The sequence below is a fragment of the Colossoma macropomum genome, unplaced genomic scaffold (genome assembly GCF_904425465.1).
Source record: "Colossoma macropomum unplaced genomic scaffold, Colossoma_macropomum, whole genome shotgun sequence".
NCBI lineage: Eukaryota > Metazoa > Chordata > Actinopteri > Characiformes > Serrasalmidae > Colossoma > Colossoma macropomum.
The window spans coordinates 18,254,298-18,366,430 of NW_023494803.1; the positions used below are offsets into that span (position 1 = coordinate 18,254,298).

Genomic DNA, 112,133 nt, shown 5'->3' on the forward strand with positions numbered 1-112,133 from the left:
TGTCAAGAAACTCTGCATCTTTCCTGTAAGGTGGCTACTGTTAGGTCTGCACTACTGTTATCAGTCACCCAGTGCCTATCTATATTTTCTCCTCCCTCAGTGTTCTGCCGTAAAATTGTGTGAATGGTGTTTCACGATATAGGATTTCTCAGCAAGCTGGGTAAGTCAAAAGTTGAGGATTGTCAAACAGGTATGTTCCTTACCTCCACTAATGGGCAGCCTTGTTTTTGGGGTCTAAATTATCAAGCTAACTGTGAAATACCACTGCCCAGCATGTTGTAGTGTTTTCCCTGCTCTAATGCACCCAGTTCAGCCTGGGAAGGGTTTGGTCAGTAGTTGATTAGTTGCATTAGGCGTTTAGAGCCACACAAACTTGTGATTGCGGAGGGCAGTAATGCTCCAGGACCAAGACTAAGCCTTACCTCACTTGGACCAAAAGGATCTGGGGAATATTTAAGGCTTCAATACAAATCTGCTTGGCATAGGATTCTGTAGTGTCGCAATAATTCATGTGATGACATGGTCACTAGAGGGCAGCACTTGTATACGTCAGGTGTAAAGTAAACGTGGAGCCAAAGAAGCTGCGTACATGGAGTAGAGCCAAGTGTGCAAATCTCAAGAGGTAGTCTAAAGCTCGTCTAATCTACACCTTTAGTCCTCAGAGACCCAAGTTCTGATTTTATTGATGAAATAATACTTTCTGATATTTTAAAACTATTTTTAGTTTTTTTTTTTCAATTGGTAGATTTTGGGGAAAATGTTGCAAACCATGGGTTTTATAGGTTGCATCATTTTCGCTTTGTGATTTTAGCAAAAGTTTAATTTGATGTAATATTAGTGAATATAATACAAATGTTATTTTATATCTAATTAGTAAATGAATGGTTTATTTTAAACTGCATTATTAATTTATATGCTATAACAGGGAAGCCTACACAAAACCAGAATTTTCTAAATTCCATTTCATGATTTTGGAAAAGTGGCCATTGGCCCATATTTGTCAAGTATCAAGTAAAAGTACAGTTCTAAAGTTGGGTCTCATCAGTCTCTGTAGATCTGTATAGTGCACTGTGATAAGCAAGAACTGATCCCAGATCAGTGTGGGCCACTGTGTGAATGATAAAAAGTGGTGAACATTAAAGCCTATGGTTTTGTAATATTAACAAAATAGTCTTATTTGTGTATTTTTTTTATTTGTCATAATTTGTCACTAAACATTTAAAAACAAAAGTATCACAGCTTAAACGTTTACTAGAAAGACTAGTGTAGTTACTCCAAAACACAGCGAGGTGCCAATAGGAGGAGGTACACATGTTTGACTTTGGCATGCTGTCAAATTCTTAACTTCATCACAAGTGATGCTGTGATGCAGTTTAGAGTGTGGGCTGTTGGGAGATGTGGTTTTAGTGACATTGAATCAGGCATAGGCATGAATAGTGCGCTTTAAATAATTGTAGTAAGCGTGAGCACCTAAACCTGGAGTAATCACAACTTGAGTATCTAAACCTGGATTAATTTTCTCCTACAAAATCAACAAAACGTCATTTGACCAGGAGTGTTCAAACTGTGCATACGACTGCAGATTAGGTGCAATGTGGATGGTGTTTCCTCATCAAAATGTTCGTTTAATCTAGGTTTTCCTGGGTCTGTGAAACTTAGCCCATGAGTGCACAATTCATGTTAATAATAATTATCAGTATCCTGCTCTTAAAAATCAAAATCAGTCCAGTGTTCCTAAAACAGCATAAAATGTAGCCAGTTGTAAAACTGCTAATGCTTCCCAAATTGTGTTGGTAACAGAAACTGTAAATGTTTTTTCATTGTGTCCAGGGAGAACAGTGTCAAAAATCATGACAGCCTGTGCCTAACCAGGAAAAACTGCTTCAGGACAGGACAATAGCTATCACCAGCCAGAGCCCACTGACAGGCAGAGATGGACACTTAATAAGAGAGCTGCTTTTTTAAAAAGTAGAAACTAAAGCTGTGTGAATTCAGCTTGCAAAACTGATGTTTACATAGCAGTTTGCAATAAACACAAACTTATAATGAGCATGAATACCTGCACTTTAGAGCAGTGGAGAAAGTGTGTGGTCTGGTTCTGTGCTTTTGAATAGTTTTGTGTTGGGAAAAGCCAAGAAACAGACTGTTTTCAACTTTTAAATACAATATAGGTGGTTTTGTCTTAAAATGGGTCAGTTTCTCAACAAACAGATTAACTGGAAAGCCTTATATGATGATCAAACCACAAACTACACATAGTTTAATGCAAAACTGTCTCACACAGTATGCAGAAAGATAATGTGCACTGGCAGTACATCAGCAGGACAGGCCCTGGCCTTTTGAGGGCCATATTGCTAGCTGATATACTGTAAAATTGGTGGCTATCTAATAACAATGCCTACCACAACCTGTCTAAATTACATACATTTATAACTGGCTAATTGTGTATTGCTGATGATTGGATGCTTGTTTGGGGTTCTAATAAGTTACAATTTAAATTGACACCTGGATCTCAGCACTCTGGATCCAGGTGTCTGTCTCACCTCACAGTATTTCTTGTTTACTCAGCTAACATTGAGCATTGTTTGATCCAGCAAGGGGGTTAGTGTTGTTTTTTACTTTTATAAATGCTTTACTTTCTACATATTTTGGTAGTATGATTTTTTTTCCTTCTTTGGTGACTTTTCCTCATGTACACTATGTGGATAAAAGCATTGGGACACCTACACATTACACCTACAGGAGCTTTTATGACATCCCATTCTAAATCTATAAGTATTAATATGGAGTTGGTCCGCCCTGCTTTGCAGCTGTAACAGCTTCTACTCTTCTGGGAAGCTTTCTACAAGATTTTGGAGTGTCTGTGGGAAGTTTTGCTCATTCATCCAGAAGATCATTCGTCACTCCACAGAATAAATTTCCACTGCTCCAGAGTCCAGTGACGGTGTGCTTTACACCACTCCATTCGACGCTTGGTATTGTGCTTGGTGATGTAAAGCTTGCATGCAGCTGCTCAGCCATGGAAACCCATGCCATGAAGCTCCCGTTGCAGTTTTGTGCTGATGTTAATGCCAGAGGAGGTTTGAACTCTGCAGTTATTGAGTCAGCAGAGCATTGGCGACTTTTATGCACTATGCGCCTCAGCACTCAGCACTCGACCCTGCTCTGCGTGGTTTCTAAACACTTCCACTTTTCAATAATAATACTCACAGATGATCCTGAAACATCTAGGAGGGAAGAAATTTCACAAACTAACTTGTGTGTTCCAATACGTTGTCCACATAGTGTATCCTGTGATTGGCCTAAATGTCATGCCTGAGTGTCTAAACCTGGATTAATCACAGCCTGAGTATCTAAACCTGGATTAATCATAACCTGAGTATCTAAACCTGGATTAATCACAGTCTGAATATTTAAACCTGGATTAATCGCAGCCTGAGTATCTAAACCTGGATTAATCACAGCTTGAGTATTTTCAGATTGTGATTGCAAATACACAAAAAGAGTTACTTAAAGTAAGGCCTGGTGGTAGGAGAGTTGAGCCAGCAAACGGAAGGTTATGGGTTCAATTCCTCGGAGTGACTAGGTACACCTGATTGTGACCTTTGGAAAGGCACTTAACCCCCTACTGCCCCAAATGTCGCTGCTCTGTTATCAACACTGTGCTGCCCCCAGACAGGGCATAGTTAGGCAGCAAAATGACCAACTTCCCATGTAGGATCATGTACATAACATGTCACGATACATTGTTACACCCCTTCTCAAAAGTTTAGATTACAGGACATTACAGATGCCAAGTGTTGTACCAAGGAAAGACCCTTATCACGCATCCATCCTAGTGACAATACGGCCAATTGTGCCTTTAAGGGAGGAGTTCAGTGAACATCCACCTACACCAAATGTTGCTGATCTGCTAATATCTGAAGTTTACTTGTTTAGCTTTTGCACTGGAGTTTTGATGCTAACATTGCTAACAAGTAATGAAAGCTTATGTGCCACCAATTAGCACTGTGCAAATTACATGTCTAATTCGTTACACATTGCTTCAGACTACGGTGGGTTATCTGAAATAGACTTGCTTATGTGACACTGTATCACACTGTTAACTATAAAAATGAACTTAAAAATGGCTTCAAGATGACTGGTCATGTTTATACTCAGTTGGGTTAAGACGAAAATTGTGCACATTTGATTTCTCAATAAACTTTTCCCTTCAGGATCCAGAGGTGGAGGAAGTGCAGAGCGACTGTACTGTATTTTCATAATTTCAGCATAATGAAGTGGTTGAGATGTGACAATTCTTTGGGTGGCTTTATTAAGGGGAATCTTTAGGTAACAAAATTGCATTTACAAAATGATATTTTAAATATAGACGTTACTGAGCTGTTGATGAACGTCTTTATGGACTGAACAGCTGTGCGCTTCCGTAAAAGCTTAGATTTGGTCTTATGAAGAGAAATATGGATCAGCACAAATTAGAAACCAGCAGAATGGAGCCCGCGGCTGTGTGATCATGGGAGTCACACTTGCTCGGTCTGCGTGCTTCCTTGTGGTTGCAGCAGTTGGCGTCTGCAGGCGGTTCTCTGATTTTCAGGCGAAAGAGCAGTTGGTAGGAGCACTGAGGCATCTGTGGGGCCTTGGCTCAAACTGAAAATCCTACCACAGATAAAGAGACGTTAGAGAATATGTTATTCCTGCTCAGAAAATCATCACTTGCTAACACATTTTTGGGGAGTTTAAAAAAAAAGGCAAGTCAGTCAATGATGTTTCCTGCTGTTCAACACATTTTAATTCCCTTGGAATTAAAAGGTTCTATCTGACGTTTTTGTCAAAACATTCTGTGACAGCCTCTTAACATTGTGTGAGGTGTTTTTTAAATTGTGTGCATTTTTGGACCTCCAAAGTCAAACTCTAACTTCGTTCTGTAAGGTTCTTATATCCTTCTTGTATTACAAGTTTAGTGAAAAGCTTGTTGATATTCTCCACATTTCTCCTGGGTTGTTGCTTGTGAGTGGTATATTCAGCCTCTTAGGGCCCCCAAGCGACAAGGGACCCTATGATTAATTTTATCTTGATATTAGCAGAGATTGCCCTATGATGACATTGTTAATGGTTTACTTCCATGTTTTAAAGTTGAGTTTATTATTTGTATTTGTCTTATTCTATTTACCATGTACAGTACTGCGCAAAAGTCATAGTTTCTAGTAAAAATCACAGTTAATTGCAAGTTAAAATCACATACATTTTTCAGGAGATATTTCTGAGGAGATTGAATATAAGACAATCCCCTTGCATAAGAAAGAAGAAAGTCAAACAAAAAAAGTGAAAAAACAAGAGTTTCCAAAACTTGAGTTCAAAACATGATTACAGGATGCTGAGAACCTCCTAACAACCATGCAAGACCTGGTAGACCACCAGATGATGACAGTCATCATCAAATAAAAGCACTTAAAGCTTATTTCTTTGAGATGTGGGAGAAAATCAAACTCCATTCATAAGGTCTGCTGCCAAGAAGCCTCACTGAGAAAAGGAAACAGACAGAAAAAGAACATTTGTAAATCAAACAAAGATTCTGTTGGTGTTCTCAGAACAATTCAGAATTTTCCACCCCAGAGTCCAGACCTCAACATCACTGAATGGGATTATTTCAGTCGTAAGAAGCAGGAAATGAAACCAACATCTGAGACTGAACTTTAGAGGTTTGGAAAAATATCCCTGCAGATTTGTTTGAAAAACTGAAAGTAGGTCATTAGAAAATAATGGAAGCTGTGATAAAGGCAAAGTCATTTTCTGTTTTCTGCTTTTTTCTTGGACATGATGGCTTCTTTTTCACTAATAGTTAACTTGTGGGACTGCTGGCACACCGTACGAATGTGAGTTAGGTTATATTTATTTTTGGTAAACATTTAGTTCGTGGGACATTGTGTCTGAATGTGTCTTTGAAGTCCTCAAACTGTTTTCAACAGGCTGCTGGCATAAATTAGCAAAATGTTTTTGTTTAAAAATGAGCTGTTGTTAGTATGTCAAACACACAGGTGTGCCTCAGTGAGGTACGTAGGTTCATTTGTCATTTCTGTCATTTCTGTTTCATGCAAAACATCACTTTTTGATTTACGATGATACTACCTTACAAAAATTAAGGCTCTAGATTGTAGACATATAGTGTGTAGTGTAAGAATGTAGGGAATGTAGTGCACAGTGCTTAATTAAAACAGAGGGGTATTTTCACTGATGCTGTGGCAACCAGGCCCCCTAAAATCTTTATTGGACCCCTTGTATACCTACTGACATAGCTGTACACCCCAAATCATGTGAAGATTCAATTTCTTAACAGTATACTACTCTAGTTAGCTTCTATCAACACTACAGAGACAAACCCGACATCTGTTTATCTTCCTCTTATTCGTATTGTATCCATCATCCGTAGTAACTGTTTTCAGACAGATTCCTCACAACCTACAACATGATATAATTATTATTGATAATTCTATAATCTTAAATTAAATATGATTCCATTCAAATAAAACGTAAAGATATGTTTTAATCATATGTATGTCACACAGCATGGGTTCTTAGGAATAAGCCATGGCACTGATTTGACCCGTGGGGTGTCTGTCAAAGGTAAATATGACTTATAGTTACACAAGCACAAACACAGGTTAATGTTCGATGCTAGTGGGTGAACTGACATGGCTTAAAGGGGAAATTCCACCTATTTTCAAAATATCTGCATAATTTAATGGATAAGATGTAAATAAAGTCATTCAGAGTGGTTTGATGTGAATGCTCAGTTCTAGAGAAACTTGTCAAGTCAGAATTGTCCACAGTGGTGGTGATAGGAACCAGACGTCTGAAGAGTTTAATGCTTTTAAAAGCTGCATCACAGAACGGTATTACACGAAATGGTTATGAATACAGTGCTTGATGCCTGAGACTTTGTTCATGATAGTTTTGAGATAAGGATTTCACCTAAATATATACCTATTTTAAACATATTCATTGTGGAGAGGTTCATGCATGGTGTTATAAGGCAAAACAGTACCCGTTCAGATTTACCACCATTTTACCATTATCAACATTACATATAAAAACTCAGAACACAGGTGTAGGTTCACTGATGGTTTTGGAAAATACATAAAATAGCTATATTTGTATTGTAAACATTGTGATCCCTGGTTCTTACCACCACCACTGTAAAGAAATCTGAGTCTGTAAGTGTCTCTACAATGAACCATTTCATCAAAATACTCTCAATGACTATTTATCTGAACCACTGAATTATGCTGAAATTTTGGCAGAATTCCATTTAAGAGCATCAGCTTGTTTGAGACATAACAATAGCGAGGGAGGAAACAAATAATATTGTCAATTTTACTCATTGGAAGTCATTTTTGTAATTCAGTCTGCTGCTGCCTGACCAGTATTTGCAAGTTAACTCAAGCTTTTTACAGACATAAGCTGACGAGAACTTTTGTTTACACTCAAACAATCAAAAGAACACAAGATGAAGTACCGCACTGTGTGTTTTGTAACATTTTTTCCACTGTTTTTGTTTCCTTCATGTTGCTCTTTAAAGCCAAAAGCAATTAGCCCACTCATTACGTTACTGTCCATTACCTTTGCCCCTCCTCTTGATGTATATGGTGATGTTCCAGTTCAGTTGTAGGGTCTTTTGTGAAGGCTCTGCCGCAGCTGTTGGGGCTTTCATCGCGGCCTCCTCTCAGCCTGACGTTATACTGAAAAAGGTCACGCTCGTAACTTCCGACCCGGCTCCTCTTACCCTCTGCCACATGCCAGGGACCCCTTAAGGCCCGACCCGCCCTGCTGGCTGCTGGATGGACTTAAGTCCAGGCGTGCGGCTTTGTGTCTCCCCCCCCAATCACGCAGGGACCAGCTGTGCCCGGAGAGACAGAACGAGGGAGAGGTAGGCCTGCCTCGGTGATGTTGATGCTATAAATATGGGTTAGGCTCAGCTGAAGAAGGGACAGCTGTGCTCTGGAGCAAGGACACTCTTCAGCAATGTCCTCGTCTCGACCATCAAGAGGTCACAAGAAAGAGAATGGGAGTGAATGACACACGGTTATATAACTGCCCAGTAGTTGTGACCAGAATGGAATATACATACAGTTAGAGGCTTCTTATAATGCTAAAGCACCAGTTTGTGGAAAGTCAATTTTTTTTACTTTTTCCTTTACCCTGAGTGTAATTATTTAGCCAACATATGTTGGTGTTTAAAGTTTGCTTCTTTACTTTTGTACTGGAGCTTCAGAACTGGTGTAGCTAACAAGTAATGGAAGTTTGTATCCCACTAATTAGCGCTGAGTACATTGCACACTTATTTGAAACCATATCAAACTATTAAGTAATCTCAAAAAGACTTGCTTATGTGGTTTTTGACAATATTTGACAGAAGTTTGTTCCAGCCAGTTAGTCCAGCTAGGGCAGATTTAGGGGAGCTTTACACTGAATGGGCACAGCAGGTCTGATGGAAGTTAGATCGATAAAAAGCTGCGTAGTTGTTGCTTAAGCTCTTATTAAAATGAATAATATTTTCTCAAAATAATGTTATTCCATTAATAAATCCTAATGGTGAGAATAAATAAACTCTTCATCAAGAAATGTTATTTGTGCTGTCAAATGTCACCATGACCTTGAATTCTGTGATGTAGATCATTAAACATGTAAACACAATTACACAGCAAAATCACACTTTTTCTAATGTACCAATTAGGATTGTGCCAATTCACAATCTGTGTATTTCAATACATTCTTTCTGCAGTAAGTATTTTTCCCTGTAACTCTTGTTAAATTAACCAGGACACTGTTGGTTCTCTGTGTGTGAAATGTTGTGACTCTGTGTTGAGCTGCTAGTGAGCAATGAGGGGTAAAAGAGGAGGGGTGAGAACCCCCTGCTTTAAAAACTTCACAAAGACATCTCTCCACAAAGATGGGTATGCACAACTGTAGATTTCATAGTAACAACAAAATAACAATAAATAAAATAAAATCAAATAAAAACATCTTGACTTGCATGCTCATCAATGACAATCCAGTTTGCCTTAATGTAAATCATCCACCATCTCTATTGAAATACATCACTTCAATGTTACTGAAGACAAAATTCAGCCGAAGGACCTCCTCTAAAACAGACAGAAGTTGTTTTTTTATGGCTACTGTAAAAAGCTTAAGAGCCTGCAACTTATCTAAGAGAGGGATACGTTGCTTGACTTCAATACCGTTGTTTGATCTATGCATGTTGTAAGTGGATGGATGGCATTTAAGTGATGTTAGATCCCCAAATGGATATTTTATCAAAATTTTTCAAAACATTTCTCTGAGAGTACTGTACTCCCAGACCCCCATTGTGAAGGCTTAGGCCCATCTATACATCTCTAGTGATGACCAGTCCATTGTTAAAAACAGTATTAGCAGCCTACTTGAACCCTGAATTTTGTCTACTAATGTGAAAATTGTGTAAAATTTTCTTTGAACTGTCATTATAGATAGTGTTGTGCTGCCAGTTTATTGTGATTTATATATGGATCATTCTGCTGAACTGAAATCACTTTTCATACTTTTCAAACTGACCTGGTCTTAGACTAAAATCCTTTTGCTTTGAATGGACATATGTATGTATATAAATATATGTATATTTTACTAAAACAAATGATTAAACATTTAATTTTGTCACTGCCAGAACAAATGTTACCAAATGTTTTGGTAGAGACAATTTTGCTCATTTTGAGGGAAACTCAAAAATGCTAGCCAGTACATGACCAGCAAACACAGCTTTGAACAGCTGAAAACACCTAAAATCATAATATTTTCCTTAAAAAAACAAAAGGTTTATTAAATTGCAGAAAATATCTGTTTCAGTAGTGACAAATCTTAACGTTACACACTGATTTTCAGACTTTGGGACAGGGATGCAGTCTCACTTCCTGCTGTAAAATGCAGGGGTGTGGCTAAAATAAGGCTCTGCAAATGGACTAAAACTGTCTGGGCACAATCAACATGCCAGCAGTATGTAGTCGAACACAGCCTTTGTGTTTCAGCAGTGATATGAAAACATCGAACAGAATATATATTTTTTTTATCAAACTCATGATTAATTCAAATCTTTCAACTCACTTTAAAAGAAATGAAAAAAAATCTTAATAAAACAACATTGAAGAAAAAATGTGAAAAATATTATGTATTATTTTCACAAGCTGAAATTCAGGGGTTAGGGTTTGGGACAGCCACCTCCACACAGAAAATACCTTATAAATTATCATTTTGTATATAATTAGCTTATTACTATCTCTATTCATGCACTGGATTTAAACAGATCATAACACAGTCTTTGTAGTGGGAGGATATAAAGTATAGAAATGAATTATGTTTGAAGAGGTTTAAAATGAAAAAAAAGACTTGACAGTATGCCTGGGGTTTGACAGTACATGGGTCACTTTCTTTGCATGTGTTTTCGTTTCAGGGTTGTGCTTAGGAGTGTGTGTGTGTGTGTGTGTGTGTGTGTTGGGGAGCATCACTTCTTCTTGAGTGTGACCACCTGTCTTTTGTTGTGAGGTAAATAAATAAATAAGCGCGGCCGGGCACCAGCTGTCCCTGGCAGTCCGTTCAGAGGTCAAGGGCTCCCACCGCTGGCCTCGCGAGGTGAAGACGTCCAAGTTTCGACTTCACTTCCCCTCCAAAGACTTCCCGCCGCTCGGGGAATACATGCAAATGGGCCGGCTCTGGCTAAATGGAAATTACATGAGAATTTTTGATCAGCGAGGGCAAAAACATAACTCATTAAGTCAAAGCGCTGCGAGATGAGGCTGGAATACATAAGCATCAGAAGTGCATCTAAGTCTGCTTTTCCTCTGTGAAGTTGATATTGATCTCTAGGAGAGTTTAAACACGCCAGAGCAGATTAGAGATCCTCTTGAACCTCCTCAAAGCTCCTTTGAGCTCTGGAATTGTCTAGAAGGCCTCCCCACACCCCTTATTTACAGTCAAGTGGCAACCCCAGTGTCTTCAGGCACTGTTGAGTGAGGTTTTGTTTTTTTTCTCAGGCTGCTGGTTTCAGTTTCCTGATGAGCTGGTTAGGATTTGGTCGCACCACAGTAGTTTCCGGTGCTCCGAGGGACAACCTAAGAGCCGTGGAGGACAATAGGGAGGCCGAACCACCAACACCAGACAAAGGAGGCAGCAGGATGAGGCTGAGGCTGCTCGGGGGGATGTGTGCTTGTATATATATCGGGAAGGAGGGGGGTCCCAGGCTGCCTTATCCATGGTCCTCCCTGAATGTGTGGTCCCAGTGGGGGCAGGGCTATGGGAATCTCATAGCCCAGCAACTGCATTTCTTTAGATGTGCAGCCAGAGAATAATTAGGAGCTCACACCCCAAGAAAATGATCCCTGAATTGGCTTTGAGATTCCAAATTAGCTACGCATTCCTTCCCTCCCTCTTTCCTTCCCCCCTCCTGGCCAAAATTGTTTGTTTGTTTGTTTGTTTGTTTGTGAGAATGCTAATGAGGCGACAGCGGCTGGTATTTTTAGTGAGGAAGGACTTTGGACGAGGGACGTGTGAGGCTTAAGAATATGTGTTTGTCGTTGTTCCGCTAATAATAGAAAGACATTGCAAGGTTTAAAATAACTCTCACGTTAGATGATGTTTTCCTTCAAGGAAAAATCAAACTGTAGGAATAAAACAGTTACACTACAGGCCTATTCATTTAATGTGTGAGGAAAAAACATGACCTGCAGCATCAGAAAGATACAAACAGCAGCTGTAGCTAGTTCTTCAACGGTGTAGGATGTATTTGTTGACGGAGAAAGAAACATCAATGACCTACACAATAATGACTTTGTTGTCTGTATACAGTAGCACTTCTTTCAAACAGTTGACCGTATTTATGAATAGACAACTGTAGAGATCCTCCTTGACTGTCAGGTTAAGGTCATTGAGAAGACGCTCTGGGCCACCTTGGTGGAGCCAACTTAAGTAGAGGCTGTGAAGAAAAAAAAATTACATTCTGTGAGGATCATCCTTTAATATTCTGTGAGGTCAGTTAACAGTAAGCGCAGCGTAGAGATGGTACAATACCCATTTTTCCCTGAGTAGTGGCCGATACCGATCCGATACTTTTTCTTTAAAAGCTGCAAAGCCTTGAAATGAGCTATTTTTGACTGAAGCACTTCACCGCCGATTTTAAGCATTTCTTCACAATTAAATGGATAATATGTGAATAAAGTCATTCAGAGCACAGTGTGATGTGAAATACTCCATTCTAAAGAAACGTACTGATTCCGAATTGTTTACAGTGACGGAGATAGGAACCTGATATAAAGCTATTATATTTGCCTGACATAAAGCTGTTGGTTGAAATGGTTATGAATACACTTCCTGCTGTCTGAGACATTGATGATTTTGAGATACGCTCTTGGCCTAAAAAGTATTTTTTAAATTCATTCCTCGCAGAAAGGAACATGCAGAGCGTTGTGAGGCAAAATAGTTAGAGAAAAAAATATTTTTTGTTATAATCTTACTATTATCGAATTACATATAACAACTCCAAAGACACGTATAGGTTCAAGGGTGGTTTTGGATAATAAATAAAATGGCTGTAGATGGGTTGTGGGCATCATTGCAGACAGCCCTGGTTCCTATCACCTATTGCTCTGAAGGAAATTTGCAGAAATCACACAAAAGAATTGGAATTCCTCTTTAAGAAGAGTATCTTAAAGTAGGCCATCATGCTGAAACTACTCAAACACAACCTCCCCACAGGAGGAACTACACACAATAGCAATAGCTACATTTCCATCCATTATTTTCTATGAAAAAATGTTTTAATGCTTCAAAATGTTTGACAGTGTAGGCTATGAAAACAGAAAATGTGCTTAATGTTTTATTAATGCTGAAAAAAATTATAAAAATCTACATTGGAAACTTTTGTTTGTTTGTTTGTTTTTGAAGGGGGGCATAACTAGGGATTTAGCGATAGGGCAGTTGTGAGCAGATGCTGATATCCAGTGTTTTTCATGTACATATATATAGATATAAATACAATTTAATACAAAATGTAGAAACTGGGACTACATCTACCTGGAGTAGCATTACAGAAGAATACAACATACATTTTGATTGAGCTACGAAAGCAGTAAAATGAATAAAATGCAGATATTTTAGTACAGTAGCCCAGCATCGCTTAAACATTCTGCTCTTCTGGAGTACGATTAATACATCATAAAATATCATTTCGAGATAGCGGACAGGTCTAAACATCTGTCTGATATTTTTTTAAGCAAGTATCTGCTAGCACTTATATTAAACCAATTTTATCGTGCACCCCTAAAAATAACACATTTACAGATAACTTCAGTGTCATGTGACAGATTTCCCTCACAGGCCTCTTACAGCAAACACAAACATGGTAAAGAGGTATTGTCAGACTGAGGAGGAGACTAGAGTATTTTAAAGGGAACGCTGCTGCTTCAGTAAAATGTTCAGTAAAAGCTAAATGGAAAATGCTCAAACTACTCTGTAGGGCAGAGCAGCATGACCTCTCATGTAATGGTTCAGATGAAAAATAATATAAACAAAATGTACTAATCAGTAAGTTATGGGGATGTCAAGGATGCCAAAGGTACACAATGGTGATGTTCAGGAAATTAGGAGCTGTAAACATTTTCTGAAACACTTTATTTGGACAGCCCACTCTAGATGCTTTGTAGATGCTTACCTTGAATTTAACATTTTTACATTCAACTAGGTATCTATTAAATTCTCCTTAATTTTCTTTGATTTTCTCTAACCTTAACTTCAACTCAAAACTTAGCCAACCCTCATCTTCGTCCTAACCTTGACCCCAACGCTGTTGAGAATCCACTGAGTTTTACCAGATAGTTTATTAATAATTTGAACATCTGTAGATAATCTATTGGGTGCTATCCAATTAAAGTGGAACCCTTTTTTAAATTGACTTTTTCAACGCATTTTCATTTTGTCACTTGGAACGTAGCTAATATGAGTGTGTGCTATTTCAGGTTAGATTTACTACATGACTGGATTCATTCTTTTTTCCCTCCGATATGCAATTCAGCATTTTCTGCTGTTATCGGTACAATATGGATGCATTGTATCAGATCGGTGCCGTCTCTACCAGAGCATATTAATAATCAACCAACAAGAATAAGAGTGTCCGTACCTCAAGAAATACACATCACGTTTTCACATAAAATGTTCTATTTAATCTATACATAATCGAAATAAAATTCTAGCTCAAGATTGTCACTTTTTCACAGCACACACACGAGTACACGTCAAAAGCGGCAAATAAAAACCACACAAGTTCCAGATCAAGAAAATAAAACTGCCCCCAAAACAAATCCAACCAGTGTTTCAAATCAAACAGATTGTCACCTACATTCCCTAAAGCACTAACATTGAAGCATTTCTTTCCTATAAAATATATGTTTCTTATCAAAAAATTATATTAAATCTAATGGCACTTCTACAAAGTCTATTAAAAACGTTCTCCATTTAGTAGCATCTTTCATTACTCAAGTCAAATTCGGAGATACAGTAAAATCTTTGCACAAGAAAGAAATCAATAAATATTTCTTATGATTATACAATTTCACAGTCTGAACCTTAGAAGACAATATTCCAGTATTAAAGTTTACATATGTGTTTTGACAGTTTTGCTGAGTTGAGGAAAAAACCCACACTCATTCCTTCAAGCCATGGCTTGATTTTTGAGCATGTTATGGAAGCATGTTCATAATAAAGGATTAGTGTCGTTGCACTTCTCAACATTTACTGGCTTTCTGCTGGTTGCATGGGACTGACAAATTTTACTGCTTCATTGCTGGTCACATGGCAGCAAAACATGGCCTCAACTGTTGTTTTGACCACTAGAAAAAAGAAAATGGTTGTTCAGTGACTGCCCAGACAAGCCTTCATTTCTCATCAACATGTACCATCCCAGGCCTACTACCATCATTGCTGTCAGAACAAAACCTCTATTTCTGTTGTTTTAAAGTTTTTACAGAATTTGTAAAATTGACAGCTGCTGTTTACATTGTGTTAAAATGGACCCATAGAAATGGTAAGAATCCGGTTCCATTAACTTCCATTCAAAGTTAAAACTGCACTGTAAAAAAACTGCTGCAAATTTACAGTATTTATTTAACAGTAAAGTATTGGTTTGTTATTTTACAGAAACATGCTGTAAAAGACTGGGCATTTAGAGCAGTGCACTGGTTTACAGTAACATACAGTAAAGTACTGCTTTGTTATTTTACAGAACCATACTGTAAAAGACTGGGCACTTAGAGCAGTGCACTGGTTTATAGCAACATACAGTAAAGTACTGGTTTGTTATTTTAAAGAACCATACTGTAAAAGAGAATTTAGAGCAGTGCATTGGTTTACGGTACCATACCAGGCAACACAATTAACAGTAATTTACTGGCTGCGGGGTTGACAGTAAAGCACTGTAAATTAATGGTAAATAGTTGTAAATGTAATGTACAGTAAAATATTGTAAATAATTTACCATGAACATGCAGTACTTTGCTGGCAACTCTGCTGCGAGTTATGTACTGGAAATTTTACAGTATTTTTTTTACAGTGATTCTATTTTGGAGACACAAGGTTTTGTCACAACAGCCACGATATACAATATTCTTTTCTCTTATAATTAGTTTTCATGGAAAAACATATTTGATGTGCCTTTAAGTAACTCAACAGAAAAATTAACTGTTGACGATGGTTCCAGCTGCAGCTTTTTGTCATTAAAGACACCTAAAACAGAACTTGTGTAAAATGATCATTTTTCTAGACCTGTAATAATGCCCAATATTTAATTTGTTGTTGGATTAATCATTGTGTCAACAAGGCACATACTGTGTAGAGCAATCAAGTAAATACCTACGACTTTAGCAACGAATGAATCTCCAGTGTATTCGGAGCCTCCCGATCAACAGTTAAATGCACATGTTTTAAAGAGAGCACCTACAATCTTTTAGTAATAGCTGCATCAAAAGAGCGTCCAGACTTAAGGGAAATAAAAATAGCTACATTCCAATCCTACTTCGAGAAACAAAATTACAACATTCTGGAATTGTTAAATTCAGAAATAAGCATCGTTCACGTAATGGCAAATTGTTGGTGCTACCTACAAGTTCCAGTGTTCCATGGAGCATTTTACAAAAGATTCTTAAACATACAGAGCTTGAATAATTTAAATAAATTCAAATATGCTTCCTTTTTTTCTGACAGTTGTCCAACAATTGTGCAACAAACATGAAATGGTTTGAGAGTGTAGTCCAGTCACTGAGAGTGGAGTAATAAACCATAAGCATCTGTCCTTTGATACAAACTCAATGCTCCTCTTAGCAGTCTCCGATTTTCCTCTTCACTTTGTACGTTTTGCGGGAAACATATCGCACATTATGTGAATGGTGAGAGAAATGTAAGAGGTTTCTAACCCCCTCAGTAGTTTAGGGCAGGATATGATGCTTAGCTTCCTTTGAGGAATACCTGGGAGTAAGGAAACTTTTTAATGGAGGACTTGTGCAGGCGTTCAGCAGTGGGTGAGGTTGTGCTTATGGGCTGCTACGTCTTGTGCTCAGAGGTGAGAGCTGTTCCGATGCTCTTTTGTGCTGTTCTGGAGCAGAGGTGGCTTTAAAACTGACCAATCCCAGCTAAAACAAGGGAAGACTTCAACTCTGAAAGTTGACATGGAGAACGGCAGCTTTTACGAGAGATTTCAGATGTTCTCGACTCAAAGAGAAAAAACAAACAAACAAACGGATAAATAAAATACATATTTACAATAAATATACAGTTAGAAATAGCAGCCTACAGAATATCAGTGTTGTATCTACAGTCTATGTATGCACAGAGCAAGTGCTTCTTAGCATTTCTGGAGTCAAATCTTGACAAACTGTGATTAAGATGGCTTATCTACACAAGATACAATGAAACGATAAACAAATATACAGCAACTGATTTTACAATCAATTGTCCCAGTAAAACTGAAAAAGTACCGTTAAACAAGATATTAGGACCCAATAGAGTTGTCTATACTTCAGATGTCAAGACTACAGTAAACCCTGAACCAACAGAACTAATAAATAATTCTAATCAAGTTTTCTCAGGAAAAATGAAAAATATAGTAGTACATGGACTTTTAGTGCTACCTGCCATCACAACTAAACAACCACACGTGTCATGTGAGCTTAAACCAAAAAAAGCAACTCAAAACATTAAAAACTGAAGAAAAAGTAAAGGTGAGGGCAAAGAAAAATTAGGCAAACTTTTCCAACATTCTGACGTTTCACCAATGAATGCTGAATCGTTAGTGTCCCCAGTTTAACATACTAACTAGAAAAAAACATGTTCATAATAAAGGCCCACTGGGACTTGAGATTTGTAGTATCCCATCTCATGAGGACACTTCCACTCCCAAGACTGTCCCTGCTCTGTCTGTTTAAGGGGTCTTACCAATAGCCAACAAATTAGTATTTCAAAGTACACGTACATTGTAGGGCCACAACTCCAGTGTCATCTAAGTTACCCAAAAAATAAAAAAAGAAACAATTTCTGCATTAGTTATAACAGAACTAGTGGATATTAGCTTTAAATGACAAAGTCCATGATACAGATTATCTGTGCGATACTTTTGTTCCTACAGGTACTTTTTTCTTTTAAAGTGATGACAGACTTTGATGACCAGAGGGCATATGACCCTGATTCTCCAGAGCTGAAGAAGAAAAAACATGACCAAATAATTACCAACCTCTCTTCTACAAACAGGGCACTGATCAGAGAGAAAAATATGAGATTTTAAAAAGGCTAAATTACAAACTTGTGTTCTCTGTTAATCTTTTTGTAACTGAAGTATGTTGGACAAGCTAAAAGTTTTCATTTCAATCCTTCAGTAGGAAGCAATCATTTCAAAACTATTGTTCAAGGCATAGCCTATATTACAAAACTCAGATATTTAACATTGACTTTAGAAGACTGCTGCCAGTGACTGACCAAGTGCATCAAATGCCTTCACTTCACGTCTCTTCAATGAGTAGAGGGACCATTAGGTGACCCTAGTGCTTCACACAATGCTTAGCTCTGTGTCAAAATACAGCAAAATACTGGATATTATTACAGGCAATAACACATCTTTGCCCAGTCATGTGCATATTCACAAAATTCCACGGTGGCTTGGGCTTTACAAAAAGATGCCCCTCTAAGCTTAAAGTGATAGATCTGAAAGAAATTTTTCATTTGCACAGTTTCCTTTTACCCCAAATGTAATCGATGAAGCTAAGATAATTGGTGCCAGAAATTCTCTTATTTAGTTATGCTTTGGACCTAACAAGCTAAGAAGTCACAGAAACTTATGTACAACAAGTAGCATCATGCAAACTGCCTAAAATCATCATACACTTGCTTTAAACCATGTCAAGTCCTAAAATAGACTTCTATGTGTTTTTGACACTGTATGACATTCTATTGTCTATAAAAAGGGGCAAAAATGCAGCCAAAGGCTTCAGGATGACTCAAGATCTATTTAAGATTACCATAGACTACTTATGCAAGTATATGATGTGGGTTGAGGCAAGTTATGTTTTTGGCATTCTGTTACTTGTCAGCTATGCCAAACAAGTTGACTGATCAAGTACATTTGGGGTAATGGGAAATTTGTGTAAATCTGATTTGATTTTAAATACTTCATATGCAGCTCTACTTGGTAATGGGAGTACAAAGGCAGCACAGAGAGGCACAGCGGCTCTTATCCGATAGCAAGCGTCTTTACGAGGGCGCAGTGGAACTTGCGGATGTGGCGATAGAGGTCGCCGGACTGTGTGAAGCGGCGCTCGCACCACTTGCAGGCGTGCGGTTTCTCGCGCGTGTGCACTACAGCATGCCGGCTCAGGTTGTGTGAGTACTGGAAGCTCTTTCCACACTGGCCACATGTGTAGGGCTTCTCGCCCGTGTGTGTGCGCTCATGCCTCTTCAGTGTATACATACAGGAGAAGGTCTTTCCGCACTGAGAACAGGTGGGCGCCGAGCCGTCGGGCGACAGCTTGGAGCGTGAGTGCGAGTCCCTGTCGCGGAAGTGTGAGCTGAGGTGCAGCTGCAGCGTGTGTGGGCTTGGGAAGGCCTTACTGCACAATGGGCAAACGCACACTGGTGGGCCGCCGACTGGAAGGAGCGCCCCACTGGACGTGGAAATGTCAGAAGAGGCCAGCTCATCTTCGTCGTCATCCTCGCTGTCGCCCAGAAGCCTCCCGCCTCCTCCTCGTCTGGGCTCTCCTCGACTCTCCTCACTCTCCTCTCGGCCGTGGCTACGGACACACCCTCCCACACCAACTCCCACTCCGACCCCAACCACCAAGGCCCCCACCCTTCCACCTCCCATCCTCTCTTCCTGTTCCTCCTCCTCCCCCATCTCCTCCTCCTCCTCCTCCTCCTGCATCATCAGGTGCTCCTCCAAGACTGGGCCACCGTTGCCAGGGAAGAGGGCGGTGAACCCTGTCACCATATTCCCAAAGCGCCGGCTCTCGGGGCCTCCTGCTCTGTCCTCTCGCTCTGACAGCGCGTCGTGTTCGTTGCGAACAAGCGGCTCCGTGCCCTGCTGCTGGCTGTCGAGGGCCAGCTGTCCCGTGCCGTCTCGGCCTGACGCCGGCTTGAAAGACAAGTCCAGAGCGCAGTCCGTGTCGTCCGCCGCCCGGGACCTCTGGGACGGCGTGCCGGCCGGACCGCTGACACCAGCTTTTGTTTTTCCAGCTGTTTGGACGCGGGGCTCGGCCTGGGCTGACACATAATTGACACCTACAAGGTCCGGGGACCCGCCGGGGTGACCGTTCGCCTTCTGCCTTGCCAGCGCAGGCCCGTCACAATCTGTGACAGCCAGGCCGCCGTCGCTGGTGTCCATGTCATCTGCCGGGGGGGCCCTCTGGGGGATCTGCTGCACTTTGCTGGGCTGCAGTTCCCCATCAGATGAGCTCTCTCTGTCCAAGCAGCTCAGGCCCATTCCGCCGACAAGCTTCTCATCCAGGGAGCACAGCTCCTTGTCTTTCAGCCGGCCTTTGCACACCTTAACGATGTCGTACATGTGGAGGTAGCTGGCAGCGGCCAGCACGTCCTCCACAGGCAGGGTGCTGAATTCCAGCTTCCCCTCATACATAAATTCAAGGAGCAGGCCGAAAGCCGGGGCTGTCACAATGTCACTGTTCAGATGCACAACGTCCCTTTTGTCTAGCTGGTCCCTGTAGAAGAGGTGGAAGTACATGCTGCAAGAGGCCAGCACGGCTCTGTGCGCTTTGAATCGTGCCTCGCCAACGAGAACAGTGCAGTCACAGAGGAAACCTTGGTGACGCTGCTGACTCAGACACTGCAGCAACTGGCGGCTATGGTCTGGGAACTCCATTCTTCTCTCATAACCTGGCGGAAAACAGGAAAAACTGGATATTAAATAAACGCAGAGCAGCCATTCACAGCGCGACAAACAGGCTTAGCAACGCGTATGGTGCTAGAGGCCACAGGAGACAAACAAGAGTAAACCCAACCCCATTACCTATAACAGTTAAAGAAAAAAAAACTTTGATTACATGATTGCTTTAATTAAAGTAAAACTATTTCAACACTACAATTTCCTAAATTAATGTGGCATGTTACACATATATAAATGATATATATGCACTATACATAAAGTATGTACATGTACACTTTACATATAAACTTTTAGGTATGGTTTATCTATAAACTTATGTTAATGTGTATATGTAGAGTATATAGAAACCAAAAGACGCTAAAAATGACTTGTACAGGAGAAAAACAATACATTTTAGCATTTTTTTCTCAGCATAAAAACTAACCTAAGCATCTCAGTACCTTCGTTACAGCGCTTAGCTGAGTTCATCCCTCCGCTCGCGCTCGTCGTGGTTCGTGCGCGCGCGCCACGAAACGAATCAGCTCAGCGTTCGCGGTTCAAACCCCGCGGGTCGGTTGCTCGCGCAAAACTAACCGCGCGCGCTCCCGAGCTTTCTCCTCTGTCCAGCTCGGCGAGGAAAAAGCCGAGGAGAGCGCGAGGGAGTGAACCGGCGCCCCGCGCGCTAATTATCCCGCAAGCTGTGGAGTCAGCTGCTCTGACATCAGCGCGGTGGAAACGCTCCCTCCAGCTGTGCTCGCCTTCACGCCATATGTTACTGCACACCGAGCGGAGAGAGAGAGACAGAGAGAGACAGAGCCGCTGTTTCAGGCTTCATGTCGGACGGTTACAAACGCCAACATCGCCACTGTTACCACGTTAATCCACTCAGAGAGGGAGCCGTGAATCCCCCTCACATCGACTGAACTCCCCGACAAGTCCGAGTAAACAAACACCAGCCTGTGCTAAGCTACTTTTTAGAAAACTGAACTTCGGCGAAAGTTCGTCCTAAATGCTTGAGCCCACCGGGAGCGTTTTATTAAACAAAAATGCCGAAGTGGGGGAACTTTTAAAACAGCGCTGTAAACACATTTACACTTTAAACGCTCTGTTATTAGCCGAAGTCTGTCGTTTGTAGCCAAACTAACTCTGTTTTTACTAAATCAGGCAGAATGTTGCCCGCTGTGATACGGCTGGCCAGGAAAAGCGAACCAAAGCGAGATAAAACCGTCTAAACTGGACAAAGTGACCGACAAAAATGGACAGAAGCAGGCTGCTGCTGCACCGACCGAACAGCAGCTTTCTTTCTGTGGAGCCTTTAACAGCGAAGGAACTCGACAACTGCAGGTCTGTGGACGAGGCAGCCGAGCCCAACTTTAAACACTCGCCCCGCCGTCTTTAAAACGCTGTACTCACAGGAATAGCGGCTCTCGGTGTCTCCTCGGACGTCCCGTCGTCATTTCATGGTGTGAGTCCAGATGTTGGCCTCTCGTTTTTGTTTCTTGAGCTCGGTTCGACCCCGCCGAGCGAGCTGCACTCATAGCAGCAGCAGCAGCAGCAGCACTGCGCTTGTGTCGAGCAGGTTGTTAGTGGTCCAGTCTCGCGATAACGCCGAGCTCCACAGGACTGTACTGCTGCTACAACTCGCACCGTGGCAGCAGCTAGCAGGGCTGCCCCTCCACAGCTGTGCTAGCTCATCTATAACAACGTTACTGGTTCACTTTTATAAAGGCTGAAAGATTGACTGAATTAAAGTAGGATCCAAACCTGTCACTGTTTTGAACTCCGGTGTCAGGCATTTAGTCTAAAATCCAACTTAAGCTCGCTTGCTAAGACGTTATTTTTGCTGTAAGGGGACTGGGTGTCTATAACTTCGAGTAGCTTTAGTTTGCCATATTGAAGATGAATCCCAACTTTTTACATGTATGTACACAAAAAATGTATGTGTAATTCAGTCATTCAGATGTAAACAAAGTCGTTTAGAATCGATTCATGTGAAATGGTGCATTGTTGAACCGCTTACCAACTATCACTTCTTTACAGTGGTGGTGATAGGAACCAGGGGTCGCCATGTCTGCTATGCAAGTATAGCCGTTTTATTTGGTATCCAAAACAATCGGTGAAGCTACACAAACCTACATATAAAAACGTGGGTTCATGGTGGTAAACTCAAAATAATACATTTTCTTTGGGTACTATTTTGCCTTACAACACCTGTGTATCCCTCTGCTATTAATGAATTTAAAAAATAAGTTTGAGACAAAAGGCTTATCTCAAAACTATTGTAAAACAGCATCGGACGCATCAGGCAGCAAATTCATAGCCATTTCATGTAATAGCTTTCTGTGAGGTGGCTTTTATGGGCACAAAACGCTTTGGACGCCTGGTTCCTATCACCACTGTTGTGAAGAGTTCTGACTCTAGAATGGCACGTTTCACATCACTCCACTATAAATGGCCATGTGTTAAAAACTAACACACTTAATGTTACTGCATTCAGCCAACTGTTATTGCTGTGAGGATTCTATTATGTTTCTCGAGAATCTTTCTGGCCTTAGGCCTCTGTGAAGAAGGAATGAGTCACGTCGGCCACGTAAATCTATTATGAATGTTTCTAAGACCACCAACTCTATACACTAGAAAAACCCCTGGGTGTAACACACGCTAACAAACCAACTTGACCTAAAGCCAGGTGCCTCCAGTAGTTGCTGAGCACAGCCTTGCGTAAAAATCTCCAAGGTCACAAACCAGAGGATTTTAGACAGAGGCGTATTCTCACTTGGACCACTCCAACAAGACTGAGGGGGAACTCAAATATAGCTGAGAGCGTCAAAGTAAGAGCAGTCCCTTTTTCAAGAAAATCAAGTGCCCACTTAGAGGGCGTTCTAGACGTTTAGCAGTGAAGAACCTGGCTAAGTTGTTTTTAACATTCTAAATTGTAGCTATCCCATCAAGCAAGCCGAGCCAAATGCATTCCTCCCTTTTCAGTAGATTTAAGTGTATAATTAGAGGCCTTTGGAGACACTTCCCGCCTTCTTTTCTGTGCATTGTTGTGGGGGACTGATGTGCTGTGTGTGTGGGGAATGGAGGGCTATGGGGCTAATCCTGCTCAGGGCTGGAATGCCTTGGCACTGACTCACCCCTTAGCCATGCTAATGTTGCCCCACAGTACAGCATTCAGAAACAGCCAGTTCATATCAACAGTTCATATTTCTAAAGAACATTATGGTATGATGTATGTAGCGATATATAATCAGTGTGTGCTGATTTGCTTTCTGCCTATTTGTTTAATATGGCTGTGGGCCCTGAAATGTCATAGCCAGGCCTTTACTCTTAAACCGCTGCCAGAGGAAGCCTCCTCAAATGCCCGTGTCTGAAAAGAGCTTCAATAGAGATTCATTCATTCCAGGCCATTTTCAACAATGGAATACGAAGTAGTGGATTCATGCTCTATAGAGGTTAAATTTCTTGTGATCCATGCAAACCGTAAACATCAAAGGAAGTCAGCGACAATAACAATATCATTACTGTGCCCAACATCAAACTCGTGTTTGGTGATTTCAAGCAACAAGTGCTATGTGTATCATCTAAAAGCGTGAAGAGGCGTGTGTGCATGTGAAGCAGGAGGTTGTAGACTCAATAGGCAGTATGAATATTAATGAGACCACTGGCAGTTCTCCATGGACTTGGACAATTTTTATTCGGGAAATACTATGTGGTTTAGAAAAAACATTATTTTAGAATTTGTGATGGGTTGGAAAATTAATCTTTGGTGATTATCCTTTGGCAATTTTGAGGTGAATGTGCTGTCACGCTGGACGTTGGTGTAATAGACTTTTATTATACATAAAATGTCAAGCTGAGGTCCGAAAATGCTAATCAGGGCTTCGGGCACAGCCTTTTTTTATCAGGCTGCGATACATACTGTCTGTGTATAGCAGTTTGTTGTCTAGTAATTTCAGTAATTTGATGTATTCAAGGTAGCTGTTTCTATTCCGAACGTTCTAATTGTTGTTAAGGCACAGTGAAGACAAGAGCTTAGAAGTGCAGCTGCTGAGCTTGTGCCCTCCACAACTGCTTGGGTCACCTTTGGCCCGAGCCCCAGCTGTCAAATGCTTTTGAAAAGCCCATTTGCAGCTTCTCCCTGGGGTGCCGGGAGATTGTTGCTTTTACACTGATTCAAGACCAGTTGTGCTGCCTTTCTTACAATGGTGGAGGTTCTGATTAGGGTAGGGGGAACTTATCCTTTATCAGTACGAAAGGATTACTAGCCTTGGGGAGACAGGGTGGTGGTGGGTAATATGATGGAAGAGCCCTGCTACTGCTCAGATGAGTCCCTTGGCAGAGACGTTTAGCCGTATTCTATTGTAGCCTCTATCGGGATCAAACTGGGGATTAATATTATTTTTTTTTGTTTTTAGTTTTTTAAAGTTAGCATTAGAAGGTAACAGTGTGCAGATGTGTAAAAGACATACTTTATAATTTACAGCTCTTTCTCATTTGGTTAGTTGACTGTATGTTTACAAATTATTTTTTACACATGTATCTGATAAAATCTTATGATGAAACTTTCTCTCAAAACTATTGTAAAACAAGGTTTTAGGCATCAGGAGACCTTGCATTTGTAAACTGTATTTTGTTTTGTGTAATAGCTATCTGTGAGGTAGCTTTTAAAGGCATTACAGGGCAATTCCACCAATTTCAAAATCCCTGCATAATTCAATCATTAATGTGTAAATGGTCATTCAGAGTAGTTTGATGTGAAACAGTTTGTTGTAGAGAGCCATACCTACTTGGATTTCTTTAAACTGGTGATAATAGGAACCAGAGGTTGAGTAGTCTATAATGCAAAAATAGCCATTTTATTTATTATCCACAATGACTAGTGAACCTAACATGTCTTCTGAGTTTTTTATAATGCTGTTAATGCCAAAATTGTTACAAATCTGAAAAAAAAGGATTTTCATTGGGGACTATATTACATATAGCCCTTCATTAACAAAATATGATCTCAAAACTGTCATGAAACAAAGTGTCAGACATTTGGAAGCATATTGGTAAATATTTCACTTTTTATCAGGGAGCTTTAAGAGGCATTAACCTCTTCAGATGTCTGGTTCCCATCACCACCATTGTGAATGTTTTTGACTCAGTAAGTTTCAGTAGAACAGAGCATTTCACATCAAACCAATCTGAATGACTTTGGTTACATCTTAACCATTTAATTACAGAGACATTTCGAAGAATCAGAGGAATTCTGATTTAAAAGCTTTGGACATCTGGTTCCTGTCACTGCTGCTGTGAACACTCCTGATTTGGTAAGTTTCTCTAGAATGACGCATTTCACATCAAACCACTTTGAATGACTGTTTATGTCTTTATTTTAATTATGCAGAAAATCAAAAAAATCTGTGGAATTTTCTTTTAATCCTTTTTCAGGGAACCAGCTCTACATGTGTCAAACAAATTTTAGATAATCCATTAGGAGAAAAGACAACAGTGAATTTGTCACAGTTACTCAACTTCACTATGAAAAACAGCGATGTACTAATTGTTTTATCACGGTGATCAACATGGGTGTGACCTAAGGACGACGTCATGCACTGGGATGTAAATGACAGCAGTGTTGGAGCGGCAGGCCCCGGGCTTCCCTCGTTTAGCCAGAGAGAGGGAGGTTGATTGCGGTTTGGTGGGGTGTGTGTTTATGGGTGAGACAAAGCAGTTGTTGTGCACCCTGGGACCAGAGCCTCAGTGAGCTGACAACTACGAGAGGTTCTCACAGGAGAGAGAGATACAGAGAGAGCTTCCAGGAGGCTCACTCTTTCTCTGTGCACTCATCAATGGCATTCCCCCCCGACCCTCTCTTCACTCAGACAATGGCAGCACATTCCTTTGAGGACCTTCCCTCAGCCCAGCCAGAGTTTCACCATGTCCTCCATTCACAGCTCCAGTTCACATAACAGGCCCATAAGGTGCTCACTGCTTCACAATCTGCATCTGTTCACTACTGAATATTCTAATATATCACTGCTGTCATTTGAAAAAGTTTTTTTTTGTCCACCATTTCAAAACAGAAAACATTTGCACATTTTGTAAAGAATGGACCAATCAAAATGATCCAATCATCCAAAATGGTCCTGGCCACCAAGCCAACTGCAGTGATAGCCTCTTAGTGTAACACCAACATACAACAAAACACACCACCACCTGTAGAATGGTGCTATCATGCTGAAATAAGAATGGGTGCACATGAAAAAGACCTTGACTGAAAGGCAGCATATGTTGCTCCAAAATGTGTATATATCTTTCAGTGTTGTTGGTACCTTCATAGATGTGCAAGTTACCCATACCACAGGCAGTAATACACCCCCATACATGACAGACCCTGGATTTTGAACTTTACGCTGGTAACAATCTGGATGGTCATTTACTTATTTGGCCCAGAGAACGTAGTCCATTTTTAATTTAAACAGTCTGAAAGGTTGACTTATTGGACCACAGTATGTTTCCACTATGTCCATTTCATATGAGCTCGAGCTCAGAGAAGACGGCGGAGTTTGTGGTTGTTTTCGACATATGGCTTCCGCTGTGCACAGTACAGTCTTAACTTGGATTTGTGGATGCAGTGATGAACGGTGTGGTGATGTTCAATACAGAAACAAGCCAGTTTTTAAATGCACCGCTGTTTGAGGGGTTGAAGTTCACAGGCATTGAATTGTGGTTTTCAGCTTTGACCTTGATGTACAGCATCTTTTGAAGATATTATACACTGTACTATAAAAGACAAAAAATGGCAAAAGAATAAGTAAATGTAGTCCAGTTAAGCTTGATAGCATGCGAATTAGACAGTGGACAACTGGACAATGACTGTTCTGTTTCGGGTAGAGGGATTAACTACAGATTTAGGAGAGATGAGGTGAAATAGACGTAGATTCATCAGACCCTTCAAGATGTTGCCCAATAACTTCAACATGAGTCTGTGTCAGAGGTAGCAGACAGACATTTTATGAAATTGTGCTCTAAATACTTTATCATTATTTATCATTAAAAACCAACCATTGACTGGGTGTGTGGACATGACTCTGCCAGGTGGTTTCTGAGCTGTAAAGTCTGACCGGGCAGCTGCAGATGTGAAGGCTGCAGGGATACCGATAGCTAGTTCAGGCTACTTGTAGATAATTTTTAATTAAACATAAATTAGATGATTATGCTGTATAATTGCATTATTTGTCATTTAACAGAATGGAATGAACAGAAGAAGCCAGCGGTTTTGGAGTTCATTGGAGGGCCTGCCGGCAGTCCTAACGTTTTATTACACACTTCTGTAACCTAAGAATAGCTCAACCAGTTTGCATTGAAGCCCATGAAGTCACTGAATAATAAGCCTTAGTATGTAATAAGCCTGGCATTTTAAGAGTTTAATGAACTGAATCAGGTGTGTTGAATTTGAAGTTTGCAAATGAGGAATTTGCGAAATAATTAAATAGTGGGCAACGTAAAGGATTGTTATCGAGGTCATAGAGTATTTTCCCATTAGAAGATTTTGGGGAAAACAAGCTTTGTTGGTTAAACTAAAGTCACATCTTGTTTTTATACTTTTGGCTTTTAGTACATTAAGATAATGTACACTTTGAATAAAATGAGAAAAGTTCTGCCCTTCAGCTCACCAAAGTAGTTGATGCTCCTAAATGGAATTCCACCTGAACTTTCTACTTAATTCAATGGTTAAGATGTAAACAAGGTCATTCAGAGTAGTCACAAGTCAGATGCTCCACTATAGAGAAACTGTCTCAGATTTCTTCACAGTGGTGGTGATAGGAACCAGGGGGCACCACATCTACCATATAAATATATCCATTTACTGTATTTCTAAGGTGTTGCCAATCTCATAAGCATACACTCAAAAAAATGACTCTTTGAATTTACATTTTTTTCATCAAAGTGTTGCACGAAATTAAATTATCTACATTCAGAGATATAACTGGAGTAACATTTACTTATTACCTGTAAGTAATGTCAACTTAACTATATTTTGCAGGATTTACTTCAACAGTATAATTTGAACTAAAACGAATCATGTTCTTTCTACTTAAGCAAATTATGTAGATTGTTATAAATACTTCTTTTTTAGTTAAAACAACTCAAATTTGATGCCTTTCTGATGACATTTACTCATTGCTTGTAAGTTTTGTCAGCTTAATTTTGTAAAATTTCCTTAAAGTGTAATTTTAACTAAATTTAATCATGTTCATGCTATTTCAATAAATTATGTAGATTGTTGAATAACTTTTTAGTAAAACTACTAAATTCTGGTGTATTTCCAAATAGTTACTCATTGTTTATTAGATACAACAGCTTAATTATATCACAGAGCATTTATTAATGTACAATGTTTAAATTTTTATTTTTTACAAATTAAACTTCAGCTACACTTATTAATCTTCCATCTATTTAAACACGTGGTCAAGACAATGACTATCATGACAATAAAAAATTACAGTGACTTTATTAAGGTACATCAAATGCATATGCATATTAGGATCAACTAAAATACACATTTGCTTTACCACTAAAGAAAAACCCTGAATATTAAGTAATAAAACAAGACTATAGACAAAATAAAGCAGAGTAGTAAAAAATTACGTTAAATTAAAAAAAAGACTAAATACGTCTCTAAAACTGCACAGGTATCAATAAATTATTGCTTGTCTTGCAGGCAACACAAGCTAAAATGCAACTTTACATACAACAATAAGCTTCAAACAGAACACTGCAATTATAAACACATTCACCTAAATGTGTGTGCCTTCAATCATAATTAATTAAGTCTTAAGTAATGGCCCAGAATTTGTGAAACAATGAAGTAACATTCAGTAATTATGTAATGATAACACCAACCTTAAGTACAACTTTACAACAGCAGATATTTAAAATAGAACAGCACAATAACACAGTATTAATGTTATATGACTTTATACAATATCCAATTGTCATCAATGATCAAAATAATGCCCCAGAAATAGGTGCCTACAGAGTACAGCCTTCTTGTCAAAGCACAGCCAGTAGTTAGCACAACCTTATTTTGCTTGTTAGACTATGCAAATTTGAGGTGAAAGTTTATAGAGCTCAAATTGTCCAAAAGGCTACTTTTTACAGTGTTAGCAAAAAAGATTCTAAAATTTAACTGCATGCCATTTTAAGACATATTGTTCTTAAACATGACCAGGATCTTGACATGTTGTATAGAAAATCATTGAAATGTCATTTAATTTTAAGAGATGTTGATAAATACAGCCATTCTTGTTTCATGTGACTTAAGCGTTGTTCTAAAGTCCATTGCTTCTTAATCAAAGTAGAAGCTAGGGTGAAAAGTTCCATATATTTCCACAATGGACAGCCTACTCTGACTATCCCGAGATTTTGTTCTCCAAACCAAGAATATTAGGGGAGAACTTTGCACCATCCTTTGGCATGAGGAATGTACAAATTCATAGCAGCATTTCCACCCATTGCGGTGAGACATATTCAGTGCATAGATTACTGCAGTCTGGTGCAACTGATTTGATGTTTCCTACAATAACTTTCGATCAGCGTCAACGTCTTCATATTCTCCAAGAGCTCCACCCTCTTCTGATGACATAAATGCCCATTTCAGTGCTGTGCTGGTCTCTCAAGAAGTCTTCACCATGAATGTCCTACAAATTAAATCTTGTTATTAATACTAAATTCCATTGTACTCTTGCCTCATAAAGAGTAAGTTGAGTTTATTTCTCATTTGAGCTCTTCTAAATACTTCCAGGCACCTCCGACCATTTTTTTTAATATCAAATACTTATTTTATGATGAATCTAAATAAAATCAGCCCCCTTCTCCAAAAAACTCCATTCAATGGTAAAATACACATTACAAAATGGATATTTCTAGTTCACCCTTCTCACACTATCACCTACAATCTATGGTTACATACTAACACACCAACACATTTCGATTTGGATTTACTATACAGATGGCAGGGGGCTGATTTTATTAAGCAAATGTTATTAGCAATTGATGTAAGAACTGAGGTGCCTGGAAGACACACAGTATTTAAAAAGAGCTCAAATATGAAATAAGATGAATTTACCTTAGTTAGAAATTAGAAGTGAATTAGAATCATGGTGATGTGCTTAGGTCACATTCTGACTTACCCTGTACTCCTTGATAAGAAATCCATCATCATCATTCAGGTGCAGACAAAGAGCTTTTATGATGGCTTCTCTTTTACGGTGGACATCCTTCACCTGCACATATTGATTGCCCTTGTTAACTGTTCTTCAACTGTTAAAAAAAAAAATAATTGGTACGTTAACTTGACAAGCATACAAGGAACAGATAAAAGAAACATATGAACATCAAAATCCCGATCATCTTAGAGACTGAAAAATGATTACTAATTTGAACAATAAAACAAATAAATAAAAAGTAGCTTTACAAAACAAACAACCTCATTAGTTAAATACAAATATCAAATCTGGGTCATAAAAATGCGCTTAGCAGAGACTTAGAACATGCCAGAGAATCCTTTAAAACAAGGCACGCAACAACCTTGGTAAGCCTTAACCTACAAACAAAGAGGGCATTTAAATAAAATTAAATGAAAACCATGTTAACATTTTATCTTAAATAATAGCTTTACTTTAATGTTTTATCGCTTTACCTTAATGTTTTATCTCACCATGTGGAAGGACATAACAGTGCATTATTTTGGCTGAAATTGAATAGTCTTACAATAATATATATGATTTTTTCCTCATATTTAGCTATTTGTTCTGTATCCTGTGAACATTATTTTAGTTTGAAACCAACTATGATATTTAAGTCACATCATGGTTCTTTTAATCAATATGGCTATCAGGATTCCCTATCTAGGGTTTGTGCATTATTGAGCATCAAAATCAATGTATAATAATTATTTCTACCACTTGGCACTTGAAGACCATAATGTTTAACATAAATGCAGTTTGACTAAACATGACGTAAACCACATCTTGGTAACAGTGACAGAGGGGTTACATGAGCAAAATACATTCGTGAACCTGCTTCACGGTGCTTGTAGCCTACTAGCTAAGTTAGCCAGCTAGCTGCTAACACTAACGTTTACTTAGCAAACTAACGCCAGCTAGCTGCGCTAACGGTATCAGAATCCATGTTGGAACACCACATTAAAAACTGGGTTCATCGAACAGAGCATTAAGTCTTAAATGGATAAACGTTGAAATTGAACCTGGTAGCTGATGTCTGTAATCTACTAGCTGCTAACGCTATGTTTGCTAAGCTAACGCTAGCTACAATAGCGTTTGCAGGCTCCCTCAGAAACCGGCTCTGGCTCCATATCCAAACTCCATGCTTGGTGGAGAAAGCTAGCTAGCTAACAAAGGCTGAAATTACACAGGTTTGTGGACACCTAGTACCCAAATATCATATCCGAAATCACAGGCGAAGCGAGCACAGCCTCCTCAGTGGGAAAAGATTATTACAGGTTATGTCAAGGACACACAACTAGGTCTGTTTACTTCGAATATGTTTTGAACTGAGCCCCTCACAAACTTATGCTATGCTAGTCGTCCCTTAACTGTACGTTTTCATCTGTTATATCCAACGCTGCGTTGTGTGTGCGTCTACAACCATCTAAACAATATTGTACCGTGTACTTGTACGATGACAGAGCAGCTAAACGCACTCGTCTGCAGTGAACTTTAGAAAATGGCGCCGTTACTTAGCTAGCTAGCAGCTAGGTCAACAGTAACGTTAGCTAACGGTTGTGTTCATGCGCGAACTTACTGAGGACCTCAAGTGACCAACATACACAGATACTTATGGGACACATTAAATTAAAACACTTCGATCAGCTTTAGTAAGTTTAGTGATTATCTGACTGAGTAACGTTACGTGTAAGTTACTTTGAATATGCGTCGGTTTAAACTAACCTGGCTAGCTAGCTAAGTTAGCTAAGCTAGCGAATTTTAAGCCATGCTAAGTCCTCCCTTAACCTTACGTTTTTGCCAATATTTTGCGTAAATGTCATAAATATGTTTTATGTCCATAATGACAAACAATATACAATATACAATCTCCTACCTTGTAAATGTAAGATGACAGAGTTTTCTCAGGTCAGCCAAACCTTCCCAGAGACGAGGTGTAGACAATGGCAGCCGTCAGCTCGGAAAAAGTTGTGTATGCGCATGCGCAGTTTCTACCCCTTGACACAACAATTTTCTAGTTCACTTTAAGCGTGTTTCATACGTTTAGTTTACTGGTTTTCAACATTGGTTATTATTATTTAGTTGTAGCAAAAACACATTTAAATTGAGAAAAACATGCACAGTTTTATTATGTAAAATTTACTAAGGGCCAAGTTAATTTTTTTCAGTGTAGACTGGAAGAAGAAATACAGAAATGAAAAAATGGAGAAATAAATAAAATCGGCGAGCCTCAACCCATCCTCACTCATAAAGAACTAGGCCTTTCCTGGATTGTTTCTTTTACACCCAAGCATGACTGCACCGACTGTTTATGATGTTTTTTAACATTTCACAGCATTCCTAGTCTTAAACTGCCCCGTCCCATTTTCTAACATGTTGTCGGCATAAATTTCAGAATAAACGTATGTCTACAATTTTTTGTTTAGAAATTTGTTATGGTAAAACATCATTAAGTATATATTTTGTACTGTTTTCATTTAAATACAGGTTAAAGTGATTTACAAATCACTGCTGCACCTCTGTTTTTATTTGCATTTCACGTCCTGCTCCAAGTTTTTAGGAATTGAGGTTTATACAACAAATCAGGTTGAATAAATGTCTGTAGCAAAAGCGTGCAGCTGATTTATAATTTGTTTTGCTCTTCTTTGTAAATATCCTGCAAATTTTTTTTGCAGATTTAATCATATCCACTCCAGCTCCTGAAGCTTTAATGAACTGAATCAGGTGTGTTAAATTAAAAGTGGTCAATGTAAGGAACTCTTATCAGGGCCATAAAGTCTTTTCCCATTTTATACGACAGAGTAAGAGCACATCACTTCAAAACAATGGAACATGGAAGTTTTTTGTTAAATAATAATAAATGTGTTAAGTTTGAAACTTAAAAAAGTCACAACTTCTTTCTATACGTTTGGCCTTTGTATTAAGTGTACATTAAGATAATATGCACTTTGAATAAAAAGAGAGTTCTGCCCTGTAGTTCACCAAAGCGGTTGATGATGTTAAATAAAATTCCACCAAATTTATGCAAAATTCGGTGTTTGAGATGTAAACGAGAACATCCTAGAGAAACTGTCTCAAATTTCTTTACAGTGGTGGTGATGGAAACCAGGGGTCACTGTGTCCACAACACAAATATAACCATTTTATTTACTGTCCAAAACAATCAGTGAACCTACTGAGTTTTTATATGTGACACTGACCATGGTAAAATAGCAGTAAAACTGAAAAAAAGTTTTTGTTCTTCTGGTATCATTTTGCTGTAACGCTCTGCATGTACTTCTCCATGGATGTATTTTAATTTCAAGGCCAAAACCTTTCATCTAAATAAATAAAATAAAACAATGCCTCCAGCAGCATTCAACATCATCACCATCCAAAGAAAAACATGTATTTCCATTTTTGTTGATTTTCAGTTTTTTGCATCATGTGAACATGGTAGCTGTCCTTTACATCATGTGAAAATTTCCTAATGAATGGACCAATAGCAATGCTCTAAAATTACTTGAAATAAAATATCTTCACACTGACTTACATTAAAAGTAAAGAACGTTGTTGCTTCCTCCTGTAAAGTTACCATTTTGGAGATACTTGTTTTTATTCAGACAGCAATGATATTTATAATGATTTCATCTAATAGCCAGATCACCTTGCACCTGCAATCTAGCAAATTTATACTTGCACATATAGATTGACATCTTGTGCATCTTCTATCCATGTCTTGTATAATCTGGAAGATTTCTACATCAATATTCTATCCCCTGTGTACCTGCATCTTATTTATTCATCTACCTCAGACTCACTAACTGCACATACAGAAATGTGTACAACAGTACATATCATAGTTTTATTTCATAACCTATTACTGTACAACAGTACATTGGAAATCATCTGTGTATATATGTTTATTTTTTCTTACATTTTTTTTTGTATTTAAATTCTACGAAGGGGCTAAGATTTTCACTCACCTTCGCACCTATTTAATGTGATGTGACAATAAACGTGATTTGATTTGATGTGATGTAGCTTTTAGAGGCATTAATCACTTGGGATGTCTGGTTCCCATCACCACCACTACGAACATCTCTGACTTGGTAAGTTTATCTATAGTGGAACCCTTCACATCAAACCACATGGCTTTATTCACATACAAACAAATAAAACATGCAGAAATTTAGATAAACTGATGGAATTCCCCTTTCAGCTTTTAGTGGTCTTGTAATGCTACACTTCTGAAGTAGAATGGACTCTGTAGGTTCGCTGTCTTACAGCAACGTGTCTTGATTGCTGCTGTACTCGTGAAGAAAACATCAACCCCAAATTGCTCAAGGGCACTGAAATATGGCACTTCTCTCTTTCCTATTCCTTGCTTCAGTGTGATGGTCTTGAAACCATAATGAAGTAAAGGCTGAATTTACACAAACACAGTCAATCAGCCAAAACATTTTTAATGCCTCGATGTAGCTAACAAGTAATAGAGGCTAATACCCCACCAGTTAGCACCATGTAAACTGCTCTAAATCATCACAAACTTGCCTAAAATTGTGTGTAGTTGTATGGTAATCTTAAAATACTTGCTTAAGTAACTTCTGACATGTTTTTTTTTTAATAATTTTTTTTATATAGAAATTGTCTACTTTTATAGGCAACCGTTTGTCACAGTGAACAGAAAGAGTGTCAGAATCTTTTGCTTTAAATCAGAGATGTGATAAAGGAGATCGGTCACTGGTTGAAATATGATGGGAAAGCTCATAGCGCTGAACATGGTGTCTGTTTGCGGAGAAAGTGCTCAGAAGATGGCATCCGAGTTAACAGACTTTCCTATAAGGGCTTTGTTTGAATTACCTCAAAAAGGATGAGCATCCTTGAAATTAAATTGGCACAACGAAAGAAAGCTGTCATGTTAAGGCATTTGGCATTCAGTTGAAAAATACCACTAATCAACGGCCAAAATGCAATACCGGCCAGAAATGTAATAAGATTTTGCACTTTACATGGTCAAAAATGTAATGATGTAATACCGTATTACATATTAATACCTTATTACCATATTACATTATAATGTATTGTAATATGTGTAATACCTTATTACATTATTGAGAGGAACAGAAGCTACACACTTAAAAAAAAGGTTCTTTAAGGGTTTTTAAAGGCAATGGTTCTATTTAGAACCATGCGTTCTATATTTCATGCTTAAATGGTTTTTTGTATGGTGAAATTGTTCTTGAAATTGAAGAATTATTTTTGAAAATGGTTCTATATAGCACCAAAAAAGGTCCTTCTACTGGTACAAGCTTAAGCCTATAACCATAGAAGAACACTCGTTGGTGCTATATAGAACCATTTTCAAAAATGCAGTCTGAAGAATCAGTCTGAAGAATGATTTCACCATGCATAGAGCCATTTAAGCATGAAATGCTTAATGCTAATGCTAATCACGGTTCTAAATAGAACCATGGCCTTTAACAAAGAAACATTGAAGAACCATCTTTTTAAGTGTGTACCACTGTTAGGCATCTGATTGTGTTCATTATGGACTGATTTACTATTTTTCTCTGTCATAAATACAATTTCGTTCAGCTGACTTTATTCCTGTGTCCAGATTAGACAAGTTATAGTTAAACCAGAAGCAGTTTCACAAGAAGTCTTAAACCCGGAGGCTCTTTCTGACAGAAGAATGAACTGTTCTAAGACTTTATCTCATCGATGCTCCCCTCATTCCAGGTTGAGTTGGTTCCCATGTACAGCACAAAAGCATTGTAGGAGACCTTTGGCAACTGCTCCTGAAAGTGTTCTTATCATCCATTTTGAAAACAAAAAATGATCACCTTACAAATATAATACTTTTCCAATTATGTAATAAAGTATTACATTATTGGTAAAAGTATTAATACATTGTCAGTTCAGACATTGTATTACATTATCGAATAAATTATTACATTATTGGGTTTTATTACATTTTCGACTAAGTGCAAATTTTTATCACATTTTTGAGTTTATTACACTATTGGGAAATTATTACAATATTGGGTTCTATATACCTACTTTTACCACTGACTTACAGCACTGATAAAACTGCAGAGAGAGAGAGACTGGCTGATGTACTAATTATACCTGTTGATAATGGACTTACAACTTGAACAAATGTCATCTGAGTAGCTTGTCATCATTCACTGAAGCTCTGGCCGCAGTCCAGGGAGACAGCTATTGTCAGTTCTTCCTTCAAAGAATGCATGCATGGGAAACTGACACATAAAGATAGACAATGCAGACTGCAAGGCCCGGAGACGACTGTGACCGAAGGAAAACTTTAGACCTAATGGCTCTGTGTTTGGACAGCTTTACTATACATAGATTAAGAGGGAAATGGCAGATAGTACAGGTTTCAATACATGGGCTACTAAAGTAGCAACGTCAGTACCTCCTACACGGAATTCAAAAGATAGTTTACAATCACAGTTGCATGATTTATTTAGCTATGTATTTGTGTAGTCACTAAGTTAGACGGGTAAGGTGGGTTTGCTCCATAAATGTTGATTTATAAGGTCAGTGGTAATGTGCTCAAATTTGAGTGCTCAAATCTGAGTCCAGATCAGTCAGATTAATTATTCTGTGGTGAATTAACTGAGCCAGTCAGAATCATGGTCCATTTTATGTATTTCTTTTTAAAATTACGTTATGATGATTTTCTAAGTGAAAATAAGTTCATCCTCTACAGAGAACACTCTTCCGCACACTATAATGCATTAATTACTGCTTATGTGCTGAATTTAACATATTGGGAAAACTAAAACATAAAATGTGGCCTGTTCAAAAGTTATAGCACGTTTCAGCAAATACATAGAAATTGTGCTCTAAAATTAGTAGAAAAATGCTATATGTATGTTTCTTCCCTGTAGTTGTTGTTGTATGTGTGTTAACTTATTTTCACTTTGAAAATCAACAAAACATCATTTGAATTGGAAAACGAGAGTGAAAAAGCTGTTTATCCAGATAGTGTTTATTTGCTCAGAAAAAAAACACGAATATTATAATAAAAACATAACATTTATTCAACAAGTAGTAATTTATTTATGTTGATTTTTCAATTTCAGTTTTCTCAAGGAAGCCCATTATTACTTGTAGTTACCCTTCAGTGCCTGATGTGGTTAATCAGTACTTCATTTTGTTCATTAAATCAGGTGTTGATTGAATTTAACCATGCAACATCTGGGGCATCTTTCATAGGATTTCATATCATCTCTGTCCAAAAAAAATTTTTCTATTTCTTATTTTTGCACATTATTTGAACACAGCAAAACAGCAACTTTCCTTAACATTGTGTAAGAGATCATGATAAATGGATCTATTGAATGCTTGTGCCACATTTGTTACATCATGACTTATGCTTGGAAGTGAAAGGAGCCAATGAGCCCAATCAGATACTAGTTTACTCAATTCCAATTTATTCAGTTCCAATTTCCTGTCACCAGACGTCCTCGCAGAACTAAACAGAAGGGTCCAGCTGCAGCCGTCCCTTCTGGGCCTGGGAAGGGCTGTGAACTAATGGGAGACAAGGAATACCAGCCTCAGGTCCCAGTTAGACGGGTCCTGGTGAGTTAAGGTTTGCTAAATTTCGCTGAGTAACTAAAGGAAAAAGGTAAACAGTAGCAAAAAGGAGCCAGCGGAGGAGGGGCCTAAGAGAAAGGTCTCTGTTGGGGCCCACAGTTGGGCTGCAATTGGTTCCTATTTGAACTCAAGATGTCTGGTACCAAGACTACACGTTAGAAGACACTGGCTCAAAACAAATTTCAGTCTATACATATTGATAATTTCAAAGTTAACTGATTAACTGTCTACTTACTAATAGCAGTAGAATAAAAAAATTGGCATCAGAAAAATTTGATAAAACTTTGAGAAGACAGACTAAATTTAAAAGTATTTAAAAGTACAGTAGCTTTTCATGTAGCATCATGTTCACAATTTCATATTATAGGACTTTAATGGAAATGAACAATTGTGAGCTCACAGTTTTTTTTTATTCACAATCTTTTCTTTTTTTGTCCACATTTTTTTTTATTTTTGCATTAAGATGTTTACATCACTATGCCATGCTGAAAAGACTAGGGTGTAAGTTTTTTGAAAATTGCTGCGGTGGCAAAAGTGTTTCAAAGTCAATACATTTTGTCCTCTGAATGTCACTGGATCTTCTAAATTATGAGGTCATTAAGTAGTTGAAAGATGAATATCACAACATGCAAACTAACACGGCACATTGAACTGAAATCAGAAGGCAACCTAGAGTCGGCCAATATGACAATATTTATCGTTATCGTGATAAATTATGTCTCAGTTTGTCAGAATAAGCTTTTCTGAGCGTATCATGGACATCTTCAGTACTTAAAAACATTTGTCAACTGCATGTTTGGTTACAAAGAGCTTTTTGAGCTTTTTTTTAACTGGTCATGTTTAATTGGATTTAGTGCAGTGTAGTACATGAAATGTTAAATACCAATTATTGGATTCATAGTCTTGGATAGTAGTTTTTACTTCGTCTGTTACAACTATCCAAATGTCAGGAAAAATAAATATTGTGACTTATTGTATATTGTAAACACTTCTTGAAGTATTGTGATGTCGCATTTGTATCATGTATATATTATGTATATATTTGTATTTGTATGTCGCCCAGCTTTATGACAACCTCAACCCCATATATTATGTTTTGAGTCCTTAATGACTTCATAATTTGGAGGATCCAGAGTCACATTCTAGGGAAAATGTCCATAGGGCATTATATGTGTGGTGGATCATTCTCTGCGCTGCAGTGACACTGACATGGTGATGGTATGTTAGTGTGTGTTGTGCTGGTACTAGTAGATCAGACGCAGCAGCGCTGCTGGAGTTTTTAAACACTGTGTCCTCTCACTGTCCACTCTATTAGACACTTCCAGTCCTCGTTGGTCCCCCGTGTAGATGTAAAGTCAGAAGCAAGAGCTCATCTGTTGCTGCACAGTTTGTGTTAGTCACCTTCTAGTGCTTCTTCAGTGGTCACAGGACGCTGCCCACAGAATGATGATGGCTGGATATTTTTTGGATGTTCAGTCCAGCAGTGGACACAGAAGTCTTTAAAAACTCCAGCAGCACTGCTGTTTCTGATCTACTCAGACCAGCGCAACACACACTAACACACCACCACCACGTCAGTGTCACTGTAGTGCTATAAAATGATCAACCACCCAAAAAATACTTGCTTTGTGGGGGTCCTGACCATTGTAGAACAGGGTGAAAGGGGGCTATCAAACTATGCAGAGAAACAGATGAACTACAGTCTGTGATTGCAGAATTACATAGTGCACGTATATGGTAAGTGGAGCTGATAAACTGGACAATGAGTGTAGAAACATTGAGGTGGTTTCAATGTAAAGGCTGATCGGTGTATTTTTCTTGTCACCTTCCTATTTACTTTAACACGCCTTGTTGTATTGCGCTGGTGACACCGCGGGCATTAGGACCGCGCGGAAGGCGAGCGGGAGGAGCGCAGCAGCCACAACGGTTGGGAGGAAAGGCGAAGGAGAACGGGGGCTAAATGAAAACACTTTTACCTGCTTTTTTCTGTGGGATTTCGCTGCCAGTATTACCGCCGACGCCACCCAGAGCGATGTTCCGGAGGCATTTGTGATCCATTCTTCAGGTAAAGTGTCATTTTTCCCCCCTCCCCTTCTTTTCCGTGTGGACTAGCTACGTCCGACTGTTAACTGAGAGGGAAGGTCTCATTGTATTGAATAGGATGCGGTTACTCTCACCCAGTCTGCCCCGACTAGGCCCACACTCCTGCCTGTTCCTCAGGTTTATACTCGTTTACTGGTACTACATGAACAAAGGGCACCTTTACACCTCTGTGCGTGTTGAATTCAAGTGTAAAAGCGTGTAAAAACCGTTCGTCTGTGAGCAGGAACGCCGTATGTGTGGTGAAGATAACCCAGTCCAAATGTTTTAGTGATCTGTCATGTCTCTACATTGTGTCCTCTTGTCTTGAGTTGACCGCCGCGTGGACGGATAGGCCTGCTGCTTTTTGTTCATGACTTCCCCGAGACCATTCGCCTTAAACCTTATTATCTGGGGAGAATTAGTATCTGAGGCAAAAAAATATGTAGTTGTAAGAAACCTAAACGTTCTTGTCATTCTGCCAAGCCTTTCTCATTCACCCGCTGCGAAGAAGTGGCTGAGGTGATTTTACAGGGTGTGTATCGTCCAGTGCTCTGTGTTTTACTCCCACGTTGCTGCTCTCTTGAACCTTGGATGTTGTTTTGACTGTAGGACATGAAGAGCAGCATGCACATTAAGGAAGAATACAGGACGGACACAGTTTTTCCCCATGTTTTTTTCTTTTTACACGTAGAACAAATCATCTTGGTAGCCATCAGCCTTGCTGAAACGACAGGCTTTAGCATGCACACTCTTCTTTTTCTTCTTCTTCTTCCTTTATTACTACTACAGTCATGAGACTTTAGTAAGGGCTGTTTGTGGCCCTGTGTTCAAAAACTGTGGCATGTGACACAGGCTGGTGTAGTTGCTGGTCGCCTCATTCTGTGGTCGCTTGAAGATGCTGAGGGTATTTTTTCTGCACGCCTCCACCCTTGATTCCCTCTACTTGTCCATTAGTGTCTAAAAGGACTTGGAATTCGTTCGGGTCCTGTTGACGCAGTAACATGCAGAATGTCAGGAATGCTGTTTGAAATTTGCTTAGACACACTTGGGCTTATTGTGCACGTCAGTGCTTGGTAGGCGAGCCTTAGGAGCCAGGATGAGTCAGGATGAGGGGACCAGGCCTAAAAAAAAAAGGGCAACCAGAAGGAGATCCTGATGCTTGTTGTACGACTGGTCCTTCTGTTGCTTTTGGCCTTGGTAGTTTTCTGGAGGAAACCTCTTGATCTGTTTGAGTTTTCCATTGCACCCCATTGAACCACATTCCATTGCACGCCTGTTACATAGGAGTATTTGTCCTAAGGCTCAAAATTGCTGTTCTGAGCTGTCTGTATGGCTAATAGCCTATAATAGGTGAAGGAATTGCCGAGAAATTACTTACAGTCATCTAATGCTGCAGAGTATTAGTCATTTGTTATAAACATCACATATGATAAATTATAGAATAGCTTGACCTCCTAGTGCCACGTGTGAGCTGGATTACTCAGAGAGTTCATGAAAAATGGAATAAATTGCTTGATCACCATAAATCAAACCAAGAATCCCCTGCAAGCTCAAGCTTGCATCAAATTGATGCAGTACAGTATCTTATTTAGAATATTCTTAAACTAAACTTTTACCATTTTGATTGCCTTTCCACTTGATCACACCTCTACTATGCAGTAGCTCTGGTCAGAGGTGGGTGAACTACACAAAAATTCATGTCATGAAGTCATGTAAATTGTGGGTAGTAGGAGTATGCTTTGTTCTTCTGACAGTCAAAAGCTCTTTTTGGAACTTGATAAATGGGGAAATCCCATCTTCCTCTTGCTTCCCAATATTTATACACTCACCTTCTCAATATAGAAATCATGTTTGCTTCTGTTGATGTTATTGTGTGCTGTGTCACCCCCGTTCACCGAAAGACTACACAAACATTACTGCCTCCAAACTAGTTAATGATGTTGTAATGGCAGTGCATGGTTCAGAGCTCCTTGTGGCGGCTTGCATTTGTAAACACAAAACTAATTTTATGGTCATGCAGATGAACCTGCTTCCGGAATAAATAATATGATCTAATCCGACACTGCTTGGATGAGTAAAGCCACAGCACAGCACAGCACTGCACTGTTCAGGGTTTTAGGAGCTCTCTAAATAGGAGTCAAATCTATACTTTAAGACGTTGTGTTGGTTTTACCATCATAATGTCCAGCCCTTCCCCTGGTATGATGCATCTGTCTGTACCTAATGGGTGGGGGTGGGGGGATAGCTTGAGGTAGGTGATATGAACACAATTTTGCATCACAGTATTTTCCATTATCTGGACATGAATGATGTCACTGTTCTCGTCTTTCCCCTAGAGGTTAAGGATATGCCAGTGTTTATTATTGTCATGCTAAATTGTCACGTTATGTCACAGTTTTCCTTTTTGAGTATATTGTGAAACAGAACACTGGGTAACTGCATGTGTCATTATAAAGAGAGCATGATTAGTCCTGTTTAATCAGATTCAGTGCAGCGCAGTATGTGAAACATTTCATTAAAATCACCGTATTCATAGTTTTTGATAAAGGTTTTAAAACATGGCTTATTATAGTTTATTTTTCTCTGCTCCAGCTCAGTCAAACCTCAGAAATCATGATGCATATTATGTATTGTGAAAATGTCTTGAGGTATTTTAATATTTTTTCCATTTGGCCACTCCTACTTCATCCTCAGTCTTGTTTTTTTCACATCTTTGTCCATCCGGAATTCTATCTCACACTTTGCAGCATCACTCTTTGCTGTATCTGACAGTGCTGCATATTCCAGCTTTGTGAAATTGTATGTGTTAGGTATTTATTTTTGCCCAGTAGAGCATTTTAAAAGAGAGGAAAAAGCAAAGTTTCCTTTTTGTTGTGTTTATAAGAATTGTTTCAAGTTCATGTTTAATTCATATTGACTCTGGCTTCGTATTTTTGGGTTTATCACGCTATCCATGATAAAATGTCCCACTAGTATTCACTTTTATACCAGAACACAACCCCAAGTGATGTCGTGTTCTGCCTTAAAGGCCTGCCATGTTGACATTGTGATCGCACGAGACTGTTCCATAGGAACGTGGTCAGTCTCTCAACCACGAGGCATGGAGACCCCATCGTCTTGCCCTGCCACATGACACTGATTTGCATTGAATGGGGCTGGCCCCTGCAGCCAGAACCAGAATGATGAATGATTGAAGAGAGAGAGACCGCGCGAGAGCATGAGTGAGTGGGTGGAGGCCCCAGGGCCCAGTAGACCATGTGACCCCCAGTCAGGGTATTGGGTTCATTCAGTTGCCGCTGGCTGGCTGGCTGCCAGCTATGCAGGCATTTATCCTCCCCCCTCCCGAGTAGCATGGAGTCCACTGGTAACGCAGAGGCTGCTCGTGTTTAAGGGTAGGTCAGTGTTTTGGTTTCAAGTCCGTCATGCATTGTTACTGCCTCTGCGGTTGTTCTCTCTACATCTTGCTTTCTCTTTCCATTTCTCTCCATTCCGCTCTGTCCATCTCTGCATTCCTGTCTCTAGCAGCCGCCTGGCATGCTCTCTTTCTGAGAGAGATTCTTTTCGAACGTGGCTAAATGTTTGTATGTGTGTACTTATGACAGCTGAAGTTGAGGGCTGGTGTGAGTGAGACTAGGTTGTGGTGTTAGATTGCATGCAGAGAGTTGAGAGGCTTCTCAGGGTGTCCTAACTATTTGAATTTCCTGTTTAGTCGCCTTTCGTTTACGCTTAAAAATAATAGTTCTTGGCTCGGACGTGCGGTTATAGGAAAAGCCTTTTATTGGGATAGTACCTTTACATTGTCCTCCACAGTCCCCAAGGCAGACTCTTAACAGTTTCCCTACATTTTTGATAAGAATTTTGTGCTTTATTTTTGTGGGTCTCACAAGCACAGGGTCAGTGTGATGCAGTCTCTGCCCATTCCAAACTAATGACTTCCTGTGAGGGAGCAGCCACTCAACACATTTGTGTTTATTTATGTTTGTGCCAGCCATTGAAGTCTTCCTCTTCAGTTAAGGAAATAGTGTGTGTGCCTTGGAGTACAGGCCCTATTTAGCCTCACTACTAAACTACCAACTGCCAAAAAACACATAAACCCATCATCAGTTAACAGAGTGATGCAGGATTTGTGAGCCAGTACTCTGTTTTTTGTTTTTTTTTATTTTATTTTTCACCAGTTTTTCCTCCCCAGTTTTGTGGTGGGAGCAGGAAGGCTGGCACATGCTTCCTCCAAGGCATGTAAAGCCAGCCACCACAGTTTTGAGCTGCTGCTACACGAAATTGACAGCTCAACGAAGGAGAAAGCTTACTGCCAATTCTGTTATGTCTGCCTCGACTAGCATCATGCTGAGTGAATGGGGAGAGGGAGGGCTGTCCAGAGATAGTGAAGCCGATAGGCCTTTTTCACATTTCTGGGTTCTTACTTGCATTGGTTTCTGTTAGCAGGTAATTTTGTTTCCGGTCAAACCAAAACAAATGGCGCAGTCCAGTTTCAAGGCATTTTGCTCTGTTCCTTAGTGCCACAACTGCAAACCAGAACAACCAGGGGATTTTATAAATTTCTGACCAAGCACAAGTTAAAATCTGCTCAATCCAATCTAAAGGGTAGAGAGTTAAAACTTTAGAGTAAATGCTGGCGTTCATGTCTGCAGCCATCACTTTGCAGAAAGTCTCCTTCGGGTTGATTTATGCTCAGAGGTGGTGCTGTACTCTGCCCTCTCCTTTGGAATAGCTTTCAAAAGCCCAAGATTTGAAAATCTGTTTATTCAAGAACATCCACACGGCTTGGAACAGATGTTAACAGCCAGGATAAAAAGGAGAAAGAAATGGCCTCTCATTCAGATTTCCTTTCCATCTCCAAGATGCAGCACTCACCTTAAATGCCATGCTGGCACTAGAACGTAGCTGCAGCACCATTTAGGGAGGAACAGATTATTTGAATAAGAAGTTCAAAGTCTATCAGTTTACTGATATTGCAAAAGCAGTCTGACCTAACAAAGCACTGCAGCTGCAGATTTAAACTCTTTAAACTCTCAATTTGTTGGTTAGTGCTAGTAGCTGACATCTTTGATTAGCCAACTCAGTACAGTAATGCTGCAGATGCAGCTCTCTCTTCCATCCCTAGCCGTAACGGTGTCAAACCTGTACTTTGTGTGGTTTGTCGTTCTTCCTCATTGATCTGAATGATCTGGCCCTCACTATGACCTCCTCATCCACAACATTTGAAACTACATGTACATATAAAACATTTGAATATATAGTAAACATATATAAATGTTAGAACAAGCCAACAATTTCTAGTCAGGTTACCCAAGTTAGCTTGCTAGGTTAACTAAGTTAGTTGGCTGTAAAATTCCTTGAAAGTCAAAAATGTAATTTTTGAAGAATAGCTTGTATCCTTTACTCTTCTTGAGTTGTTTTTGAGTGTCTGTGTGTGTGTGTGTGTGTGTGTGTGTGTGTGTGTGTGTGTGTGTGTTTTTTATTAATAAATCAGTCTACATCACAGCCTGAGATATGAGGGAGGTCCTCAAGACAGCTTGTGAAGCACCTTACCTCCATGTTTTGAAAGAACCGGCAAGCTAGTCGGGTGTTTTTTACATGCGTTGATGCTATTTCCTCTTAACCGCATCGGAGTGTGAAAAGGGTCCATTATGCTCCTTGGACTCCCAAATACAGATGGCTGTGGCATCCCTGATGATCAAAATTGCTATTTTATGAATAATCTGTGTGCACACTTTTCACAATTCATAGTGCTATATAGTGAATAAATTTAAAATTTTAAAGATTATATTTGTTTATTTATTTTGTTTCTGAACACCATCTTTATACACTAGGCACTCTTATAATTGACTGATTTATTTCTTCTTCCTTAGTTTATTGAGATATAGTGGTTTTGATTGAATTTGTCTAAATTCTTCTTTTAATATTTTTAGACTCTGTCATGTACATTTCATGCTATATATTGTTTTCTTTAAGACGTGGGTTTATACTTTGGTTTATATTTTAAGTTTATATTCAAGCTTTTTCCACGTTTTACACCTTTTTAGATATGGCAGTGCAATGTCATTATTCTGTATTACAGATTCACAGATTAATATTAAAGGTATCTGACTGCAAAAGCCTTTACCAATGAAAGTAATAATCACAGACTAAAATCGTATTACTTACAGATATTGTATGTAAATGGGGGTGGAGATGGCGCTAACCTGCAGCTCACTTTTCACTGTCTTGTGCACACCTTCTATTACAGCCGTAGGATTATAATAAAGGCCAGCCTGTAATTGAAAGCATTTAAAAATAACCAGGTTCAGTATTTTGACAGAATGTGAACCAGCACAACAGTGATTTGTCTGCACACACAACAGGGCTACAGACACCACTGTGTCCGGTTTAATGGGAAACATGACAAGCCTTAGGCTATCTTTATATGTCACTAATTTTCTGCAGTTCAATAATGCCGCTGCTTCCTGTTGCTGGTGAGCACGGATGCAAGCAGGGGGCTTGTGAGCTGTTTCCTGGACTGGATGTTGTGACATTGATTTCTGTTTAAACTGTGAAATTGGTTGTATAATAATCTAATCTTGTGTCCTCTTAATGTGTATTCATATATATGCTAACTTATGATTGATACCACCATTATTACAAAAATAAAAGTGTATTTTCCATTATGTCAGCTGTTCTTCTCAAAAAAGAAAATTGTTACAAATGGATAGTCAGCATTTTAAAACGAAACTCTTTGCCTTTGCCTTCACAGAGATGGTTGCCCTGTGATCTTTATGATCTACTAATATTTTAACATATTTTTTGAAATTTTAAATTATGCCATGAAATGGACAGAAAGATCTCAGAATACGGCCAAGAGTTTTGTAATAAGTCAGGAGTAAGGCTTACGTGTGTATTCTGGGCTGTCCTTCCACAGGTAACATTTGAGAAGAGGCTCCTTGCCCTGGCACAAGTTAAGGAGACTGCGGGGTCGGAGCTGCTGCTCTCCCTCTGAGACGCCGGCTAGACAGAGCTTCTCCCTCTGGCCAGCATGACGGACGTGGTGATCGTGAAGGAAGGATGGCTCCACAAACGAGGTGTGCCCCTTTTTTGACTAGCTTTGTAGAGGATACAGATAGCTCTCACTGTGGCACCGTTTTTCTCTTGAGCTTGGTCACAAGTCAGTGTCTCACGAGCTAGTCCACGTTTTTGCTTTGACCTAGCTCCCAGTACAAGTGTTCAGTGTTTTGATGGCTTGGCTCAGGTGTATTGGTAATCAGAATAGGGCAAAAGTGTGGACTGCCTGGTGAGTCCCAACAACTGGTTGAGAACCAAGCGTTTGCTCTCTGAAGGTAATATGAGTTGAATTCTGAAGTATATTTCACCTAAACAGAAGTGGCAAGTATTCTCATTTGTTCCAACCTTTGCTGTTTTTGCAATCACCTTACATCCATTTTTACGCTGACGGCTTTATAATTTACATCTCGGCTAAATGAGTTCACTTTCCACCCACTCAACAATGGACTGTTGGCAAAATTCTGACAAGTCCCACCTTGCAAAGTTACTGTTACTATGTTCATTAACCTTTAGCTCATTCCGTCTAGCACTTGTGCTAACAGACTAAAACATTCAGCAGCAGTAGGGCTGTACGATACTGGCATAAAGTGTGACATTCAAAAAAAGCTGTCAGATGTCACAATGGCGATATGAGAAGCGCTAAATTATCATTAAAACAGTGTGCCTCAGACTGGATGTGACACAAAAGAAATGAAATACCTACAGCTACTTGTATTAGAAATGCAGGCACATTATTGTGCACTGAAAGGCTAAGAAACAGTCAGTATTACCTTAACAGTGTTTTCAAAAAATAAATAAGCAAGCGCACAAGAACAACATTTTATTTATTTATTAATTTTGTTTAGTTATTAAAAATGTTTGTTGTGACAGTAGTCGTTACTACCTTGCACACTTAAAACACAATCTTGGGTGTGAGAACAATGCGTTTTTGCAGGCTGTAGTTCAGGGTGCAGTAGTTTTTGAGCTGGGCATGTGGGTGTTTTATAATTGGCCGTTTAGCCGAATGAGTACCTGTCATCCATGCGGGAGAGCAGGGTTCAATCCCAGCACAGATAGGCACTCATTAGGGTTCTGATTATTTGTGCCAATCAATTTGCTCTGTTCTGTCATCACAGCTCTTAACGATGTGTTTAATTGTGGAAACTCTTATCACCATAACAATAAAAATATGATTTATCGTCAAGCCCTATGAAGCACAATAAGAGATACATTAGAAAACATTTTAATGAGTAATATACTGGCTGTTCGGTGCAGAACTAAAAGATACGAATGTAAAAAAAAAAAAGGTTTCTGGAAACCATGTTTACAATAATCGAGCTAGGAAAATCTTTTAAGCACAGGGTGTTAAAGCAGCAGGTTTCTGGTCTAATAAGGAAGAGGTTTGAGCGATGGAAACTGCCCCTTCAGATGAGCTAATACCCTAGATAATGTTGGATACTGGGGAGGATTTGTTGTCTTTCACGCAAAGCTTTTTGGCTTTATTCAAACAAGAGAAATGATTTCATGTGTACAAGTGAATTAACATTTATCTTCACACAGAATGTTCTCAAAAATGTGAGTACTGTACAGTCCATTTTAATCTGACTAATTTATTAAGATAAACAGCCACTTTATAAAAAAGCTAACTTAGTCATCTGACAAGTTTTAAAACACTTTTCTTCCATCTCTTAGCCTAACAATTCTGACTCATTTACTGCCAGCACCATTCTCGCTTTAAGTTTGTTTTAGAGGAGTTTTAAGTTTTTCCTTTTTTGACAGAAAAGGTAGGGCTTAGAGATGATTGTGATAGGCTGAGAGGCGTGTCAGTCTTTGTTTTGCAAGCAGTAAGTCAGTTCCTTACTTAATTTGACTTTATTTGAAAGCACCACTAGGGGTATCTGATATCAGGTGACTGAATCTAAACTTTGGCACATAGTTTGTTGTTTGAAATTGACTAAACAAAGTCATTCAGAGTGTTTTGAAATGGTTGATTTATAGTGAAACTTTCCGACTCAGATTTCTTTACAGTGGATGTGGGAAACGAGAACCAGGATGTTGGCAATAGAAGTATATTTATTGTCCAAAAGGACCAGTAAACCTATATGTGTGTTTTTATATGCAACTTTGATAATGGTAAAATTGTCGTGAATCTGAAAGATACATTTTCTTTAGGGACTATTTGCTTTCTCAAATAGTGTTAAAAATTTGGTGCCCTACTATTGTACTTAATATTCTGATATCCTGAGTAACTAATATTAGTAGGATTCACTGTTTTTGAAAGCGAGAAACCCATTCATTGATACGTATACATACATACATACACAGCAGCATCACACACAACTCTGACACAATGTAGTGCTGCAGTCTAGGGGTGAGTGATATAACAATATAATGTTATTATCATCATAAATCACACCACAATATGTTTTTCTGAGTGCATTGTGTTTATCATCAGCATTTAAAGAACACTGTCACTTCCATTAAAAAGAGGTCTCCATTCCCAAGTAGTGTAGTAGTCGGAGGTTTAGCCCTGTTGTCAGGAGGGCCTATGTGTAGGCCTTTCACAGTCATGAAATTGTAGCTGATGATTAATTCCCATATAAATAATTAGGACTAATGCTTAATTTGTCTTTTTGTTTATTGTTGCTGTATATCTAAGTACATGTTTAAAGTGGCTTGATTGACTCATTAGCTCTCTTTTGTTACAGCTGTTCATACTTAGTGGTTCCCAACTGAGAACAGGCAGAGCTCTAGCTCAAATAAACAAACATTACTCAACACTGACCTATAACGGTGTCATTCAGAAGTACCTCATTAAAATTGTTTTCTGCTTGCTTTTATTGACATCCATTTGGCACAACGCAAAAGATGAACACACACAATTCACGTTCTGTATGTTGTGATGTAAACCTCTGATTGTGAAAGCGAACAACTGCAAAAATAATTACAGTCAGCTTAAATAATTGCCATCAGCTCCTGTAATTGCAATCAGGCGATAATGTGAGAATTAACACATGCCTACATACGTCCGTCTCTTTTACTTAGCTTGTATTTTCATTTCCTTTACCCGCATCAGAGAAGGCCAGGGATGAATGGATGTGTTGGTGGCAGCTGGGCAGTCTGAGACCTATGACTCAAGATGTTATGCCTTTGATCCCAGTTGATGAGTGGTGATTTAGCCAAACAATATACAGTGTGATGATTCTCACTGCGACATCCAACTCAATACAAAATAAATTAAATCTCATATTTCGTATTTCTAGAGAGCAACACTGTTGTCTAAAATTAGTCTCAGCAAAGAATTTGCACATAAGTAAATAATCACAGACATTTCCATTAGCATCTAACTTCCTGATTCGTATTCATTTACTGATCTCAGGCTTGAGAAGGTAGCAACATAGCAATAAAATGCCAGTAGGACATTTTTGTCCATATTGTGCAGACCTAACTGCTTACCTGTGTTTCTGTAACTCTAGTGGACTGCTGGACTGTTGAATTCTTCCCACAGTTGGGATAATTTGAGTTATTTGCTAGGCCCGTTTCCTTTTATATGACCAAATGTAAAAAAGGTGAAAGTGGTGGAAGTAAGTTTAAGTTCTAAAATATTGCAAAATTCAAGTAATTCATTTTAAAGGTAAATTGAATCATTAAGATGGAAAAAAAGCCTACCAAGCCTACCAAAATTGACCAAGTTAGAATTGTTCTCGGTAGTGGTGACAAATAAAATGGCTGCATTTGCATTGTAGACCACTGTAAAGAAATCAGTCACACCAACACACTCTGAACTACTGAATTATGCAGATTTTTTTGGAATTTTCCTTTACAATGATTCTTTTTGGTCATTGATTTTTATTCTGGAAATTCATTTTTTTCAATGTATAGCTTGATTTGCTAAAATGAGTAATGGAATGGTTAACATGAAATTGCAGTAATATGGTCAGTAAAAAATGCATACACCATATTGATCACTACATCATGGAAGACTATTTGCCAAGTCAGTGATTGCTTTCTCGGTTTGCCTTAGGAAATTAGTCACTGATTGTGCTGAACCACTGTGCATTTCCTTTGGTTTTAATGCAACAAGCACTTTTTGTTTACCTCATCTGCTAATTGATTGACTTAGATTGCATGAGTCGGATGTGTAGTTTTTAATTCTATTGAGAGAGAGAGAAAGAGAGAGAGAGAGGAAGTGAGCTGGTGTGTCAGAGGGTAGTGGAGAATAGAACGGCTCAATAGGGTTCTCTCTCTCTCTCTCTCTCTCTCTCTCTGTCTCTCTGTCTCTCTGTCTCTCTCTCTCTCTCTCTCTCTCTCTCTCTCTCTGTCTCTCTGTCTCTCTCTCACTCACACACACACACACACACACACACACAGTGTCAGGACGCTGATGCAGTTTACAGAGAAGTGTAGATCGTTCTATTGATAGCATCCGATGTCAGAGCTTCCTTTAGCTTTCTATATATGTTTAGCTAACCCTACTTTATCCTGCTGAATAATTTGTAGAATACGTTTGTCTTACCCAAATCAGTTTAAGCTGGGTTACTTTAAATTGGAAAACATGGCACTAACACAATATTGTCTTAACCACATGAACCAGCGTATCTGGTACTGGGCCCAAAAAAAGAGAAAGCCACCAGTTTCAATCTGCTGCCAGAGGTGTTACACCGTGTGCATGTCCCCAACATCGAAATCATTTCAGCATTTCAGCATGTAGAACCAGAGCTTTCTGTGTGCGACTGTGTTTTCTATCACTCTGTCACTATGTAAAATAAGCACAAGGCTTCTTTGTGTTGTGTTTATTTTTTTTCCTGCGAGCTCATTCAGAACAGAAATGAGATTGATCTTGAAATGAGAACAGCTCTTATTGATCTGTTTAATCAGTTTATTGATAAAGCATGAGTAGGGCCGAGCAGTTTGACAATATCTATCATTATTGTGATGAATGATGTCACAAGCATATTATGTATATTGTCGGTACTTAGAGAACAGCTCTCACCTTCATGTTTAGTTAGAAAGAGAGCATTATTAGTCAGATTTAACTGGATTTAGTGCAACACAGTGAATACAAATTGTTGGATTCTTTTGATTTGTTTGATTTTTTTGAGTTGTTTGATGTTTTTGATTGTATTTTACAAATGTGCCGCTGCTTTATCTGTTCCAACTTAACAAATTGTGACATCGAATGTCGTAAAAATGTCTTGAAGTACAGTAATATTACATTATTGCCATATCATCCACCTCTAAGCACAACTGATATATATTCCTATTGATGTGTTTTCAAAAAAATAGTTTGAGACAAAAACTGAACAAAAATCTCAGAATTTTTCGTTTTGTTAGATAACATTCTTTACAAATAAATGCAGCAACAGCATCTGTAAATTGTGTTATCAGTGGGGGAAAAAGTAGATAAAACAGCGTAAATAGCAATGTTTTTTATCTGGGATGAAAAAAATGTAACATAATGTTATCCTTTTGATTTTGCTGTAAACCTGTCTGTTGTTTTTTTTTTTGAGATCATCAAAGTAGCAGTATGCATGAGATATCACTAGCAATAGTGGCCTCTTTCACAAGAAGTAGAAGTAGTGCGTGAAGACTGCTTCTACGTAATGCTGACGGCATGCCTGTTCTTGAAACAATGCTCTGGGTTTATGTCAGTTTGGCTTGTTCTCTTTGCCACTACACACAGCTTTTGTGGCATAGCTGAGCAGAAGAGGAAAACCTGGCGTGACGTCAGCCGGCCGTGGTTAAGCAGAGCAGGAAGTAGCAGGCTGGTGGCTGGGGGCGGGGTTTGGCCTATGGTGAGGAGGAGACAGTTGTTTAGATCTGTGTCGCTGATAGTCAGCAGACCTTTCCATTCACATTTTTGCTCAGTCTGAGGAGCCGACCAGCTCACAGGAAGTGAGTTTGTTCACTTGTTCAGTTGTTCAGCTTGTTGACTGCATGGGCATTTGCCAGACTCGCTGACAAGGCTGCAGAAGGAGACCATAATTAACTTTCAGACCTTTGCTAATACATTTCAGAGCTTTCCAGCAATTTTCTTGTGTAAGTGTTAATTTTTTGTCACATGTGGTGTGGCGTGTGGGAAAACAAATGTTTCCTTGCAGGCATGGGAAACTTCGATTTTTCCAGTTTACGCTGCTTTTCAGAGTTTTTAGAGACGTTAGAACACCACCCATCACTAGGTTTATGTTTATTTTATTGCGTAGTTTGACCGGAATAGCTTTTGAGAAGTCGACACACCACTGTTGAAATCGCCACAGATGATGTACTGATCTCCCATTAGGACAACCAGCACAACACACACATGCGTACCCACTCTCACATGCATGTCTCTCTCTGTCCCTGCTCCCTCCCCAAACAACCCTTATTGAATGTTTTGCTGTCATGAAGCCAGCAGCTGTTCCCAGTGAAATGTCATCGGGACGTCTCTGTGTTTTGATTGGAGGGCAAACGTTCCTCTCGGCCAGAGCAAAAGGCCTCGCGGTGAGCTGGCTTTAGTGTCACGTCACTGTCAAGTCACCTTTGCCTCAGTCTGCCATTGCGCAGAAGGCAAGTTTAACGTGACATTGTTTCTCCGTGGTCACTTTGCCCTAGTCGTAAACAATAGCAACACACTCTTTTCTGAAGAGCTTATTTATAGGCCGTGTTTATAAGCCTTTACCTTTTTGCAGATTTTGCATCCATGTTTAGCTTCATGAACAATAGCTTTCGTAAGGCCGCATAAGCCTTTCATGACACCTGTCATAAACCATAAAGCACTTTGCCCATGTTCATATTACCAGGCACACAGATCTTTTTCGCTTGATGCGACACAGATCTGATTTTTTTTCAGTGCAGTGTGAACACACAAATCTGATCTTTTCAAATCAGATCTGAACCACTTTCATATGCAGTGCTATATCAGATACGTATCCGATTTGTGGCCATGTCACATTGGAACAGTCAGATTTTTTTTACTGTGCATGCAATGCATCGCACCCTAATAGTGACCAGCTGAGAACTGTTCAGAGAAGATTTGTGACAAGGGCTTGTTCTGCTAGTTGGAATTGAGCAATTAGAGTTGTAATGTAAACATAACAGTTGTTTAAAACTATTTATTTTGGCAGTGTGTTTGTGCTTGCAAATCACCATATAACATTTAGAATAAATATGAATAAATACAGTAAAAAGTAACAAGAATATCTTATTTTTTTTAAAAAGTAGTTAATATCTTATAAGTTAGTTAAAAGAACAAAGTCCTGTGTCTGTGGTTTTATGTGCCAGAAACAGTCATAATCCATTTTTGCATCACCATTACCATTCCAGCGTCTTATTATCCCATGTTTTGGTTACTGTGCCTTTAAGATTGATATATGTAAGTTACCTCTATTCTGATTGGCTGCCCTGTTTTGTGCCTCATTCAAAAAAGCAGTCAGGGGCTGAATTCCTTGTAACTGCATTGTGAATGGGCAGGGCTCGACTGCTGTAGCCTTAATATCTGGATATATGTAAATGAGTTGGTTTTCATGACATCACAAAAACAGTAAATAAAACTGGGCTGTTTCTGCAGCTAATTTCCATATATGGACAGGGGGGGTGAATTGAAACTAATATTCAGCAGTGTTTACGTTCTGTGTTAGACTTTTTCATTAAAAAAGCGAGTAGTATTAGGTTTTCCATGACAAGGACCTTTTAACATAATTAAGTATTAACCAAAGCAGGTGTTGGTTGGTAACAGTTAATTCTGGGCTGTGATGAGGAGAGATCATTGACAGAAATAAAACCACTGCTTTTTATGTTGTTATTGTACATTTTTTTTTATTATTTGTATATATTCTAAGATTAGTTTTTTGCTCAGCAAATAAATGTTTACTGTCCAGATAAATAGCTTTTTAATTCAGATTTTTGCAGGTGACTAAAATTTTTAAACAGTACTGTTCAAAAACGTTTATAAGGCTTATTCTCAGAAGCACCATTTGTCATAAAGGCTGCTTTTGTCGATTTCGATGTGTTGATGCTTGTTGGAATATAGATTCAGTCATGAAAGGCTTACGTAGGCATCGTGTTGCATTATGACTGCTGCCCTTTTAGTAAAGTGTTACTGTCCTTATGTGATACGAATGTGCTCACGTGCTCACAGGAAATTCAGTGGTGTTTGGGTTTAACTTGCTTTCTTTGTGGCCACACCTCAAGGCAACTGTGTGCAGAAGAAAGGGAGCAGCTGTGTCCCAACATAGTAACTGTACTGATGCCTCAGAAGAACGATTGCCTGTGTCATAAAGACCACTTATGCTTTGTAGAAATGGGCTTCCTGTGTGCCATGTCCTTCTTTGAGCCACAAACTACGTCAGCCTTGCATTCCATGACCTAGACACAATCACATGTTCCCCTTAGTTCCTCAGGCCCAGAACATCTCTAGCACATTCCCTCGTCTTTTACCCATACATCATAAGCTCTCTGGTTAGGCATGTTTGACTGTTTTTTTAAAAATGTGATTTTAATGACCTGTAACCTGTGCTTGTCCAGAATTTCCACTTGTAAGTTTACGCCACAAGTGTGCTCAAACCAGAAAATGTAAGCATGATTCCATGTTGAAAAATAATCTCCTGGTCATTTTGAGGATTCTTGGTCTGTTTTTGTCAAATGTTTTGCAGTTACACAGAGCAAGATGGCATACCATGCTAAATAAACTAAAAGCATGACGTCCAGAGGAAAGTGTCTCAGGAGGAAATTTACACTGGGTGCTACAGGAAACTTTGAAACTAAGAACCGTTTAGTTCCATGCCGTGCTACTTTGAAGGTCTTCTTACATGATGAGGCCGTGCCGACATTCACCACGTTCTTCGCCAAGTGATGAACGATCGAGCTAAGCGCATGGGAAAGTTTCTGTGGTGGGAATTCTTGCACAAAATCACAGAGGCACTAGTTTGGTCCTCTTCATTGCTGAACCCTAATGAGAGCGACGTTTCTCCCTGCTCCTCCATGTTTTAACTGAGTGTTGACGTCACCCGCATGCCTAAGCCATGCCAACAGTCAAAGAGGGAGTGGGGTGAAAGGAGGGTTTTGCAGAAAGAAAATTTGATTCGTTTTTATCAAAGGCAGAACGTCAGACATCAAAGAGGCCACATACCACAAGGAGCACCATGGCCAAGAGTTCGTGCACTGAAGTTTTGAATCTTTGCTTTTTTTTGGCTGAGGGCTGAGTGTCCCACCTTGTCAGGCTAACAAAGGTCATTGTAAGTGCTGTTGCGGGTACCTAGTTGAACAAGAGAAAAAATGGAGTTGACAATAACTACATGCACACAATAACCTGCCTAAGTTCTTAAACTAAAAAACTTGATGATTACAAAAGCTGTACAAAAGTCTAGTCCGTTTGCAGTCCTGTTTACATGTATGCCAGCATAGTCTGATATATAACATGTTCATCCACATAGGGGTTACTGCTGTTCAAAAACAACATTTTTTTTCTCCTTCTTTTTAAATATCTGATAAAAAAAAAGTCTACTTCTGACAAGAAGTTCCTCTCCGCAGACGTGTGGCTCTTTTGCCTTTTGTGACTTCTTTGTTTTGGTGTCATAAATGTGTCGTCATACATGCGGAACTACCAAAAAGCTGCAAAATGTCGCAACAACTGTGTGCGAGTTAGTAGAGCAGTCAAAGGATGTACATGTCCAGGTCCATCTTGCACAGTCTGGCCAATTTCATCCCGGACCGCATGTTTTAAAGGGGCTAAGCTCAGATCAACTTTGATGGCAGTTCAACTGTGCTGTTGATGTGATCATAGCCTAGTTAGACTAGCAGTCTTAATCAGGCTAATATCAAACCATTACTGTGCACTTAAATGAATGTTGTGCCCCTGCACTCTATTTGGGACAAGTGGGTTTAGCTCTTGGTTAGCATGCTGTAGGTTGTAAAACTTGTTTGGAAGAGAATCTAGCATGCTAAAAACCATGTGAAAGGAACCTTGCTCCCCCTTGCAGGCTCAGTAAGCCTCTAGGTTTGTTTGATGTGTATCATCATGTTGGTCAAACTCAAGTACAGACTTGTATGTCTGGGCTTACTTGCTGCACGGTGGTCATATGATTAGAGCACACCTGTGTGCCATTCTGTGGAAGCCCTGGTGGTCTAAATTTAAGTGTGGGTGTAGGTTTGTGTGTGTGAACTTCAGCTTTGAAATGTAGCCTCCTCAGACTTTGGAACAAAGCTTGGCTCTTGCATTCCTTGTCTACTACTAATAGTATAAAACTCTTGTCTTGCCTCTGGTCATATAGTCTCTTTCTCTCTCTCTCTCGCTCTCGCTCTCTCATGCTGTGTGTGTGTGTTCTCTTCTTAACCACCTGATTAGCACTGTCCCATGGCGGCACAGTTCTAAACAGCTGCCAGCTTCTCAGCCAGACCAGACTCTCTCTCTCTTTCCCCCCCTTCTCCTCTTCTTTTTGTTCTTACTAGGCCTGTCATGATCATGAAATTATAGTTGATGAATAATTGCAATATAAATAATTGTGATTAACAATTTATTTCTCTTTTTTTAAGTTGTTGATTGAGTGCAACTACCATAGTACAAGCCTAAAATGATTGGCTATCTTGTTTCCTAGCTGCCAATACTTTGCTCCCAACTGATGACCGAAACGGCTCAAGCTTAAATAAACAAACATTACACACCACTGCCCTCTAAAAGTACCAAGTCAGAAGTTACAAATTGTATTGTTTTTGTAAGACTTGTGACATGTCTAAATAAATGCACTTTCTATGGAACTATTTGGCTAATTACTCACATGCACAGCTCAAAAACAACTGAATTACAGTCCTGTAATGCTTAAAATGAGATGACTTGATGCATTTATCTAAAAGTTAAGATTTAACTGCAAAGATTTTGGAACATCATAATTGAAAATAATAATAATGCACAGAGCACTGCTTTTCAGTTCTGATCCTGGAACTGTCCTGCCCTACAAATCTCTGCTCCAACACACCTGATTCAACTCCTCAGCTAATTAGCAAGCCTTTCCTGGGTTGAAATGAGTTAGAACATGCAGGGCAGTGGTAGGCAAGTGTTGTGTAAAGTGCATAGACTGGTAAACTGTATGAAGTAGTTATGGCTGTTGTCACAACAAATCTGTATCATCATAATGAACATTTTAAGCAATTACATGGCTTATTTATTTGTTTTTGTAGACCTATATTAAAAATAAAGTTAGAATATTAATAGGGAAAGCTGTTCAGGGAATCCTGACTCTGTTTAGACTAAAGCACCACGTGGGACTCACATTTTGCAGGCTACAAATTCTCCATTAGAGGGTGCCAGCAGCACTCCAATAGCTTTTGATGCTTCACAACAGCAGTGTTTTGTGTCAGTGACACCTTTATGTCCTTACTGCGCACAAAATGTGCTTGCCCACACTTACTGATGTAAGTAGCTATTTTTATTTTGCACAATAGTGGATGGTGCTTTTGTAATCTTGTTTTTTTTTTTGGCTATCTGCTTAAAGAGAGAGGTTTGCTAGATTTCTGTTTACACAGCAAAAAATACACTTCTTAATTCTTGTCATTGTGATATCCAACAGCTTTTTTGAACATCGCATTTCATGTACATATCGTGCAGCCCCAACCTCTATTCTAAATCAAATGGATATGGATCCTCTTTGTACACCCTCCTTACCTCAATGACGGATTTGACAAGATCACTTCATCGTAGGTGGAATTTCATTGGGAAAAGTAGCAGGCACAGTTGAGAAGTGCTGACTGGGTTTTTAGCTGCAGTGCTCTGGAGGGTAGCGGCTGTGCTGAAGTTGGGCTCCCCGCGAGCACGGCGCTCTGTCTGGTGTCTGGAGGCCAGCGGGGTCCCTGGGCCTCGGGTGATAGCAGACAGGCTCCTGCTAAATGTGCTGGAGAGATGTAAATTGCCAGGGTGCAGCTGTCGGGAGAGGGGGAGTCTGGGGTGGGGGGTTGCAGAGCTTGTTTTCTCGTGTGTGTGTGTGTGTGTGTGTGTACCAGCAGGGCCCACCTCTGTTGCAGTCAGCCTGCTGTGTGCTTACTTTTCTGTGCCGAAACCTCCTGCTCTGCAATTGTGCTGCAAGGCTAGGCCATTTTTCTCCGCTTTTCCTTTTCGTCGTCAACATTTCCCTTCATTATTTTACCCCCTCGGCCCCTGACAGGCTTTTCCTCACTTCTGTTCTCTTCTCTTTGCCCCCTTTACTCTTGTACTCTCTCTCTTTCTCTCTCTCTCTCTCTCTCTCTCTCCCTTTCGCCAATATGAAGTCCCAGCTGACTCCCCAGAGTGGACCATGGGTGCTGCTTCCGTTTGTCGTGGCACCCACCCGTCCCACACATCAATCATCAGTGCTGCTCTCCTCAGCAACTGGTCAGAAGATAGCCAGCTTTCCAGTACTTTCCATCATGCCCCATGGACGCTCCACTATTAAGAGTAATATGGAGTCAGGTGGCGGTGCCTCTGTCGGGACCCCGCTCCAGTAACTCCGATCGCTCTGCCATGCCTGCTTTTGCTGCTTTGTGGCTGGTTTCTTCTTTAAAATGCTGTTGTGTTATCATAGTTCAGTATAAATCAAGTTTAGTGCGGAATAATGGAGCCGTACATCTTTGATCAGATTTGCAGCGATGGAGAGAGGCTGTTGGAGAAATCTGTTCATTTTGTGAATGAGGAACACAATGCATACCATTGGATTGTGCTTAGCAACCACGTTGCTGCTTCTCTCTTGACTTGATGAAGAATGTAGCAAAAAATATTCAAGTGAGCTACCAAAGAATTGTTCATTCCTTTCATAGTACGAGTTTAACATTTGTTTAAAAAAATTTGCATGAAAAATTGTCAAATCATGAAGGTTCTCCATAGCTTTTTTCCACAGGGTTGTAATCGTGGCTGCTGTATGAGATCAAGACTGGCCTTACGCTCTACATAACTTGCGAGTTGGTTACGGAATTTCGTTATTTTTTTTCCTGTTTGTTTATTTGTTTCCTGTGCAGCAGCCCATTTAACTAATCCATGGACCACTTGTTTACCGAAAGGAAAAAGGAGGTGGGGGGGAAATTTGAAACAGAAGAAAAACCCGGGGTGGGGGGAGGCTTCACACAGTGTCTCTATGGTAATCAGCAGGTGCCTCTGGCCGCCGAGAAGAAGTGAGGGCTTTCTTACGAGCGTGAGAAAGAGGGGCCGACTCCGCTCCTCATCCTCCTCCCCCAGTTTTTCCCTTCATGTATTCCGCCCCCCCCCCTTCTTTTTTTCCTGTAGCGGTGGCAGCGCCCACCCCAGCAGCAGTGGCAGAAAAAGGGAAAGAGAAAGCGAGAGGGGGGCTGCCCAAGGCTCGGTCCCATCCAGCTGCAGGGGAATGAAAAAAGAGGCCAACAAAAGACGGGAAGAAAGGAGAGATGGAGGAGGGAGAGACACGGAGATGGAGCCTGTACTCCTGGGCAGCCGATGTGGGACTGTAGATGATAGGGGTGTACATGTCGATTTGATTAGATGACAGTTCTTTAAGACTCTTGTAAACAATTCATTGCATCATAAAGTCTTAAATTTCACCACAGTTTGGTTAGTGTTGGTACAATTCAGAATTACTTTTAAAGGTACACTGCATTTTATTTTGACCAACAATTTTAAACATGTTTCTTATAATTGATGCTCAGTTATAATATGTTGGAGCATATGCATTACACATGCTCACTTGTAACTTTGAAATCTTTTTCTCAAATAAGAGCAAGAAAAACCCAACCACTTTAGCTCAGGAGAGGCTTGTTAATTAGCTGATGATGTATCAGGTGAAAAAAAAAAACTTTATATGTAGGCAGGGGTGCTCCAGGATCAACACTGAGAACCACTGTTTATGGATGATTATAACATTCGAAAGTCTGTGCAGTTGAAATGTCCCCTTCAGATACATCAGTGCATTTTTACCCCCCTAATATTGTGTAATGACTGAGTGCTGGACCAGTGGATGAGACCCTGGTGGGGTTCCGCTGGTGGGCGATGACTCATTAAAATGCAGGGTGCAGGGCGGCTGCCACAGCTGCGGGACACCAGCCCAGATCCAGAGAGAGCGAGGGGGCGACCCAGGAAAAAGCAACAAAAGTGCCCCCCTAACACACACACACACACACACCCTTTCCCAGTTTTCAGACTTTAATTCCCTAAATCCTCAACCTTACTGCCTCTTTTTATTCTGAGACCCCCACCCCCACCTCTCTCTCTCGCTCTCACACATACACACACAGTCAGCAGTGCTTCCCCTCTTTTTCTCTCTGTCTCTCTCTCTCTCATCCTGAACGATGAATGAGGAGGACAGAATGCAGCGGCTACTCCCGCAGGAAGTCCTCCCTTTTGCGTGTGGGCGGTGCATTGAAGGGACGCTCACTCACTCTTTCTTTCTTTCTTTCTTTCAGGTTTCTCTCTTTCCTTCTGTCTTTCTCTTTTTCTCTGTTTCTCTCTCTCTCTCTCTCTCTCTCTCTCTCTCAGCCTTTCCCCTTCTTTCTTTCTTTCTTTCTTTTTTCTGTCTTTCTCTTTTTTCTTTCGCTTCTCTCTCTTCCTTGCTATCTGTATAGATATCTGAACAGATAGAGATCTGTTGGGCTTTGTTCATCATTTCCTTTCACTTTCATTCTTTTGCACTTGTTTTTTTTCTTCTTTTGGTGCTTCATCCTCTCTCTCTCTCTCTCTCTCTCTCTCTCTCTACATACATCATCTAAACCGCTTATCCTTCTGGGTCGCGGTGGGGTGCTGGAGCCTATCCCAGCTGTCATTGGGCGGAAGGCAGGATACACCCTGGACAGGTCGCCAGTCTATCGCAGGGCAGACAGACAGACATACACATTCACTCAAACACACACTCACACCTAGGGGCAATTTACCATGTCCAATTGGCCTGACTGCATGTTTTTGGACTGTGGGAGGAAACCGGAGTACCCGGAGGAAACCCACGCAGACACGGGGAGAACATGCAAACTCCACACAGAAATGACCCTGGTTGCCTGACTGGGAATCAAACCCAGGCCATTCTCGCTGTGAGGCAACAGCGCTACCCACTGCGCCACCGTGCCGCCCCTCTCTCTCTCTCTCTTAATTGTTAAATTGTTAAGTTGAATTTTGCTTTTCCTGTAAAGACTTACACCATACTCCCCTCAGACAACCAGCCTCTGCGTCTCTTCCTTGTGGGTGTTCTTTTTTTTTTAACATTCTTTTTCTCTCATAATCTTCACCGAGGTGACCCGGGCCTCTTAAGCCGGGTGCATGGAAAACGGTGTCAAAAAGTCATACTTTCCTGCTAATCCAAGGTCAGCTCCTTCTGCTCCAGCTCTGATATTTAGCCGTAATGGTGAAACTATCTCTCTTTACCCGCTAAAGGCCAGTTTTATCCAACACCATCTGCATTGTCTCACTTTTTTAGGCTGAATACCGTTTCAAACGCTAGACACCTGCAGGCTAATTCATCCCATCATAGACTCCAGCTGATTGCCTTAACTGCGCAGTGACAGCATCCCATACTCAGCAAGTTCCACCACCTGATATTTCAGCAGCTCCGATGTTGTGCCATCCATCAGTTCAGTTTGAAAGCAGAGTATTTTGGGTGCTGTATAAGCGTTTGTCAAATGATGTTTTAATATCTGAATCTGCTCATATGGCTTCATGTTTTTTAGATGTTTCAGTGGTGCACTGTGACATTGAGCTAGGTGACATGTCTGGATGAAATGTAGATTAGGTCGGCAGGGTTTGCTTGTTACATTACTGTCAGTATCAAAGAGGAAAAGGAAGTTCAGGTCACTTTTTTGTTTATTCTAAAACTGCTAGAGCTGGTGTGACTTTGTTGAATGCTGTGTGAGGTATTGTGCGTGAGCAAGAGCAAAGCTGTGACTGAAATGGGTCTCTTCTCCTTCATTAGTATTGTGCTATATAGGGGTGAACTACTAAGTTCATTGAGCAGCTGTTAAAATGCTTGAATAAAAAAATGAATTTGGACACTTTCTCATTATCAACCTGTGGCAATATTCATGAGTCACATACACAAACAAATTGCAATTAATCCCATTCTTTTATATAGTTAATTGTGATTAATCTTATTTATTTTTATCAATTTTGATCCTAAAGAAAGATTTTGAAAACAGTGGGTGAACAAAATAAGTTTAATCAGAAAGTATTTATTACTGTAATTAATTCAAAGACATTATTTTTATCATGTTAACACAGGGCTTACATGAACTTGAGCATGAAAATCATGTGATTTCTGAACAGTGAGTATATGAATTAAATGTACAGTCAGTAGTTTTAGCTCCTCTGCAATTGTAGTGTGTGTATATAATACATATACTCACTGTTTGGAAATCTGTTTTCTCTCATACCTCTATGTTAAGTCTTGTTTTGAGGGGAACTGTGACTTTCCACTTTATTGTTACGTTTGTTTATTTACCTAATTTCTCATGTTACCATATCAGAGGTGTGTTTTGCCTGTAAATGCTCCTTTAGACTCTAGAATCACTGTACTGCAGTGATTAACAAATCCACAGTGGCAGTAGCTGGACTTAATTTTGGTTTTATCAAGAGGACCATCAGTGGAATTTGACATTTAAAAGCTGTATTTGAACAAGAGGGCTACAGTCTGAATGTCTGAGCAAGTACTGCTGGGCTTCAGTGCAAATGGTAGGGTCGAAATAGGTAATTATGTTAATACAGAATAAAAAAAATGTAATGGTGTTAGTAACATTACATACAGTACATTATACAATTACATTTCCCATGTGAGTGTGCATTAAATAAGACATAATTTACATTCAAATGCAAAATGTGTATTTGCCTTTGCATTCCATATGAACACTATGTTTATATGGAAAAGCAAAGTAGTTTTAACATTTAATTTTCGTTGTCTTCATTGTCGACATATTAAAAAAAAGAATAACAGTTGCCCATTTGCAGTTGCATTTCCTTTTTGTCACACTTCAGCTCTGCCAAAATTAAAACGTATATGCAACCTTGTTTGCAATTGCATTTTCTCTGTCAGCGAGCCACAAGCTCTCCTAGTCGGTCAAGAATCACTTCTACACAAAACAACAGGAAATCACTTTTGACAGAATTATCCTGTGCCTGGTTGGAGAGTGCTAAAATGTCACTAGCAGCAGTTGCTAATGCACCAGTATTGCCAATGTTTAGACTTTTTCCAGCTTTAATATGTCAGAGTCATGCTGTTAACACAATTAAAATAAAATGTGTTTTCCATATTAACTTTCCTCAGCCATTATACACAGAAATGCAAAAGCAAATGCACATTTATGTCTTAAATAATGCACATTCTTATGGGAAATTCAATTGCAGTTTAAAGTACACAGTTTAATTAGCATTTTCAAATTTGCTTTTGAATTTGAAAAAAGACAGAAAATGCTGCCATACATTGACTTTGACGGCGATAATATAAACCAACATGAGTTGTTTGCAAGGCTGAAGTTGGCTTTTTTTATTCCCAGCTGTAGACCTGGGCATAACATTTTGAAAAGGGCAGGGGATGAGCTAAAAAAAAAAAACTGACTAGGGTACACTGCCATTGTTAGTGATTCTGATCAGCATTATGGTCTTTGTTTTTAACTGTATAGAGCTGCACTTTTTTACAGTGTTTACGTTAATGTAACATTTCTCTGGTAACAGGAGAATCTTAGTTCTCTTTGTATACATTGAGCTGCTGTAGTGATCTATAGAGTTCACTAGAAACTGTGAGTGCATTGTAGTGCCATCAGGATCACTCTGCCATTCCATTTTACATTTCAGACACTAAGAAAAAAAAAGGCCAGCGTACTCACTAGTGCCCTAATCCATTTTTGTTATGGCCCAAGTGTGAATGCTGTTGTGTGTCTAATGCTGGATTTGGTGGTGTTTGAGCAGTGCAGAAGTTGTCAAATAGAGATGAATTGTGTGTGTGTGTGTGTGCGTGAGATGTCAGATAGAGATGAATTCTCTTTTGAGTGCTAGAATCTTGCTCTTCATTATATTCCACTTTAGCCTGCGAGCATCCCTGTGCTGTGCAGCTGTTAAGCATGTACAAGCACTCTATCAGGCCCTGACAGGTCCACACACACACATTCATCTCTAATTCATCTCTATCTGACAACAGCTGTACTGCTACAGAGGCACTAAAACTATGCATGTATACTTTATTACGATATATATATACACATGTACGCACACATCCTTCCTCACACTTACACATGTCCTTGCATGCAGAAGATGAAGAGGTGTATCACACGCAGCTCGCACAGTTGGGCTGAGTATCGGCAGCAGTGTCACAGTATGATGGGGCTGAACAATTTGGGGGAAAATGTCTAACTGAAGTTTTTGTCTGACTAAAATTGTGATTCAGATTAGATTATTTCGCACTGGACTTTTTCTTCCAGAAGTCCAGCACATCCATTTTTTCAGGCTTGAGTGCTGAGTGTAGTGTGTCAGATTGCCAGTATACAATCTTTCTTTTATCAGGTTATATTTCCCTACTTAAAACTTAAGACAGTGTTGAACAGTGTGAGATAAAATAAAACTGCAGCTCTTGCTATTTGAAAATTGCACTCTTTTAAAATAGCAATTGTGATATAAAAATAATTCATTGTTCAGCCCTATGTTACATGATCGTATATTGTACTGGATGTAACAGACTTTGTTTAATAATGTGTTCTGAAAATATGTTTTAATGATAACTACAGTTATAATGAATGAATACATACACCGTGCTGGGAAAAGACTTGAATTTTGTTTTCCAGTGGTGTCGATGGGAATCAGCTGTCACAAAGTCTACCACGCAAATATAGCTGTTTTATTTACTATCCAAAAGTTTTATCGATGCTATGCAAAAACAAAAAAATAAATCTGCATTTTTTTTCCTTCATCATTTGAGCATAGTACCCTTCACGTCAAAAAAAAAATTCCAGATGAATGGACCAAGAGAAAAACTCTAAAATTGTTTGGAATAAAATCTATTTACATTTACTTGGTAACAGAGCATTTCATCACATCCATTTGGAATGACTGTTTACATCTTAAACACTGAATTATGCAGAAATTTAGAGAAATAATCAACGTTCTTCCCTTTAATGATATTCACCTTTTAACTTTTTTATTTACAAAAAAAACTACGAGAATAATGAGTAAAACAAATAAATAATGCTGAGAGTGCTTCTGAGAACTGTATAGGTGTGTCTCTCTCTGAGGTGCTGGTCAGAGGCAGAGGCATGAACCTCTATTAATGCAAAGGCAGCGGTGGTCAGTAAGAGGACACATAGCCTGTGTGTGTATAAAAGTGCAGGGCTGTGAAATTAACAGTGAATACTATAAATGTTCACTAACATGCTCCAGGTCACATATGTCACGGAATCATCCTCTATTTAGCATTTTGCAGCGCTACAACACAAAGCAGCTCTACAAAGGCTGAATCAGAAGGCTAATGGCTAAGTGCTAATCGCAACACTCTATAAACTAATAAGTACTAGTGAACTCCAGTTGTAAAAATGAACTTGAGTACACTAACTAATACAGAGCATAAATGACTTATGTAGTAAAAGATTCTTTGTTCACACTCACAACAGCACAGGTTAAACAAACTGAATTTACTTACATCATTTAATTACATTGACACTGCTGTATCGCTCAGTAAAGTCCTTCTAACACTCTTTCTACTGTTGCATGAAGTCAACGGTTCATAGGAGGCCTCAGATAACATGGTGGCAATGCCAAAGACAGTACACTCTCTCTTATCTTACTGCCAGTAGTAAAGCTCTCAAGATTTGCTTCCTGTTTTTAAAAATCGGACTATCTCTGGTCAGAAGAATGCACGCTGCTGCTATTTGAAACGTTACTATGATGGGTTGGTTCGATAATGGAGAAGTCGCTTTATGACAGTATGTCCTGAACTGGCCTCTACAATTAAACATGGGTATTCTACTGCAAACAGATTAGTTTGAACATAGCTGAAGTGTATAATCTTGCTGTAGGTTGTGATTAAAGTCACTGGGAGACGTGTCACAATCATGAAATTTTAAATGCTGTATAAGTAATTGTGATTGACAGTTTGTCTGTTTTTGTTTATTGCAGCTGTGAAAGTACAAACGCAAAGTGGTCAAACAGGCTGATGATCTATCTTGTCGATACTTAGTAGCCCTAAGCTGATGAGTGACACAACTTGAGTACACAGAAACAAACATTGCTCGCTGCTGCCCTAAAATGTGTAATAGCAGTCAGAGTCAGAACTTCTGTTGTTTTCGTAAGAGCTTTGATGTGTCACAATGTGTTTTCTGCTTTCTTTTATTTACATGTGCTTGTCTCAAACCCTGTAGATGATAATGTGTCCAATTCAAGTTTGGTGTGACTCAAAAATGTAATTGTCAAAGCAACAGCTGTATAAAATAATTGTGATCTTGCGATTAGTGTTATATTACTCAACTTTGGTCTTGGTCTTGAGACTAGGGCTGAACAATCAGTGGTTTTTATATCGAAATCACAGTTTTGAGTGCAATATTGATTATATGCTACACTTTTCAACATTGTCTTCGTTTTAAGGGGTGAAATTTAAACTAATAACACAGAGCTTTTAAACTGGTAGTCTAGCGTATTACATTCAGCGTTGAAGCCTCCAGCCTGAAAAAATGAACATACTGGAGTTCTTTAAGTGAAAAAGCCCTGGAGCTTAATTTATAAAAAATAATCACATTTAAATCGCAGTCGCAATGTTGGTCAAAAAAATTGCAATTAGATATTTTATCGAAATTGTTCAGGCCTACTTGAGACCAGTCTTGAGATCGTAAGTGAACAGTCTCGGTCATGTCTCAGTCTCAACATCAATTGGTCTCAGTCTTGTCTTAGTCTCACTACAGGGTGGAATTTTATTTTGAGACCAGCTGAGAAAAAAACTTTTTTCTGTCGTTGTTATAAATAAACAATACCTCCAAACGGAATAAAACTGTCCTTTCTCTGCATGTTTAAAAAAAATCTGTTGGCATGGATCTTTCCATGATAGCTGTATAATTTTGATGGTTGTTTGTTCCAAAATTCATTCATGCCCTGATGGCAGATCGGAATGTTATTAATATATTTAATAATAAACATGGATGTAGGTTGTTTGGTTATATTCAGTTGACTTTAGGTGGTGATTTTTAGAGTCAGAATAACCTCACCATCATTTGCTTTCAAAAGTAACAATACAAAGTTGGACCTGGAGTGTAATATAATAGTAGTTAATACAATTTTAAGCTATTTATTACAAAGTAACAATTATATTATTATTGTTTATTACAGAAATATGTTGTTCATTAATATATATCATGCTTATTTTTAAAATTTTTGTATTCTGCATAGATCTTAATGAAAAAACTAACGTTTTTTATTCAATATATAACATTCATACTTATGACATTCTGTACATTTGAAACATTTTAGTAACAAAGTATAATATGTTGTTATTATTGTTATTATTATTATTATTATTTATTTTTTTATTTTTCTTTTTTTTTAAATATTTTTTAAAGCAGTTTGAACCCTACATTTTGGCTCTCATCTCACCATAAACATTGCACTTTGGCCAAGACAAAAAAGTTTCCCTCAAAAAGTGCACCCCTGATTTAAGTGGATAGTTATCAGTATCAAAGCATACATTGCATTCTCAAATTATTTATACATAAAAAATGAGTCTAGAAAAAGTTTTGAAAGTTTGAAGGTTTTTAGGCATCCCTGGTTTTGTTGATTTTCTGAGTGAACATAAGTGAAACACATTCTCTGCAGTGAAAACACTTTTGCTCATTATAATACACAATTACTGTTTATTTGCTGAATTTGACATATTGGAGAAAAAAATGGGCCTGGGAAAAAGTTTTTTTTTCCCAATATTTTAAAATCAGTGAGAAATAAAATAAAATTTGTAGAAAATGCCCTGTTTAAGTTCCCTGTAGACGATGTGTAGATGAATTTATTTTTACTTCAACAAAACATATAATTTGAGTGATAGTTTTCAAACTTTTGCATATGACTATAAATATATGGATGAATAATGTTAAATTACCACCAAATAAAACATCACTTTCATGTGTGTTGTTCCCACAATTTATTACGTGAAATAATGCAAAAATAGTGCAAAAATTACAAAAACTCCCTGGTCTTATCTTTAAATCCCACATTCCCCTTCACGTTGTTGTGCACAGCGCTGTCGTGATTGAACCGCAATAGGGGATGTGTAGTGTTACGGTATATACACTTTGTTCCTTGTTTACCCTCTTCGTCTTCAAGCTGAGAAGCGAGAGCTGAGTGTGAAAAAGTGGAACTGGCGAGAGTGAAAAAGAGGAAGACTCAATGAAAAAAGGAAACGTGGGTGGATGTTGCGGTGGGCAAGTGGAGGGGGTATTCACAGAACCGATTTTATTAGAAGCTGGCCCATGTGAAAGGGAAGGTGAAACGGCTAGACGGTCAGGCGGATGTGGTGGGCACATCTAGAGTCACGTGACTGAGCCTGAGCCTGTGATAAAGCAAGACTGGTAACCATGAGTTCACTGTAGCATTGTGCTTTTACTGCACTTTTCAATGGAAATGTGGTACACAGTGTGGGAAATTGTGGGGTAAATCAATTTAAATGCTTGGACAGTAGATTTCTGTTGATATTGGAGGCTGTTGCTATTAAGTTTTAAAGTTGCTTCTGTCGTCACCATTTATAGATTCAGATTTTATAGTTCTACATGTTATAGGTCTACACAGGTTTGTAATAAAATGTCTGTTTTGAATTTATATCTGGAAAGAATTGATATATACAGACATTGTATATGTCTAATATGTTTTGTGACAAACACTCTTGTATTAACTTGTAAATAACGTAGAGATGGCACAGTACACGTTTTTTCTTTTTAAGTACTGATATTGAAACTTTGACTACCAGCCAATCTGATTTGTTGTCTTTAAACACCACTTTAAAATGAGCTATTCTTAACTGAAGCTCTTTACAAGAGGATCTAAAAGTAGACTATCGTGCTGAAACTATTTAAACACTCTACTACTCTGGAGGAAGAAATATACAGCTAACAGCATCACATCCTACAGTGTGAGTGTGTGCTGTTTCAGGCTAGATCTGTTACAGGAAAGGATCACATTCATTAGGATTGTGTTTTCTTCCCTCTGAAAGCCAATCCAGGCGGGTCTAGAATTCCCCTCCTCAGTCCTCGAATTACATAATTTACATGTTAGTTTGAAAGTGATCACTGAAAAAGTGATTGTACTGACTGTATTATAAACCTTGAAATTAATAACGCAATAAAGTTTAACTGCTTGGAGTTTAAGGAGGTAAATTATTCAGATCTGAGTTTGACTTTGGATAAATGACAAAGCTAAGCTCAGTTCCAGTTTTATTCCTCTGACATAGAAATAGGGCTGAACAATTAATCATTTAAACATTAAAATCACAATGCACTTTTAATAATACATTACAATTTTTAATGCCGTCTTAAGTATTAAGTGGGGTAATTTAGCATAGTAACACAGAACTTGTGTACTGGCGGTGTGGTACACTACACTCAGCACTAAATACCAAAAAAATGAACAAGCTGGTTTTCTTGAGGGATAAAAAGGCTGGGCATAATTTATAGAAAATAATTGCAATATTGCAATATTGGTTGGGAAAATCTCAACTACATATCACATTGTTAAGCCCTAAATAGAAATGTTAAGACCGAATTCTATTATGAGAATAATGCTATACAATATATATTGCTGTATGAGAACCCTTTTGAATTTCGGTTCATTATTTACTAAAATCCATTTCAGAGAAAAATCAAATATAATCTTCTGTGGACATTTTAAGTTCAGAGTGAGGCTTGATTAGAATTTGGAAAATGTTGTGTGTGGATCATTGAAACACATGTTAATATAATATTTTTTCAATAGGCGGTTGAGAGGCAGTATGCTCTGTGAATCAGTTTAAGAAATGGATACCGAGAGTGGTTTCTGTAGTTCTGTTTTACACAAGTCATGAAAAAAAAGTGAAAACCACAAACGTAAAAAAAACTAAACAAAACAAAAACTCTCAAAACTATAAATAAACTAGTTTGGTTAGTCTACCTTAAGGATGAAACTCAAGTTAGCATCTAATTTAAAATTTTTGTTTGAAAAATCCCCAGAATGTAACTGCTGCACCATTTAAATTGGAACCTTGAATGGTTGATTAGTGAAGCTGTGTGGAAGTGACCAAAAAAAAAAGTGAAAGTTAGGTTATCATTTCTTTTCTAGTTCTGTATCAAAAATGTATCAAGTCATGTGATTGTATCATAATGTGTAATTTGCTTTGCGCTTGCGTTATGGGATGTAGTGTATTGAAATTGATAGGTGTGTGAGTGTGTGAGTATGGTTGACTGAGGCTAGATCCCTGGTGTCACATTCCGCTGTGATGTGTGTCTATTCAACACAAGTTTCAGGCCCACTAAGAGGCTCGGAGAAGAATTTTGGATCAGAGTCTTAAATGAAAACACGTCAGGGATGATGTTGCTTTAGAGGCACAACATCAGTTATTCTTCTGTCCATTTGTTTTCAGCAACCAAACACTGTAGCGTAATTTGACACAGATAATGTTATTTAACATTTCTACAATTAGTCTGCTATTGATAGCCTGTAGAGCAAAAACTGTTGTCACATTCAGAGCTCCAGAGAAATTAGCAGAGCTTTTAAAGAACTCAGAATTCTCCTTCAGGCCTTAACCTCAGACCTTTGACTATATTACCATCTTGGCTAAAATTGTAAAAACATAAATAAATAAATCACTGTGTTTGCTTGAAATAACGTCACTGTATGTCCTCCAAGTCTCTAGGATATTATGGTTAAGATTTCATAGGGCTCAATTAGAGGAGGGGAGGCCATAACTCCACCAAGTCAAATAAAATGGCAAAAATCGACCCCCTTATAAAAGCGGGTTAATAATATGGTGTCACTGAAGTCTGCTGTCAGTATTTGATATTAACACACTGTGTTGCCATTGATATACCAAAAAAAGTATTGTCATTGTAAGTTTGGTATAAATTGTTATTTATATTAATGTTGGTTGGAGTCCAAACCCTATTCTAATATCATAGTATTAAAAAAAAGTCTGATTGTTTGTGTCTAATCGAATCATAAGATGAGCGATATCTGAAATATTTTTTTTCCTGTGGTAAGTAGAAGTACTTCCCTCCCTGGAGGGTGTTCTCTGTACATATCCTCCACAGACAACACACTTCTGCACATTTTAATGCACAATTACTGTACTGAATATAGCATTGAGAAAAAATGAAACAAAATGTAGAAACTGCAGAAAATGGCACATTTTATATTTTATTTTTCTAATAAGGTAAACTCAGCAATAATTACTTATAATTTTATTATAAGTTCATTTTCTGTTAAGAATGTCAACTTATTTTGCATGTAGAAAAGTAACAGAATACATCATTTGACCAGGGATAATTAAACTTTTGCATACAGATGTATTTAGTCTTAGGCTCTCTGTTGAAGCACATGTTCAGACGTCTCTCAGATGGAATTGATCCACTGGTATCTGGCATTTGCAGATACTAAGAAATTCATTCTGAAGTTCATGAAAATATTTCAAATATTTTACTTTTTACTCAAATTATTATGCTGATAATATAATTTGTATTGATTATATTTGTATTAAATTAGAAAAGAATGCAAAATTGAAGCATTTTACTAGATTTTGGACCCTATTGTATGAGTGTGACAGGAAGAGAGCTGGTTAACTGAGTGCTGTGATGAGCAAATGCAGTGTCCATCTCCCCTCTGTGTGTCTGGGGGGGGGTCGCAAGCTGGGTGGCACTGCACGTCATCAAAGACCAGAGACTTGCAGCAAAAGGCCAAGCCATGCCAACCACGGTGGGCAGTGTACGTCAGCCAGCCTGGCAAGCAAAAGCTGGACACTGTGCCCCTGAGTGCACACATACGCACAATGACAGCTTCGCAGCTCTGAATTCTCCTGCGTATTTACGTACAATTACATCTTCATACGCATGTTCACAAATGCACACATTTGTCCTCAGCTACTAACTCTGAACAATCATTTATCCCATTCTGCTGAGAGCGCTTGTGCTTGGTTAGCAAATAAATGGACTGTTTGTTGGTCCGCTTTCAGGACAGTTTACATGGTTGAATGAGTCGTAGTGTGAGTACTTATTACCATGTCATCAGTCTGGAAAGACTCTGTCTGCCCGTCTCCGTTTCCTTAAGTAGCTCTGGCTTCTCTGTTGAGGGACTCTGATATCTCCTCCGCTGTGACTGATGTGGCTCTGGGTTCTGACCTCATCACCCAGCACACTGCGCTGTGTACATACTGTCCTCAGGCTTGCTTGGCAGCCGATCAGCTGCAGAAGAGAGAGAAGGATGAAAGAAAAGGGTGGGAGGAATGGAAGTGGGAGGAAAATTGGTCAGACATAATTCTGTGGGACTCCTGCCTGAAGTTGGTTTTGATTTGTCCTAATTGGAGCAGTTTTGAAGATGACATCTTCATCATTAGTACGGCTGTAAATTAAGTTGAAGAAATTCATTTTAGTCCAGCACCTCTAGGACAACAAACCAGATTCTCATTGCTGTATCTGGTAACTGTCTCTGGAAGACATACTATAATGTGCTTTATGCATTTTGTCATACATGTGTGCACTTACCAAGACAAATTTTTTATTTGTGTAACATACCTGGGGAAATTAATTAATTCCGTCAATTCAAATGCAAGCTCTTGAAGGAAAACTCTCATTAAATGTCATGTTACTTTTTTTTAATTAAGCTTTATTATGTAATGCCTTTCACAATCACAAGGTTGCTTTACAGAACCCCCCCCCCCAAGAAAAAAACAAACAAAATAACAGTTACACTATGATGCAGATCAGGCATCACCAGTTCCAGTCCTAGAGGGCCTGAGTCCAGCACAGTTTGGTGACTTTTTTCCTCAGACACAGCTCGTAACTAATCGGTTACTGACCATATTTAATAGTTATGTTAGAACCATAAAATCACCAAACTGTGCTGGACTCATGCCCTCCAAGATTGAAACTGAACCGAGACTGTCAGAGAGCCACCAGGACAATGAATCTTGTAGCCAAATAATAGAAATTGCGGCTAAAATAACAGAAACACATTTATTTGTATGTACAGTGTGTTTGCAATTAACAAGCATGCCTCAGTACCAAAAACCAGTGAGATGTTTGATGTTTGTTTGAAAGAGAAAATAATTTATAAAATAAACATTGAAAATGTTGTTGCTGTTGTGGTGACTATGGCCCTCCTGTCAAGCTGGTCTGCCCAGACATCAACTGATCTAGCATATTTCTTTAGGTACTTTTGTAGCTATAGAGAGTTTGAGAGTCTTACTGTCACATCAACTTATTTAACACTTTATTTTCTATCAAACTGTGGCCATTGGAAGAGCACCTATGATGTCACATGGACCAGCTCAGCAGGGGGAAGAAGAGATCAGAATGGAATTGATTTTTAATGCCTACACCCACAGATTTTTGCTTTACATGTCCTGTTCTGTGCGCTACAAGATTTGTAATCGACCAAGCTTTAAAGACCCCATTGGAGAATTCATTGACAAGGCTGCCACTCTTGTTCTACCCCTTGATCGTAGGTTTAAGCATTGTGAGTTTGAGTCTTGGCAGTATTAGCACTCCTAAAACAAAGTGTGTTTTGATTGTGGAACCTCCTTATACTGCAGAACAAGTGTCTGAGATCGAGTCCTCCTCCCCTCTATGCTGCGTTGAAAAATGGCAACAGCCATAATAACATATTGGACATCTGCTGCAAATTGAAAATCGTTAAGCGCGCGGCACTGGGAGGCGGATGTTCTCTCTGTAGTGTGCTGGTTTGCCCAGCCTCCTTTCTCTCGCTCTAAATGATTGTCAGTTGGGTGGATTATGGCTGTGTGGAACTACATGTTGACATGAGGGACTTTAGTAAAACCATTTAGACCCCGTGGAGGGTTATGACCTGCGTTTTTTGCCTGCTTCACCTACACTAAGTGCAGGTTACTTTGGGTTGAGACAGAGAAGCCTGACAAAAAGACCAGAGCCAACTTCTAAATTGAGTTAATAATAGATGAGTTGAATCAGATGTGTTTGAGCAGAAATGTCACCAAACTACTGGAGGCTCTAAGACCAGTCCTGGGTTGTCCTAGATGTAAACTATTGCAGCCTTAACTTTAGCTTGTTTCAAGATTTATTTCTAATTTGTTTCTAACCTTTTTGAAAACATTGATGACATTTTATAATTATATTCATAGTGTTTTATATTTTTGTAACATTTGTAACTGAACCAAAAATCAGCCAAACTGTTACCTACTGTGAACAGTAGGGCCTGACAGACATGCAAATTTTGTGGCTCATGACAATTTTAGGGAGCTAAGAATTTCGATAAATGATAATATTGACTGATATTTTTTAATTGTATTTTAGATTTTAATTTTGCTTGGACTCAACAACAGAAATATATTGTGGCACTGGCAGCAGAGCTACTCATTATTCTTTGTGGTTTTGTTTTATGTGTATTATCTTGTATTGTTCAATTTTTTTGCTTAATTCATAAAAAAGGTTTTGTATTATAACATTTATTATGACATTTCATATTATAACATTATTCTGATACTACAGATGAAGTCTGAATACAGTTCACATTTTATTAGATCCATGATGGTGTTCTGTGTTCATATGTACCAGTTCAGCATTCTGTCAGAATGATGGTACTGTCGTATAGTTACATAGGAGGTGACTTAGGTTGTTGTGCCACTGAGGAACACAATATAAGGTTTGGCACAATTAGGAGATTGTGGGTTTGGGTTCCAGTAATGTTGTGACCCAAAAAATAAATCAGTGAAAGACAGTGTTTGTGCCGACACCGATAAAACTGCAGGTTGCCAATATCAGCTGATATGTTGGCCAACAGATATATAATGGTAGGGCCCTACTAAATAAGATAAGCACGCAAACTGTAATATCAGTGGATATCAACTAGGGAAGTGCATTCCAACTAATTTTTATATTTGAGTATCTGTGAGTTCATGAACGGATATTAGGTTAACCACGTAGAAGTGGAAAAAATGGCTCTGAAATTAATGTAAAGCTGTGGCTTCCCTTTTTTAGATGTGGCGCCAAACTTAGTATCATGCAGAGGAATACATTTCCAAACGTGTTTTATTATTCAAAAATAGCTGAGGGAAATGAGTAGGTTTGTGATCAAATGAGTAACATAACAGATACTACCTCAGAGCTAATGAGCAAAAACTAGATAACCAGTAGAATGCTGGATGCTGATGGAGACTCTTCATCTCATCAGTTGATGATGTGCTAACCTGTTAGTTTGTTAGAGATGTTTTAACTATTCCTGGACATCAGCCTAGCATGTTAAGTGATCTCTGCCTTCTTAATCACGTCCTTAACAGTGCTTCCTTGATATTATGCCCACGTGAAGGCACTTGTGTTTCAGAGTTGGGCAGCATATAACATTTTCTAGCAAATACAAGCAAAATTTTCATGCATCAAAATTTTCATTGCGTTCTGTTAAAACTTAAAATCTGCGTTTCACTGAATATGTTGGTGTGTAAAATAGTTTTGTTACAAAATGAATTGTAGAGAACTTTAAAGATTTTCTTTTTCCATGTTATGTTGTTGGTCAAATTTCAGTGCTATGTTATTATTAATATCACCTTCAATAGAGAAATAAAAATGTATTTTCCGTTATACATCAGTTGTTCTTCTTTTCAAAAACACCAAAATATATCCAAAATTGTTACAAATGGATATACAGCATTTTGGAGTGAAGGTCTTTGTTTTCTCAGTCTTCCCCTAACAAAATGTAATGAGTACTCGAATAGTGATCTCAGTTTTTAAATACTGGTTCCTCGAATGGTTACTCAAGTACCTGTGCACATGATGCTATTGAACACAATTGTATTAGTTGTACCTTTTGGTAAATGTGACAAAGCTTCGACCTACCAGACCAGTCTTCCACCTTTCCTCTGTTCACTGACTGGTCCGCCACAGCGGGAACAGACCCGAACTCTGCAGAGGCAGAGAGGCAGCAGTCAGCTCTGACTGATCCCCCTCCACACCAGACTGAAGTGGAAGGAGGAAATCGACCAATTAAGGACAGCTTGCTCAGCCACTGCATGGGGTTAATACTCCTCTACCGTAATTAAAAATGAATTGCGTTTCTCTTTCGCGCTATTGGAGAACTATTCCATTCCTAACTTTTCTCCAGTCTCAGTTTCTCCCCGACACATTGCAGATGCTTCGGTCGGGTCTTTTTTTTTGATGTGTAAGCTTTTTTTTTCCTCCTTTTTTTTTCTACATTCTGCAACATCTGGCGCACTGTCTCCCTCTAGTCTTCAGCAGAAATAGATGTTTGTAGCTGTGAACGACAGCAGTTTTAGGTGTGGGCTGTGGAAAGAAGTCTGAGAAGCTGACATCTTTTTTTTGTAGTCTTCCACGAAGCTACAGCACACGCAGTTATATGTATGCGAATGGATGGAATCAGATTTGTTTGATTTTTTTCAGGTGGATGCTGTAGTTAGTGTGTTGCACTTTTAATTTGGAAGTGTTTAGTCATATAAATGCCTCATGTCAATACTGGGTGGTATTTCGGTGCTCGGAGTACGTATTTGAAAGTTCCACAAACACGTCTGTGCTTTTGTTATTACGCTGTCAGATGCAGTAATAGTTCACAGTTAGGCTTTGATATTTTATCATTTGTAGTTCTGTTTTGAAATCTCCAAGAAAGGTTTCACATAAACTTCCAGACTGCCATGCAGTATCAGAACAACATGTCTCTGTTTTCCATATTAAATTTACACTGCTGTCTTTTTCTCTCTGCTGTGCAGGAGAGTACATTAAGACGTGGAGGCCGAGGTATTTCCTGCTGAAGAATGATGGTACTTTTATTGGGTATAAGGAGCGGCCACAGGACGTGGACCAGCTGGAGACTCCGCTCAATAACTTCTCTGTGGCACGTGAGTATCTAAGTGTGTCGTCTTTGGTATTGGGAAAGTTTGTATCCCACTGAACTAATAGGTCTTGGGTTCAAAATATTGAAGACATCTAGCTTTTCAAAATGTTTTTAATACAAATGAATATGTTGTCTTTGTCAGTTTGCAGTAACATAACATTTAAATACTGACCTGGTTTCTTTTGAGGAAAACAACTTCACCTTTGTCAATATTTGTGGCAGCAATATGAATAGTAATAATATGTATTAGTTTGAAAAACTGCAAATCATTATTTATTCAAAACCTTCTCCTCATACCAAGGAAGACACTTTGATGATGAGCCCAGATTTCATTCCACTGATTTTTCAACTTTTTAACTTTTCGCAGTGGTGGTGATGGGAACCAAAGGTCATGACGTCTACAGCACAAATATAGCCATTTTATTTTTGATGTCCAAAACTACCAGTGCACCTACATGTATTCTGTGAATTTTAAATAAATTTCCTTTGAGTACTGTTTTGCCTTATAATGCCCTGCATGTACCTCTCTGCTATGAAAAAGGACATCTATACACTTGTCTTAGATATCAGGAAACATATTTGTAGCCATTTAGTGTAGTAACTTTCTGTCACATAGCTTTTAGAGACATTAAACTCTTCAGACATCTGATTCCTTTCACCACCACTGTGAAGTTCCTCTAGATGGGTGCGTTACACATTAAGCCACTCTGAGTGACACTGTTTACATTGTAAAATTGTACTATGTATTATATTTTGTTAAAATAGAAAGTCAGGAGTCAAAAAGTCAGAGATGTCGGGTCAAATTTTCAAACCACATTGTACGTCTTCACGCATTAACGCACAGAAGATCCAACTTGAGTGTTTAGGTCTCAAATTGTAAAATCAGCATTATACTGATGACACTTGGATAATTCAGTTGCAACTTTGGAAGACGTCGTTTACCAACTTTTAACTGGCTTTTCTTTCATAACGCTTGCAGTCATCAGATTAATCATCAGCTTGGTGGAGGGGTCTGAAGTGCAACCAAAGTTACGAAATGTTCTTCCACACGTTGCATGCAATTACACATTTCCACTAGAGAGGCCTCCACATCCCCAAGTCTTACACAGTGTAGCTTTAATTATTAAATTCTACATCAATTTTGAAAAAAAAACCCCAAAACTTAACCGTTGCAAGCATGTTTTAAATTCCAATTTCAAAAGGACACAAGGTGGCCCCAAACTTTTGTACAATGCCCCTTAATGCTGAAAGAGGCTCTTAATCACCTAGTAACAGGAGAGCTGTCCTTATGGGTGACACTGTATTAAGCAAAAAAGTGTTAGTTAATGACTTATTAGAATGAATTTTCAGAGTGGCCCAAAGAACTGCAGACTTCAGATTCAGCTTTTTCTGGGCTGATTTATACAACACATCTAAACACGTTTCCTCCTCTGACTCACGCTCTCCCTTCAAACTCAGCAGAACGGCGCCCCTCCATCCCTGCCAGAAGTCTCTTAAATGATTGAACAGGCTAATTAGACAGCCGTATTGTTTGTTAAAGAAAACGTTTCCTCCCTGACACTCGTGAGTTATAGTCGTTATTAGGTGGCTGATTCTCATTATTTATCTCGGCTAGGCTCTAAAGCAGCAGCAGCAGCAGCCGTCCTCAGCATCACAGGCAGTCAGTCAGTTAGTGGCGTAACGCCGACAATGTTGGTATATGTTGATGACGGAGAGTGCGGTGCAAGGCTTTCGGGAGCTGTTGATGAGCCCTGCTGGATCACAGTGGTGTCCTCCAAACCGGTCCTCCATCTCCTCGACAGGCCGCTTATGTCAACCCCCCTCCACCTCCCCCACCACAAATGGCTCCATATACAGCTTCCTCTTCCACATATGGCTCCGAATGCGACTTTGGCGATAATGCTATGGGCCGTTCGACCGCTGTTGTGCTGTGTCGCTTCAAAAAGCACAAGTCATGTTGTTTTGTTTAGTTGCTGTTGCTTATTTTTGTTGTGCTGCTGAAAAGACGTAAACTGCTGCTGATGTGGTGTTTTCTCTGGACTCCTCTGTAAGCAAGGAGAACACAAAAGTGTCGAATCATGAGACGTATCCATGACTCATGACTTTTAACTCTGGTGTTAGGTACGTAATCTCCATGAATACACTGGAACAGTACATAATATATACGTATCCTTCGTATTGGGGATATAGAGAGTAATATCTTTGACTGTCTTGTCTTTTCTTTTCCGGAAACTGTTGCCGCTAAAGTAACCCTGTGTATTAGAGACAACACGTTGCATTTGCAATGCAGTGTCTGAGTTTGAGAACAAGTAAGACAATAGTGTTTAGATTCATTTATTACAATCTCATTGGTACTCTTCTTAACCCCTTAAAATCTCGGGCTCATTATGAAGGCTTATTATTCAGTAATTACAGGGTCTACAATGCAAACTGGTTATTCTTAATGTGTAGAAGTATGTAGTAAAACTTTGGACCCGCCAGGGGTCCTGGCCATTTAATGTTATAACGTTACTATGGACAAAAGATAAAAAGTCTCTCTGTCAGTCTCCCTGACTCTCCCTCATGAAGGCTCCTGACGGAATGCATTAAGAGACTTTTTTTTTTTTATCTTTTGCCCATAGTCGTGGAGATTCACTTTATGTGCATGGTTTTGAACCCCATTCCATAGAGCTTCTTCATCATAATGAATAGATAGATACATGTTTATATGTTCTTGTACCTAGGGCTGGCCTGAATGATTAAGCACTCAGATATTTGCTTGCTTCGTTTGGTATTTGTTACTTCATTTAGTATTCAAAAGATTAGACATTTTTAGGATAATAATAATTTTATTGTATATTAAATTCTATATTTTGTATATTATTCTGTATATTAAATTTCTATATTAAATGTTATCAGTGAAATTCTCAGTGCAACATCTTGCGAGGAGAGGTTGGTATACCATGGAGGCACAAGTTTAATGAGTCATCTCAATTATGTCAATATAGTGATAGTCATCTGAGTACTGTCACTGCCTCCAAACTTGCTTCTGTCTTATCACTGCTTCAGGCAGAAATATTAGCTCTTTTTATCTCTGTAAAACATTTAAATCTTCACTATGTAAACAGCAGATGTGTTTATTTAATCACAAGTTTTTACTGCTGTATTGGATAGGAGTATTCTTCACACACCATTAGTACAGCACAGGAGCTATTCTGCAACTACTACTCCAACAAGGTCATCACATTTTCCTTTTTTATATAGCTGCTTGTTACAGTATTGACAGTGCTGCCAAGGAAAACAATTTAATGTGTGCAATTTTCCTTTTACACCTAACAGAGAAAAGTTCAGACTTAGAGATGGCAGATACTGCCATTTTTTGCTAGCCAGTGTCCTTTTGTCAATTGTCATTTATTACAGCTTTTTTATGGATTACAGCTGCGATACGATGCCCAAACCACATAAGTCTAATTGAGAGTACTTAACACAGTTTAAAACATATGTGTGATTTACTGTGATAACTGTGGGATATAAGCTTCAATGACTTGTTAGCCACATTATCCAAAAGTAAAGAAGCAAGTACTATGTCTTTCATATCCACATAGTGATGTTCTCATTCTCCAACAATTTAACAATTGAGGTAAAAAGAAAAATTAGCCTAAACCAAGATGACTCCAGCTTTCTCATTGCTTTTGTTACTATGATAAACCACATTACAGTTCCAACCTTAAAGGGAACCACAGGACATTAGACAAGAGAGATTGTTTAAACTGAACATAGATATTGTGTACAAAGCAAGATGGACTAAACGGTGTGGACTCCCATAGTGCACCATAGTGCACCTGTTTTCTGTTGCAGCTTGACTGGGGAGGATCCCCACCGTGTGTGTTTAATGTAGTGCTGGAGATAAATGGAGATAAAGATAAATGGCTGTAACCATGACACTCCTCCCTCTCTCTCTCTCTCTCTCTATTTCTATCTCTATCTCTCTCCCTCCCTCCCTCCTTGGTGGGGTTCTCCCTGGACGTGTCCAGAGTGTCAGCTGATGAAGACAGAGCGGCCCAAGCCCAACACATTTATCATACGCTGCCTGCAGTGGACCACTGTCATTGAGCGCACCTTCCATGTGGAGACCCCAGAGGAACGGTCAGAAAAGCACACCACACCCTCTGTCTTACTAACTCTGTGAATTCTAGGTTATTTTATGATGTATGCAATCGTATGCAAACGTTTGTCCACCCTTGGTCAAATTACATCTTGTTGCAATAAGTCAACACATCCTCTACAGAGAACAAAATACTGAACATTATAATAAACAGTTACTAACATAAAATGTGGCCTGTGAAAAAATTACCACACATTTATATATAAGGTTTAATTTTTTTTCCAATATGTTAAACTAAGTAAATAATTAGAAATTGTGTGCAGAAATTTGCAGAAAAATTACCATATTTAAGTTCCTGTAGAGGAAAATAAACAAAACATGTATTTTTACTGCTGGTGTTCAAACTTTTGCAAACGACTGTAAGGCTCTTTACGCATTTTGAAAAGATTTTTATATAATATGACTATAAGTAGTAGCTGTGGTAGCTGTAAAATAGGTGCTGCTTAAACACACACATGCACACTGGTGTTGTTACAGTATCATGGTTTCACTATTAGTCGTGGAGTATGGACAGGCGGTTACCTCACCGTTGGCTTTTCCAAAATAACAATTAAATGCATTTCGATCTGTTCCTGCTTATGAGTTACAGTTCCTTAAACTTGCGGTTGTAAAGCTCTTTTAGTTTTTAGTGACCACTCCCTCTCAACTCCACATTTTTCTGAACAACTTAACAAACAACTCACAGCTCTTTTGTAGCTTAATTATTCTGTGCAGAGTTCTAATGTACATTTTAATGTAGTTGGCTAATAATCATGTAGTATTGAATCACACAAGTTAGTGAAGTGAGCTGATTGTTTCAGAGGCAAATGTCAGCCAGTAGCTCCAGTAAGAGACTTGTTCTTGATCAGTGTGCACCTTCCTTCACTTGGACTGTATTTTGGCATAAAATGACAACCAAATGTGATGAGGAACTTTTTGGAGTTTTTTTTGCTACACAGTGAGGTGCAAAGGTATTTTGCACTTGATTTTGCACTTGTTAAATTACAGGCGTATGCAAGTAGTGATGTTCATATTTCTAATAATTATTTTAAAATAGTTGCTTAGTATTCCGTGATAATGTGATGTGTTTTTGACTGGGTTACCATACCATGAAAATGTCAAACCACTAAACCCCTAACTCATGAGTTGGTGTTCCCACATTATAGTTGTGGTGTATTGACTTGGGCTCTTTTCTGCAGGGAGGAGTGGACCAAAGCCATCCAGGCTGTGGCAGACAGTCTGCAGAAACAAGAGGAGGAGATGATGGACTCCTCCCCTGACCCTATGGACATGGAGATGTATCTGACCAAACCTCGGCACAAAGTGGTACGTTCCATGCCCAGACAGAACAGACAGGCAATATTTGAATACACTGTAAGTAGTGGACAGATACTGTAGTACACTGAATGTCAACTGAAGTTCCTGCGGGCCTCAAAATCCATGTCCGAAGCAGCCAAACACAATTGATTGTAGGTGATCTGCACCCCTGCCCATTCACTGTTTAAAGGACACTAGGGCACTTCCTGAAGATGTATCTAGAAGGCAGGAGAATTTATTTTAAAAATGACAGTTACACAGATGACCTACAGTGTGTAGTGTTTGGCTGCTCTTAATAGCCACCAGACATGGCATCAGAAGGGGGATTTCCTAGTCTAGCCAGAGCATCCTTTTAATTGAAACTCTAATCAAAGTAGAAACGTAATTATTTGTAAAATAAAACCTGCTTACTTTGAGCTGAGAGTTGCTCCAGTTATCAACTCTCAGCTTTTTGATCGCCTAGTGACCCCCAAAAGATTGCAGTGAGGTTAGATTTCAGAACATTTCTTGCTAAATGTAGCAAATATTAGGAAATGTTGTAAGAAAAAAGGGGTTGATAGATTTTTAAATTGCTAAATACAGAAAGATATGAGGATTAGTGAAGATAAGCTGAAGAAATAAGAGTCTACCCTTTCTCCTCCAAGGCTGGGCATCAGTCAGTGCCCTTTTGCAGTGATTTTTAACTTATTTAATGTAGAATCTTCACCTTTTCTGTGTATGACGTTTTTGGAATACAGGCAGCCTAATCAAGCATTCTCCTTTGCTCCACCTCCTTAGTCCTCTGAAGACATGAAGACATTTATGGTACTTGGAAATAATATTATTCATGAACCTTCAATATACAGACTGACCCCTGCTCTTTCTAGAAATTTCAGCCCCCACCCACACATCCATGACTTCTGACAGTTTGTGTGGCTCTGATGTGGGAAGCTTAATGCCACATTTTGTGACCGACTTGTTTCGCTATAATATAACACACTTCCCCCTTATGTTCTCTCTCTCTCACTCTCACACACACACACACACATGCTGGTTCCCTGCCAGACTGGACTGAACATCTCCCACACATGTACTTTTTGCATTCTTACAGGCCCTTGGGTTTCAGAGGTCAAACGTATATCTTTTGCGTGGAGTATGCCCATGAGGGATAGGGGACAAATGTGCAGAGTGTGGATGGAGATGTTGTGTAAATACTTGGTTGGCGTAAGCAGCAGCACTTTGTCACCAAATATAGCCTCATCCACCTCCTTGTAGATTATTGCTCAGTCCCATTTTTTGACGTGTCTTGTTTGTGTGCCGTTTCAGACTATGCATGACTTTGAATACCTCAAACTCCTTGGGAAAGGCACTTTTGGCAAAGTCATCCTGGTGAAGGAGAAGGCCACAGGGAAATACTACGCCATGAAAATCCTTAAGAAGGAAGTGATAGTAGCTAAAGTAAGTGAGGGGGAGTGATGTAAGAAGAATGGATTGGGTGGGTAGAGCTGGGGGTGCATTGCGACTACTGTATGAGTGGATATGTTGTGTTTGTAATGTGTGTATGTGTTTACAGTGCTGGGGGTAACTCAGTACAAAGTAAGACATTACAGTAGTGTGATTACTTTTTCTTGTAGTGAAATGAAGTAACGCATTACACTTCAAATTCTTGTAATCACGTTACAATAACTGATTTGAAAGAAATTACCTGCACTACTAATGTCTCTAAGAGAACAAGTTTTATTATGCACAATGCATTTAAAACATACATTTCCTTTAAATAGATGATCTGTGCCTGCCCTCGTACGTAAATTACATGTGCATGTGCTGCCTGCTTCTGCTGACTGCCCAACTTTGAGATTGTGAGCAGCGCGAGAGCAGGAAGCAACGTAAACTGGACAATCTGTTGAAGCAGCTAGTCGTGCTTATATGAAACTGAAGGTTAAAGATCCCCATGCTGAAAAGGAGAAAGCCTCAACTTCATTTAAACAGACCTTATGTTTTACATTTACATTTTAGATTTTATTCTTAAATTTTTTTGAGGCAGCGGTTTTTGGACTGTCTCTACTGGCTTGAGTTCCTAGATTTTCAAGCAGCATCAGCAATATATTATATTAATTAAACATATCTTGCTGTTCAGAGTAGAGGCAGGGATAGTGACATCCCTTTTAAATAAGGTTTACTAAAGAAAGTACTGAAAGAATTGGATTTTCTCTTGTATTTTCTAGATGTTGCAGATGTCTTGTAAGCTGGGCCTGCACTAAATTTTTTTAGCCCTGATTTTAACTCTGCTTTGCAACTTCTGACAATGTTTTGGTGATTTTAAGGTCTGGAGCTCGGGTGGAAGTGATTGACGTCACTGTTGATTTGGTACTATGAAAAAGTCAATCTTTAGCCTTCCGGTCGAGCTCTGGAATGATGGGAAACCTTCAGATATTTTCAAATGTTTGATTTTTATGACTAAAAATGTTCAAGTCTTGTACTGCGAGATAGTCAGTCATGTAACTGAATAGGTGATCAGCCAATAAGACAGCTAGGAGAGAGGAAAAAGGCGCAAAGAGATATGAATGCATTTTGTGTGTACAGCAGACAGTGGAGACAGAACACGGGTAAATAAGAGGCTTTGTAATATTTATAATATTTGTAATGTATAGACGTAGTGTCAAGGCACTCAAGTTTCTGGTAAAGCATTTCTGTAGCTTTCGCTGAGATATCTGTCATCCTCTATTTGCTTTTTCACTACACATAAAAGCACAAACAGGTCTGGTCCAATTTAAATTTGTCAGTATTACATGATAACAGATCTGGGATTTTGAGTACTTTTTATATTATACACTTTATTAAACACATTATGTGTGTGATGCCCTTTTTTTGCCTTGGTCTGGTCTAAAAATACAAGAAATTCTGTAGAAGACTGATGTTTAATGTGTGATGCTCCCCATTTTAGAAAACTGCAGGATTTTAAAAGTCATGTAGTGCATGCCCTGCTTTAGAGAGTAACATAAAAGGAAAGGAATGAGTAGTGAGATTACATTTTCCAGGAAGTAATAAGTAAAGTAATCCCTTTACGGGTTGAGAGAAGTTATTAGTAATGGATTACCTTTTTTGAGTTACTTTTCCAACACTGTGTTTAGCAGGATGTAGATGAGAGTTTGTGAGTGTGCTTGTACCAGCTCTGTGTGAAAGAGAGAGAGAGAGAGACCATATTACCCAAGTACACTACCACTCTTTGTGATCTGTCTCTCAGGATGAAGTGGCTCACACGCTCACAGAAAACCGCGTGCTCCAGAATTCTAAGCACCCCTTCTTGACGGTGAGTGACTACACACACACACACACACACACACACACACACACACACACACACACACACACCTCTTTTAACACTTCTCTTTTTCTCTTTTACCTCTCACCCGCCTCTTCACTAACATCTCCTCTCCAGTCTGTGGGCCTGAGGCTATCCTCACAATTATTTTTTGGGGAGGCTTCTGAAATGAGCAGCTCTCTCTAAAGCAGTAAACAGCATCAGGCTTCAATGGGCCATTGTCCTCTAGCAGATCAGACCAGGAATAATGCTGCATCTGGGTCAGGTTTGATTTGTAGCACACAGTAATTTACACCAGTGGTTCTGAAACCAGTTCTCAAGGCCCCTTAAGATGGTCCACATTTTTTGCTCCAATGAAACTCAAAATGCATAGGGATGCAGCAAATATGTGCACTGTCTGGCTGGCAGCAGAACAACTATGGGAGCAAGAGCTTTCCTCTTTTGGCATTGCTTTAGATTGGGACACTATTTGGTCTAATCTGAGTCAAACCATTAAAAATTGCCCCATCAGCTTATCTGCTATAAAGCAATTCACAGAGCATATGCAACTCCTTACAGAAGGTTCCAGATGAAGCGTATTTCCAGCTACAGTACCAGCTGCATTTGAGCACATGTTCTTGGAAAGGGCTAAATTATTAGATCTATGGATTTTTACAGTTAATATGCTATCCCAGGGGTCAGCAACCCAAATGTTAAGAAGAGCCATTGTGTCCTTTCAGCAAAAATCAAACCACATTGGGAGCCACAACATTTTATGTTCATTTTACCGTCTTGGCTGTAAATACGTATAATATAAATGAGAACACAGACTTACTTTGCTCTGCTTTAAGTTTTAGCTCAGTTGCAACCACTTTTCTCGCATCTCTGGCAGGAACCTTACTGCAAAAGCAAATCAGTTTATTGTAAAATGTTTCTCGATGTTCGATATTTTTTATTTACGAGGCTGAAGTCAGCTCCTCGTTCTCTGGATTCTTGTCCAAATTTTAATGGTGCCTGAGGCGCCAGAATGTAACTGCTGCGCCATTTAAGGTGGAATGGGACAATTCAAATGAGAAGTTGGCAGACGAGGAACTGACTTCAGCTTCGCGACTTTTTGACAGTTTCTGAAACATATCAGAAAACCACCATCTCTCTCTTTGCTTTTTCGTTAGCTGCTAGCTAGGTGAGATTGTTGTTGTTGCTCTGGTGACCAGCAGTCTGCGCACCAACCTTCAGGGTTAAGGTTGGCGAATTAGCTGTTTTACATTAACTCCAATGTTTAAGACAGTTTATTGTTGGAACTGTATTATAATGATCAGCAGAGCTTTATTTTACTGCAAAGGAGGATTATTTAATTATTACCTAAAAATGTAATTCTGTCGTGGAGCCGTAACAGGGCGGTAAAAGAGCCGCATGTTACCCACCCCTGTACTTTCCATGTTTCTTATTCATCACATTCCATTGTCGCCTCATTTATGTCTGAATGATGATCCAGATTGTTACTTTCCTTTCACTCAACAAAAGATGGAAATTGTTTTCTTACAACTTTGGACCGCCCTTTTTGCTTACAAAATTCTGAATAATTCAATATAATCCTATTCAAGAATCTGATCTTAGTCCACCCCTTTCTCTCTTAAAGCATTTTGTATGTAGGATGTAATAATGCATTGGTGTTTCATGGTATATCGATCTGGAGGTGGTGATTTGACTGCATCAGTTTCAGAATGTTAAGGCTACTGCACACAGAATGAAAAAAATCACTATAAATTTTACACTCTACTTAGATTTAATGGAATAAAACTTTAACATCATTCAGTGAATTTAGCACGTTTAGTATCAGTTAACTAACTCTTGTTTTTGTGTTAGAAGAATGAGGTGAATTAGGTTGCGAAGTGACTAGGCTAGTAAAGTTAGCTGAGGTGGCGTTTAGAATTTGTCATTTTATCTTAGAAATTTGAGACTGACTTCATCTCCTGGTATGAATATCAAGTCATATGTCCTTGATTATGGCTTTTTGTCGTCTAGTTTAGGGTTTAATGTAGTGCAATAACGATGAAATGCTGAGTGAAATCGCTCTGGTGTTCAGATAAATTGAGCAGCACTGGAAGTCCCTCACCCATGTTGAATTGTGTCCACATTCACTAAAAACAAAGGTTTTGAATTTTTGTGCATGTTAGATGGCCACTTTTTGGTGTAATGTGGTCTTTGGAATCTATTGTAATCATTTATCAGCATCATTTCTAATATTTTTAAAGTTTGCGCTAATTTTTTTTTGGTCAAATTAAAATTCTTGGGCTATTTTATAAATATTTCTATACTGTATCACAGCACTTCAATATTAGACAATATAAGTTAATTTAAGGCTGTGTTCTCTAACATTTGCATTGATCTTCACTTTTCAGGCGCTGAAATACTCATTTCAAACACATGACCGTTTATGCTTCGTCATGGAGTATGCCAACGGAGGAGAGGTGAGTCTAGAAACACAGAAAGTTTGACAGCAAATCAGACTACTAGCTATTTAAGAAAGTCATTGTCTGTGATAGGAAAGTCTAAATGCTCTGTTTTTGCCCACAGCTTTTCTTCCACTTGTCACGGGACCGAGTGTTCTCTGAGGATCGGGCACGGTTTTATGGAGCAGAAATAGTTTCTGCGCTGGACTACCTGCACTCAGAGAGGAACGTGGTGTATCGGGACCTGAAGGTGAGTTTTTCAAATCACAATAACGCTTGTGGTGGAAACTAATGGTAGATGATGAAGGAAGCATGAACACTTTATTTTCTCTTCATTATCACTCTCTTTCAGAGGCATCATTATTAGGGACATTTCCTTATTAGAGCACTCGTAGTTCTATATTCACTCACTCATACAGACAGAACTGCAGTAATTAGTTCTGAAGCACTACTGCCTGAAATCCCATCCTTGATATCAGTTGTGAAAGCCAATTTTGTTTACATGTATGCTTTATTCCAGATACTGAAACTAAAGGATACAATGAGCACACTTCTTGTTTCTCTTCATGTTTCTCTCTGTCCCTGCCTTCTGTCTCTCCCTCTCTTCTTCCATTTATTCTTGTTCTTTCTTTCTTTTTCTGTCGTTTTTTTTTCTATCCCTAGCCATGTTTCCATCCAGCTGTCACATGAAATAAAAGAAAATAAGCGAAATGTTGCAACAAAAAGCGAATTTTAGTGAGTTTCCGTCAGCTCTGTACAATAAAATAAAACATTGTATCTGTAAAAACACTTCTGAGAAATATGGTCCAAATTTACAGACAAATCTTTAATATGGAGCAGATTGTTGTCGCTGTTTTGTGTATTTTATGACTGTATTTCACATCAAATGAGCACAAAAACATATAGTAGTAAAATGGCTCAAGGCCATCTAATATCACTTTTTTCTTTCTGATAAGGGCACATTTTAATACATTTGTTAGTTCATTGGGATCTGATGTCTTCTGTCATGTTTTGTAGCTACTAAAGAGACAAAAACGGAAACATCTGCTTGGTCATATGATGTTACTCTCAGTTACGGAATTTGTTCAGCAAATGCTTTTCCATCTAAATTTAACAGATTTCTTTTACTGGCAGAAATATGTCTGCCTCAAGCAAGCGTACAAACTTTTATGCAAATTTCTCTCTCTGCTCTGTCTCTCTCACACGCTCACACTCAGTGGGTCTTTTTGTGTCTCCCACTTTATCTGTCTTTTTGTCTATCTGTCTTACTCACTTTGTCTCTCTCTCTCTGTGGTGACGTTCTCTCTACGCCTCATTTTCTGTCCCTCCCCCTGTCTCTCACTCACTTATTCACACACTCTCTCTCTCTCTCTCTCTCTTCCTCTCTCTTGCCGCTTTCTCTCTCTCGTATTCATTTCTCTCTCTCTCTCTATTTCTCTGTCTCTCCTCTCTCTATCTTGCCTTGTTCCGTCTCTGTCTGCTTCTTTCTCTCTCTCTCTCTCTCTCTCTCTCTCTCTCTCTCTCTCTCTCTCTCTCTCGCTCTCTCTCTCTATCTCTCTCTCTCTCACTGAGGCTGCTAAGGTTGCTCTGAAAGTGCCAGTGTAGCAGGATGGGGCAGTTTTGCTGACTGGTGTGCCTGGGCCTCTGGCCACGTGTGAGCTACAGCTGCCAGGTGACTTTTAGCAGCCCCAGAGAGAGAGGACATGCTGATATCAAACCCGTGCAACACCACACACACACACACACACACACACTTGGAGTGCTTACTCACTACCTATGTTGGGCCAGAGGTGCCCCCTGCTCCTTCATCATCCTCTGCAGAATCAGAATAGATGTATCATATTCAGTTTCGAGGGATGGTCTATCTTTCTCAGTGTCAGCTCAAATTAAATCCATTCTAATAGAATATGGGTGTAACAGAGCTAAATAGAATAAAGCACAGAGTTGAAAAGATCTCCTCAAAATGAAGATTTTGCATGTGTGGTGTGGTCCCGGTCTGGTCTTGATCGCCACCACATTATTAATGTTAGATTTTTTAACTAAGAGTGAACGATATGGAAAAAATGGCACATAACACCACTGGTATATTATCATAATACATGATATGTCAATATGTATCAAGATGCGTTAGTAACCTGTTTACATGATGTACAGCTAACACCGCTAACACCTTTGCCTCTGATTTAACCCTTCAAACCATTTGTAGTTCCACCCTGACATCCCATTCCAAAAACCATGGGCACTAATATGGGGTTGGCCTCTCTTTTGTGACTATAACAGCAACCTCTCTTCTGAAAAAGCTTTCCACAAGATTTTGGGGTGTGTTTGTGGAAATTTGTGGCCATTCAGTCAAAGGAGCCTTTGTGAGGTCAGGCCCTGATGTTGGTTGAGAAGGCCTGGTCGCAGTTAACGTTCTGGTTCATCCCAAAGGTGTTTCATTGGATTGTGGTTGTGGCACCGCGCAGGCCACTGGAGTTCCTCCACACCAGACCATGTCTTTATGAACCTCACATTTTACACAGGGGCACAGTCATGCTGGCACAAAGTTGAAGGCATTTAATTGTCCAAAATGTCTTTGTATGCTGTAGCTTTAACATTAGCCTTCACTGGAACCAAGGGGCCAAGCCCAAACCCTGAAAAACAACTAGACCATTATCCCTTCTCCACCAAAATTTATGATTGGCTCCCGATGCACGGTTTTTGTGCTGATGTTACTTCTAGAGGCAGTTTGAAACTCTGTAGTGAGGGATGCAACAGAGGATAGGTGCTTCAGCAAGTGGTGAGTTTGCGTGGACTACCGCTTTGTCACTGAGCTGTTGTTGCTCCTAGATGCTTCCATTTCACAATAATGACACTTAAAGTTGAATAGGGGCAGATCTAGCAGGGCAGCAATTTCACAAACTGACTTTTGGCAAAGATGACATGCTATGCTGCATTTTAAGTTGCTGAGCTCTTTAGTACAGTGCATTCTACTACCACTGTTTGGCTATTGAGATTGAATGGTGTACTTTATGTTTTTTATATGTGTTAGCAGTGAGTGTGGCTCAAACACCTGACCTTAGTAATTTAGGAGGGGTGTCAACATACATTTCGCTGTTGTCGGAAATCTTGTATCTCCATTTTTGTCGTTTTTCAGTTTTTGACATAATTTAAAAATGTCTGTTGCTCTTTACATCGTGTGTAAATTTTATGATAAATGGACCAAAAGAAATGGCCCAGAATGACTTGAAAGAAAGTCTGGTTCCTTTGACTTTGACATTGAAAGTAAAGCAGATTTTTTTTACAAGGTTTTGCTCCAACAACAGCGTTTTGACCATATAGTGTACACAGAGTCTGAAGCATCATTTACAAGCTAAACACACCACTGATGCAGAAATATTAGTAATTTGCTGGACAGCGTTCATGGAAGAACTATGGATTAGTCAGTGATCAGCAAAACTAACAAAAGCAACAACAAAGTAGAAAGCTACTGTTCCCCTCAAAACAAGATGTAGCATAGCGATATGAGAGCGAGAGGCTACAATACTTGAGGGGTTGGAACATCTAGCCACTGCGTTCAAATGAGTTTCCTGTTCAATTCATGTAAACTTCATTTTGTTGAATTGAAAATAATGAATACATGCTGATAAAGTGTATTTTGTTCACTTAAATTGCTATAACATAGTGCACTGCTTTTTAAAATGGAAAAACATCCTTAAGGATCAAATTTGAGCAAATAGGACAAATGCAATTAATCCAGATTAACTGCACTAAAGAATGCAATTAATTCTGATTAATTGAGTTTTAATCATTTGACAGCACTAATCACAAACATGTTTTAACACAGAAGATATACCAGCAAAAAATACATAATTAAATAAATTAAAAAACTGTGAAGCATTATGAGGACAATGATTTTAAATAATTTTTAATTCAACATTTGCAAGAATAAACTATTTTATGGAACAGGAGGGGAGAAATGAATGTGAACGTGAATGTTATCATCTTTTCCATTCATGGAATCTTTGTCTCACATGTCTTTCTTCTTTTCGCTTTCTGGCTTCTTCAGTTGGAGAATCTGATGCTGGATAAAGATGGCCACATAAAGATCACAGACTTCGGGCTTTGTAAGGAGGGCATAAAGGACGGAGCCACCATGAAGACCTTCTGTGGTACTCCGGAGTATCTGGCTCCTGAGGTAACAGCATGCACACACTTACATCTGCTTCACAGATTTGTACAGATGAGACAGTCACATCCTTTCATGAGAATGCAGACAAAATTGTCAAAGTTTATTTAAAGACAAATGATTTTTTTCCGTCTAAACAGAAGCACATGGGCTTGGTCAGAATTGCAAATCAGGTTCAACTGCTGGTTTGGTTTGAAACTTTGGCCGCTGAGGCCGATTTTGTACATGAAAGGCTTTTTTTTTGGAAGCACGCATTATGTGGGAGAGTAGCAGGGTTATTGATGTGTATTTGTCTATGTGCATGTCTCTTTAATGGGTAATGATTTAACCTGCCAGATAAGCTGGAGACTCTCTGTCTGTAGATGCAGCAACTTTAGTAGAGATGGCAAGAATGTTGGGGTGTGGCACTTCCCATTGCGTGCAGGTATGACATGTGGCACTTTAAAAGTAACATGAGAGGGCATTGTGTGCGTGCGTGCGTGCGTGCGTGCGTGTGCACCCACTTCCAGCCTGTGGAATGTGTCCGGGAGAAGAGTGCCTGTGTTGACACAGTTGCGGGCTCGTTGTTTTTAGCCCACCATTTTGGAATTTGCTGGTAGAGGGGCTTGGCACGGCCTGCAGAAACGTGAGCTTCCAGCTCAGACGCGAGCAAGACTGACCACCAGAGTCCCAGCTGCTGCCCTGGTACTGAGGGACCACCCGCCCACAGCTGGTCCACATGCCTGCACTCTGACCTGTGCTAGGGACACCACATCACCTCCCTAATTTTAGCAACGGAAGAACAAAATAAAATTACTGATTAGCACCTGCCAATAGGACACTTTTTTGAAACCGCTGTTTTGTAACACCAACTTCATTTTCATCAATTGTGAAGCTGTGTAATTACAATGATGGTATAATAAATTATCATTTAAAAAGTGTGTCTCTGATTAGATGTGCTGTAAAAACAGGCTTCTTTTGCTGTGTGACCTCACTCCAACATCAAAAATGCAAAAATTCCAAAAACACCATTTACTATTACGCTAAGCGCAAATTAAAATAACTAAATACTGCAGGCACATCTTTTATGTACTATAAGCCTATAAGAAAAACGGTCAGCATCCCCTGAATAGCTTTTTTCTAGTAATTTCTATTTATGCCAACAGAAACAAATGTTTTTAGAAAAAGCAATAAAAGTGTTCAAAATAATGAAAAAATCAAAGCAATAAATATAGACAAAAAAGCAATAAAATATACAGTACTGTGCAGACGTCTGAGGCACTTAAGCACATGATTTAAAGTAATTTATCTTAACGATAATTGTGTTTGCTTGTAAAATCAAAATATATCATAAGAATAAATAGAAAAACTTGAAAATACAATGAAAAGTAATAAAAGTAACAAGAAACCAGTTATTTAATGAACTACAAATAATACAGTGCTGCCAAAAGGAGAGGTTTGGAAATGGCTAAACAAACACATTTATGTACATAAAATCACTAATTATATTATTCATTGTAGTATTAGTGTTTTTCTGAGAGAATAAATACTTACTGCCCAGATAAATAGCTTTTTAATTCAGGTACCTCAAACTTGTATTTGACTTATTAAAAAGTCTTCAGTGGTGATGCAGGTTATTTGCTACTTCACATATTTCAACACTGGGATTAAAATAGTCAACTCATTTGAAGTTTGTAATTGGCTCTGTTGCATAGTAGCTGAATCACTTGCTCTGCACATGGGAGACCAGGTTCAAACCTTACTCACTGGAAAACAACGCTGCTCTAATGTTAGACACTAATCCTAACATTACTTTCCTGCCAGTCTAGTTAGGTCATGTCTAATTGTGTAATGTTATTTAACCTGGTTTGCCATTGCAGCCCTCATTGATGTGATCATTACACTCACTTCGCAATTAAAATGTAATTAATCGTGCAGCCATACTGTCTTCCTAGGTAGGAAGAGCAGGTTTTGCCTAGATAATGATTTGACAGTTTTTGTTTACAAACATTGGATAAAAGCACATATTGAAAATCTTTAGGCTCAAAGGGTGGTTTAAACATCTGAAGACTGATGAGTGCTGGCATCACAACAGGAGGATAAAATTAGGCACCCCCAAAATTTTGGTAGGAGTGCAAGGAAATTTTGCTTTGAAAGAGAGATTGATAATTCACTTTCTCACAATCTAGTGTATCTTCTTAATTCTTGTACGACATCTGTGCTTTGTAAGCAGTGCTTTGGCAGTACAAAGGCTGCACTGATGCTCATTGTGCCAGTAAAAGAAAGATGGAGAAAGTGAGTTACTGAAGGTTGCCACTGAGGTCACTGAAGTACTGGAAAGTGAGGTCATTATTACTGGACGTGATGTGTGTTGTCAGTGTTTTGCTCCATTTTAGATGGACCACCTAATATACTGTAAGTCTTCATGCTGCTTGTGACAGGAACAGGTCTCTGTGTTGGTTACTCACCTGAAAGCAGACTCTTTGACCTTTGCAGGACTTGGCTCATGCCAGGGGTGTCTAGCTCCGGTGGATCAAAATTTGGTGATTTCCCAGACATACCTGATTCAGTTCAGCAGGTTTAGTAGATTTGTTTGTGCAGGGATGATCTGTTTGAAAATGCAGATATCTCAACTCATCTTAGTATTCGAGGAAGGCAACGTTTGTAATATTAAAAAAAGGAAATCATGTATTTTCTTGTTACTGTCATATCAAAACCCTGTAACCCTTTTTAAAAAAAATACATTTATAAATGGACCAAAATTACTTGCAATAAAATCTTGCTGTATTAATATACATCTAAGAGCCAAAACATGACCACTCGCAGATGAAGCGAATGACGTTGAAATATATTAGACAGTAAGCAAGCAGTTGGTCATAGTTGACGTTTTGGATGTGGGAGAAACAGGCAGGTATGGAGACCAAATCATTATGGCCAGACGACTGGGTCAGAGCATCTTTGAAACGGCAAGGCTTGTGTTCCCAGTCAGCAGTGGTGTCTACCTGTGGGCCGTGGTTCAAGGAGGGACAAATCACAAACCGGCTTCAGGGTTTTGGGTGCCCATATGTGAGAAGTGATCGCACTAGGATGCACTGTGGGAAGATGACAAGCCAGTGGAGGGTGTGTGATGCTCTGGGCAATGTTCTGTTAGGAAACCTTGCATCCAGGCTTTCATGAGGACATCATTTGACAAGAGCCTATTCTCTAAACATTATTGCAGACCAGGTTCACCTCTTCATGGCAAATGTATTCTCTTTTGGCAGCGGCCACTTTCCAAAGAATAATGCTCCCTGCCACACAGCTCACATTGTTTAAGAATGGTTTGAGGGACATGACAAAGAGTGCAAGGTGTTGCCCTGGCTTCCAAAATCCCCAGATCTCAGTCTGATCAAGTGCTTGTGGGATGTGCTGGAACAAGAAGTCCGATCTGCGGCTGCTCCACTTACTCCAGATTTTAGGATGTGCTGCTAACATTTTAGTGCCATATACCACAGGGCACCTTCAGAGGTCTTGTAAAGTAAATGACTCGGCGAGTCAGAAATGTTTTGGCAGCACACAGAGGATCAACTGCGTATTAGGCACAATGTTTCGGCTTATCAGAAATTTTTCATTCTTCTACAAAGTTATCCTTTCGGCGGCAGCAATGTGATAAACTGGGCCTGCTGGCTTATTGGGTATGGTCAGTTCCACCCGCTAGTTAGATGCTCCCCCATCGCATGATGCTACCATACTGAAAGTGTGAAGGCCAACATGCGAACTCCGCCAGTGCATCTTTTTTTTTATGCCCATCCCTTGAAATCTCTAAACTTTGCTGGACTCTGGGCCAGGACTGGAATTGGACACCTCGCTCTAATTGCCCATTAAATCCTTTTGAGCCCCAGAACTGTCCAGATGCCCTCCACTTGAATTAAACCATGCATCCGGGTCACCTGCGCCCCCTCTGCCCTCGTTTCCTCCTGACATTGGTACGCTCCCCCCACGTTGTTGACATGACAACACTGCCCCAGTGCTGGAGACTTCAGGGGGCGTTGTCATGGAGACGGGGTGGCCTCTCCGGAGGGCCGTCCAGGCAGTGTTACAGGTTGTTCCGCTGTAAACAATGACCTTGTTGTTTGTGTGTGGAGCTCTGGAATGCTGTTACGTCTGGGAATATTCCACCGGCCCAGAGAAAGAGAGAGGGGGGGTGATGGGGGGTGAAATGGACAGTCAAGATAGACACAGAGATGCGGATTTAGTGGGTGGTGATTTTAGAAAAGGTGGGAGAAGGCATCTCTGAAGCCGTTTGTTTGGGGAAATGTCTAGTAACTGAGGAGGCATGCAGGAAAACAGGGATAAAATTCTGATTGCATGAGGAGAAGAGGAGGAGGGTCAGTGGTCATGAAATGTTGTATGTGTGCTGTGCTGAGAGTCTGTGTTCGTGTGTTGTGTTGGGTTTGAGATGGCATAGAGGGAAAAGAGAATAGGTAGCCTATCTACCCTATAGCCTATATCTGTCTGTCTGTCTGTCTGTCTGTCTCTCTCTATCTATCTATCTATCTATCTATCTATCTATCCATCTATCTATCTGTCTGTCTATCTACCTGCCTACCTACCTACCTACCTGTCCTTTCTCTTCTCTCTGCCTCCTCAGTCTCTCTATTTTACAAATTATATAATTGCAAAAGTAATTAACAATATATATAAGAGCAAAAATACACTACAGAACAAAATAATATATTTTTTGCTTCTGTCTGTCTGTCTGTCTGTATGTCTGTCTCTATCTGTCTGTATGTCTGACTGTCTTTTCAATCATAAGTTGATGCTTTTCCTCATTGGTCATCTCTTATGTTGTATGATACCACATCGTGCTGCCTGTATGATCAATCTGACTCTTCTGTCCTAAGAGCAGTTTTTACTGCAATCTTGCAAACCTCACAGAATAGTCTGATTGAATCATATTTGAATATTTGGGTGCTCTGTTAGGCAGTGTAGGTCTGTCTTCACCACCACCCAGAGGTCAGAGGGTCACAGTGAGAGCACAGCCTGTCCTCTCTGGGTAACCAGGTCTGCCAGTTTCAGTGGTTTCAATTCTCTCTCTCCCTCTCTCTTTCTCTCTCCCTCTCTGCCCCGGGGGCCAGTGTAACCATGTAAGCCCAGTCAGGCTCATGCTTACGTGGGTGAGGGCAGAGCTTTGGCTCCTGGGCTCCTGGCAGCTCCACAGCTGTGTCGCTCTTCTACATATAAGGGGCAGCTGCAGACCCAGCTGTCTCTCTTTCTCTGTGAGTCACACGACAGCAGCGCTGGAAATAGAGAGTAGCCAGTAATCCAAGCAGTGCATCGGCTTCACCTTACCACTGACCACATAGTCTCCCCCTCAGAGAGCATAGTGTTCAGGCTGCCCTGCTCACTCAACCAGGCAGCGCTGCGCAGGGATTCCTCACACACACACTGGCATATGCATGCTGCGATACCCACACACACATGCACACGCGCATTCAACCTTGTTGTACCCCTTTAATTTAACCCCACAGTTGTACTATCACACATATTACGTACATTATTTAGTTTGTTTTTGTTTCATACATTTATGGCAGTATCCTCTCTCGTTGAAGACCGACATTGTATGTAATGCTTAGCCGGCTATCTATGAACCTATTTTGGGTGTAGTTTGGAAGTTTACCTCACTTAACCCACAGCAGCTCAAAGCTGTCTTTGTTTTCTCACCAGTGTGAGCTTTCTTTTTCAGATCTACCTCAGTCATACTGCTGTTCCAAGCACTAGTATATAGTACCAATACATGACACCAACCACTGGAGTCTAATACCCTACTTCACTGAATTCCCTCCGTCCTTCCTTTTGTACACTCAAATGTCAATAACGGAAGGCCATTAGTTTGTGACTGTGTATGTCTTGAAGTGGAAGAAGGCTAACTGCGCTGTTGTTTTGAATAGTCACAGTATTAGTGTATCAGTTCAGTTTGATTTCCTGAGTCTTTGTTAACGTTAGCAGAAGGGCATCATTCTTTCATTCGCTTTACCTGAAATCCAAGTGAAAAGAAGTTTACAGATCTTGCAGAAATAGATTTTTAGGCCACATGTAGTTCTGATTCAGATGTGCAGATGTGCCCAGACCACAATTATTTAAAGGGGCGCTGCAATATATTTCAGCGTCATTGTTTTGGTAGAATTCACAAATCCTGACAGCTAGCACGATCACTGATCTCTAGGCTAATAAATACAAGCACACAACTGCTAAAAAGTTTGAAATCATTGTTGATGATAATATAAAAACAATTTAATTGCAAATACATGTATAAAATGGTTCTACTGTGGTGATAGTATAACTTAAGTATAAGTTTAGATGTGTCCAGAATAGGAATGCAAATTATTAACCATAAGCTGAAAAATAAACTGCTGTATGACCGGTTTAAAAAAACATTTAATTTAATTTTGTTAACAAATTTTAAAGAGCACGATAACAGTAAAATATTTTTAGCACACAGATACAAATAGTGGCATTCAGGACAAAAGCACAACCACAACTGTGTACCACATCAAAAGCAAGCATCTGCAAGCGACTAAGTCGTCCATGTCCTCAGACAGAAAGTGTGATGCATAATGTGGTGTCAGGAAATTACACGTGGGTGTGTAAAATTATAGAGAAGGATGTGGGGACAGTGATGGCTTTCAACAGCTACTGAGGTACACTGAGACTAAGTAGAGTTTCAACAGCTACTGAGGTACACTGAGACTAAGTAGAGTTTCAGCAGCTACTGAGGTACACTGAGACTAAGTAGAGTTTCAACAGCTACTGAGGTACACTGAGACTAAGTAGAGTTTCAGCAGCTACTGAGGTACACTGAGACTGAGAGTGCTAGCCTCGGTCATGTACCTCTGGCTAATAATTAAAGGCTAATAGAACTTTAGAATACAGAGTTTTCAGTAGCTCATTATTGTGTTTTCCAGTTATTTCATTAATGTTTTAGTATTCAGTAATCTAATTAGTAACATGTAATATGTTGTCACCCCCTTAGTTTAAACAGATTCTTACAGAGAGGGCATGTTTAATAGTTTAGGGCCTTTTACTTAATATAGATGCTGATTACCACAAATACTGTGTTCCATGGGCCATAGGAACTCTTTTTAATATCTGTGTGTTAATACAGAATTCAGTTAATGTATGCACTTATAAGTATGTGTAAATTAAAGCAGTAAGCCACAAGAGGCTGTGTGTTACAGTGACTTTATCGCTCTGTTCTGTGTCATTCCTAATAACACCTTTAGCCATGATAAAATCACTGTAACGAACAGCCACACGTGAATTGCATTTATAAAACACTAGACACTATACAATATGATAACCTGCACAATTTTTCCATATATAAGTTATTATTAATAATAGAGATAATAATTCTGCAAAGAACTGTAGTTCCCTTTAGAGTATGTTATTGTTGTCAAGCAACCATTGACAGCTGGAAGAGGATAAGAATGCTCAGTCGCCCATCATTGGGTATTGCAGTGATTTTATGAACTTTTCAACTTTTTGTTATACGATAAAAAAAAAAATGAAAAGACCTTCACTTTATAAGTAGTTTTTGCTCACCAGATTGCCACTTGAAGGACTATACTAATTTCCATTAGCACCTATATGCTTTTTCCAGTCTTATTTAGCAACAAGCTAACGTTGTTATGCAGCGTACTTCTAGTAAAGATAATACATTGTCAGTCCCTCAGTTAAAAACAAAACTGGGTCCTTACTTCATCAGTACAATGAAGTGAATAAGAAAATTAACATCCCAAACATTTCACATTTGAAACTTCTCATTGTTTCCACAAACCTTGACATATTGAGGGATTACATCTAAAATGTTTTCTAGTGTCAAAATATTTCATATAGTTTGTGCAGTTTTAGTCTACATTGTATATGTTGTTATTGAATAATATAACAGCAATCATTAATATGACACTGATTCTAAACCTTTGAATGAAAGTGATCTCTACCCAAAGTGGTTGTGGTCCTTTAAAATGCACTGCAACCTTCAAGGTAAGTTATTATTTTCCTAGTATTCCAACAGAGAAATCTTGCTCTAGAGACTGCTGCTTCACAGCTGTATGAGGAACGTAGGTGTATTTACAACAGATGTTGAGCCAAATTAACGAGATTCTTTGGCCAAAATCAAAAATTTAATCACACAGTTGTCACATTCCGCCTAACCAGCCTTACTAAGATCAAGCTACACAGTAAGTCTGTTCCCAGCTCCATCTAGTCAGCCTGATGGAACTTTCTTGTTCTGCCCGACCAACCCAAATGACCTGGCCAGGCTAGACCCAAGTTGGGCTTACATCTACAGTGCTTGATAATGGCAGGCAGAGTCCCTGCTGATAAAATATTCCGGGCTCCAGAGGGAAACACTATCTCCAGCCTCTGATGCCAGGTGGGAGTCCTGCCTGGCCGCAAGCTCCCTGAGAACTGGAACAGGGGCCTCCCTCACCAAGGCAAAATACATTTATAGGCTAATGGCAAGAAGTATATCTCTGTAAATGAGCCCGGTGTGACTATGATGTAATGGATGCACTAACTAATCGCTCTCTTCAGAGATGCTTTTGCGCTCTTCTTCTTTTCCTTTTTTGTTTTATGACGTACTGACCGTAATGTAAGCGTGGTTTTCACATGCCGATGTGGTCTGCTCATGTTGTTAAAGAAGCATCTATGTGTCAGTCAAAGAAGAATGCACTTTTTAAAGATCTGTCTGGCCCTATAGTTGCATATTTGTGTGTGTGTGTGTGTGTGTGTATATATGTATGTGTGTGTGTGTGTGTGTGTGTGTGTGTGTGTGTGTGTGTGTGTGTGTGTGTTAATGACATGTAGAGCTGCAGTGCACAATTCAGGGATACTTCAGGGGTGCTGTTTGAATGTACTTCAATTTAGACATGCTTTTGGTGCTTTGCCGTGAGCGTATATCAGTGGTGTATGAGGGTGAATGTGGATTGTGTAGGGAATGTGATCATACTGCAGTAATTTTGATTAGTGATGGGCAATACTGATAAAATTCAATATCGCAGTATTTTCCAAATGTATCACAGTATCAAGTAATTTTAGAATTGCATTAATAAACTTAATGAACCCCATGCTTCCTGAGTACTGATACTTCATGCTAAAAGAATGTCTTACAAACCTGACACAGCTTGTTTTGATTTGTTTTGTTGATTTCTGTTTTGTTCTGTTCTGCTTTTTCTTTTAAAATTACACCAAAGGAAACTTGCACAGTATTATGAATGGCAATGTGGCCAAAACCACATTTGCAGGAAGGAAATGTACACTTTGTGTAATTTTTAGGCATTCTGAAGCAAAAGATGCACAGTGGGATCAGAAGTCTGAGATCATGTTGAAACTCTGAGATGAATTGAAAATTTAAAACAAAGTTCTGAGAATTCTGCACTGTTTCAAGGTCACTAGTAAAAATTTTCAATTACAAAAATTGTTCAGATTTTTTTACTCTTTAGCCCTTCCATTGATGCACATGTTCACACAACTCTGAGGTGGATGTGATCTACTCATCAGAGGCTTTTGCACAGATTGCTTTAGTCCACATGCCAGCTCAAGTGCATGCTGTCATTAAAGCGAAAGGCCTGACATACCAAATACTAAGAGATTCTGAAATTCATGTAAATAGTGAAAAGATTAAAATCAAGTAATGAAAAACCTTTTATTAAATTGGAAAAAAAAGAATTTTTACTAGTACTCTCAGACTTTTGTACCTCACTGTACACTGCAACTGACTACATTTTACTAAACACTACTAAAGATAAAAATTTATGTTGTTGAGACACCAGTACAGATATAGATGAAATATCAGCTAGTGATAAGTAGCATTTACATAAGTTATGATATTTAGGTAAATTTAAGCATAATACGGCAAAAGATTAACTTGAGTTGACTACAGATGTGCATGTTTGGTTCCCGTCTACAGACTGGATATGAAGTCAGAATTGTGTAGGTGTCTGCTTATGTGCAGCTCTGAATTAAGGATTGTTTTTTTAGTGAACTGTAGACTAATTAAGGCTGAGAATGGGTAATGGTGTATTACAGTGCCCCCAAGTGGCACATACAGGAAAAGAAATGCAAAGCTGAGGACAGCAGCTGGGTTTTGGGTTAGAATCACAGCTGTGCCATTGGCTGTCTGCGGCCATAGGTTCTGGATGGTGCAACTGGCTGGAATGTCTGAACGGACGGATTGCCTGTATGTTTCTGAGGGTGCTGAACAATTGTTCTCAGAGTATGGTGAAGGATTCAGCAATGCTGCTCGGTAGGGCTACAGTGGCAGATGTCTTGTGTATCAAGAAGATTTCATCACATTTGAATTGTGCTAAGTACCAAATTAGATGCTGGCTACATCTAATTGTCGAACAAAATGGAGAACATGCACTCACAAGGACAGTTCCAGACCAAGATGTTTACAGTTGTTTGCCAATGTCTCTGTATTGCAGGTACTGGAGGATAACGATTACGGTCGTGCTGTAGACTGGTGGGGTCTCGGGGTGGTGATGTATGAGATGATGTGCGGCCGCCTGCCTTTCTACAACCAGGACCACGAGCGTCTGTTCGAGCTCATCCTCATGGAGGATATCCGTTTCCCCCGGACACTCGCTCCTGAGGGCAAGTCCTTGCTCTCCGGTCTCCTTAAGAAAGACCCGAAACAGCGGTCAGTAGCTTCTTTTCTCTCTACTGTCCCTCCATTCACATCAATTCCTCAGTTGTCTGTTTCAGACATTTATCTCTACAGTCTTATTTAGATGTTGTCACTTAGCAGAAACACGGCTCTTAGGTGCACTTTCTTGTGTGATAAACTGAAGTAGACTGCAAAAGTGGTTTTGCTGAGATAAGCCAATAGCTGAATGAACTGGTTTTACAGTTTCATCATATTACACATGTATGCAAACTTGTCGCCTCTCAGCAAAATTCACAGTGTTGCCATTCATGTGAATACTGTAGATTTGAGTACTTTTTCATTTTCGAAAGGGAGGGCTGGGGGGTCCTGCTGCCACCAAGGAAAATTCCAAAAATTTTGCCTCTGCCCCAGCAAAAGATCATGGTCAATTATTTGGCCAATCCACAGCCAATCCATAATATATCATTTTTATGAGTCATAACATTTCTGTAAGTGTAAAGGTTTCAGGACTGCTGCTGGAATATTTGGTGCCTTAATGGTACTGATTTAATGGATCCTTTGTGGAACAGAAGGGTAGCAAAACATGAAAAGAGAGCAAAGTTTTGTGAGTGGAGTTTTTATTTTCATTTAAAATTCATTTTTTAATAGCTTTCGAAAGGTGGGTGCAAAAACGTCAATATGTGCAAATGATAATTGTTTGCAACCCAGACAACCAGCTACCAGTTCAGTTTTGTGTAAAATTAATGCAAAACAAGTTGATTTCTGTGGACTTTCATAACCACTATCTGTACATAACATCACAAGCAGTGATCATTGGGGTCAAAGCACAATGTGCATTATGGAGCCAATGTATGCCTTTTATCTAGGATGCACAGTGATATGCACTGCATGTTTCCATGTTTAGCTGTGTTGTTACTGTTTAGTTTAACTATTCCTTTAACATTTATCTGTGTATTGTGTCCATTAGGTTAGGAGGTGGGCCTGATGATGCAAAAGAGATCATGCAGCACAAATTTTTTGCTGGAATCATGTGGCAAGATGTTTACGAGAAAAAGGTAAACAAATTACTCGCTCTTTCACTATGAACTACTCCGGCACACCTTTTTAAATGCTATGTTCTTTAAAAATAAGACTGAATCATGCTCTTTCATCATCGAAATCTAGACTTGACCTTGTACTAAAGTGGATTAAAGTATGTTAGGTTTACAGCCTGGAACCACCAAGATTGCTGATCTAGCATGAAACACAACTCCTGCAGAAATCTGTACACACACAGATTGGATGTGATCACGCCCTCAGCAGTAGCCCACACTGTAAATAAGGGTTAGTTCTATAGTAATCCTCTGTTTAAACTTAGCCTCTGCCTCCCCTCCCTGTATTTTAGCCAGAGCGGGCAACAGCTGTTAATATTCGTGTCAACAAGGAGTATCTATGCAGTGCAACATGAAAGTGTGTTTTCTAGAGTATCAGCAGCAGGGTACAAGCAAGGCTCTTTAGTAAGGCTCTAAAACTGTGACTGAGCTTCATTTACTTACTTACTACTACTTACTTACTCCCTTCTCTTGTCTCTCCTTCTCTCAGCTGATCCCTCCTTTTAAGCCCCAGGTTACCTCAGAAACGGACACAAGGTATTTTGACGAGGAGTTCACTGCACAGACCATCACAATCACACCACCTGGAGAAGGTACTGCACACGTCAACAACATGACATACATTGCATATTTACCAACTTTCAGTAGTTTACAGCTCTTCCTGGGCTCTGCTGGACATTTCACTGTTACAGTTTTCCAATCATTTGGCAGTGCTTGTCATGGACGATGAAGTGTATCATTAGTTGGTGTAAATTTCCTCCAAGTTTCCTTAGTGTCAGTCATGAGTTAGTGTCACTGTTAGTGCCTGCCATCTCTTTTTGGACCTATCTGCTCCTCTAGTAATGAATACCTGGAAGATTTATTCAGACAGTCTTTTAAAATTCTCAGGGTTCCTCACATGAGAGTAAAGCAGTTTTCCCTGTGATTATTAGAGAAGACATATTTTTAGGGCTGCAACAACTAATCAACTTTATTGATAATGCTGATAATAAAAAGTAGTTGGAAAACTATCTTGCTATCGAGTAGTTGTCATGATGATGTTTTAGCTACCCATTTACATCACTTAAATGAAAGAGGGACAACACAGATCGTGGTGACTACAGTATATGCACAGCTGAAAAAGGCAAAAATATAGGAACACTTCACTTTAACATTGTCTAAAAGAAAATATGGGAACACTTCACTTGAACATTGTCCAAGACCATTTCCTGTAAGATGAGTGAAAGTGAGCTCACCTTCTAGAGAAACACATTCACAGCTAGCAGAAGTTCACCATGGTGAGTGAACCGCGGTAAAACTGTAGTCAAAAGTTAAAAACGCCATGGTGTCTGCTTTTCAGCAAACTCTCCTTTGGTTTTGCCAGAGACGCGCTATTGGCTGAAGGAATAAGCTGCAAATTATACTTATTTTTTAGGTGCTAGTGCACTAAAACACACAGACCTGCTCGTCCTCATGGATATGGATATGGATATTTTTTTTTATTTAGTTTATGAAATCGTTGACATCAGGTGTGTTGTTACTGCTGTTTATTGAGTGGTTAACATTCTTTATGGCTCTGCATGTCTGACATGACTAATAATCGAGTAGCTTCTATGAGCTTGCTAGTATCAGCTTTGATTACATGACGTTACTGACCACACAAACTAAAAACGAATTCATTTTCATCTTTACTTAATCATTAGAGGAGGAATCATTTGAATAACAATGCAAAGTTCTATCTCTATAACAGTAGTTGGAGTGCTGTGGAAGATTTGTTCAGGTGATGTTTCTTTATTGTTTCTCCACCTTTCACACTGAGTAAAATAGTATTTTTGAGGGCAGTGCTGAAGACATCTTGTGGCATTGTTAATCTTGATGAAAGTCAGATGTAGAATGATAGCTTCTGGCCGCACATTTTCCTTTCCCTGATTAATCGATGCCAAAATGGACTGATTAATCCACTATGCAATCATCTTTAGTAGCAGCCCTAGATATTTCAGAGTGAGCACTGCCCCCTGGTGCAAAGTTATTATTACATTTTGCGCATATGCTCACTGTCCACTTTATTAGGTACACCTATCATGTATCTACACTGCTTGTCCATTTTATCAGCTCTACTCACTATATAGGAGCACATTGTAGTCATCTGGTTTTCTGCATAATTTATTAACCCCGTTTACCCTATTCATCAGTCTGTAATTGTACAACTACAAAGTGTACCTGAATGGTAAGAGGCCCTGATAAAATGGACAAAGAGTAAGAATACATGTATCTGATAAAGTGTCCAGTGACTGTACTTTGGGGTATGAAGGTTTATTAGACTGCAGAAAACAAGCAAATAAATCAATAAAGATATATATTTAAAAAATCAGTTTTTCTTTCTTGCTCTTGCAGACACCAGCGGAATTGCCTGGGCCTGTAAAGATCCAGGGCTCAGCCCGGTTCATTATAGAAATTTTTTTTGGTATATCATCACCCAGTATTTTTTTTTTTTTAATTAACCTATAAAATGTGCCGTTGCTATTTTTTACTTGGGGTTTACACTTCAACAAAATGTGCAGTGACAAAATTATTTTAAAAATAAATAAAAGGAGTGAAAACACTGTAACAGAAACTGAAAAAATAAACAAAACAAATAAACAGGATGTTTCCCCAGTAATGCTGCTCTTGAAGTCCTCTGCACATTTCCTCTCTCTCCACATCAACCAGCCCTTCTACGTGTTTCCTCAGTAATGCCCTGTCAACACAGGAATAATTAATCTGTTTTTTGATATATTTTAAAAGCTAAATTGTCACTCACATGTCACGTGTCACACACATTTTCCACATACAACATCGGGCTTGGGTTGGGCTTTTTTAGATTTTTAACGTGCTCTCTCTTGCATGTTCTCTCTCTCTCTTGCAATATCTCTTTCTCTCTCTTACTCAAGCCCGGGAAACCAAGGCAACACCCCTGGTGGACACACACATGCATGTACTTAGCACGTCTTGTAAATAACTTTGCCGTGCCCAACAAATGGCAATGTATTTTGCACAAATTTTCCTCTCTTGATGTAAAATGGGCAGTGCTAAACTTTGGCTCCAATCACAAAGCTGATGTGGGTTGTCCTGATCACACAGCCTTTTCACAACTGTGTTACCCAGTGGTCTCTCTGTATTTGAGTCAGAAAAACTTACCAAGAGAAAACTAACAGAGAGCAAAGACAATCCTCAGATAGGTCTGATTAGTGGTTTATTATATTTCTTATATTTGTTTTATTATATTTCTGTTGTTTTTTCATTCAGGCTTTGCTAGATGTTCAATATAACACTCAATTATAGTATCATCATACACTTAATATCAACATACACATATGTGCAACATCTTTTTTTTCCTCAAGTGATGAGATGTATACCATTTTATCTGGTGTTTGTTTTGTGAATGTCCTATAATGTATCTTTCTATGTCTCTGTTTCTCTCTTTCTCTCACTCACAGATGAAAACATGGAGCCGTTTGACAGTGAGAGAAGACCCCACTTTCCTAAGTTTTCCTACTCCGCCAGTGGAACCTGCTAGATGACCTTTTTTCATTCCTGCCTCTGCACCACCGATTCCAGCGCTCCCTGCTGGGCGCTTTGAGTAGCCGTTGCTCTTTTGCACCACTGACCTATGACAAATTTCCCCCTACCAATGACTAAACTTTAACATCACAAAGGAAAGATGGAAACAAAACAAAAAAAAACTGGCATCTGATAAGGGTGGCCTTTGGCAGCATCCTACTGGAGTGCACACACTTTGGGCCTTTTCACCATTTCGGTTTGTCTTACATTGTCCAACATTTCGATTTGTCTTACATTCTCCAACATTTCGGTTTGTCTTACATGTCAGATTTTGTCACAGCACAAACATTTCTTTGTGGCTATAGCCAATAAATTTCATAGTCTTGCGAAAGGAAAAACAAACCTTCCAGCACACTTTTGTTACTTCTGTGGCCTTCCAGTGACTTATTTTCGAGGATGTTAGAGGGAACAGTACACCACATTCTCTACAAACAAAGAGACCAACAAACGAATAAATAAATAATTTACTGAAAAAGTAAAAAGCCACTTGACACAGAAGTCAAAGGTTTTAGAGCACTTCCTAAACCTAATTAGGTATTTACAGCAACTGAACTAATATAATGCCAAATAACATGTAACACTTACTTATACTGAAAAAGAACACCAGTCCTTTAGACCAACTAAAGCCTTCATGCATTTTATACAAAGACTCATTGAAGAAGATGTCTTTGAATAATATGTAATCATTTAGCATTTCAATTGAGCAGGACCTTACTTTTAGAGGTATTGATTGGAATTGCTTTGACCCAAGCGCTTTTAGGCTAAATTTCCCCTGCATTTGTAATCATTTGTACTGAATGTGCAATACTGTAGCAAAACATAAAGAAGGACATAGATAGTTTAGTAATGTAGTTCAGCTGAAACAAGGCCACTTCAATTTTGTCTGAACTGGATCTGAATGGATTTTTTAATCCTTTAGTGCTCTGAGTGGTAAGGAGGAATTCTCATTTCAGACTGCGTTAAAAAAAGGCATCCTGCACTTGAACATTGACATTTTTGAAAGTGTTTTTCCCTATATTAATCAAGTTGGGTACTCCTCCTCCATCCTCTCTTTTCCTCCTTTTTTTGGACTGGTTTGTTTTCTGTATTGGGTGCATTTCTCCCAGTGCACGTTGCACAGCCTCAGTGAGGTACTACAACTAGAACTACTTCAACAACATCCTTACAGTTCATGGCTTTGAATCTAAGGGAGCCTTGTGGCAGAACCAGCCTTTGTAATCTTTTGAAAGGACTGTCTTTTTTCTTTTTTACCTGGATTTGTTCATTATTTATATATATAAAAAAAAACCAGCAGTGACTAGGAGATTGACTTTGCAGGAGAAAATGCACTTTCCTGCCTCAGATACTGTTGCATTTGTACATTGACGTTCAGGCATTTCTTACACTGTAGAGGAGCTTCACGTAAGATTCAGCAAGTACTGGTGCTTTAGCTAGAAAAGTCAGCCATTGTTGTTTACACATTGGAGTTATATAGAGTGTTTGACCCTATGTGATCACATTTTGCTTGATTAACACGATAACTATAAATGCAGCCACATTCTGCATGGGTTGATGAAAAATGGGTAAGAGTTATTCTGCTCAAATTGCTGATTTATAAACAATTAAAATTATCTATGCACAGCAAAAAAAGAGATCTTTGCATTTTAAACCTAATCACAACATCTTAACATTTCTTGTCATATTCTTGTAAGAATATTAAGAGGATATTAAACTTATTTCTATATTTTTGTACTTGGTTTAAGTCATTTATCTAGAGAAATAGTCTTGTTCAATTGGCAGATAATTTTTTAAAAACACAAGCAAAACAAGCAATATTATCTACCAAAGAATGACAGTTTCACTATATAGAATGACTTAAAACAAGTAAAAACATCTAGAAATAAGTTATAATCTTAATATTCTAAAAAACAGAGAATCTACCATCTCAAAATGATAGATATTAGACATAAAGACACTTGCCAAGATATCAGTGTTTTACAGTGGTGCCACTTATCCGGTTAGTGTGTGTGATTTAAAGCGTGAAACTGATTTACAAAGACTTCATAATCCTTAAAGATCTTACCTGGTGCTCCTTTACCATTGAAGGTGATATGAACCAGCATTTCTCTAGATTAATCTGATGGAAGGTGTAAATACCATGAAACTGTTTTCAAGCAGTTTGAGTACAATCCAGTACAGCCCTTGTACAGATACTGGAACGAGTCTTTGTACAGATACTAGAATCTGTTAGGAAATTAAGCATCAAGAACTTGTTTTGAAAATGACCTTTTTTTTATTATCGTCAGTCACAATTTTTAAAGTGCATTACTCTGATCAGTGTTCAAATCTCACGTAGTAATCACCATGCAAAACTTTGTCAACATGCGTAAATGAATGTAAAGGCTTTTCCCTCTTCACTTTTTTACCTTAATACCTTAATTTTTGTATCTTCTTCTCCAGATTAAAGGAGCAATAAGTAACCTTACCATTTTGTCTGCCGACTTACGTATTATTGGCTCACTGCTGTTCATATTGCCTTACCATGCCGTTTGAACATTTGACCCGACCACTGTAGAAAACAGCGTCACTCTGGCTCACAAGCCTTTAACTCTCACTTTGTAACATTCCACACTTACCATATAGCCTATATATCATTTTCTTCTTGAAAACATCTACTTATTGCTTCTTTAAGACCTGATTGTTACATATGCATATGCTTTCTCATACTGTCCTGTTATCTTTTTGAAATGCGGAGATATTTTGCTTTTTTTATATACCTTTCCTCAACTCTCAAACTAAAGACACATGCTTTAGTATACGAATAATACAAACTTTGTACACACATCTGTTTTTATGGTTTAGATTTTTTCTGTGGAACTGAGCAAATAAAAGGTTTGGCTAAATAGTGTGTTGATGCATTATTTCATGGCTTATGGGACTTCTGAAGGGGATGATAGTAATAAAAGAGGACAGCAGAGTACAATGTAACATGGATGTTTTATGTAGTTAAATAAACTGAAGTACAACAAGCTTTTGGTCATCTCCTATGTCTACAGGCAGTGTTGGGGTAGTTACTCAGAAAAGTTATCCTTTACAAAATACTAATAACCTGTCATACACTGTAATGGGATTTATGTAATTTTACTTATTACTTACTGGAAAAAGTAAAG

General features: G+C 39.1%; 2 protein-coding genes across 2 annotated transcripts; one reads left to right on the forward strand and one right to left on the reverse strand.

Annotated features, from left to right (window-relative positions):
- Positions 1-14,214: 14,214 nt before the first annotated feature.
- On the reverse strand, positions 14,215-22,003 carry zbtb42 (zinc finger and BTB domain containing 42). The gene is made up of 2 exons (XM_036593655.1): positions 21,845-22,003; positions 14,215-20,442 (listed from the first exon to the last, which is right to left on the reverse strand). The coding sequence occupies exon 2, from the start codon at positions 20,426-20,428 to the stop codon at positions 18,788-18,790; it is 1,641 nt and encodes a 546-aa protein (XP_036449548.1). The 5' UTR covers positions 20,429-20,442; positions 21,845-22,003; the 3' UTR covers positions 14,215-18,787.
- An 18,172-nt stretch (positions 22,004-40,175) lies between these two features.
- akt1 (v-akt murine thymoma viral oncogene homolog 1) lies at positions 40,176-111,866 on the forward strand. The gene is made up of 14 exons (XM_036592677.1): positions 40,176-40,339; positions 47,273-47,432; positions 78,222-78,350; positions 82,360-82,471; positions 83,669-83,795; positions 85,092-85,223; positions 87,010-87,075; positions 89,469-89,537; positions 89,644-89,769; positions 93,568-93,696; positions 104,133-104,347; positions 105,282-105,369; positions 105,896-105,998; positions 108,861-111,866. Exons 2-14 carry the CDS (start codon positions 47,387-47,389, stop codon positions 108,938-108,940), a joined length of 1,422 nt encoding a protein of 473 aa, XP_036448570.1. The 5' UTR covers positions 40,176-40,339; positions 47,273-47,386; the 3' UTR covers positions 108,941-111,866.
- The last annotated feature ends 267 nt before the right edge of the window (positions 111,867-112,133 follow it).

Coding starts and splice junctions, on each gene's coding strand:
- zbtb42 (XM_036593655.1), bottom strand. CDS start 20,428: ATGGAGTTCCCAGACCATAGCCGCCAGTTGCTGCAGTGTCTGAGTCAG.
- akt1 (XM_036592677.1), top strand. CDS start 47,387: ATGACGGACGTGGTGATCGTGAAGGAAGGATGGCTCCACAAACGAG. Junction 89,770..93,567: donor TGGTGTATCGGGACCTGAAG/GTGAGTTTTTCA, acceptor TGGCTTCTTCAG/TTGGAGAATCTGATGCTGGA. Junction 104,348..105,281: donor AAGAAAGACCCGAAACAGCG/GTCAGTAGCTTC, acceptor TGTGTCCATTAG/GTTAGGAGGTGGGCCTGATG.